This window comes from Pangasianodon hypophthalmus, chromosome 23 (genome assembly GCF_027358585.1).
Source record: "Pangasianodon hypophthalmus isolate fPanHyp1 chromosome 23, fPanHyp1.pri, whole genome shotgun sequence".
In the NCBI taxonomy this organism is placed as follows: Eukaryota; Metazoa; Chordata; class Actinopteri; order Siluriformes; family Pangasiidae; genus Pangasianodon; species Pangasianodon hypophthalmus.
Genome location: NC_069732.1, coordinates 4,961,396 through 5,105,574, shown reverse-complemented (window position 1 = coordinate 5,105,574; position 144,179 = coordinate 4,961,396). Strand labels below are relative to the sequence as shown.

General features: G+C 38.4%; 2 protein-coding genes across 3 annotated transcripts in view; one reads left to right on the top strand and one right to left on the bottom strand.

The window, feature by feature from the left end:
* Positions 1-29,581: 29,581 nt before the first annotated feature.
* Positions 29,582-112,799, bottom strand: col5a3a (collagen, type V, alpha 3a). Of its 2 annotated transcripts, XM_034298550.2 has the most exons (67): positions 112,495-112,799; positions 97,688-97,855; positions 96,472-96,685; positions 96,142-96,304; positions 89,928-90,050; positions 85,379-85,771; positions 82,947-83,066; positions 82,721-82,843; positions 81,044-81,097; positions 80,918-80,959; positions 80,732-80,794; positions 78,513-78,587; positions 78,129-78,212; positions 77,956-78,012; positions 76,366-76,419; positions 76,073-76,126; positions 75,808-75,861; positions 73,268-73,321; positions 72,228-72,281; positions 70,687-70,731; positions 69,188-69,241; positions 67,823-67,867; positions 67,200-67,253; positions 67,073-67,117; positions 62,548-62,601; positions 62,229-62,273; positions 60,818-60,871; positions 58,379-58,423; positions 58,027-58,080; positions 57,769-57,876; positions 56,327-56,380; positions 55,979-56,032; positions 55,831-55,875; positions 54,538-54,591; positions 54,313-54,357; positions 53,933-53,986; positions 53,794-53,847; positions 53,532-53,585; positions 53,332-53,439; positions 53,053-53,142; positions 52,833-52,886; positions 52,438-52,545; positions 52,234-52,341; positions 51,732-51,785; positions 51,545-51,598; positions 51,004-51,111; positions 50,864-50,917; positions 47,697-47,750; positions 45,664-45,717; positions 45,032-45,085; positions 44,840-44,947; positions 43,899-43,952; positions 43,724-43,777; positions 43,574-43,627; positions 43,420-43,473; positions 43,221-43,328; positions 43,039-43,092; positions 42,832-42,885; positions 42,460-42,567; positions 42,249-42,302; positions 40,767-40,802; positions 40,322-40,375; positions 38,900-39,224; positions 38,448-38,560; positions 38,285-38,353; positions 36,427-36,660; positions 29,582-33,063 (listed from the first exon to the last, which is right to left on the bottom strand). In XM_034298550.2, the coding sequence occupies exons 1-67, from the start codon at positions 112,571-112,573 to the stop codon at positions 32,917-32,919; spliced, it is 5,625 nt and encodes a 1,874-aa protein (XP_034154441.2). In that variant the 5' UTR covers positions 112,574-112,799; the 3' UTR covers positions 29,582-32,916. The 2 variants fall into 2 exon arrangements, with proteins under 2 accessions (XP_034154441.2, XP_053084350.1); XM_053228375.1 differs by lacking the exon at positions 85,379-85,771 and having other exon boundaries at positions 29,584-33,063.
* Positions 112,800-134,012: 21,213 nt separating this feature from the next.
* Positions 134,013-144,179, top strand: part of rdh8a (retinol dehydrogenase 8a) — a 13,091-nt gene continuing 2,924 nt past the window's right edge. Inside the window, exons 1-5 of the mRNA XM_026945956.3 lie at positions 134,013-134,305; positions 141,660-141,821; positions 142,014-142,193; positions 142,717-142,810; positions 142,911-143,094. Of these exons, the coding sequence (XP_026801757.3) occupies positions 134,110-134,305; positions 141,660-141,821; positions 142,014-142,193; positions 142,717-142,810; positions 142,911-143,094 (816 nt within the window). The 5' untranslated portion in view covers positions 134,013-134,109. The remainder of the gene's footprint in view (positions 134,306-141,659; positions 141,822-142,013; positions 142,194-142,716; positions 142,811-142,910; positions 143,095-144,179) is intronic.

The following is a 144,179-nucleotide window of genomic DNA, read 5'->3' as shown; positions in this document are numbered from 1 at the left end:
AGACCTGAAATCCCCTGAAGTGACCGGAGCCCGTTCTGCTGTAAAGCTCCACTCACATGCTTACAGTTGTTCATTTTTTAGCTGATATTGAGCTGTAAGAGTTTCGGTGAAAAGCTGTTAGGGTCAGCGAGGCGATGCCATTTATAACCCATTGAGATTAGAAAGAGCAGCAGTGTGTGTGCTTGTTCCGGTCCAGTGCTCCATACTGGTTTGAGGAGCGAAGACAAAAACAGAAATGTATGGTATTTTACTAGGAACAAAACCATCACCAAAGACGTAATCATCTTATCTGATCTGGAATAAAAACATTAATTTGAAATCTCATTTACTGGTTAATAACACTGTTTCGTTTTTTTTTTTTTTTTTTAGTTTATTATTATAGTTTATTATTACTTCCAAACTCCTAAACATGTCTGGATCACGTCTTGTGTGATTTTATTCAGTATTCAGGATATACATAACATTACATAGCTGCATTAATAATTATGTCAATGGAAGCTCCTCAGAAGGAGTCCCTTTATCAACACAAAGACATTTGCCAGGTCTAATAGCTTTACAAATATGTAAATACACATATAAATAGCAAATGCATTATTGATTTTCAAAGAAACTTTGTTTGCAGGGTATCTGGTTGAGACTAGAGGTGTGTACCAGGACTGGGATCCTGCAGGATGCAACAAAAATGTCACATAAGGAGAAGATCTTTACTTTCATTTTCAGGCGCAAGTGGTCAAAGAGGAAACTCATGATATCAAGAAAGACCATGCTGTGCTATGCATTTACAGCGTTTATTTATGACATGCTGAAAGTGCTGGCATTTCTACCTCAGGGATTTTCCCAGTGGGGCAAAATAAGGCCACACCCACTTCAAGATTAAATCTAAATACAGATATGTAGAGCACTCAACAGATACAGATACACATAGTTGCATTGTGATGTTGGAGCTAGAACGCAGAAAAAGAAATGTTAAAATATTGGTTCTGCACAGAGTGACCTGTTTTTTATTTCGTTTTTCAGACCGGTTCCAGATAAGCTCCACATGCAGTTCGACGCAACAACAAAAGTGTTGAACAGTCGGGAAAATTTGAAAACAGAAAAGTTTTTTTAAGCAATTTAAGAGGATTATTACATTTAAGAAATGAACGGGATGGACACAGAAGAACAGAAACATTGTACTGTACTTAAAGTAAAAGTCCAGGTGTTGAGCCCAAATCCTACTTAATTAAAAAGAATATTAAAGTGTCTACACCTAAATGCACTAAAGTAATTAAAAGAAAATTGAACTGAGGACTTTTTTTCCTCACATGCTCTCACTTTAGTAGATTTGTACCAGTGCACATGACTCAACCGGTATGAAAAGTTATAAAGCTTTTAATTATGCACTGGAATTAACACTTCTAATAACCTCAGTGACATGAAATCCAACAAAATCCAACCTTATCTCTGTTGTTCATTAGATCAGTGTCAGGGACTCCGAGGTGACGGATGCAAGTGCAGACTTTTATTGTGCAGGATGTAAAATAACAACAAAAGCATTCACACCACACAAAAACAGCAAAAATTACAGACTATGGGCAAGACTACGGCAGGCAAAGCAACAACCAGACACAACATCAACGACAGTGAGGTACACAGAGACCAGAACTTAAATAGTGGTGCAAATCAGCATGAAACAGGGAACAGGAGTGAGTGATTAGTGCCATGTGATGTTTTTTTTTTTTTTTTTTTTTTTTTTTTTTGTTAAAATTACTTTTATTATATAAAGAGCATGTGACTGACAGGGGAAAAGTCTTTGGACAAATATCAAACTGGTAGATAATGGATGTGACTGGATTTTTAAAAAAATTTAAAAAGAAAGAAGAAATAAAAACAAGAAAAATAAGAAAAAAAATATATTTTTTAATTATTTAAAAAAAAATTTTTTTTTTTTTTATGGATTTTAAGTAGTCTTTTAAATTATACCCGTGTATAAAAATCCCTAAAAATTATATTTAAATAAAAGTACTTCTGGAGATGGCCAGTGTCAGTGTGTGTGTATGTGCGTGTGCATGTGTATGTGCATGTGTGTGTGTGTGTGTGTATGTGTATGTGCATGTGTGTGTGTGTGTGTGTGTGTGTGTGTGGTTTGAGCCAGAGAAGGGACTAGGGCCATGGGATAAAGGAATTGTTTTACATAATTAAGCAGATAGGAGTGATTACAGAAGCTTAGCTGCTCAGCACTGAACTACACACATTCTGCCTCATTATGAAGTTAAATACTCCGAACTGTCACTGACGGCTTAATTACGGCTCTGCAGCAGAACAATCACTTTAGATCCGTCGGCACAATCCACAAACCTGCTTCTAAACACACAGAATTAGCCCCCCGAAAAAAAAAGAAAAAGAAAAAAGGATGATGCTCTCTGTTTTTTTTCCTGTTTCTCTTTTACCCCAGAGATAAAGCTGTGGTAATTAAAGAGTCATTACGATGCTTTTCCCCTGCTGGCTGAGAGAAATGGAGAGCATCATGGAGAACATTTTCACACACACTATCTAAAGTCTCATTGACATTCTCCTCAGCGCTTTCTTTTCTATAATTTCTATCATTTTCTGTGTTGGCCTCCCTCCACACACACACACACACACACACACACACACTCACTCTCACTCTCTCTCTCTCTCTCTCTCTCTCCCTCTCGCTCTTTCCCTCTCCCTCTCTCCTTCTTTCTGTATGAATTAATGCATGTTTGTCACCTCCACTCTCTCTCTCTCTCTCTCTCTCTCTCTCTCTCTTTATGCAGGCTGTAGAGTGTGTGAAGCGAAGCTGCCACTCACCTGCTACATTCATTCTCTTTTCTTCTCTCACGTGATTTAAAACGTCACGCACCTGAACCAGGTTTACTAAACACAGAGGTCGAGTCATTCAACAGCTCAATATTTTACCACACATCCAAGAGAGATTTTATCAAACACACACACACACACACACACACACACACTCCAAGATCTCCGTCTCAGAGCTGCCAGCATTGCTAACAAGAAAATCTTAGCAAGCAGAGAGAGAGAGAGAGAGAGAGAGAGAGTTTTATCACAAAACACATTAGCTCATAACTGGCAGACTTCTGTTCAGAGGCAGACCCAGCAACAAAAAAAATGTTATTCTTGCAAAAGCAAAAAATAATAATAAATGCATCACATTATGTGAGTATTGGAGGCAAAAATCAGCGTGTATTTTATTCAAACGAATCCACAAAGCATTACTCATATTCCAGAGAAGAGTTAGAGAACAGACAACATAACACAAAGGTAATCCATAATCACAAATGAGGAAACAAGCACAAATCAAAACCAGGAAGTCTAACCAGAATCACAAGAACAAAGGAACTAGGAAACAAGGATGTCCACAGCTCAGAAATGTGCACAGCAATGGCAGGACTCACAAAAAAAACAACAAAAAAAAAAAAAAAGACACAGGCGGGTATAACGTACTCAGGAACTAATACAAAACAGGCGCACACAATCATGACACAATAGAGAGATAAAGCAATGACAAGACAAAGGGGCGAAAACAAGACTCAAATCATAACAAAATGCCCATGTCAGTGTAAACCAATAAGCACACGGACGGCAATCACCACAAAACATCAAGTGCGTGTTTGGTGTGCTGAGGAGCCTCTGGAGCAGATCCTCTGTTTGTAGATTATCCTATCTCATTGATTTATAAATGATTTAGCAAAAGGCATCTCATCAAACCAGAGGCTAGCTACAGTGTGAGAGACGTTAGCTCAGAAAGGGGAGAAATCACAGTCTTTTGTAGATTATTTGCTCTCGCTAGTCTGAGGAGCAAACTGACAACGTGGCTTGTTAAAAAATAAAAGTTAACAAGGAAAATGTTGTTTACGGACAAATGTGTCTCATCAAGTCAGAGTTCATGGCTCTAGTCAAAAGTGGTAACATGAAGCAATACTGCAAAACAAAACAAGCCTACAACTGCAAAACAAAAACAGTCAACACAAGCACTGACACAAGAGGTGCCGCAAGGCGTGTTCCTGGCCGTAAAAAGTCAGTACACACGCGTCCAAAATTAACACGACTCATTGTTCCATGCGGCCCTGATACAGGCGCTATATACAAATAAAAACTGAAGAAGTACGCATTTCTGGAAATAGCAGCCATTTCAAATTATACTTCATTATACTGCTGACTTTACTTATTGAGCCCTGTGATGGGTTGGCATCCCGTCTAGGGTGTCCCCCGCCTTGTGCCCCGAGTCCCCCTGGAATAGGCTCCAGGCTACCCTGTGACCCTGTGCAGGATAAGAGACAACAAACTACCAGACACAAATACGTGTTTTTCCCTTTCTGTCAACCAGCTTTTCTGTCAGGTGTTTGGTCTGTCCACTGAGGTAGCAGAAAAGCGTAAGTTTTAGGTGTTCCATTTCACCATAGCAAGTGGTCAAAACCAGTAAGTGCTACAGCTAACCCGCAAATGTTGGCACCTCTGCAATCTACAGACTCCCCTCCTTTCTTTTAGTCGTTCATTAGAAAAAAGATACACGGTTTCTCTTTCCCGAAGCCGCAGCGCTTGTTTAGTGTAGTCAAGCATGCATTTGTGTGACAAAGCAAATTGCTTTTCCGGTTTGTTGTTCCTGATACAGATATGGGTTTGAAAATCTGAACGAAAGAGAAAGCGCGAGAGCGTGAGAAAGCGCCGCTTCAGTGCTCACAGCACTCCGAGAGCTATCAGACCTGATTTACCTCACTTATAGTACAGGGTGGAAGCAGACTGACTGCACATCACACCTTTCCTTCTGCCCTCGCACTGCACAGCAGGGCACACATCACAGTCTAATCCAGGTCTGGCGAGAATGTGTCTGATTAGCGTCTGGAAAGCATCTCAAAGTGAGAATGGTAAATCTAATTTCATGAGAAATTCGTAGAAATAAGGATAAATAGTGGCAGTGTGTTTGAATTTATAAACATATGAATAAGAAGTCATGAGAAAAGGTAAGATCTCTAACAACACACCAATCCATCATGCAAACTATTATGGGATTGTATTATGGGATTGTTGAAACACAATGCCACTATTTCTATCTGTTTATTCCTCCAAATATCTGTATCTATATTTGGATTAAAACCTGGAAGTGGGTGTGGTCAGGTCCAGATTGAAGTTTAATGTAGAAACAAACAACATAAATAACGTAACTTAGAAACATGAACTAGGATATCAAGGCAGGGACATAACACGAGCAACGGACAGCAAAGACAGACGAAAGCTAGACGATGAGTGCAGAGCAACACAGGACTTAAATGCTAGTGCTCGTTAGACTCAAAACATGAAACAGATGCAAGCAGTCATGTGGAGTGATAGTGAGGTGCAGTGGTGGATGGGAAACGTAGTTCAGTGCCGATTCCGGCATAACCCTGACAGGCCCCGGGAACACTGAAAAACACTGGGAAAAAACAAATATACAAAAGTCCAGCAAGAAAAAGAAGTAATTTTCATTCACAAATTATAACAACAAATAGCAAACTGCATAACAACTGAACTTTATATACAGTTCTTCAGCCTCAGCTACATCACTCGAGTTCATAATTGCTCTCAACATGACACCCTGTGGCAAAGTTTCTGGCAAACATTCTGGCAAATTGTGTTTCAAAACAGCAATGTCTTTCCCAGATCAGGGATCTGTTGTTTAGAGTTGACAAAAATAGCCATCCAATAATATTTTACTTTAGTTTTGGGGTTTTGTGGGTGAAAAAAAGGCATTTATTTTGTGAATGTCAAGCCAGTTTGCACAGAAATGTGTTTTTCTGTGCATGTATTTTGTGATTTTGCAGTCCAGTTTGTACAGAACTATGGTAGTAAGGCAGTATTCAGGTGAGGCTGCTGGAGTAATCCACTGAAAATAGACACAAAAGAAAACGAATAGTACACCTTCTATTTGTTTCATGTTAATGTACGTGATCTATGTCCTGCGAGACCTTCAAGCTCAATCCTACATGAAAGTAAAAACTTAAAAACTTGAAACTTTTTTGTTGCATACCTGCAGGATCCCAGTCCCGATGCACAACTCTGGCCTCAGCCAGATGCCCTGTAAATCTTTCTGGCAAGGTTTCTAAAAAAAAAACCACAAACAAAAAATAACAGTGCACCTCAGCACCCTCAGTACCCCCACTTCTTGTATCCTTGGGCTATGATAAGAAAAAGAAAAACATTTGCCGTGGAATGTACAGAATAATAAAAGTAACACTGCGCTCCTATTTCAAGACCCATGACAGGTGAGTGCCTAGAAATTTAAACGACTTCATAGTGCCAACTCCTGAGTCACTTATAACCATTGCGGAATGAGACGGCGCTGTCCTTCTAAAGTCAATGACGATTTCCTGTGTTTTATGAGCGTTTTGGGCAAAGTTGTTCTGGCTGCCCTATCCAGTGAGATTTTCATTTCTTCAGGTCATGAAGTTGGGATTTTAACTGACAACAGAGAGTGTGCTCCTGCAGTAGGCTACAGACTGAAATATCGCCCAAAGCATAACATGGACCTTGTATTTAGCAGTGTTTCCAGCTTGAAACCATAACCTTGCTATGTAAAAATAATTGTATTTTTTATTATTTATTATTTTAAATGGCCGCTTTGTGCACCGCCAAAGTGCTATTACTAAAATAAGACCACTCTGAACTGATGAGACACATTTGTCTGAAGTATTGGACACTTTGTCATTGTGGTCTAGTGAAAAATGGGCATAAGAGGAGCTCTAAATTGAATGATGGCTAATTAAATTGTAATAATAATACTCTGGCAGGTTTAATTATTAGGAAATATTCCATAAGGCAATTTTATATGCATAGAACTGCGGTATAAATAATGGATGGTAAAAAATCTCCTGCCATCCCATCCACATCACAGATGATCCCAAGGTTGAGAACCTAAGATTTAATCACTCAAGTGGTCTTTACCAAAGAATCCTTAAAGAAGCCTTTGTTCTAGGAATGCATCTCAGGTTGTGGCATAAGCCTTACATACAGTAAATCCTCAGGACTGATACAGATTTTAGAGCTCTGCGTATCAGAGGGGATCTCATACTGACAGTTTTCACTGTAATAATTGTGAAAGCTGTTTAAAAAGCATTGCTGCATGGACTCCCCATTTGCCATTATTTTCTTGGGTATGCTTCACATAAACTGTGGTATGTGATATCAAGTATTTCATGAAATATTTTCTAAAGTAAAAATGCCATGAATGCAATCATGAAGTGCTTCGAGAGGCTCGTCATGAGGCACATTAAGGCCCTGCTGCCCCCCTCACTGGACCCCCTGCAATTCGCTTACCGTCCCAACCGCTCAACAGATGACGCCATCACCACCACCCTCCATCTGGCCCTCACCCACCTGGACAATAAAGACACCTATGTTCGAATGCTGTTTATAGACTTCAGTTCAGCATTCAACACAATCATTCCTCAGCACCTGGTTGGAAAGCTGAACCTGCTGGGCCTGAACACCTCCCTCTGTAACTGGATCCTGGACTTCCTGACTGGGAGACCTCAGTCAGTCCGGATTGGGAACAGCATCTCCAACACCACCACACTGAGCACTGGGGCTCCACAGGGCTGTGTGCTCAGTCCATTGCTGTTCACTCTGCTGACTCATGACTGTGTAGCAATGCACAGCTCGAACCACATCATCAAGTTCGGTGATGACACGACCGTGGTGGGTCTCATCAGCAACAACGACGATTCAGCATACAGAGAGGAGGTGCAGCGGCTAACGGGAAAACTAAAGAGATGGTTGTTGACTTCAGAAGAGCACAGAGAGACCACTCTCCGCTGAACATCGGCGGCTCCTCCGTGGAGATCGTCAAGAGCACCAAGTTTCTTGGTGTTCACCTGGCGGAGAACCTCACCTTGTTGCTCAACACCAGTTCCATAATGAAGAAAGTCCAGCAGTACCTATACTTTCTGCAAAGGCTGAGTAAAGAACATCTTCCACCCTCCATCCTCACCATGTTCTACAGAGGGACTATCGAGAGCATCCTGAGCAGCTGCATCACTGCCTGGTTTGGGAATTGCACCGTTTCGGATTGCAAGACCCTTCAGCGGATAGTGAGGACAGCTGAGAAGATCATCGGGGTCTCTCTTCCCTCCATCACGGACATTCACACCTCACGCTGCATCCGCAAAGCCACCAGCATTGTGGATGACCCCACACACCCCTCTCACACATTCTTCACCCTCCTGCCGTCTGGTAAACAGTACTGAAGCATTCAGGCCCTCACAACCAGACTGTGCAACAGTTTCTTCCCCCATGCAATCAGACTCCTCAATACTCAGAAATACTCAGAAACTGGACTGAAGGAATACACACACACATACCAATATGCACACACAACTGAGCATCCTTTCTGCAATTTTTTTTCAAGTTTTTGCACATGTTTATGCTGCTACATTACTCATTATATTATACTGTTATGCTGCTACTCTTATGTTTACACTTATGTTTACACTATTTCAGCTATTTGTATTGAACTCTTGTACTATTTGCACTATTGTCACTAGGTTCACTTTAAACAGAACTGTGTACAGGTCAGCGCTGCACTGGGACTTACTATGCTTATTGTCTGTCCCAGTAGTCATTGTACTGTCTTGTACTGTTTTGTACTGTTTTGTGCTGTCTGCATGTTTGCACTTGTGCACTTTATTGTATAATTTATGCAGTCCCTTGTAGTTCTGTGTTGTTCTGTGTTTCTTATGTAGCACCTTGGTCCTGGAGAAACGTTGTTTCGTTTCACTATGTACTTGTATATGGCTGAAATGACAATAAACTCCACTTGACTTGACTTGACTTGACTTGACTTATAATTATTAGTTCCATTGTAGTCACTGAATAGTCCATAGTAGTTCATGAATGATGTGTCCCTGGAGGACTAGTGGTTAGGCCTCAGCATGCTCACTGCTGCAGCCCTGGTTCGATTCCCAGCCAGGGAACCTACCCCAGGCCCTGGTGTACTACCAGTGCCAGTCCCAAGCCTTGATATTATGGGGGATGGGGGGAAGGTTGTGTCAGGAAGGGCATCTGGGGTAAAAACTATGCCAAATTAAATATGTGGACCAATGATCTGCTGTGGTCACCCCCTAACAGGAGCAGCCAAAAGAAGAACAACAGTTCTTGAATGATATACTTTAAGATGAATAACGGAATATAAAGCTGAGACTTTAAGAAATAAAATAAATCAAGAGGAGCTCAGCAGTCCTGTTCCAGTTAGGGGCGGGGCTAATTTCTGCCCCAAAATAATGTAAACCAGTTCCAAACTAGTCAGATCTCCTGCACTGCAATATTGCAAATCACACATTTTCTAAGATAAAGGAAATGGCATGATTATCACAAGAATAAAAACATTACAAACTGTACCTTCAAGGAACACCACCATTTTTCCCACCACATTTGCCCATTTTCCCCTGAAATGTTTTGCCTAAGAAGCTGGCAGGGATTAGAGTCAATTAATAAGAAGATCCGGTATGTATTTCTTCTATTTATGCAAAATAGCTCTGTGAAGATCATTATCTCTATCTCAATTCCATCATTACCAGAAAGAAAATAATGGCAAATGGAGAGTCCATGCAGCAATGCCTTTTAAACAGCTTTCACAACTATTAAAGTGAAAAATGTCAGTGTAAGATGTCATCTCGTACTCAGAGCTCTAAAATCTATATCATTTCGCAAGAGGAAATAGGATTGGAGTTTTCCTATTTGAGGAACCCCTAGAGGTTGAGTACCCCTTCAGGTTACCAAACTGGTGATGTAATCTTTTATCATTGAATTATTCAAGATAACAGAATATACAACAAATGTTGAAGACGTAGAGGTCGTATACCAATACCACTGAGGATGCTTCAACTCAAAACTGCCCAAGCTGCTGAAACACTGAGGTTGTTGTTGTTCATTTCATCAACTGCCCATCTTAAATATCATCCTGTCCATATACAGCAGCGGTTCTCAAACTTTTTCACAGTAAAATAAATTCCACTGACTCCTTCAAAACATTTTTGTCAAAATATTTATCACATTATATAAATGTGTACAATAACATTTTCGCTATTTATTGGAGTAAAAATATTGGAGTAAGAGATTTCTATTCCTCCTACAGACAGACAACATGTTTATTAAAATTACCATCAGACAATCATTAGGCCGACTTGTATTAACGCTTTGGATTAAACCAGAGGTTCTTCGCTCCCTGAGTCGGTCTCAATACCATCGACACAGCAGCACAACTCATTAAGGGCTTAGAAATGAGCTGATCAGATGGATCAGGTGTGTTAGCAGTGGGGAAAATGACAAACTGTGCAAGGCAGGGAGTCCCGAGGACTGAACTGGAGTTCAGAACACCTGGATTAAAGCCATTCAATTTAAGGGACCAGTCAAATAGACTACCAAGTCTAAGAACTCAAAAATAAGCATAGTTCACTGTGATTTCTACCACTGTGAACAAAGTAATTAGTGGACTCCCTGGCTATGCTTCACGAACCCCTGATATGGGATGGTGCAACATTAAAAGACAAATGGAAAGAGTATCTGTGAAAAAGTTTTTGTACTGAAAGTGCTGCCAAAAGTTTGAGAACTGCTTTCTATTACATAAAAGTATATTAAGGTACTGTATATGCATTCATGTAAGGTTTTATCTGTGTCGTTCCTTTAACAGGCTGTTCTCCTGGTTCTCTTGTAAGTGATGTTTGCAAAACAAGTCAAAGGGTTCTCCTGTAAGAGATGGAGTCAGGCTTCTCATGCTGTTCCAAAAACAAACCAGTAAATTATCCTGTAAGAACTGGGATCAGAATTTGGGTGTCGGCTCTGCAGAGCTTCGGCTCCACATCACTGGATGGATGGATGGATGGATGGATGAGTGGATGGATGGATGGATGGATACATTGATACAGAGATATTTAAATGATCCCATAAGGGAAATATTTTGCTACAGCAGCCACACAAAACACAGTGCACAAAGAAAAGCAATACATATGCAAAGTAGTTACCAACAGGGAGCAAGAGAATAGGGGTGCGATTCAATGAGGTTCCATAAATAAATAGGTCAAGCGTGTGGATTAAAAATACAAGAACCAAATGTTCAACATACTTCACAGTACCTTCAAAGCACCAGCCAAAGCATTTCTAAGGTGAGATGGGGGAGGGGGCGGGGCTTGACGAGAGTGTCAGTTAATGTCAAAGTGTTCACAACATCTGCATAATTGTCGATTATCTCATCTGTCATTTTTATTATTTTTTAAAAAAGACAGCTCTTTTGGTGTAATTCTGAGTATTTTTCAGAGCACTCTAAAATTAAAATGTGGACCTTCTTTGCAAAGTGCATGAAGATTAGCAGGAATGATACTGTCTTAAAGTTTTATTTATTTATTTATTTCGTATTTTTCATCTCATACCCCGGTTCAGTATAAATACCTCTTGCGTAGAGAACGACAGGGATGAAACAGGCTGATAGAACATGTGGAGTAACATCTGACACACATTAAAACACCTGAGCTTTCTCAAACAGTAGTCTGCTCTAACCCTTCCTCTGTGTTAACTCTCCATTCCAGTTAATGACCAGTGTAGGTACACCGATCAGACCTGAGCACATCAGGCTAGTGGGAATAAAACTCAAGAAAGGCTGTCAGAGCCAGAAAATGACTCTCCATCCCTCTATCTGTCCACATGAGTGAAAAAAAAAAACTCTTCATGGTCAACGAGTTCTATTTATCTCCTCTCTGTGCTTCCCAGGTCGATCAATATGGCGGGTTTTAGAGTCTGAGAGATGGACTAGAAATCATCAAGGAGGAAAAGTAGAGATAACAACAGGGGTGGAGAGAGAGAGGAAGAGGGAAAAAGATGAGGAGATAAAAATAGGGTGTGAGAGAAAAATAGAGAGGGGATGAAGAGAGGAGATGTGGCATGGGCTTTATTTACACTCGACGTCTCTATCGGCAAACAAAGCAGGAGTGATATCTGCAGTTACCCACTGCCATGCTGCTGATTACTTTGTGTGTGTGTGTGTGTGTGTGTGTGTGTGTGTGTGTGTGTGTGTGTTTGAGGATTACTGGACAGTTGAGAGAGTTACAGCAGACAGGGAGTCAGGGAAAGATGAATGCTGTGACTGTGCACTGCAATCTGGGACTTGTTTACAGGACCTGCTGTCTAGTTTTGCTTTCTTTCATGTCCACGCCTAAACCAATGCTGCAGAATCTCTGGAAAAAAAAAAAAAAAAGCAACCCTCTTCTGGGATGAGGCAGATCCCAAAAGCCACATGGCTGTTTGCTGAATAAATGCTATCCCTCTCTTTAGGGAGAAAAGGATGTGTTAAATTAAAGGTTAGCATAAACATGAGCACAAAAACCAGAACGTATGCCTGAAAGGCTGTTGTCATGGATACTGGCTGCTGTCGCACAGTCATGTTGGTGGGGACTGATGGAGGGATCAATAGACGATCAGAAGGGAGAGTTTTCAGAATTTTTCTTTCTACATCAGACTCCTCACTCACTTTCCTTCTGGGATTCCGGACCAGGTAGGACAGTGTTGTGGAATTGGTTCTTCCTCTGAAATGTAAAAAAAAGTGGAATGTATCAGTTATATGAAAAGATGCATAGGCTAATGCTGGCTTGAAGTCCTGCTGGAAATATCGTAATTATGAGGTGAGCACACCTGAACACCATCACAATGTCGTAATTACAACTTGGAAACTCTGATATTTTAGAGTTAGAGGCGTGTCAATAATAAAAAGTCACGATGGCCACCAGTATGAATGTGGCACCTACAGCAGGGAAGATTTAAGTGGTAATTTCTCCATGATAACTATTTATCTCAGTTTTAAATTTCCAACCAAATCCACTTGAACACATACTACATGGTGAGCACAACCTCCAAGCTGATACACACAAACTTTACAGCAGCATAAATTTAGGGTTGGATGGGGTTAGTGTTCTCTATCTCATGGCTTTTATGGCATTCATGAAATCCAATGTCCACAATACAACCACATCGCCTTGCAGTTTAAAGACTTCTGACAGGAAAACAAACTTGTCAGCATTGTGACACGATGAGCTTTTTCAGAGCGAGATACATACACTATATGGCCAAAGGTTTGTGGACACCTGACCATCACACCCGTATGTGGTTCTTCCCCAAACTGTTGCCACAAAGATGGAAGCACACAATTGTATAGGATGTCTTTGTATGGTGGAGCATTAGATTTTCCTTCTCTGCAACTAAGAGACCCAAACCTATTCCAGTATGACAATGCCCCTGTGCACAAAGAGAGCTCCATGTGGAAATGGTTTGCCAAAGTTGGAGTGGAAGAACTCAAGTGTCCTGCCCTGACCTCAACCCCAATGAACACCTTCGGGATGAACTGGAACTCCGTCTGCACCTCACTAATGTTGTTGAGACTGAATGAGCACAAATCCCCACAGCTACACTCCAATATCTAGTCGAAAGCCTTCCCAGAAGAGTGGAGGTCATTATGACAACAAAGGGGGACTATATCTGGAATGAGATGATCAGAAATCACATATTGATGTGATGGTCAGGTGTCCACAAACTTTTGGCCATATAGTGTATATTGACAACAAGGTCAGGCATATTTTTTCCAATTTTTGTTTGCTGATGGATTACACTAAAAGTTTGGGGTTGTTCATTTGCAAAAGTACAAATCTAGTCGCTTCTTTCTGTAAATGTTGGAGGATGACGAAAAGTACCAGACTCTCCAGCAATATCTAGTCTGGCTTCTAGAACAAACTTCTAAGAACAAACTTTCCAAACTCCTTTCTCAAGCAGAGATAGCAGTAAATATTTGCACTCACCCTTGCTTCTGGGGTGAGTCTCATCTAGGTATATTTGTACTTTCTAAAAACTGTAGATTTGTACTTTCTAAGAACTGCATTGATGAAAAAATAGGGCTGTAAGACAATGTCACTATGTGTACCAGTTTAGTGCTTCAAATATCTGTATCTAATCTGTTTTTTAGACACACATAGTTATTTTTTTTGTTTGTACCTGTCTGCAATATTTTCTAACAACTTTAGTTGGTTTCTAGTTCGAAAATTATAAACAAGCTACCGTATGCTTACTTAACCACTGCAACTCTGACCAGGCAGATACTAAGGATGCTGTAAATGCATCGCCACATGGTCATGTTAATGTACGTAGTCTTTCTTTGTCAAGCAAGCTACATATTCAGCCACATGAAAGTAAAAACCTCCAGCTTGCATGACTTTTTTTCTTGCATCCTGCAGGATCCCAGTGCCAAAGCACACCTTTAGTCTCAACCACATGTCCTGTGAACCTTTCTGGCAAGCTTTCTAAAACCAAAAAGAAGAAAAACGTTAAGCACCCACTATCTGTTCATTCCCAATAATGTATTCATATTTAGTAACATCCCAAATAAAGGCTGGCCTGTGCTCACGACTCTTATTCACACAATTCAATAATATTCGTATTATTTGACTTTACAGTATATTAAATCTTAAATGTTTGTGATAAGGTCTATTGTTAAATTGTGAATTGCTCTTCTTTGATTTTTTCCTCTTTCTCAAACCACAACAAAACTGTTATCTGCACCAAAATGGAGAACTTTCTGAACCGCCAGTCTTGCAGTCCTACCTTAGTTACGCACCACTATGAGAATACAATACAAACTGCAAACTTCTAGTCTGACATTTTAAGATGAGTCTCCACAAACCCATTTCAGGTTTCTCTGCAGCATAACAAAGACAACAAGTGAAATTGTTCTCTGGCCAAATTGTCTGCAATCTGCTCTTAAAGAGTTCCTGCATGATAAAGAGACCTGAAAGTGATTCGTATTGGTCGTTTGTATTGTCCTGAGTGATACATATTCAACACACACAGGCTGGAAACAACCGCTCATGGGTTGTTCAAAAGCCAAGTGATTTAGGTTTGTCAGTGTGTGGGTGCAAGTGTGTGTGTGTGTGTGTGTGTGTGTGTGTGTGTATGTGTGTGTGCCCAGAATATGATCTGTATGTAGAGAGACTGGTGAAAGCACTGACCACTGTAATTATCTTCTATTTTCCTCAAACGTAGCTGAGTCTTTTGTGAGTCGGTCTCTCGAGAGTCACCTCGCACCTCATTTTCTCCGAGATTCAATTCCGCTTGAATCTCGTCCCTCTGTCTTTTACATATAAAACACCTTCTCCAATTATTCCTCTGACGTTCATGTGTGAATTATTTGATGGCCACATCTATTCATCTTCTGCTTCTCGCTGTGACTAGAATCTATGTGAAAGAAATGCATCCTCTAAGGAACAGGAGTACAAAAACTAGAGGTGAGAAGAGGTCTGAGGAGCGCCAGACTAATCTGCTATCAGACTTTTTCTTTAAATAGCCCAGTGTCTGATCAGCAGGAGTGATATTGACAGCCGATCTTGTGCTGTGAGTCTACGAGGCCTGCTGAATGCTTCATTCAGAAATCAGACTCGGACGTAATTATGCATCGGATACCTTCCCTTCTCTATCGATCGGCACAAGCAGGCATGTCAGACTGGGTGTGGATAAGTAAAGACGAGGTCATTAGGAGATGGCAAAAGGAGTAAGAGAGTCTCTTGAGCAGGGACTTACATTTTCCAGTCCCACACTTCCATTAATTCCATGAGCAGGTCAGGGACAACCCAGCCTCAAAAAAAAAAAAAAAAAAACAGTCGCATGCATCTTACTTGCAACACCTTTCTGTAAATATCAGTGATCTGCCATGAACATACAATGCATATCAACATATCAAACTTTCACTTGAATGCTCAAATGTATGCCACGTTCTGCGCCAATGTAATGTAACCACGCCTACTTCTCCACTATGCTGTTCGCAGAAGGTGCTGGAAATGCAGGTGCATGCAAACGTTTTTTTCTCTGAGATTAGGTTGGTCAGAGACAAGCATTGCCAACTTGCTGTGGTACAAGAGGAATAAAACACTTCGGGACATGCTGTTATTGGAAAATAATCATTTCTGAAGTGGTAAGAGTAACTTGTGAAAGTATGGGATTGGTAAGTGTGAGGTCCTGCTCAAGGAGAAAGCAGAGTTGAGAAAATACAAAAGGCAAGAAAGGCAAGAATGTTTTAAATGCAACTATAAAAGCTTAAAAAGTATGAGGCATCATTCTTTAATATGTAAAATATTGCTAGTGTTGGCAAAAGAAGAATAAAACACTTGTGATGTTACAGGAAAATAATCTATTTCATGGTGTGGACGTGTGGGAGTGGTAAATGTTAAGTTCTGCTCAAGGAGAAGGAAGAATTTTAGAAAATACAAAGTGCAGGAAAGGTAAGAAAGTTTAAAAAAAATAGAATACAGAGAAGGGAAAGAAAAAACAGAAGTTTGATAATAATTCATGAGTATGCATGAAGCCTATCTGTGAATCCTGAGCAGCACACCTCCTCCAGGTTCTCCACCATCTCCAGGAACATCAGCCAGCACAACACACCAAGTCACAGAGGTAAACAACTCAGTAAAACTATCCCAACTTTGCTGCACCATTAACAATCCTTCATACACCCTCTGCTCCCAGTGCATACATTTTTAAAAACTTGTTTTCTGCACACACTGGTAAATTTAACATAATCAGTAATACAAATGAAGACGAATTATAAATGGGGAATCTCAGCAACCCTGTAGAATGGAGTGATATGAATATAAATGAATACAATAGAAACACAGTGATGTAATAATAATACTGACTTACATAACTGAAGATGGCACTATGGGGAAAAAGTGGATTTAAGGCTACTGAGGGTTTTGTTGTAGTATTAATTATAACCCACCCACAGATAATTAACGGTGTGAGTCACTTGGGTTAGCATGGCAAAGGAGTACAAAGTTTTTCAGTCTAATCTCTATTTACCATCTCTAGAGTATTAACGTGGAGACTAATTTCAGTCCATTTCTTGGACTCATAATGGAAGCAAAGGAAAGTGCTGAATTCTGTTGGCACATTTTTAAAAATCCACTACTATATAATGCAAATTCAACAGGTGAATTGTAATGATAAGGGTCTTGGAGAGCTGTTTTGTAGTTTTATCCAACACCAGGGCAACATAGACAAAAAAACATCTGGTTACATACTTGTTCCTGAAGGATTCTTAGGGTCTGTTCACCATCATTCAGCATCATAACCATAAATTCTTCCCTCTGAGAAAGTCCAATCTCTAAAATAGCATTTAATTGAATTATTTTTAACCAATTTTCTCCCAATTTGGTCGTTTGCTAATTCCCATCCACCAGCCAGCTCTCCCCAATCACACGACAGCTATCAACAGGGAGGGTGAAGGCTAACATACACTGACCATCCACTTTAATAGGAACACCTGTACACCAGCTTATTTATGCTGTTATCTAATCAACCAATCACAATGCATAAAATCATGCAGATACAGGTCAAGAGCTTCAGTTAATGTTCACATCAAACATCAGAATGGGGGAAAAGCAGGATCTCTGTGACTTTGATCTGACATGGCTGTTGGTACCAGATGGGTTGGTTTGAGTATTTCATAAACTGCTGATCTCTTGGGATTTTCACACAAAACAGTTTTTAGTGTTTACACAGAATGGTGTGAAAAAAAAAAACATCCTGCGAGCGGACGGTCTTCAGGCTGAAACACCTTGTTAATGAGACAGATCAGAGGAGAATGACCAGGCTGGTCTGAGCTGACAGGAAGTCTACAGTAACTCAAATAATCACTCTTTACGAAACATTGAACCTTGAAGTGGATAGGCTACAACAGCAGAAGACCACATCAGGTTTCACTCCTGTCAGCCAAGAGCAGGAATCTGAGGCTATCATGGGCACAGGCAAGTGCTGTCTACCCTCTTTTACATACAAGTTCACAGAAGCCCATGATTGGTTAGTTTCTCAGTGACTGTCAGGAGAAAGGGTAACACCATCCCTCCCAGACCCTTTTCCATTGTGCCACTTTGGAGCTCCTAAAACAACAATTCTTTTTTTTTTTTTTTACAAATTTAGAGCCTCCGAAGAATTCAGAAAAAAATGTTTCCCATATTTCATTTATTTACACCATAACAACTGCCCTTATACTTTCATTATATGTGACTTTTAACTGAAGAGGTTCAGAAATTCGAAACACTTGTCTGTGGTAATCACACATACACTACAAATATGGTAAATAAGTGGAGTATTCCTTTAACCAGCTCTTAACCATATGGCATGGACAGCTGTTCTTATAAAAGTACACCATTATGTGGATGAATTTATGAGTCATACAATCTAAAAAAAAAAAGATGAGAAAACTGTGCATGACACTACACTGAAAAACAAAGCCCTTTATTTAATCTTTTAATATAAGAAAAATCACAGGTTTAAATTAATGCACTCATTATCATTTCTGTGGTAACAGCTGATTCACAAGGACACGCATCGCAGATGCTGCACAGCATTAAATATAACTATAAATGGATAAAACATATGATATGTTTTTTAATGAATTAAAATTGTAAATTGCTGCAGTTTAAGAGGAATAAAACACTTCAGGACGTGCTGTTGGAGGAAAATAATCAACTTCAGGTTGGGAACAGTAATAGTGCTTCATGTCAGGCCACATTACACCAACCTGTTGCTGATCATCTTCCTGTAACAGCACACCCTCAAGTGTTTTCTACATATGTTAGTAGTCTAAAAGTCTTATAAAACCAGATTTTGGCGGCAAAAAGTTTTGTGTTGTATGAACAAAAGAACAGACTTGAAACACTTAAAAAAATAGCAATCCAGAATGGTGTTGTCTATCTGTCTTTCACAGAGTGTGTGTGTGTGTGTGTGTGTGTGTGTATATATATATATATATATATATATATATATATATATATATATATATATATATATATATATATATATATGTATGTTCCTGTGAGTTCCTGTGTGTGTTTTATATCTAGGGTCTAATCTGGACTACCAAGTTAATTTCGAATTTATTTAGTAATTTAGAGTTTATTTTGTGGATGTATTTGAATTGAAAGGTTTTAAGAAAAAAAAGTTAAAAAAAAAAAATGGCTAGTCTCTTTGTTCTACTATAGCTATAAACTCAGGGCCATAAACTCAGATACTGATTAAATCTGCTAATGATACTGTATGTAAAGCTTAATTAGCAAGCTGCCCCCCCCCCAAAATAAAAACCTCATTTAGGAGTTTCATAGTGACATAGGTGAACACTCATACAATCAACTTTTTACAGTTCTTATTTGTAAATCATTTTGCTAACTACATTCATATGGGCTGCTTTGTGTAAAATCATGGCATACAATCCCATCTGAAAGTCCATTTCAATTCCAGTTTTGTAGGTGATATGTTTCAGAATGTATACTTCAGATAAGTGCTGAGTTGTTGATGTGTTTCTTGTCACTAAACTGATTTTATTATTATTTTGGTCCAGCCCGCTTGACATTGGATTAAGTGTAATGTTCCCCGTTACCTAAAATGACCCCCTGCTCTATGATGAGACCCAGTGCTTTAAATGAAACCATGAAACCAGTGATTTCATAGGTAGTAAGATTTTTTAGCCCTTCCATTCAATATTTTGACCAGTCACCCTGCATACAGAGTACAAGATTACAGCGAGATTAACAGACAGACTCGTCTTAAACAGAGTAAAGATTGGCGAGAGCTTGGTGTTAGACGTCAATACACTCTTCCATCCAGCTCTGTAGTTGTTCAATGCAAATCCCTCTGCTTACAGGGCTTTGTGTGAATCATGTAAATCGAAGGAAAGTGTGTGTATTTTAAAGCCTCCCAGTGGAAGTTAGAGCTGAAGCTTTTTTCTTTTTTTGCTCTGTCTCTGGGGCTTCACCTCCCTCCTGTCTGATGCGACCATACAGTTAGAAAATGTTTTACATCCCTCATGAAAATCCGCTGTGTTAACTGCATCCAGTTTAAAAGCACCGTATCAGCATGTGGAGAGTGTTATAGAAGCTTTACTAGCTATTGATTAGCTGATAGTAAAGATTAGCATCTATCTCTCCTTCAGTGAGATAGAAGGATATATGTGTGTGACAAATGTAGACACATCAAGAACTAGCTGGGATCAATGGAATACGTTTCTCATTACTTTTGAGAGCAGTATTTTTTTTTTATGCTTTGCTGTTGGTCTGAAATTGCATACACTGAAAAAAATGCCTCATACATTTCTTACTGTAATGTTTCTTCACAGTAATGGCACACTGTACTCACAAAAAAAAAAAAACGCAAAGAGAATTAGCTATTTCAAGCTATTCTTTTGGGTTCTTCATGTGCTTTTGTTTATTATGCCTTTATATTGCCTTTGTTTCTGTTCCCACCCCTGTCCATTCATTGGTCTGTTACTAATTGTACTCACCTGTTCTGCGTTTGCTTCATAATTAGTTTGCTATTATTTCTAATATCCTTTGTGTGTATGACACTGTTTTTCAAGTTTTGTCGATTGTATTTATACATTTCTGATTTCTAGTTTCTATTTTCTCACCTCATGGATTATCTAAGTTTGCTGCTGCTTGTTAGTGCTTGGACCCCTGCTTTCACCTCCTACTAAGTGTCTTAAATTGTCCTCAATATTTCTCATTTTCAGCCTTTTTTTTAATCTGGCGATTCCATTTTATGGATCCAAAAATTCTCATGACCTCAAACCCTCCAACTCCATGAAACCACAACCATGCCAATTCAAAATATACTTATTTTTATTCAAAATGGCTGCTCTGCGTGCTGCCACTATCTGGTGTACAGGCTATGATTAATGTGACAGCGTGTTAAACACGCTGCATTGCTGTAAAATGGGCTTAAGCGGAGCTCCAAACTGAATGAAGGCTAATGAAATTTTAATGATGAACATTTGAATGAAGGCTAATAACATATTAGTTTTAATTATTATTTGTAAAATATGCTATAAATCAAGTTATGCATAGATCTGAAAGAAACAGTTGGTTAAAAATCTGTATCTCTGGAGAACCCACGAGGGTCAAGACCCTATGTCTTAATAAATATCACACTGTGCATTCTCTACTAGTGTTTAGTTCACGATCACCTTAGCCAAGACCGAGTCAAGACCAAGACCATAGCCAGCCGAGTCCATGACCAGATGCTCAGGTGTGTTAATTTGCTGGTTGTAGTAATTAACTAAAATAAGCCGTCTAATTCAGTGTTATCATATTATACAAATAAATACACAGGACATACTCTACATGTTAAGTATAGCCCACTCTTCTACAGTGGTGTTGGGGGGGATCAGGGGGTTGATTAGGGAGCATGCGTGAGGTAAGTGAGTTTGCTAGATAGATAAAAGATTCATTTTTTGAAGAACTAATAGCACTACAGCACGTGTAAAGATTTGCAAATTAAAGCACACTTACTTGGATTTAAGCTCACAGCAGGTCAATAAAATCCATTAAAAACTAGAATTTGTTTTGGCTCATACAACTTTCTGACACCAAATATAGCTGTGCATTACAAGTACTTGTGCTTGAGAAGATGAAGTATTTTGAAACATAGTCACTTGAAATGTATAGGCCTTATATATTCCCACATGCAAATATAGACATTTACATTCTATACTGTAACAGGAACATTGCAAAGTACTTGTTCTTGGAAATGATGTTATGGTCTCGGATGGTGTCGAAAAAATATTTCAAGTCTTCGTAGGCTGAGACCGAGACAAGAGCGAGTTAAGTTTCACCAGAGACCATTGATTTGTGGTCTCAAGACCAGTTTCGAGTACCACAACACTATTCACTACTCTCCGCGTGATACACCTATCACTGCGTAGCTTTAGGTCCAGTTTAAACTTGTTGTTTCCTGCTTCGCTAAAACAATTTCAAGGAACAAAATAATGAAATAAATGAAATTTTAAAAATAAAAAAATTAGCCAGATGAGGTTCCATTGCTACTTCAGGTAGATGTATAAATGTACTGCAGTATCTGTCAGTCCCAGAACATACAGTATTTCTGAGATGTGCTGGTGGTAGAATTCGCTGTCAACTACCATAATTATTGCAATGTTTAGCTTTTTGTGTCATATTTTGTGAACCGTGAGTCCTTTAGACTGTTTTCCTTCTTGGCTAGGTGAGAACAAATTTAGCTCTACCCACTTTAATTTGCATAATATGCAAAAACTACTTTAGCAAACTTATGGTTCTTGGTTTATTACAGCTTAACAAAATTCACATAGGTGGATTGGAGTATAGGAGGTGAGTCTGAGGAGAAAGCAGAAATTTTGACCAACCCTAGATTATTTTTGTTGCAATATTTTCTAATGGCTGCTTTCACACTGTTTTTTTTTTTTTCTTCCACTGAAAGCGTCCCTTGTTCATGTAATACTTTTTAAAAGCCTTGCCAGTGGCATCTTTCCATCACCGCAGAGTGCTTGAAAAAGCAAAATAAAGTTCAACTTAATTTAAGTTCAGAAAAGAGCAGAGTGATGTCAAGCTGACCAACTGGGGCACAACTTAGAGGTGCAATTGAGGAAAACAAACATAGAGGACAAAGTGCCAGTATCTCAGGTGGAGATATTTCAATGTCAGTATTTTAAAACTGCAATGATTAAAACAGATTTTTTTTTTTTACTTTTTTAATGTATTGGTATCCAATGTCCTAATTGAACCTCTGCTGAGTCTACAGCAGTCTAAATGCAGTCACGTCACACAAGCACTCTACGTCATAACTTAGCATTTGCTAGCATGATTATAGAGTTGTTATGGTTACAGAGTTCCAGAACGCGATGCAGATGTATTACGCAATTGTGCTGAGTTACAGCAGAGACTTGGCTAGTTAGCGATGTATGAGATGATGAGTATTACGGCACGGACGGTGCTGTTAGCATGAAAGTTGAAGTTTTGGAAGCTGATCTGTTTGAACAGAGTGTACATGAGGATGAGGAGGTGAGAGAGCTGGACAGACTCAAGCGCCGCTGCATCGCTCTTCAGGTAGAGATGAATCGAAGGCGAAATCCCACTACACCACTGTCTAGCAGGTAGTCAAACGGCATTGTGGGTAATGTAGGAAACCGTTCAACAAAATGGACCAACGTGTCAATGAAAGAAGTTTAATCTAAAATAGTCTATGCCACTAAAGATAATACGCTAAAGATTAATATGGAAGTCGTTCAGGAGGATTTTTCCTTTAAGTGCTCTATATGCAGCTCTGCACACAGTGCAGTGAAAGACAAGAAAAAATGGGGGAAAAAATCCAACATTTCAGAATGTTCAAAAAAGACAAGAACGGTATTATAAAGCACTGTGAGGAACCACTACAGAAGAGTGAAGGCCAAGTCGACTGTGCTTTGTCATTATTCCCATCACGTTGACTTTTGTCCAGTAGACAAAAACCGAGCAGAGATGGAGAGAAAAACAGAGAGACGGAGAGACATCCCTGCTGGGGATCCCCTCGTGTGTTTAAATTGATTTGAGTGATGTGCGCGATGCGTTTCGGGCCGCAGGATGACTGTGCACTGAGGCCAAGCTGCAGCTTTCGTGCTGAGAAGAAATACACAGATCTTTCTCTTAAATAAAAGCGCACTGTGTTAGAGGTGACAAGAGTCCAAATCTCTCCTGTAATAATGCTGCCTAGTGCAATAAAGTATAGACAACATGCTCTTAAATTATAAAATCATTATACAAGACGTTAAAGTATCATAGTTACTTAAATTCCTGATGTAGTATGTATGTGGAATGTGTTTTTTAGACGTAGGGTTTCAGCTCTAAGGAATAAAACGCAGCAGAATGTGCTGTTACAGGACAGTAATCAAGGACAGGGAGGTGTGAAGAGGCTCAGAGGCAGAGCAGAGCAGCATCAATGTAGAGTTGATCATTTTCCTCTAACAGCATGTCCTGGAGAGTTTTATTCCTCTTATACGATTGCAATTTTTATTCATTGAAGAGCCCCACACTGTAATTTTGTGCAGCATTATTGCCAGGGCTGCTGTTATAGAAAATGAATCAACATCTTCTGTCTAATCAGAATGTAGAATTCAGCGGTGCAGTGGTATAAAATTTGATAATCCTTTCGTCTCAGAGATGATTACCTGCCTGTTTCCCTGAGCACATCTTCTCTTCCTGCTAACTACTTTATCCAATAGATTAAGTCAATGTTTGCTTCTTCAGTGACATCTCTCTCTCTCTCTCTCTCTCTCTCTCTCTCTGTCTCTCTCTCTTTCTCTCAGGCTAACACTGAAAAACACACACACAAAAAAAAAAAATGCACCCTACCAGCAGGGATGAAGCACAGAAAGTGTCTTTTGAACAGCTAATTAACTAATAACCACTGGTTTTATTTGCTTTCATTATCTTTGTTTTCTTTGTTCTTTTTTTTTTTTTTTTTTTTTGTCTTGAGATAAAATCTGATTGCATTCCGGCTCCTACATCAACCCCAATTAGCCGCATGTAAATTATGTATCTGAGCCCATCTCAGATTGGACCATTAATGCCTTTGATGGGAGAGATAACTCACACACAGGACTCTCAACTCGAATTTACATCCATTTACAAACAATTTGTTTACAATCATATGTATATGGAGACTAAAATTAGTATAATTATTATCTTTTGTGAAGCTTGGTGATTAAAATGATGAGCTCGAGTTGTGTATTATTTTGATCAGCTCTTCCTCATGGCAAGGTGAGACACTTTTATTAAATAATATTTCTGTTAATTATCAATCTGCGATGCAAGAGACTAGTAATTGAGTGCACATACTTTGCGTTCCCCATTGCGCTTGAATGAAAAGAAAAATGTATATGTATTTTACAATTTATCTTCACAAACAGAAATTCCACTATTATTGGAGATGATTGAAATGCTTCTTGAAAGCTGGAGGAGGCAATTATAAAGGCAAAGCTTGGAATTTCAAGTTATTAGTTAACATTTGTATTCAGAAAGAGAACTGCAAATGTTTAAAATGATATCATTTGATTTTTGACTGTTGATGTTAGCATACACTATTTGACCATTTTATTATTAGGAATATTGTGAAACCAAAGAGACTGAGGCCCTGATTTATTGTGAAAACATATGCAGACTTGATAACACCCAAAAAGAACAAAGGAAATCAGCCTGATTTATTATCAGATTGCGTCTTTCACATGAGCAAAATATCACGTGTTTTGTGTGTTTGACTTACTGAATATGCAATCTTTGGCATTTCTTGCAAAAAAAGTGCAAAATACATGGTGGAATCAATGCAAAAGAGATATTTATCACCTTAAATGCGATAAAATATCTCCTGCTGAAGGAGTTCCTGCAGTGAGCAGTAATTATTTTAGTTATAGTAACACTTTATCATGAAAAGCTTGATGATTAAGAGTTCAATGCAGTAGGAATGAAAAAAAAAAAAAAGCCTATAAATGGTGTTTGTTTATATGGATGAAGACACCACCTGGAAAATAATGCTCCTCTGATTACAGCCACACCCCCTTTTACGGCTTAGGGCTTGTGATTGGACAGTGATTGCATTTCAGTATGACACAACCCGAATACAGTGATGAAAACGAAATACAATGCAAAGTCATGGTTTCGTTCATGAAACCTCACTTATTTATTTTTTTTTTCACTGAAGAGTAAAGAAGGTTTTGCTTTTCAGTGGGGAACGTTTTCTGCACGTCACAAATGATAAGCACTACCGTCTGTCAATTGCATTTCCCCTGTGATTACTTTATTATACAACACTTAGTTCTGGTTCACTAATCTGATTGGACAAGCAGCAATCCATGAGCGCTGATATTTAGTATAACAGCACTGGGACATTTCACTGTTATCTATTTCTTACTAGTTTCATGCTTACTTGTTGTTTGAATACCTGACCCTTTATACTTGCATATCTTGTGTGTGTGTATGTATATATATATATATATATATATATATATATATATATATATATATGTGTGTGTGTGTGTGTGTGTGTGTGTGTGTGTATGTATGTATGTATATATATATATATATGTGTGTGTGTGTGTGTGTGTGTGTGTGTGTGTATGTATATATATATATATATATATATATGTGTGTGTGTGTGTGTGTGTGTGTGTGTGTATGTATGTATGTATATATATATATATATATGTGTGTGTGTGTGTGTGTGTGTGTGTATGTATGTATATATATATATATATATATATATGTATATATATATATATATATATATATATGCAAATAATTTCAAAAACAATTTCTTTAAATCTTTGTACTTAAAAGAAAAATATTTATAAGGAAATGAGCTGGAAAGTTTTACTTTTACATCTTGCAGAACCAGCCCCAGTTCTTCTAGAGACTCTGACTGTCACGCTTGCTTCTTTTTTTGTTTGTTTTTTTTTGCAGCAAAACCCAGCAGCCTTCATTATGTTTTTTTGTCTGAAAAGTGTCTCTTATGTAATATGCTGCTTCTTTACTGACATACAAACATTTTTCTGTAACAAATTCTTTTTTTTTTTTTGAAAAGTAATGTTTGGAAATCTAAAATGTTTTTGTACTGACTCGATAATGCAGAAGTCGTAAAATAATAATCTATAACAAAATTTGTATTTTTTTTTCCCTATATACTGCTGTGTTGAGGTGCTGAGACACAAGAATTTTACTTCTTTTGCTACACAATAGACGTAAGCAAATAAAACTCTTGAATCTTGAATATGTTATCGCTTCTATAGTAACAGCTAATACACAGGGACTTGTATGCGGATGATACACATAATTCCAACAATTTAAGCTTACCAATAAAACATCGAGCAAAGAACGTATCATTGTGTTTTATTTTTTTTTAAAAACTCCTAATCATTGTAGCATTGTAGCTATAAGTTCTGCCATACATAGTGAGGAGTTTTCACATAATCCACATTAAAGATAATTGTTTTTAATTATATATTTATATTTATATTAAACATCTTAATATAAATATATTAAGATATTAATATTAAGTATTGTAAATAAATACTGGTTACTGGCAAGATTCTGATAACTGTGGCTAACTGAGTCACCAGTGAGAAGTAGGATTCTGCATATGAATTGTGATGATGTGATGCCATATTGATATAGTCTCTAACAATTTTACACATTAGAGAATCATCTAGATGCCATATTAAGGGGAAAAAATCTCACCTGCGTAAATAATGAGCCTGTTTTCCAGTGAGTTTATGCCTTTCCCGTAAATGCTTTAGGACTCACACCATAAAACCACTAATGATGAACTCATTTGCGAGCCCTGTTAGGAGTTAATGAGCAGCGGTGAGTTTAATGTGCACCACTGAGGCTTTAGTTGTCCAACAGGCTGTGAGACACTCTGCTGACTTGTGTTCATGATATAAAGCTTTAGCACCAGCGTTGAAAACAAAAATGAAACCTGCTGCATTATTGATAGCGTGACATGGCAGCTGAAAAGAAAAAAATGGAGTTTTTCTTTTTAAAAAAAAAGACACCTAAACGGACTGTGGATATCTTCTCTCTTTTTATCTCGCTCACACGTCTGTTTAATTTGCCTGTTTCTCCTTGTGCCATGGTAACACGTTCGGCTTGGTTAGGATCACTGTCACTGATATAAGCAGGGAAAATGAGGCGATGGAGGAGGAAGGTGGAATGGAGATGGAGTTTATATGCAGCCTGTGGAGGTGTAGATGGAGGGAGACAAAAGAAGTGGAGCTCTTCAGGAACACAGGAGGCTCGAGTGCATTAGCTCAGCATAGGTGTAGAGTGAGGGCTCGTCTGAGACGTGTCTAAGAATAAGGCATTAAAACCAGGACAGTACCGTGTCTCTGGAAACTGAAAACTGACAAAAGCATCTCTGCAATGTTTACTGTTTCTTCCTTGATTGAACCCTGGGCTAATTAGCCAGCCCTTCTTCACAAGTAGAGCATGAAAATTAAAAAGAAAGAAAATGAACACTAAATAGAGCACATAAGTGTGCAGTGAGCCCGAACCTCCCCGCCGACAAGCACATCAATCTCATCTAAAATTCTAAAATCAGCACTTAGAGGAGAAGAAGAAGTCAAAGGACGCAGCTAATCCAGACTAGCGCTGCTTCTCATTCAGGCCGGGTGTGTGGGTGTATCAGTCTCCTGAAACGAGAGGCGCTACAGCTTCATCTCTATTCCGCGTCCGTCACTCGCCGTGACCTTTCTGACCCCTGAGATTAGGCTAGAGTTAAAAACTTGATTGAGTTGAAGAAAGCCGAAAGAGCAGAAAAACGCAACCTTCTCGCTCTGGCGCTAACCTTGAGGAGCTGTAATGTGGGCGAGCGAGTGAGGCTTGCTGAGAACTTCTCCTTCTAACCCTCTGAACCCTACATTACAGTTAAGGTCCAACCTGAAACACGTGTTAATGTTGAAATATTTGCGATGAGTCTAGCAATCGCTGGCGCTAATGTGTTACTCACGGCTGTATTTTCATTGTTCCTGTGAGAAGTTCGCGGTTGGGTGTCGCTCTGATGTCATGACGGGACACTATTAGTGCTACTGCAGTGTTAGTTACAATGGAGCTTAACAGGAGGAAATATTCAACAATCTCAGACATAAAGGATAACAGTCAGGATTTGATGTTAGCTCCTATAAACTCATTCACCATTTACAACCAACCTTCAATGTATTATAAATAAAAAATAAGAACTAGTGGAGATCTCGCTGCAAAGTGCTGGACAGAAAGTTCCAGCTATACAATACTGAGTTAGAGATTTGGCTTGGCTAGTTAGTAATCTACGAGAAGACAAGCGCGATGGTGTGATGGTGGTATTAGTAAGAAAGTTGAAGGTTAGGAAGTTGATCTGTTTGAACAGAGTGTACATGAGGAGGTGAGAGAGCTGGACAGACTCAAGCGCCGCTGCATCGCTCTTTAGGTAGAGTTGAAGCGAAGGCGAAATCCCACTACACCACTGTCTAGCAGGTAGTCGAAAGGCATTGTGGGTAATGTAGGAAACCGTTCAACAAAAGGGACCAACGTGTCAATGAAAGAAGTTTAATCTAAAATAGTCTATGCCACTAAAGATAATACGTTAAAGATTAATATGGAAGTCGTTCAGGAGGATTAAAGCGCCGCTGCATCGCTGTCTTTCAGTAGACATGAAGCGAAGGCTAAATCCCACTGCATCACTATGAGCAGGAAAAGGGATTGAGATATAAATATAAATCAGGAAAACAAAAAAATTATATTTTCTGCAAGTTTTATGTGGGATCGGCATTTCAGGGGAATTTTTATTGTCGTTTATTCGCTTCCGAAGTAAGTTGAGTAATTTTGGCCACCTTTCACCTGTACTTACGTTCATGTTGTGCAACAAAGCTAAAGATTTGGGCCGAATATTGTATTGAACATATTGAAAGATATTGAAATGCTAGGATAGGAATAGCTGATGGTTTTGACCTTAGACATTTGGCTGGTCTCCTTTTTTTTTTTTTTTTTCTTAACAAAAACTGCAGCTATCATTAAAAAAAAAAAAAGAAAAAGAAAAAAGATCCAAAATATTTCCTTTTGCTTGCTGAGGTTAAGGTTACGGTTAGATTTAGGTGTTGCATAGCATTAATTATCTGCATTAATAATTGTGTCAAGGTCCTCACAAGGATAAGACAAGCGTGTGTGTGTGTGTGTGTGTGTGTGTGTGTGTGTGTGTGTATATGAAGAGATGGCGAGACAGGCTGTGGGAGGGATGTTTAATTCCCTTCCCTATTTCATCATGTTTCTCCACAGGTATGGTTAATTCTCACTGGCTCACTTTCCAATCCAGAGCTATTTCATTACCCACGCATGAACTCACACACACACACACACACACACACCAGTCTGTATGTCTGACTCCCTCTCTTCAGTCGCTCTCCTGGGGACAGAAACAAAAGTTAATTGAAATAAATGAACTAGGGAGTGAATCAGAGTTGATTACATCTGCGAGGTGGGAAGTGATGCTGATTACAAGCACATGGAGAAGGAAAAAATGGATTGGGGAAGAAGAGGGAAACAGAACGAGAGAAAGAGTGCGGTAGCAGTTAATGGAGACACGAGCTTGTCTCTTGTCTTTAGAGAAAACATCAGCGTCTCTGATCTTCCCCCCATAAAAAAGCCCTTCCTCTGATGAGTCTGACCACAGTGCTTTGCTTTCCTGCTCGTTTGATATTTTTTTATTTTTCTTGATTGGTTTTTACAAATACATTTTACATATATATTTTTTCTCATCCAGGAAGCAAACTGCTATTATTCAAATATCTGTAAATAACTGTACAGGATATAAAATTAGTACCACAGATACTATACATACAGTGAGGACAGGAAGAGGCGGAGAACAAATTCAAGGCTGTCATCTTAAAAGACTAGCTAAAACAGACTGGTTAAAACGCTTCCACTTCACCCACTGCCACGCCCCGGACAGATATTACACAAGATACTGAATGTTAAGTAAGGATTAGCACCAGGATTAGCACCAGAATAAGCCTTCAGGTGTTTGCTGAGCACCGTCGAGCTCCTCTTCTTCCTCTACCCTCCATCCTGCCCTCTCAGGACACAGCCAAATAATACAAAATAATCATACAACAACAACAAAAAATCTGTAGCACCACAACAAAGCACATTTTTACACAATCATTTGGTGAAGGATGTGAACAAAATTAAAGCGTGAACCATGAACAGGGGTCGTATTACAGAAATGTCCCGAATTGATCAGTTTAGTACGTGAACAAGATGAGTTCTGCTATGAAAGCTATATAACAATAATCGTGTAAAATACAGGAAAGTCTAAACGTAATGCTTCCAAGCGCAGTAATTTACCATGCTAATACTTATTTAATAACATTTATCCATACTCTCGGCACTGAAAAGAGTTCCGGCTACAAGGCAAATCACAGGCTTATATTAATGCACTGGTTTTAATACGTCATCGTTGCTATAGTAACAGCTCATTCTCAGGAACTTGTACAGCATACGCTATACATAATCCACAACTAGCTAAAATGCTATTTAACAAAAACCTGTAAACCCTGATATGCTGAAGTCTTCTGTAAGGAGATGTTTAAGTTACATTTAAGGAAGGAGTCTCCAGTGTCAGAGCTTTGTAACAGTCAGTTTTCTGCCAACCTTCAGGACAAATGATGCTATGCTTCGCATTTTTGTATACGCTGTGTTCTTTTAACTTTAGGACAGAAAAAAAACAGAGCCTGGTGAGTGAACAACTGTTTATAGCTGCTTCTTCAGTAAATAAAATACTGTAATTGGCAGACAGTTGTGGTATAAGAGGAATAAAACACTTTGAGATGTGTGTTATTGGAAAATAATGAACTTTAGGGTTGTAACAGTAACTCATACCACCCCGTCGTTTATTATTTTCCTATCACAGCATGCCGCCAATGTTTTATTCATTACATATTTTTCCGAATATAAATTAAAAAATAAAAGATTTTCTTCTTCATTACAGGATTACAGTACATGCTTAGTGAAATGATTATTGGTTAAGTTTATGTTCATTTATGTTTAACTTTGACTTCCTTACTTTGTCTTAAAGGTCACTTAGGCTCTGCACATATCTTCTAATGAATAGATAGATTGATTAAGAACTTACAAATTATTGAATGAATTATTTTTCATATTATGCATGCCCAGTTATACCTAGGTTGTTTCTACATGTGCTGTATTTGTCTTTCCTTTGTTTTGGCACAATGTGTCATTGTGACTGAAAACACCCCAGCCAGAGGTGATAGCACTCCCAGAAACTGGTGGCACAAGGCGTCTTTCAGTTTTATCTCCATTCTCCTTTACTTCCTCCTTTCTTTCATCTTTTCCCTACATGTACTGGGCCTGTTCAATCTGAAACATATCTGAAGTTATGCCTTTATTGGTAAATAACTGATCTGAAAATTCTTGAAATGGACAATAAACATCAGAGTCTGAAGCTCAACATCAGTCTCCTGGTTCCTGACTCACTGTTGCTGAAGTTCTACCAAACTGGTCCCGTGACCTGGACAGCTCAATAACACCTCTCCAGTGAGTTATTCCATTAGGTTAGGACATTTCTGTAATACAACCCCAGGATTAAAATTAAAACTATTAATGTAATGGGGTAAAAAAAAAAAAAAAAAAACATGTAACTAACTGTGTTTCAGAGAACAGGAACACTGTGCAGTAAACCCATCATTATTAATTAAACTCTAGAACCCATGCAGATCACTCTACTTTGTAGAAATATGGACTAATAAAATGCCAACCATGTGACCTGACCTGATAAAACAACACGAGCAACCTACATCCTGTGTAAAAAGGCTACTGTTCATATTAATAAGCTGCTGTGCACAACCCACCCTGCTTGAACCACGAGTGACGTACAATGCTGTTTATTTATTACGACACACTGATTAAAGAGGAGCAACGCTGCGGAGCTGCTGTGTGACAAAAAGCATCTAAGAGAACAATTAACTGGATCTGGATGGCGTTTCCTTGTCAAAACTGTTCTGAGGTATAGCTGCTTCCGTCAATGCGGCGCTACAGTTGAGGGAAAATAAAATATTTAAATATGTACTCCTCAACGTTGTAGCCAATCCGTCAGGTGGCAAATTAGTTTAGAATTACATTACGCATAAAAACACACCAAAAGCAAGCCATCCATGCCACCGACAATACAGTCTGCTGCTACACCGTGGACTAAGTGGCCCGTAACGCCACAGGTAAGGGGGTGTCTGCCTCTCAGTGTCAGGTTCAAGTGGAGGTGACTTATTAATTCATTCGCACACCACAGGCGAGCAGAGACAAGAATAAACAAGGAATTTTTAAAAAAATGTCCACACACATGGAAACTTCTGCTTTGTTTGGTTCCTCAAGGGTTGATCCTGGCACCTTTGCAGTTTTGTTAAAAAGTTCACCAGAAAATACAAAAATGCATGCCACCGTACCGCCGCATGCACACTACATAAAAAAATAAATATTGCGTGTGGTACAGATGAAGTCTTGAGTCCCGTGTCTCAATCAGTTAACCGTTAAAACACACAGGTCCGAGCTGGAAGCCAAACTTCTGGTTGTTATTCCCAAAGTCTGACGCAGAAACGTCGATGATGGGGAGCAGCTCCGATCTCGGAGAGTTGATCTCCAGCACCGTCCTGTCCTGGCCTTTGCGTGTCTGCGAGAGAAAACACACAATATGACACAACTCATCGCAATCCAAATGCTTGCTCTAAACATGGCAGCAAATCGTGTCTTGTTGATGGGTGTTACATTTTTTGCTATTTGAGTTATAGAGAAATGGTCAGACTGTATAGGGTTTTCAGTTCTTTTATGCAGGTTTTGAAAAAGAGAATTTCTGTCCCACCAGTCCCCACCCCCAAATAAAAAAACATCTAAGTTTGGCTGAAGTGGAAATGTCGGCCTAGCAATAAAGATGAGATGGCAAAAAGAGTGGCAATGGTTTTTACAGAATAAATGATTCCACAAGTCACATGTCATATGTTCCAATATATATATATATATATATATATATATATATATATATATATATATACACATAGATAGATAGATAGATAGATAGATAGATAGAGATTTTTGATTCTGATTGGTCAGTAGGTGGTTAACTCTTGATTCTGATTGGTCAGTAGGTGGTTAACTCTTGATTCTGATTGGTCAGTAGGTGGTTAACTCTTGATTCTGATTGGTCAGTAGGTGGTTAATTCTTGATTCTGATTGGTCAGTAGGTCGTTAACTCTTGATTCTGATTGGTCAGTAGGTGGTTAATTCTTGATTCTGATTGGTCAGTAGGTCGTTAACTCTTGATTCTGATTGGTCAGTAGGTGGTTATACAGCAGCTTAGACAGTAGTTCTGTTTAAAAGGCAAATCACAGGTTTATATAAATACACTCATTGGAATATGCTATAATTTCTATAGTAACAACGTACACAGGGACTTGTACTGTACATTGGACGCTCCACATAATCGAACTATTGAATAAATAAAAATGTTTAATCGTTAACATTTACGGAAGGAGTCTCCACTGTCAGTGAATTGTAACAGAAGGAAAGACTTCTGGAGAGAGGATTTTACCTGACTAGCTGCATTTTTTTTTTTAAGTCTTATTAATTTTTTTAAAGACAGAGAAAAAAACAGAGAATGTAAGTGATAACAGGGGCTAACTTTTTTCACGGACATTCCACAACATTAAATGTAGCTGTAAATGGATAATAAGTATGGTGTGTTGTTCAGTAGCAAATAAAAAATAGTTTGGTGTTATAGGAAAATAATCAACTTTGGGGTGTAAACAGTGACTTCGCTTTATGTCAGGCTGCATCATTGATTATTTTTCTATAACAGCACACCCCCAAGTGTATTATTCCTTACTTATTTAAACATACAATTAGACACAGAGGACACACAAGCACTTTTTAGATGAATAAACAAATGTTCATTACTGAAAGAAACATTAAACATCACTGCAGCACTTACCAATAGAACACTCACTAAAGATGAATGAATGAATGAATGAAGGAAGTAAGGAAGGAAGGAAGGAAAACCTCTCCATTACGTTACCGTTTTTGTCTCTCTTCTTTCCGTAAACGTGGAAGAAAAAACAGCCGTGCACTCTGGGTAGTCTAATCACTTGTACGTCATCTGATAGTAACACTTTCATTTGCTCATTTTGCATTCACACTTCCTTTTCAGAAAATCGTTTTTATAATTGCAAGACGTTTGAAACGGGAAAAAACGCAGCTTGTATCTCGCTACTCGCCATCTTTTTTTTTTTTTTGTGAGGGAATAATTACACGCTTGGTTAAAACTGCAGAATAGTGCCTGAAATATCTTTTCTCTCTTTACAGAGATTCAGATCGACTGCGGCTGTGTACTCGCTTTGTGCAAATACGCCGTCACGCTGAGTTCAAATTACAGCAGGAACTACGGGAAGTTTCACAGACTGTCTCTCAGAGAGACTGAGACAGACTGTAATACCTGGTGGATTACTGTGCTTTCAAATCAAATAATGGATCAAATAAAAAAATAAACAAGGGAACATTTCTCCTGCTTATCAGAGGTACACAGATCTGTTACGCAGTAAACAAGATAAAGTAAACAAATGACATTTAGATAAGAAGCATGCAAAAATGACATTTACATCAGAAGCGTAGAAATCGTCCCTGGTCTGTGGACCGTATCATAGGTGTATAATAAATTATTGGATGAAATCAATTAAACACTATCACGCTAACCTTATCACATTCGTTTTATTAAAGACGCAGCATGAGGCTCATTTTGAATATATAGGCCGTCCTCAGTGCTGATTTAAATTGTCACACAGTTTAATAGTTTTATGATTAGTGGCGGTGAGATGACAAAAACATCATATTACAAGTATTATTATTACAAATATTATTGTTTCCACGGTACGTGATATGTATTACAATGTACAGGTTTCCTAACAGTAGTTTTAACATAAAGCTTACTTAATATGTAAACAATAATTTACCACTAAATAAAGGAGGGAAAAAAGAAAAATCTGTAAAAATTTGTATTTTTTAAAGATTAAAATAAAGATTTATAAGGTAGAACACTGTCAAATCTGTTTTCAGTGCATGTAACTGTTATTTTAAAAAAAACCATTAAAAATATATGAAAAGATATCATGATATTCCAGAAAAAGTACTACTTGTGATCAGCTGTTTACACCATTAAACAAATGTTTAACCAATTTTTATTCCACTAAAGCATATTACTTCCTACATTTCTTTCAAACTTCTTTTGTACTTGGTTTGTTTTTGTCAGATAACAAAGGAGCTAAGGAGAATGTACCGGAATGAAAGGGTGGACAAATCCACATCCAAGCAGATTTCATGCCTGAGGTATTCGTTTGTTATTCATAGTTGCTCTGCAGACAAGCTGGTTTCCGCCATTTTCCCAAAATAGCACCGTTTGTAAATATTGCAATTTTTTTTTTTCAAAGCTCTGGACGTGCCGCAGTAATTTCTGCTTTTGCACTAGCCAAACTGGACTGTAATATTACTGACAAACAGTTTGAACATTGCTCATAATGCATAATAGCTAACCCTAGCTACTAGGTCAGGAGAGTGTGTTCTGAATGTTATGATCTGAAAGTTTGAATGAATCAGAACATCACAGAAGCAATATTTTTGTAACACTGCAGCCTAACCTTCTTAGAACATGTTTTCATTGACAACATTCACACATTTAGCTGAGTAAGTGCCAATAAAGACAGGTTTTAATCATTCATTTCATAATCATACTGGGTGAGAGTTAGGAATACACCCACCAATCAATCACAGAACACTATACCCACATTCACACCACACCCACATTCTTTTACACACCTGCGGGCAATTTAGAGTCACCAATCCGGTGGTTTTTAGGAGGAAACTGACACAAGTTCCTGAGCTTATGATTGAAGCGGGGACTCGTACTGCGAGGCAGCAACTCTACCCAACAGCCCTGGGTTTTGATGCTCACCACATTTTAATTTCCCTGTTAGCTACATTCACAGCTCACCTGGCAGCCGTCGTACAGAGATGTTATGAAGGGAGTCTTGTCATGCGTCATTTCCTCGTCGTTGCTGGCACGGAAGCGCAGGGCGTGCTGGTGCCCGTTGCTGGTGGCGTCGTACCAGCCGGCTGAGTTCTGGCAGACGTAGGTGAAGCTCTGTCTGGCTGTGGCGCTCAGAAGCTTCAGGAAGGTCAGCTGGACTACAGAGACTGTGATGCCGTCGGCGTCTATATAGGAGAACTGCAGCGGGGTAAACATAAAGGAGCAGGTCATCAGCGTACAGTGTACAGACCTCAGCAAGGCTCACCTGAACCCTGTTTTCCTGCGTTTGTTCCAACGACCATGTTTGGAGCTCATTAGTGAAACCTGATGCAGGTTGGTGTAGCCCCCTTTGAGTACTTCTGAGTTTGTATTATTCATCAGAGACACACAATCTTCTACTCATAAGACGAGCAGAGTGACATCTGACTGAGCAAATCTGCTTGACAAGGTCACATGTGTCAGATTGTATGAAGAAGCTTGTGGTGAGCAAAGCCTCCGCCATGGCTCTGAACTCTTCTTTAATGAGCTGGGACTGATGGAGATATTTCATATGCACTCGCAAGAGTTTGGCCTGAGGCTTAGAAACGCAGACACATACTAATTTCTCCTCCAAGACCGCATTCATTATTTATTTCTTTATTTTTTAATTCATTAATTCTGCCAGACATGGAGTTATTCATATCACTCAGTTATTTCAGTTTAATCCCCGAGCCTCTTCTCTTTCCTTAATTACATATCAAACATTTAATAATGGTCTAATGATCCTATAGCTATAATAAGAGCGCATAGTACATAATTATACATAATACATATGAGCAGTACCTCATTTTCTGAAAGTCAGAGTGTGCAAGAAAAAAACAAGCTGATTTACTAACAGTACAGAAGGACTGTCTTTGACCTGAGCGAATGAACATGACCACTTGTCCACATTTTTGTGTGAATAGGTAATTCAGGGCTTTTTTTCTACTTAAAAGTGTAAAATACATCATGGAGGTAATGCAAATGAATACATTTAGCAGCTGCCTGATAGTTACTATGGGAATATGGGAATGGCAATTGTATGTGCATGTTAATACAACCAAAGAGCAGGTATTTAATTTGCATAAACCAGTTTCTCTCATTTAAGACCCGCAAATATATATATTAACTGAATGCACACTCATGTATACTCTCATTTTCATGTTCATATCACTGAGGCGAACAAATCATAAATTCATTACCCACCAGGCAAGTTAAAGCTCCAGTGTACTACCCAGTCTCATGTGTGTGCCTGGAAACCTAACTAGCTTAGCTAAAATGGAAGCTAGCATAACATAATAACATATGGGGAGCTACTTAGCTAGATAAGTGCATTAATCTAAATTAAGAGAAAAGGATGAATATATGGTAATTATCCTCTTCTAACAAAGTTTCTAATTGAGTACGTTGTGTACAATGCATTTTGTCTACAAGTTACCTTGTTCTGTCGTCACATCGCATGCAACAGGTATCATTTGAGTCTTGCTAGAGTCTTTATTTTTTTCTCGATATGTTTAACTGCAGGGTGACTGTTAGCACATGCAAAAATGCCATTAGCACATCCACAATTATTCTTTGTGAATCACCCAAAAGACTACATGTGCATATTCACAACTGATCAGATGCAATTTATCATCTTTATTAGTTAGTATACAATATGTTGAATCAGTTTTATGAGAAAAATCTTCCCTGGCCAGTCGAGTTTATTTTCTTGAGAATGTCAGAGTAAAGCTCTCCATGCAGACTTTCAGGGATACTGACAGCTGAATTTGTGATAAGACGAGGGATTTGAAGAGATTCATACCTGTTTGCCCCTCCTGTACCGGCTATACCAGCTGCCCGGCTTCTCTTTGCTCCAGGCTGCAAGTTTCACCTGGATTTAAATGATAGAGACACAGATCAGAGATCCAAACCTTGAGTGTGTGTGAATCAAGGCTGGCTGTACGTGACTGTGCTTTGGGACCCACCGTTTCGATTCGTTTATCCGGGTGCAGACAGGTTTCCCCATCAGCCGTGAAGTTGCAGAACACCTTGATGGAATCTTTATGGCAGCCCTGATTTGGGTCAATCCAATATTCACCTAAAGAGGGGGGTGCCCATGGGGTTACAAATACTTCATCTAGAGAGCAATATTATTGAACGTGGAGGATTCTATTTAGCAAGTGAATTAAAAATGAAATTAGGATCGTTAAATCAGAGTGCATTGAGCTGCATGGGAGAGTCAAAACTAGATTGATTTGCTGTAAAGTATTTATTCACAAAGAGTCGAGGGTTGATACTCAGGCTGTTTCTTTTGACTGTGGACTTTATTGTAGTAAAATAGAGTTTGATAAGTGTTCAATATATGATTATGTTTGTATGATACCCAATTCGTTACGTCAAATAAAGTGCTAGCCTGCCTTAACGGACTGGATCATACCATCTTTGTAATCAGGGTAGCACATCATCAGCTCTTTGCAGGTGCGTGCCGGACTCTCGAAAGTTCCCAGTGGCTTCCTCATCAGCTCCACCTCCATCTTCATGGAGTTCAGAGAAGCGAACACCTCCTCCATTCCCTCAGCATCTTCCAGAGGCGCATCAGCCTGCAGGAAGTCCTCCATGTTCAGCTGAACCTCCACTTCCTGCTCCTCTTCTGTGGCTGCAACTTCTGCGCTGGCTCCTCCTCTGTTCCGGTCTGAGTTCCTCCTACGTTTCTTGCGTCCCTCTCGGATGGGCAGTGGCTCAATCATGGTGGCTGGAGGACCCTGAATGCAGCACACATAATGACAGAAATCATAAGGAGGGTTGAATTTATTGTATTTTCACTTTTTTTTTGTTAAAGATGCAGTTTGTAATTTATAGTGCTCCCTGTTTCCTGTGAGGTGAATTGCAACTGCTAGGAAAACACTGACAAGCCTTCTCCTTTCATCCTGTTAATCTTGGCTGAAAATATGCATGCCTTATAAGTTGCTGATTAAGGATGAGACAGTGCTGAGCAGCTCTATTGCAACTCAGGGTGGAGCTAATTTCTGGGCCAGAAAACTGTAAAAAAAATAATAATAATAAACCTTGAATGAAGACGCTGACCCTATCCGTGCTGCAGCAGTGTTGCAAAATCCATTCAAAATTTTTCTAAATTGAATGTGTATTATTAGTCTAGGTCTAGAAAACATTTGAATATTACTCACTGCACATTTAAAATCACACATTATTAAAGCATTTCGCTGTACAGTGCTCAACTGACTGGGAATCATTTAGCTGAACTATTCTCAGATAAAATTCTATGTTGCTTTTAGAGTACCTGAGTGAGAGAAAAGCAGTTTTTCCCATTAAACCAATGATATCGAGTTAAATAATAAGCCCCATACTGTTAATGTGGGTCATTTCTTTCCATCATCAAATTACCATGTACAATTGTGGAAAAAATGAATACCTTGCCCTATCATTTTGTTCATTTTAATCTCTGATTTTTCATCCACCATCTTTGTTAGAGATACTCAGTGTGAAGATTTACGCACTTTTTATAATCCTCTGGCTATGGTATGCAACCCCATGGCTAATAAGAGGTTATGGAGTAATAAATCCTCCTATAATGTACAGTACGCGTGTTTATTGAGTGACATATCTAAGGAGTGTATATCATTAGATATTATGTTAATATGGGCATATAAAATACTTAATAAAACTGTCAAAAATGTATAACCAAAGAGATATGTGTAGGTCTGAAAAGGTTAAATGAGATTCAGTGATTATTAACTGGAACCTTTTTATTCAGTATTTAAAGCCTGTGCTACCTTGCAATTGTGAAATCCCTGACATGAGCTTTAATAAGCCATGAAGACAAGATTTATGAAGGGCTTACAGGTAGTCCTGGTGGGCCTGCAGGTCCTTGGTCTCCTCTTGGACCGACCGCTCCCTGAGAAGGGAAAAGAAATAAAGAGAAAGAGAAACCTAAATCACTAATTACTGCATCCGAACACCTCCCAGATACCCTGTTACCATCTGGCAGAGGGCTCAAAAGGATTATCCGGAGATGAGCAGCAGAAATTGCTCTCTCACATGGGTTTCAAAAAAACAATACAATACAAGAACAGGGCTGCTATAAAAAACAGTGACTTGTATACAGGCGCTCAGAAACCATCATACAACACCAACACAGCATTACTCAAAGGAAAGATGGAGAGAAATGGAGAAAAAGAGGAAAGATAAGAGAAGATAAACAGAATGGGCAAAATGATGAGGTGAATGAGGTATACATGTGAAAAGAGGATAAAAAAAAATAAGATCATATAGAAAGAAGTACAAACCTCATCTCCTTTGGATCCCTTCTCACCCATGGCACCCTGATAATGGTGAGAAGAAGGAGAAAGTAAGGTTGAGTCCAAAAGTATGCACACCCTCATTTCAAAATGATAACACCAACAATATACAAGAATACACAAGCCACGGAAAATACTGTACTGTAAAATAAATTTGATGTACAGCATTACATGAAGATGAAATTTACTGTAAAAATGTGTACAATAATATTTGACTATTTATTAGAGACATAAAGCTTTATAATCTTGAACTTTCCACCAACAGAACACATTTTATTATTTTTTTTATTTGATTCAAGTTGCCATTAATTATTGATTAATAGGCTTGGTTTTGAGTTATTAAAGCTTGGATTAAACCCAAGGGATCAGTCAAATAAACTAATAACTATAGGAACTCAATGATTAATACAATAACTTATTGTAGGCTGTGATTTCCACTGCTGTAAAAAAAAAATCACACATCTCATTTTGAGAACCACAGATCAAGACGTGCCTTCATTACCTGAAGTTTAAAAAATGTCAAAAAAAAAAATTAAATATGGAAACAATCCAAACAACACTTCTGAAAGTAATATAAATGTCAACTTTTATTCCACTTTCTATTCTTTCAAGAGATTTTTTCAGGCCCCTGGCTGTTGCAAAGTTTTCCATCTAGCGCAGACGAGGCTCACATATTATACACCTTTCACCTGAAGGGATCCTGACAAAGAGCGTCTGATCACAAAATCCCATAAATATAAACAAGGAACTGCATACAAGTCTGCTACAATGAAGCCTTGCTGAAGTTGTGAGTAGAAAGTAGATTTAAACGATTTTCCCACCATTGTCTTGTAGATTTCAAAATATATCTAAGACACTGGATAGGATGGCAGAGCAAAGATCCTGTAAAGACTGCAAAAAGATCTAGTAATTTTCAATAGCGCATGTGACCAGGACACGTGCATTTGTGGACCAATATATTAATGCTGCAAATTCCATATAATAACACATGTGTAACATGTGGTGGTGATTTGAGGAAGGATGCGATTACATAAACTTAGCACCAGGGCTATCTAATAAAACACACTAACGTTATCCATAGCAAGGATCAAATAACATGCAGACAGAATTCAGACAGGGTTAAACATGGAAGATCCATAATCAATGTCAAACCACAGGCAAGAGTGAAAATCCAGAACAGACAGGGAAATGTGAAAACGAGTCTCAGAATATAGCCAATACAGAAATGCATGGTAAGACTTCGCGACTCTGCAAAGAAAGAGAGTGGTATACATAGACAAACTAATCAAGGGCTAACACAGAACAGGAGAACACAGTTGAGGAACAGACCAATGGCAGGATTGGGGGTGGAGACAAGAGCAAAACCAAAACAAAGGCACATGATATAGCAAAAACAAAAGCACAAGGAGAAGCTGAAACGAAATAAATTACGAAAATATTACACTAGGAAGAGGATCGATCAGTACTTACAGAAAGTCCGGGAGGTCCAGGAGGCCCAGTAGGACCAGATGATCCAGCAACACCCTGCATGCCACATGCCACAAATTTACAATATTAATCACTGAGACATGCACATCCTAAATCAATGCTGCAGTGTGTTGAGTGATGTAAGAGCTGTATTGTATAATGATGTGCTATGTATGTATGATGTACAATATGATGTATTATATCATGCACGTACCTCATCTCCTTTAGGACCAGGTATTCCCTCATTTCCAGGCAAGCCTCGGTCACCTTTCTCCCCCATGTCTCCTGGAGGCCCGATCAATCCGATCAATCCTCCGTGACCCTGTAGAACACACAAAAAGCAATACTCAAGAATCTGCCATGTTAGCAGGTATCAATTCTCAGGCATAGATTAGTTTTTTCATGACAGTGGAAACAACAAAAATCACATTTTGGCTTGAAGGGCAGTCTTAAAAAAAAATACCATGCAAAACAGCAGCACCAGATTTAATCTGATTAGGGATAACAGGTGAGACATGGCCCTTAGTAAAGGTTTAGGACATTATAATGATCAGCTCTGCCTGTGCACTCATTATGAGTCTCTCACCTTCTCTCCCTTGCTGCCTGGATCTCCTTTCAGTCCTGGCAGTCCAGCAGGTCCCTATAAAAGCAAAAAAAAAAAAAAAAAAAAAAGATTAAAGAGGAGGCTCAGTTTCCCATGAGCCTATATTTATCACAACTGAAATCAATCAGGAGCTGTATTAGATACAGTGGTGGGTCGATGACAGAGTGAGAGAACTGTCGAAGCACGTACCATAGGGCCAGGCGGTCCAGTCTGTCCGGGGGGACCATTTAAACCCTGTTCTCCCTGAAGAGGAAGCAGAAAGATTGATTAACCAAAGGCAGGCTGATTTGTGGGAAGGTCTAGCCACACAGTTTGGGTGTGTATGCTTAGTCCGATATCGGATACTGTGTGTGTCGAAGTGTTTGACTCACTGCAGGGCCTGGGATCCCAGGTAGTCCCTCTGGACCAGGCCTTCCAGGTTGTCCCTGGGGTCCTACGGGTCCTGTCTTTCCAGGTGGACCCTCCGAACCAGGTGAACCCTGGCACAAAAAAAAAATTGAGCTATATTGCTAAAATTCTGTGTGATATCTGAAAAGTGTCGGACGTGATGTGAGTGCAAAAATTGTTCACCTTTTCTCCATTCTTCCCCTGTTTTCCTTCATTCCCTGCAGCACCTATATGACCCTGTTAGAAATAAAGCAAAACATACTCTGGATATATTCTAATCACTGATTTTACATAAATAGGATACAAATTAAATTAACAATGAATAAAAAACACGCACCCTCCGCCCTGGTGGTCCATGAGGTCCTGGTTCCCCCGAAGCCCCTGGTGGTCCCTATAGACAGCACAATATTTTTCCAGAAAATTATTCCTCGTTTATAGTACTTTTCATATGAATGTGCATCAACATTTACAACGTACAAACACTTACAGCTTTCCCAGGCTCTCCACTATCTCCCTTTGCTCCTGGGCCACCATCAATACCCTGCATGTGACATTTATAGAGGCATAAAATGCACCAACATGCCATGCTACAAAATGAAAACATTCAATGCTCTATCAGCAACAATAATCTGCGACAGTAGCTGGCATTTAGGGGCACTTACATTTGGACCTGCCTCTCCAGGGGGTCCTGGGTCTCCGGGAAATCCAATGGGGCCCTACAGGGATTTAAAACATTTACTTACAGAAAACTCTATGACACGAGTGAAAAACCTTGCTGGGTGCATTTTGTACACATTGTTAGGAGCGGGGTGCTCATGGCACGTGGCAAAAACAAGATTATAGAGCAAATTTCATTGCTGCTGAGGCGCTTCTTGTCTCCAGCTAGTTTAAAAAAGCTTCACAGCGCATTCAGAGATTCAGGCGTAAAATGAGCTTTTTAAAATGTATCTATCTGCCATCACACTGATGCCACTGCGGCGACTACGGAGTAATTAGTCCATGGCCTAGCTGTTAGTTGTGTACTGAGGATTGTGAGTCATTTTGCTAATTCCTGATTATTTCACAGCTGGAAAAAAAATGTGAGCTAGAACTGCTCACTGTGACCTCATGTCATCTACTGCTCAAAAAACTGTACATAGAAGAAAGCTAGCTAGAGGCAGTTGAGATCACTCAGGCACAAAGAGGCTGTGTGGGCAAGAAAAGTCACCTCAGTTTCTGTTTGTGGGGTAAAGCAGGTAGCTGACATAGGCATAGTCCTGATTCTGATTAGTATATAGTGTAGATTCAGCTGAAGTTATTTTACTACTGATGCAGTGGTGCTTAAGTCAAAATCAGACAAAGGTAATGAAAACACCAGCACCAGCGACAACACCATCTCTCTCTCTCTCTCAAAATCAGTACATCTCTTTATCAGTACAATAACGCATCCACCTCGGCCAATAAGTTTATGGGATATTTTGGTGTTTTCTGTTCATTTCATTCAGGATTTATGTGCAAATTACACAAGTTAGGCGAATGGAAACCCCATTATGGACAAACAGCTAATGGCAGAAGTGATAGAAGACTAGAGCTGGTATGAAACTTAAGGATTTATCACACTTACTGGGGTTCCTTTAGGTCCATCCTCTCCTGGTGGGCCTCGGATTCCCGGTGGCCCTGCAGCACCGGGGGGGCCCGTGTCCCCTTTCTCACCCACATCTCCTTTCTCACCCTGTGAAGTAGAACAAGTGAGAAGGTTACACACTTATCCCGAGGACTGAGGAGAACCTGAGCTGAAGGAAAGAGATGAACTCACAGGAGGGCCTGTTTCACCCACGTTTCCTGGACTTCCAGCCTCTCCATCTTCACCCTTAATACAAAACAAGGGGATTAAGGAGGTATTGAAATATGTACTTGAATTTCAAAATACTATTTTAGAATTTGTATTTTATGGTCATTATAAAAAGATTGGTAAGTAATTTATGTTTTTGTACTTTTAGCACAAATGACTGACTTGTTTTTATCCAAAGTCAACAGTAGTGTTGTAATGAAAGGACTGACTTTATAAGGTTTCTAAAGTTACTAGTTACCTTGTAGTAATTTAATTAAGCATCACATTATTTGAGCTTTTACATTTTTTAAAAGCCTTGAAGATAAATAGATTACTATAATGTATGCAACATAAGAAAACCTGATTAAACAGAATAAAAATTATAAAATACGGTTTTGCAGTTTTGATTCAGTGTGTCCTGAATTTCGGTTTTAGTTTTGGCCAAGAATTTTCATTTCAGTATATAATGTTCTGTATGTTATTTTAATAATTTATTTCAACATTTATTTTTTAATTGCATGATTTTGTAGTTTATATTAATACATTAACAGGTGTGTTATTTTGTATTATGTATATAGAAAATACACTTCAGTGTATTTTTGTCCGTCCTTGTCTACCTTTTCTCCTACTAAACCAGGCTGGCCGACTCCACCAGGCATCCCCTGAGCACCCTGAAACCACAGGAAGACCAGAGTGACTCTCTCACACACACAAAAAAATACACAACACTCATAGTAAGCATGTGCTATCAAATATCGGGATATCTTTGTATTCATATTTGTATTCGTTTTCATAATTGGGAAATAAAAGCACAATTAAGGTGAAATAAATTGACATAAATCATATATTATCATATAAAAAGTGAGTTAGTTCCTGATGTAAGTAATGTAGCAGCTATAGACTATAGACAGTCGTTCCCTCACCAGCCTCTCTCTTCTTCTCTCAGCTGAAGTTAATAAAACACAAACAAAATGCAAACTTTTACAAAGCACTAACACTGGAGACTCCTTCCATAAACACTAAACAAATATCTTCTCACTGAAAATTTCACTATATCAACCATTGCACTTTTTTGTGTAAGTTGTTACTACAGAAGCAATAACAGATTAGACAACATCTTCTGACCAATCAGAATCAAGCATTCAACGGCACTTTGGGATCGGGCTATTTAATACATCCTAGACTAAATAAGCCATTTTGTATTTGGATTATTTGTTGAATTTTTTCTGAAAACGTTTTAAAGACATCTACGAGGATCCCAAATAGCACAACAACCATTACCGGTAAATGGGCGAGTGAGCATTGCTTTGAACGCTCTCTCTCCGACTTCAGCTTTTAAAACTGAGATCCAGTCAGTTCAAAATGGTCACCACTCTACACCTAGTTACACCTACCATTATTTTTAATATGACTGTCAAATATATTCTTGGCAAAAATGTTTAAAATGCCTTATCACACAGTCTCACATACACACACACACACACACACACACACACAGTCACCTTGCATCATACCATTGTTTTTTAAGATGAAAGAAGGTGTGATTATTGATTCCACACCACAAGCCGTCCCTACAGACTTCAAATCACATCATATTAAGCCAAAGCTCTGTATCAATGCTGCTTTTCCTACCACTGAGTTCTGCAGTGCGGTGCTTGTCCTTGATTTGAGGCTAAAATGAGGTGTGTTGATGCAGCTGCTGGAGCCTGAACCCTGTATAACTGTGTGCCTTTAAGTACAGAGCTTTTGTCTAAATGGATGATCAGTTGGTAGATACCTGCCATTTTTTCCTATCATCACGACATACTTCCTAGACCACTTCATTCTGCACTACTGCTAGGTGTGTAATGCAATGCCACTGTCTGTATCTGTTTACTGCTCCAAATATTCATATCTGCATCTGCATATGGCATTAAACCTGAAGTGGGTGTAGCCTAAACTGAAGTTTTTTTTATTTAAATGAATGGATAAATGGATGTAAGGACAGGCTGAATGAACAAACACTGTAAATCTATTATCTGATAATTCTGGTTGACGTATTCATATTCAGTTACATCCCTACATCTCTACTTTCTCAGAGCCACCTGCTTCGTCCATCTTGTCTCGTCTCGTCTCACCACCACGCTGCGGACTTTTCAATTATTAACAAGTGGAGGATGTTGAGAGGCGGCCATTAACGGAGGTAAATATAACTCCCTCTCAGGGATGAGGATCTAATGCTGCTTAATCTTTCATAGCGAAGTAAATATAACTCACACCCAGAGATCATAGTCTACAAGTGAATAATTCAAAATGCTCAAAATCAGGAGAGAAAAAAGAGAGATGAAGATACCAGGAGGTGAGTGAACATACTGCCAACATTAGCTAGGTAATTATATACGTTCACGGCGCATTAATTCCATCTCCCCAGCACAAACAGGGTGTATCTGATCTGCTGTAGATATATAGCAGGCACCGTGGCTGGTAGGAGAAGCCATTAGAGCCAAGGATATGTCGAATCAAAGGCTACAAAGCACATCGGCCTTGTTATGAGTCACCTGGAGAGCAGGGTTATTATTTCAGCTCCAACCAGCCATCAGCGCTATCCTCCTGCCTCATGGGTGTAAATATGTCCTACAGCACAGCACTGCAGGGACACAAGGACACTTACCTCTCCGCCAGTGGTTCCCACAGGACCTCTGGGACCGTGTTGTCCTGGAGGGCCCTGATGAAATGAGGAAAACACAGGTATTTATCATTTATTATGCATCCAATCCCATTACACTTTCTCTTTAGGACTCTCCTTGGCCAGACCCTTTTGCTGACAGTCTCACTCCGTCTTTCTGTTTCATCAGCACTTCTTGCAGTCGATGTCAGAAAAGTGGTTTTCAGTGCACCTCATCATCGCTCACTGACACAGCAGTGACAGGCCATTGCGAGCAGCCTCATTTTCCCTCCAACATTCTTTTTCTTTCTGCCGCTCTCGCCGTGAGTTTTAATGAGCACCATCTCACCCGCCTTACATTCCTGAAATACTGAAATTCCTCCCTGCCATTAATCAGTCCAACCTGTCCACTCTATTACACTAACCCCAATCCAAACCTAAATCCAACCTTTAGTATTGACCCTAATCCCAACTTCATTCCTAAACCCAACCCTAACCCCAATCCTAAGCTTAACCCAACCTCAAACCTAAACCCAACCAATCAGCACTAACCCTAACATCTAAACCCTAACCATTTGTACTCACCCTAACCCCCACCTCAATCCTAAACCCAGCCCTAATTCCAATCCTAATCCTAATGCCAACCCCAATCCTAACCCCAAACCCTAACCCTTACCCTAACCTCAAACCCTAACCCTTAACAACTAACTCCAACTCCAACCCCAAGTGTAACGCAAACCACAATCCTAACCCCAACTCCCCATCCCTAACACCAATCCTAATATAAACTGCTACCCCTAAACCTACTTTCAACCCCAATTCTTACCCTAATCCCAACCCTAACTGCAATCCTAATCCTAACCCAAGCCCAACCCTTAACTCTAACTCCAACATAAATCCCAACACAAACCACAATCCTAACTCTAATCCATATCCTAACCTAAATCCCAACCCTTAAACCTTACCCCAACCCCAATCCTAATGCAAACCACAATCCTAACCCCAATCTCAACTCAACATCGACCCCAAATTTTGGGACTTACCCTAACCCCAACCTCAACCCTAACTCCAATCCTAACCCCATCCCCCATTACCAGCACCAACCCCAACACCTAACCCTGACAAATCTCAGACATCTTACACTCAATAAAAATGATACTGACTGCAAGACGAGAGCTGGAAAATCCCATGATCCCCAGCATGCACACAATTCACAGGAAGATGCTCTGTCTTTGTTTGGCCTTCTGATTTTTTGCTGCACTTTGTCTAAACCAGGTTTTGTCAAACTGCTTTTTGCATTCCTTCATGTCTGACAGGGCCGTGAGAAGCCGGCCACAAAGGAGCACGCTCATTAGATGGTCCAGGCTCGCGGTAATCTGATTAACAGCTGTCACACAGCCTTCCTCCTCACCATCAATGCCTCACACCCTGTCTCTCTCTCTCTCTCTCTCTCTCTCGCTCTCTGTCTCGCAGTTGTCACTTTTCCCTAAGAGACTCATCACACACTTATGCAAAGCCTCCATTTCTCATCCACATGTATTTCTTTTGCTTCTACCATCGCTCTGGTATTTAAACACACACACACACACACAAACACACACTGGGGACATGGTAGCATTTATGAAATGCTTAAATGTCCATCAGTACTGCCTATGTATATGACAGCTTCCTGGTTTCCCCCCTCTGTTTACAGCAGTGTATAATACTAATACTGTACATCCACATCGATATTTATGTTTCCACAACTAATTAATGATTTGGAAACATCTGAGCACCAAAAGTAACATTGGATAACCAGAAGGTTTACAAAATAAACCTGGCCTGATAGACATTAGGTCTTTTAAGAATATGCTAATTTATTTAATACTGACTGAACATGCTCATTTGTTTTGCTTCTAGATCTCATTAAGATACTGGATCTCATTAAGAGACTTCATTTGATATGTGATTTATTATTTTATTATTTCCAAAATGTCATTCACACCCCTATGGGTCCAAATCCTGGAAATGCTCAACATACCTCCGTAATCGGTTTAATAATTATTTCTACTAAACACATAACAACAACTATTCAGTTAATTTTTTTTTTTAAAAAAAAAGGAAGGACAGAAATTTTGCCTGAAATGTTTTTAAAATCAGATTCCAGAAGCCGAATTCCTCAAAACTGCGTAAGCTTGACTGGCTAAATTCTAATGTAAGAGGCGGAGCTTAATGAATTTACATGCACTATGACTGACAGATCCCGGGGCTCCACAGAGACCGGAGTTTGGCATCTAAACAAACATTTTTAAGCAACTGACGAAATTTGATGAAAACTCTGATCCTACTGAGAAGAAACCCAAAATGTAATTAATTTGCCAGGATAAAATGTAACACCATAAGTTAAGGCAGTGTTTATAAGGCTACATGAACCCTACACGATCCTGTCATGGCAACTACATAAACATTTATTAGTGCTTATTCCAGACACCTGAGTCAAGTGACATAGATTTTTGTTAACATAAGGTTATAACACAAGGTCATGATGACTGGCTTTGTAACTCACTAGATGTAGAAGTCCAATGAGTTACAAAGCCAGTCATCATGACCTTGTGACAGCTTGCATCTGTTTATAAGAGTTTTACGGAAATTTATAACAACCTTATGACACTATAATGACATATATTTTCTCTGAAACTAAATTAAAGCGTTTTAATGTTTATCAGGCCACATGATTATGTGACAAATTATGTGACTGTGTCATACCAGAAGTACACTTAGCTGCAAAGTCAGTTGTCTTAAGTCAGCCCTATGTCACTTGACTCAGATGTTATGTCAACTTGACATGAAAATTGGCAAAAGCTGACTGTATGACAAATAATGCACATTCATTTGTAATGAATGGCTTATGTAGTCATATGAATATAGCCTATAATAGCTATAACAAATTAAACTTTAGTTATAGCTAGTAACATTTATAAGCAATGATACACAATATAAAAGTAAAGATAAAAGCCCAATTCTTGCTTATCCTGTACAAGGTGGATGTTATGTATGTTGTAAATTGACATACCACAGGGCCAATCCATTAAACTGATCCATTAAACCAAAAAATGATTCATTTCCATTCATTTTTGAAAACAGGAATAAAAACACTAGGCAGAAAACAGAGGAGAAGGAGGCTGTATTTTTACCAGTGGTCCAACATGACCGCTCTCTCCCTTCTCTCCCGGGGGTCCAGGCATTCCCTGTTCACACACAGGTACAGGTCATTAGAGTCACTGCATTAAGTGCACTGACTGCAGGCAATGGAAACTCAGATGGATTTCTTTACCTGCAGGCCTGGTGGCCCAGTGGCACCTACAAGTCCTCGAAGTCCTTCATCACCTTTCTGTCCGTACATCCCCTGTTGGCCCCGGGGCCCTGGCTCCCCATCCACACCCTGAAAAATTTCAGTTCTGTCTTTGAAATGCTGACCTGGTTCACTTTTTGCTTTCAGTTCATCATAGGAAGAAAGAGAGGTCTATTCCAACGTATATACATTAGTCACATTTGTACTCTGTTTTCAAGTTTAACAAATGATTATATAATTATTTGCAATATATGCCCACCGTCCACTTTAATAGGAACACCAGTGCACCTGCTGGTTTATGCAGGAAACTCTAGAGACTGTTGTGTCACTGCAATCACATTTTTTTCTTCCTTCTGATGTTTGAATTGAGTGTGAACATTAACTGAAGCTCTTGACCTGTATCTGCATGATTTTATGCATTGTGCTGCTGCGACATGATAACCTGGTGTATAGGTGTTCCTATTAAAGTGGACAGTGAGTGTATATCATTTGCAGTAGTCAGTAATTGTAATGGTGGACATACTGGTAGTCCAGGGGGTCCAATAGGCCCTACACTCCCTGTTGGTCCTGGAGGTCCCTAATAAACAAGAAACAAGGTTATGATGGTTTTATCATTTTCTTAATGACAATGTAATCAATACTACACATTAAAATCTCATTAAAACACACATTAAAATGACACACATGAAATAAAATGAAGTAATTCTTACCGGGTCTCCTTTGTCTCCTTTGCTTCCTTTCTGTCCCGGACCTCCATGCTCTCCCTATAGGAACATGTACACATAAACATTGTAGGTCTACAGTTTTGTAAAATATCAGTAATTTATTTATTTATATGAAATTTATGAATGGAAGTCAGCTCGGCTCAAGTGTTATGTCAGCATAAGACCAACACTGGCGAAAACAGTATTTATGAAAGTAGAATAAGCCTTTCTAAATGTTTAGTTTAGTTGTCATGAAGGGCTTATGTAGATGTAACCTTACTAATATTGCATATAATATTGCATATGTTATTAATACAACAGACAAACTTGCCAGCTGAGGTTAGGTCAATCATATAATACTTCTTATACGATTTTTATAAAAACTTATGATAATGTTATGACACAGTAAAAACAGAGTTATGTATTTTCTCTGATCCTAGATATGAGTGAGATTGGTTTTAATGTTTGGCATGTCATCGATTATTCCAGAAGTACACTGTACACACACCTTATCACCATCCTCTCCAGGTGGACCAGGTGGTCCAGCAGGTCCGAGTAGACCGACGGGCCCCTGTTCTCCATCCTGTCCAGCAGGACCTGTAAGTCCTTTTTCTCCCTAAGAAAGAAAATCAGTGTAGTATGTGTTGAACTACCAGTCTTACTTGATCAGAACACTCCAAGTGTGTATAGAAAAGTCCTTTGAGGTCCTTACTGGTTCTCCCTTCTCGCCCATTGGTCCAGCAGACCCGACTCCTCCAGCACGGCCAGGAAGACCAATCCCACCAGCCGGCCCAGAAGGCCCTCTCTCGCCAGTAGCACCCTTTGGAAAGATGTTGCAGGATCAGTGCTCCTGCTGTCCACTCTGACATCATTTTATACCCTGTCCCTGCTGTCCTCTCTGATAACATTTTAAATTATTTTAGTATTCATACTGATAATTTCGAAGCCTGTTCCTGCTTTCCTTTATGAAATCATTTTAGATTGTTCCTGTTCTTCCGTACTGTCCGTTGCCGACAATATTTTAAAGTCTCTTACTGCTCTCCTCCCTGACATCATTTTAGAGTCTAGCTGACATTATTGACTTCTGCCATCTAAAAGTGCACTTACAATTGCTCCTGCAGCTCCAGGAGGTCCTTCTTCGCCTTTCAAACCAGCAGCACCCTAACAATCCACAAAAAACACAAACACAGTGAATAATTCAAACAGCATGAAACACTGTTTGCCTACAGCAGCTGTTATGTATTCTCAAGAACGTTCCCTACACAGTATATACTGCCAATTCTGCTGCCTGAGAAGGCAAGATCAAATGAGTTGAGGTGTATTATACCGTGGAGCCTGGCATGCCTCGACTGCCTCTAAACCCGCGGCGCCCAGCAGGACCGCTCTTTCCAGGAATCCCCATGGGGCCCGGATCGCCCTGGAAACCAGAAAACACATAAAAGATTGCTCAGTTTCAACGTGAGCTAACAGCTTGCTTTCTCATTGAAAGCCATCAGGAACTTCTTCCAGATCTCCTGGGACTAATGACGGATGTGGCTTGATTGTAACAAAACAACTGATGATGAAGATGATGATGATGACAAGGAATGTAATGGTGCTCACTCACCTTGGCACCTTCTTTGCCTGCTGCTCCAGGCAGACCTTGCTCTCCAGGAGGTCCTGGTGGCCCAGGGTGACCTCTGTCCCCAGTTGGTCCAGTCTCTCCAGTTTTGCCCTAAAAGAAACCACGTAAAATGAATCTCAAATCTAGAAAATAATAATTGGAATATAAGAAAGTTAGTTTGGCCACCATGTCCTCAGACCCACCTGTGGTCCGACCACTCCCACAGGTCCTGGTGGTCCTGTTTTCCCTTGAAATCCCTGCATGAAGAAATGTGATGGACATATTAACCAAATTCCCAAAACAAATCTTAACAGGGTTGATTTGCGTAGATTTAATTGCCTTCTCTTGACGTCACATTATAATTTATCACAGTTCTTGCTAGAGCTGTGGAGAACTGGATACAACAATCACAGTAATGAAAATAAAACCATTCTGGCTTCTGAAAATATTTTCTATCAGACTCACCGGCTCTCCCCTTTGGCCTGGATGACCTGGCAGTCCATCCTTTCCTGCAGGGCCCTTAAAAAAGATGGCAACAACTTAGAACAGAAAAACACTGACCCCCTCAGAAAACATTGCTGCTATAATGCTGCATAATGCCTACATTTGGTCCCTTGGGTCCTGGATATCCGTTCTGTCCCTGCGGCCCTTGAGGACCCTATGACAATAGAGCAGAAAAAAAGAGAAGACGAACGCATTTTAAGCTATTGTTGGCATTTTTTGAGCTGTTCTACACTGATCTGAGGAGTACAAGTTCAGCACTTATTCTGTGCTTGACTGTAAAAGTTGCCCAGTCTGCAAACAAACTGCAGGCTAAACCTCATTCTGTTTCACTGCCATTAGATCTAAAACAAAACACTTGCAATTTAGAACTGAAGCACGCTAATGAGCTTGGTTCCTAACATCAATGCACATTTGGTGTAAGAACACATTTATAAAACTATGAAAGTTAATACACTCTTTACTCTAATGGCAAAAATGTACCTTGTCTCCTGGGGGACCTGGTGGGCCGTCGTGGCCAGACGAGCCCTAGCAGAACAAAAATATGAAATATAAGAAACTCACCATGCATTCGAAACATTTTTATTGGAAAGCCAGCCTTCATCAAATTTTCACAGCTCCTACATTTTTTATAGAGTTGCAATGTAGTGTAAGAATTGTTAAAACCACACATGAACAAGACTAAGAGAGAGGTGTAGATTTCCTCACCTTGGCTCCCGGTGCTCCTGTAGCTCCTCGTGCCCCTCGGCCTCCGCGTGCCCCCTGGGGCGAAAGTGGCATGGTCATAAATCACTTACTCAGTACACAGCTTGACCTTATTCAATGCTATTTCAGAATAATGCTCTAGGCCCAGTTTCATAAAAGCAACTAAGGTTTAATCAATTAGCTTGTTCTACCATTTAATGATGACTTTTGGGAAATTGAATTGGTTTGATGTGGCAGAGGTGAATATTTGTGGGATTTTCAAAGACACTGTACAAAGCAGCTTGTTTACTGTAATGACCGCCAAACAATGGTGATCATAATTTAATATCATACGCCACCTACCACATCATGTATTTCTAGACCTGTAATATTCATTTTATTTCAAAAAACACCTTAGAAAAACATGCCATATTGCCATTGAATGGATCATTTATTTACATTTTTATGGCCTTGTAATTAGCCCCACCCCCAGTCAAAACACATTTATTTATGAACAAATAATAAATTCATTAGCTAGCCAAGCAGCCAAGTGAATCTCTAGTGTGTTGCCCAGAAACCAAGGCAAGAAAGTGGTAGCTAATTTAATGTAATATAGTATGACAAGATTGTCTAGGTAAGTGCATTAATACAGACACAAACATGTATATACTGTAAATTTCTGTGAAGTGATGTTTGTCCATTATCCTCTTTTAAGAAAGTGTCTGAAGTAGGCTCCCGAATGGCACAAAAGAAAAGCCTCTGGAGATCGCGAATTCGAAACTCAACGATGTCAAAGGCATCCATGGCCAGTCGTCCAAGAGAGCAAAACTGGCTGTGTGCAGAGGGTGGAAGGGATGGCATTAATCTCTCTCCTCTGTCAATCAAAGTGACTCTAACCAATCATGGGCTTCTGTGAGCTCATGCATGTGGAAGAGGGTGGATAGCGCTTTCCTCCGAGTGTATCACGCTGCTTAGTGCCGCTTGTCCTGGGAGCCTTGGCTACTGATGTGTCCATCCCTGCTACTGTTTTTCATTGAAAGATGCGCCACAAGGCGTATGCAGATTCCCCAGATGAGGGTGGGGTTAGATCGGGAAAAAGGGCGTGGCTTGTCATGGCTATTCCAATTTGCCTCACAAGCATCAGAAGCATCTCAAAATGATAAACTTCTGCTTTTAATGCAGAGTTCATCAGAGACTTGTGTCCATTATCCATATCCCTCATATACTGACCACCTCTTCATTATTTATTATTTTGCCAGGCATGTTGTGTGTGTGTGTGTGTGTGTGTGTGTGTGTTAGTAGGGCTATTATACTTACATTTGGACCTCTTTCACCTGCCGTGCCCGGTGTACCTGCAGATCCCTGCAAAGAAAAAGGACTAGAAATGAGCACACCCATATATGGGCTACACACACACACACACACACACACACACACACAAAAATTGCCTTTCTCTCTCCCTTACCCTCTTTCCCTTCTCTCCTGGCATACCCGGCACTCCTGGAAAGCCGACGGATCCCTGCAGGCCAGAGCAGAGGCTAATCAATTAGTGTATTCCTCTCATTAATCTACTTCTAGATTTAATTAACCACAAATTAACCTCAGAAATCACATTACCATAAATAAACCCAACATTAATTGTTGTCTCTGATAACCTATTAATGAAAGAGAGCCTTTAACAGCCATTAATTGGCCCTGGTTTAATTGATGTATTGAAATATTAATGTAGCAAAGAAATTTCAGTCACCGCTCATTTCAGGTTGCCGTCAGCTTATTTTTGTGCTTCGTACACCAGCATGAGCAGCAAGCTTACCTTAAGGCCTTGTCTTCCTGGATAGCCGGGTAACCCTGGGACACCGAGTTTGCCCTGAGGAGATGGAAGACACCAATATTGGATGAATTAATGTTTATTCTAAATGTGAGCCTGACTGAACAAATGGTTGATTTTGGGTCCTAAATGTGTGGTATGCTTAGTGTATGTACATCCTGTATACTGTATAATTACAGACTTCATGACTCAAGGTTTATAGTGTGAGCACCATCTATTAAGATTTAACCTCATTTCAAGCTCACGTGAAATGTTTACCATAATTTTTTCATCTGAAGAAATTTGATGTTGTCTATAAAGAAAACTGAGAAACATTTATTAAGTCTTTTTCAAATTGTGCAATGTATCTTATTTTGCTTAAATACTACTCATTTATTTACTTTATCTTACTTATTTCCTTAGTTTAATTTTCCTTCTCACTTTTGACTAAGCTCCATACAAAAATGTGTGTTATTTCTAATAATAATAATAATAATAATAATAATAATAATAATAAATGTATTACAAAGTATGTTGTTATTCAACAAAGCAAAATGTATGACTGTTGATATGGTGAAGTTTTCTGTAAGGAGATGTTTATTTAACATTTATGGAAGGAGTCTCCAGTGTGAAACAGTCAGTAAATTACACAGGAAAGTCTCCAGGACAGAGACGTTTATGCTTTCCAGCGTCTTATTTTTTTTTATCTTATTTACTTGAAGATAGAAAAAAAGACAAGCTGGTGTTTATAGCTGCTATAACATAAGTGATAGCAGGAACTAACTTGTTTAGCAGATGGTCCACAACATTGAATGTAACTATAATTGGATAAAAAGTATGGCATGTTGTTCTTTAATAAATAAAAAAATTGTAATGGTTGGAAAATGTGTAGTATAAGAGGAATAAAACACCCTTGGATGTGCTGTTTAAGGGGAAGAACTCACTTTCGGGTGGTAACAGTAATTGATTACTTTCCTACAACAGCATGCTGATAAGTGTTTTATTCCTTATATACCTCGCAGTTACAACAATGATTTTTATTTTTTTGTCACCAGCCAAATTCACAAAGAGAAAGAGCAGTTATAAGAATTAAGATTTAGAGGCTTTTTCTTAATGTATTTTAGAGTGTAAGATTTAAAATTGGATTTAATTTTTAGCATTTGCATATACAGATATTAGATATTTAGTGTCTAGATATATTTACTAGATGTCTAGATGTCTATTTACTGGATATTACTGGACATTTTGTCAGATTAATTATATAAATAAAAATATAATTGACACCATAATCAGAATTGCTTTTAAATACAGAATTTTGTTAGCAGACTTGAATACAATGCTATACAGCCTGTAATTAAATTATTCTGGTGATGCCTTCAATATCATGACGTTATTTATTTATTTATTTTTTACAGTTGTGTGTAGTGTACGAACGGCTGCTACTTCACCTTTTCTCCAGCGATTCCTGGAGGTCCGAGTTCTCCAATAGGTCCTAACTGGCCCTTAGGCCCCTCTGGTCCGTCCTCGCCACGGGGTCCAGAAGGCCCAATGTCACCCTACACACACACACACACACACACACACACACACACACACAGAATTACGACTACTGTCTTATAGCAAACACTCTATTTCAAATCCATATGCTGGAAGATAGCTTTTAAAAAATGGATGCCGTTTGAAACAGGGCCATAAAGGACTCTTACTCGATCTCCTTCAGCTCCCATGTCACCTTTGGTCCCTGGGAAGCCATCTTCTCCCTGCCATGAACAGAAGAGGACCGTTCATCCATCACTAACTGAATTTCTCACTATATTGCACACCAAGCTTTTTTTTTTTTTACTTTGGTGCAGGAAATATGAGCTCGCCAGGCGAGCGTTATAGAAAACAATTTATCTGGAGACGCTGCTATTGGCATGGCACGCAGCCCAGGCTTATCTCTGCCAATGATAAGTGCAGGGGGAGTAACCTCTATTCTCCAGAGTATCTCTGACTTCTGAGAGAAAGAAGACAGAGAGAAAGAGAGAGAGAGATAGAAAGTCCTTTTTTCTCTCATACCTTCTCTCCTTTGCTTCCTTTCAGACCTCGTACACCTTCAGCGCCCTGGTGGAAAAGAACAAAAGGCATCAGTGAGGCTGCGTGAGTCTCAGCACGCTGCATCGCCTCCGGGAGGAAAATACTGACCCCAGGCAGAGAGGCTCAGATACCCGCGTCTCCGACTGAGCACACAAACTGCTTTTATAACATGATACACACCAGAAAAACACACAGACTTACACCGTACACATGCACCGTTCATAATAATCAGAGGCAACTGGTCCTGATATCAAATGTAACACTAAAAAAATCTCAAGTTGCTATCATTTATAGCACAGTGCTGATGAATTCTTCATTCTGATTGGTCAGAAGGCATGACAACACGTCCATCGGTAAGGTTTATGCGCTTGTTCTAACATATTGATTCTTTAGTAACAACTTACACTCAGACTTGTATGGTGGACAATCTACAGTAATAGATTTTCAAAACTTATTATCATGATATGGTGAGGTTTTCTGCAAGGAGATGTTTATTTACCATTTATGGAAGGAGTCTCCAGTGTCAGCGCTTTGTGACAGTCAGAAGTAAATTGTAATTAAAAACTTTTTTCTCTGACACAGGAAAGTCTTTGCACTTTTGTGGTTTGTCAGTAACATGACAAATTGCTTTTTTTGTTTGTCTACAAGATCCACAAACAAAATATTAACTAAAATTAAAAATATGTCACAAATACAAATATTTATTGATTTAATTCACATTAAATTTGTTTAAAATTTAAATATGATTTTAGTAAAACCTAATCATACTACACGTTCTCTCTGCAATTTTTGTTAGTGGATTTAACTGTTGTTTTTTTTTTAATCTATAATCATCATGGCATCATTTTTTTCTTAAGGGCAAAACAGCAGCAAATCTTTTTTCTGATTTATTCCCTTATTTATTCATGTGAAATCGATTTTAATACTTAATATTTGGCTCGGGGATCTTGTCAAAAATAATTGGCACCATATTTAATGCATGTAAACACCATTTACTTTTTCACTGCAAGCATAAATAGGGTTTGGCTTTGTTTAGAAATCCATATTTATTAAATCATTTATAATATTTAAATATATAAATCAAGCTATTAAATAACATTTAAAATGATTAAATACTAAATGTATTTTGTCTCTAATCACAAGCAGGACAATACATGATGTAACCGTGTGTGTTTGTGTGTGTGTGTGTGTGTGTGTATGGTAGAAGGTTGTTCATTACATAACCTGGTGTAATTATATTATAGACTTTTAACATAGTGTATGTAATTGACAGCAAGTGTCTTTTAGCAGCGTGTTTTGTGTGTGTGTGTGTGTGTGTGTGTGTGTGTGTGTGTGTGAGACGCCGTGTGTTATATTCGTTCACGATGTGATTGATCATTTTAATCTAGTCAAGTCACAGTGACTAAATTAGTCTTTATTGCTATTTACATAACAATAAGTGTGCTGTGACAAATTGTTTGTTATGTTGGCTGACAGTGAGGGACCATAAAAGCCATATGCTGCTCATATTCAATCCTTTTCTTTCATGTAGCTACTGGATAATACCTGTGAAGCAGAATGGTGTTGTGACATCACACTGCCACACCTGAAATATTGGCCCCCTCATTTACTGGCAATTCCCTATATATATATATATATATATATATATATATATATATATATATATATATATATATATATATATTACATGAATATCTCATAGTGATGCTTTAAGGGTGTTTGCAAATACAGGAAACTAAATTGAAGTGTGTGTAACATGACAGAAGAACACCACAGATGCACAGATGTTATGAACATGATTAAACTATGCTTTGATGCAAGTAATACATCAACCAGAATAATATAAAAGTATATAAGAGTGTTTTTTCACTCTCTTTTTGTTTGTCTTTTACAGAAAACGTGCTGGCTGTAACACGTTTTGTACTCATGAAAAATCATCTCACACAACGTCCACACTGTAACCATAATACTCTCACTGGTCCTATCTAGTCCTGGCTGACTAACTAGCCTAGATTAGATTTATTTATATCAGTAATAAAATCACTGTAGCATCAGAGGCAGAAAACACAACGAAACAGTGGAATATGACCTGATTGGTTGGGAGGCAAATAAAGCACTTTAAGTCATTCTGTGATTTTCTGAAAATTTTTTTTCAATTTTGGGAATTTCTGGCTCCACCATGGCTGGAAAAACTTCAGTAGAGGTTTTTAAAAGCCATCCAGCCATGTGCACGCTTCCAATAGATTACATGTAAAACGGAGGCTGGTGACAGAGAAAAACACCTAGAGTAAGAACGTATTTCAAAAACGTTCCTTTAATTACGATATTAGAAAGAAGTCAGAGTCCAGCCACCAATTAAAAGCTCCACAGCTCACACATTTTGTAGGAGTGTTTTAAAATCATACAATCATACAATCTCACCTTGACCCCCCGAGGCCCCGGGTATCCGATAGGCCCCTGTGCTCCGGGTAATCCCTAAAAACAGAAAGAGAATAAATATTATGCATACTGCTATTTACAGACTGCATGTGAGGGTATTTGCAGCTAGCGCTGCTCTGAACAGTCGACACGTGCCAAGTGACAGTGTGCTAATGTGAAAGCACAATGATGTCGACCTAATGCGAGCGCTCAGAGAAGACGTGACAATGCGAAAGCGCATGCCACTGATGGCTCGATTGTTCGGGTACGCAATTACCCTCGTGTTAGAATGAACGAGCACAAAAGCCGAAGCTCAGCGAGCGATCGTGACACAGCTGGCCCAGCTGCAGCAGGATGTGAGAGGATGCATGGCGTCACGCTCTCTGGCTTCCAGCACACGTTTAGCCACGTGCATTCCCTTCACATTACGCCACTGATTCTCCAGGTGAGTGGAGCAGCTGTGTGGAAGTGTGTGGTGGGAGAGTGTGTGTGTGTGTTTGTGTGTGTGTGTGCAGTTGCATGCCCAGTAGTGGCCAAAGTGGGGTCAAAAACACAGCTAATTATGTATACAAATGTTAGGACTATGTGTATATGTGTGTATTGGACTGTGTGTGTGTGCGTGTGTGTGTGTGTGTGTGTGTGTGCGTGTGTATTTGTGTGTGCACGCACATGTGTGTATTGGACTGTGTGTGTATTAGACTGTATATGCATGTATGTATGTGCATGTATATGCTGGACTGTGTGTGTGTGTGTTTGTGTGTGGGGATGTGCGTTTGTAGGTTTGTGTGGCTGGTTGTTCATTGGACTGTGTGTGTTGGACTGTGGTTGTGTGTGTATGTGTTTATTAGACTGTGTGTGCATTGGATTGTGTGTGTGTGTGTGTGTTTTTCTGTGTCTGTGTGTGAATGTTTATGCATTTGTATGTTGGACTGTGTGTGTCTGAATGTGTATGTCTGTGCATGTATGCATTTGACTGTGTGTGCATGTGTGTATTGGACTGTGTGTGTCTATGCATGTGTGTATTAGACTGTGTGTGTGCATGTATGTATTTGACTGTGTGTGTGTGCATGTGTGTATTGGACTGTGTGTGTCTTTGCATGTACGTATTTTACTGTGTGTGTGTGTGTGTGTGTGTGTGTAATGGACTGTGTGTGTCTATGCATGTGTGTATTGGACTGTGTGTGCATGTGCGTATTGGACTGTGTGTGTGCATGTGTGTACTGGACTGTGCATGTGTGTGTGTGTGTGTGTGTGTGTGTCTATGCATGTATATATTTGACTATGTTTGCATGTGTGTACTGGACTGTGTGTGTGTGTGTGTGTTGGACTGTGTGTGTGTATGCGTACTGGACAGTGTGTTCGTGCATGTGTGTATTGGACTGTGTGTGTATGTGTGTGTGTGTGTGTAACTCACCAGTAGCCCCTTCTCTCCAGGTGGTCCCTCTCTGCCTGGATGTCCCTGTGATTGTAACACAATGACCAGGTGTTAATATGACAGCATGCTAATGACAAACATTATTAACAAATTATCTAATGAGCTAACACACAGGGCCTGACCACTGCACCACAAACACACACAGTCTGTGCCACTGTGCAGCTAGCTACAGCGCTCCGAAGCGCACACAACGGAAGTCCGTAATGACATGAGCTATACGGATGAGTGCACACGCTCGAGGTCACTCCCTGCTGGAGGAAAACCAGAAACGCAGAGCTGGGATGTTGGATGTACTCACTGGAGGACCGTCAATCCCAGAAAGCCCCTGCATTCCCATCTTCCCCTGAGGTCCCTGTGCGGGGAGAAGAACACACGGATATAGTGTTTACTGGCTGAGCAATACTCCCTCAAGATTTTAAATGTCAACAATATTTTGTCAGAATATTTAACCTTCATTCACTGTTTACTAATTAAACCAGGAGGTTTAATTCTATTTCTTTTAAAGCAACACAACTCTACATTTTATTTTAAACTATCCAATATGTTATGAGTATCATTTTGCTAGAAGAATATCATCTAAAGGTTCCAGCATTTGTTTTTCAGGATTGTTTGAGAAATTGCACAAACACTCATCTTGGGAAACACATGATACACATGTTTAGGGTTGTTTCACCTTTAGTGAAAAAAAAATAAAAATTGAGGCACATTAGAGTTGTACAAAATATGGTAAAAAATATTGTAATCATATCACAATTAATGATACACAATATGCCTCATGATATTTAGGTTTGGTAACAGAATGCCAGAATAATAAAAATGCAGCATTAAAATAAATAAATAAAAAAAAAATAAATAAATAAAATAAAATAAAATAAAATAAAATAAAATAAAATAAAATAAAATAAAATAAATAAATAAAATTTTGTAATGCTTTTTCTTTAATCTTTGAACATTCACTATTTATTATAGCATCACAATGAAAATACAACATAATATATTTTTATATTATATGTACAATATAATATAAATAATATATGTTTAATAAACATAATATGCTTTATATAAAACTATATAAGGTCCAGTCAGCTTCATTCTTATAGAAAATGGCTCCTCAAGTGTTATTTGGATAGTTAATGATTCTGAAAGGAAAACCTTTTACAACATTTAAAGGTTTCCCTGAAAACCCCTTTAAATTTTTGGAGATTTTTTTCTAAAAGTGTACATTGTTATTATAACAATGGAGAGAGTGAGTTATTAAACTATACTCTCGAACTGTTAATGTTTTGATGGTGTCGCTCTCGGGGAACGCTTACAGATTCAGAAAGACTCACAACTGCGTTTACATCAGAACCTAGAACCATTCTAGAAAGCGAAGAACACGCTGGAAGAATCCGGTTTAGGGTTTGTTTGTTTTTTAATAATGTATTGACCATACCTATATCAGAAAAGAGTATTGTGGAATAATGTATCTTGATATCAATATTATATGAGCATTCTAAATGGTTCCGTGGTGTGCACTGTTTGGCAGCACGTTTACAGGTTCTATGTTTAAAAAAAAGAGAGAGTTTGTCTTTCAGTAAAGGTTCCAAGAAGATCGCCAAAAATGTGCACACTTTCCATTCATCCAGAAAAACAAAGCGTTTTTGCTACATGTGTATCAACTCCACTCAATTAGAAACTCTTTCTCCTCATTTTGATTTCCATTTGTATAAAAATAGTGGTGTACTGTGGCTTAAAATAATAATAATTTCAAAAAAAAAACACTGTTCACATTTTTCATAAACAACACTTCAATAAAAGCCAGTGCAAGCCAGCTTGTGTTTAAATCAAGCAGCTCTCACTTCTCTGCGTTCATAAATTACAATATTCTGACAATCCAAGCTTCTCCTCATTCATTAAACTCACAATACAAATATGCCTCACGGTGTAGGGACCCTTCCATAAATTACAGCCGTTGCTATTAGAGGAAACATTCATTTCAGAGTAACGGATGCTGTCAGCAACGTGGGTCATGACTAGAAACCAAATGATGCTTTGTTAGTAGGAAACACACTCTCACACACACACACACACGGATTGAAATCAAAGCTAAAAGCCTTGAAGAAAGTGAAAAAGAAAAATTATTTACCAAGTCCACAGCACATCTAGTCATGACCGGGATTCAAAGCAGTGATCTTCTGATGACTAGCATGCTTCTCATTCTCATAACTGCGATTGGACGATATTGATGTTTCCCTTAGCATGATTTCCATTTTAAAATATTGCAAGAAACGATTTAATCGTCCAGAAACGGTGGTCAAAATGACAGGAAAACAAGCATTTCCACCATTTTAGGTTGGATAGTTTGCAAGTCTGGTCTTATAATATAATCAGTGATAATTATTACTGGATATCGTGGCAACGGAATATCATGACGGGATGATTATATCATTATATCGCACGAGCCTACTGCTTCTATCACTGTGCTCTCTACCGTGCAAAGTGTTCATGAATAATGAGTGTACAACACTTTTTATCTACACAGATGAAATGTTCAGATGGTCAGAAATGAAAGAATGTACGCTATGTGACATTTGAAATCCGCTGTTAGTCCAAAACGGTGCTGATATTATCATTACTTTCGAGACCCCTAATTAGCACAGAAACACAGACAAAATGATATTTTCCTCACTTCAAGCAAAGCCCTAAAATTCCTGTCTTGTTTTTTACAAAGCCTGCTTAGTGGCTGTGTGCTAATTCATTCATGCCACTTCGGCAGAAATAGGCGACTTCACTCAAATACTAATTGATTGAATTATTTTATCCAGAGCAAATAAGAACAAAGGACTCCTTTTGTAGCTAGCAAAACGGATTTGGTTAAATACCAGATCTGGTTCATTTATTATCATCCTAGAAGATGAGGAATTAGACGATATAGATGTTGTGTCATACAGTCAGCTAAAAAAAAAGTAGGAAAAAAGGACACATGATTTCTGAAAGGTGGGTCATTATGCTGGTTATTTCTATCTGTAAAATATTACAAATAACAATGATATCTATGAGTTAGGTCTAGTCGTGTATCTTTATGAAAATGTTGCAAGCAGTGCCAGTGTTGCTAACAAAAAAACCCTAGCAGGCAGAGAGAAAAAACAGAATTCTACTTGAACGAAAATGATAAACTCTGACATATTGAAAAAAAATAATAAATGGTGACATACAGCTTTAAAAACAGCAAATAACAATAATATGAAGAAGTCTTCATATGTCTTTGGTTAGTAAACAAAATGGAGGAGCTGCTTATTATCACTATGCAGCTCCTCCATTTTGTTTACTAACCAAAGACATATGAAGACTTCTTCATATTATTATTACTGTAAGGTCCACCATGTAAAATATGCATGTACACTCTAAATTTGGAGTTTGAGAAATTGTTTTGAGACACTTGTTTTCATTCAAATAATGTTATGAGATCAATTTTCATTTGAAGTCGAAATCGCAAAAGTAATATACAGCAGTGGGGGCGTGGTTGAGCATCAGTGGTGGACACAGAGGAGGCGGGTCCAACCAGCAGGTAACGTGTGATGATTCTCACCTGTGTCTCATTACCACCTGTTTACTTATTTGTGTCTCTTTGTGCGTTCAGTAACTGCCGTAACCAGAGAGAGAGAGAGAGAGAGAGAGAGAGAGAGAGAGAGAGAGAGAGAGAGTGATATAGTTGGTGGAGCTTGTGAGACACACATGCACACACACACGGTGAAGTGTGAGCAAAAAGCTGCTTCAGTTGAGTTTTTGGGGTTTGTTAAGTTTTTGAAAGTGCGCTGAAAAGTGTGGACTGAATAAACGCAAGCCTCGAGCTCAGCAAAAATTCTGCCGGTCCCCCGAGTCTTCCTCCTCACCCTAACACACCGGGGTTCCGCAATGACTTGTTAAGAAGATCAACCAGTGGTTGTCTTGCGATTGACCTAGATAAACACAGTTATCTAGTTTAGCTAATTTGGGAAGCAAATTTTCACATCCCGCGTCCTTTCCCCTTTTCTGGCATTTCTACCTGGTGAATTGTATTCATGTTTTTTTTTCCCAACCACTACTTTAGCTAAAAAAGCAAAGTGGCCATTTTCATATTGGGTAAAAAAAATTGGGTAAATCCCATGGCTAAACTGTAAATGTTTACACATATGGGTTACTTATTGTAGCTCAGGCCCTGGAGCACATTCAGTTTTTAATAAAAATGACATGAGCTAATTTGAGTGGATATTTCAGCAGGAAAATATTCAAGTGTCTTGTAATATACTTGCTAATTCACACCCACTAGCTAGCTACCTAGGAGGATGAAGGCTAACACGTGCTTCCTCTGAGACGCAGTGACTGCTTATGCTACATCACGGGGCAGCGTAACACACTCAGCAGAAAGCGATATCTGCCCTCTTCCGCATACATGATCTCACAGATGCACATGATTGGCTAGTATCGCTTTGATTGACAGGAGAAAGAGAAGGATTTGAAGATCAAGCTTCTGAAAGCTTTTCTGCACCACTCGTGATCCATGTTGCCTCTTTTTAAATTAAAACCATGTTTTTGTTGCCCCACTGGTCACAATAATACTGCGATTCTATCATATTTTTGTACTTGAGTTATCCCAAAACCTGGCAGCCACAGTGTTTGTTCCCATTCTGTTTGTTATTTGTTTAGTACTAACATGATTTAAGCCACTCTCAGTGACTCTCAGTGTGGACTCAGTATCGACTACCTGCCAGGATTCTGGGTAAAGTCTGGGACTGAACACACTCTGCTTAGTCCTGCTCTCTGAAGCAGGTCAAAGGTCAACACACAAATACACAGCTTACCTTTTCTCCAGGCATGCCAATTGGACCCTGAGGACCTGGAAAGCCCTGGGAGAGACAGAGAGCCATGATGAGTGTGCCGTTAAACACGTCTGATTCATTCCAGTGTTGATTTAAACGACGGATGTACCTGTACGCCTGGGTTCCCCTGTTGTCCTGGAGGACCAGGCTCTCCTGACGGACCCTGTGAATAGTCATCGAGTCATCATTCTTTTTTATGGTTATGATGGCTATGAAAGTTAAACTGAGCAGCTGAGCTCGCATTTATGGGCTCGTAGCATATTAGGATCCGGTACTTCAGTGAGAAAAGAACCTTGAGGATATCTGAACTGAGAGCGATGCAGCGGCGCTTTAGTCCATTAGTCTGTCCAGCTCTCTCACCTCCTAATCTGTGCAAACAGATCAGCTTCCAAAGCTTTAACTTTCACGCTAATACCTCATGCTCATCATCTAACTAGCCAAGCCAAGTCTCTGCCATAATTCCTGCATGGTGTTCCAGCTGCATTGCATTGTGGGACTTTGAGTCTAAACTTCACATCAACGTCTCTAGCACTTCTACACTGGATTTCTCATTAATATGATGTTAATAAATGAGTGAGAAAAGAAGCTCCTGCATGGTTGGTTTTTAAGAGCTAACACCCTCGTGTGTGTTTGAGATCTCTGAATTTATTTCTCCTATTTTTTTCAGGGTAAAGTCTTCCTTTAAACTTCTCTTCATTGTCTATGCATGGAATAATTTTCACAGAAACTCACCTGGTTGCCTTTAGAGCCTTGAACACCATCCACACCACGTATACCCTATAAGAAACATGTCCGAAATGAAACAATCTGACATTTAACACTGAAACTGAAAAGTACAATATAAATAAACCAGCACTGGAACATTTTTAAAGTTTTACGCATCAGGACATTTCTATAAATATCTCAGAAGCACTTCATTAGTGAACGCTCACACAGGAAACAGACTCGCCCTCTGCTCTTAGCAGAGCTTTTGAAAAATATCTTATTTTCACTGGCCTTAAGCCATGACTACTCATGAGTTTGAAAGATGTGAGATGTTTGATGTGGGATCAATATAGATGACTACTGTGCAACCATTATAGAGATGTACAACACACATTTATCACGAAACCTAACGCTCGGTGTATCTCGTACGTAGTTCACAATGCACTTAGCTCCATAATGATATACAAGGACAGCACTACTTCTTGAGAGGTTATGTAAGAAACAATTATTTTAATGAAGTATGCTTTAGGATTGAGCTTCTTGGAAATCCCTAGAATAATAAAGAACTTGAATATTAACGAGTCCTTGCCTGTTCTTTGTGTATGCCTTTCTCAGAATAGGAAATTGGAGAAGGAGCCATGTTATCTATGTGTTTAATTCTAATATTATTTTTTCTAAAAAAGAAAAATTCAGAATTACATTTTATTACATTTGTTCATAGATTTCTACAATTTATAAACTCATCTACCAATGTGCATTTAAAGAAAGAAAAAATCTATGGGTTGAATCTTACTTTAATTTTGTTTAAACAAACAGATTTTTGTGTCTGTATTTTATTTTATTAACTTATTAACGTAAAGAAAGTACTGGAGGACCTTATTATCTTATTTTACAAGAATTTCTTTTTTACTTTTAATGAGGAATATTTAAAGCAAAAAAATATTGTAAGAATTTTGTACTTTTTTTCAGCAGGATGTGTAGCCAATGAAAAATAATTTAATATATATTTATAAAAATGGTAGTATTGTTCATTACATGTATGTTTATATGTAAGCCTGAATACAACCCAATTTTTTCTTATGAACTCTGTGTATATGTGTGTGTCTCTTATTTGTGGATCCAGGTTTGTAATATTCATTATCAGAAAAACACCTCACACTCTAATTTATCAAAAAAATTCTGCTGACCTTCAACTTAATCACTTATCTTCTACACTGGAAATCATACCAGCTCTTAAAATGTCACAGGATAACAAATAGGAGCTAATAACAAACAATCGATATACAATCTATATTTATTTTTCCCATTGGATGCCATGGTTTCTTTCAGTGCAGTATGATCTATGATGTGTGAATTGTTTTGCGCAGACATCGATAGAGAAAGTTGACTTACAGGCTGTCCGGGTGGTCCAGGTGGTCCTCTGGGTCCTACAAGTCCTCTTGGCCCCTGAAATAACCACAACACCATCACAAAATACAGCCACAAAAATAAATGGTTCAACAGTTATGCTGAGAGGTATTGGTCTTTTTTTTACATTTTTATAGGAAGGAACTAACTTGTTTCATGGACATTCCATAACATTAAACGTAACCACAAATGGATAAAAAGTTTAATATGTCATTCTGTCATTAATACAAAATATAACTGCTGTGGTATAAGAGGAATAAAACACTTGTTAATAGGAAACTGAATGCTGTGGAGTGGCACAAGGTGGGAGACACCCTGGACAAGGTGCCAGCCCATCGCAGGGCACAACTGCACACACTCACACACCAAGGACAATTTGGACATGCCAATCAGCCTTCAACACCTGTCTCTGGACTGGGGAGGAAACCCACGGGGACAACATTCAAACTCTGCGCGCAGGGCGGAGGCGGGAATTCAACCCCCAACCCCGGAGATGTGAGGCAACAGTGCTAACCACTAAGCTACTGTGCCCCCAATGACATCTACATAAAACAGTAAAAGAATTAATGGCAAAGGATAATTCTGACCTAGGACTAAAGCTATTTTTTCTTGCACAGTGTTAAGCAGTATTAAGTCCAGAGCCACTGACATTGTGATGCCACACAATATGTCATCTTGTCTTTCACATATCACCATATTAGTCTTCTTTGCTTTTCATTTTTATATTATCTCTTTCTAGTTCCTTCCTAAATCTGCAATTTGTATCCCTAATTTTTTTTAATCGACTAAAGTAGGTGCATAACCCAAGTCTGAATATGTGTAACTTTCCCAGCATAAATATTGATTTAACTTTTGGATTAAACTCCGAATACCCCAAAGGTAGAAAAAATTTACCCCAGTGGTCCTGTTAATGCTTTTTTTAACTGCAGTGTACTTGTGTTTGCATGTTATTGCATGCATCGAGAAACTCAGCTGGATGTGCATGCAAGTGCATGTGTGTGTGTATGTGTGGGCTTTGTTTATATCGCTCTCAGACTTTGTACACCGGCCAAGCCACCTGTTCCAGAGCCACATCTGTGATCTCCGGGGAGGTGATTGATATGGAAATATAATCATACAGGCCAGGGTTCCATTCCTCCTCCCTCGCCAATCTCCCGGCACATCTATCTCTAACCCTGCATTTATCTCCAGTGTGCCGTGCTCTCTCTTTCGTGTCTCCAGCACTGAGCACTGAGGAGTGCGCGATTTGGCCTGGCTCTCTCTAATAGAGCTCACTTCCTGCTAATGCCAGCGCTGTGCTTTACTCTCACTTTCTCTCACTGCTGGTTGATGTATTTAAAGAGGCAGCTTACCTGCAGGCAACCGATTTGAGCTGGAGTCACAGATAATCAGCCGTGGGCCAGATGGAGAGAAGATAACGAGGTGTATCATCTGTGTGAGTGTGTGCATATGTGTGTGTGTGTGTGAGTGTGTGTAGGACTTACAGGTTCACCTGGTTGTCCTCTTGGTCCTACAGGTCCATCTGCACCCTAAAATAAAGAGCATCATTCAGAAATTCAGCATCTTCACTGTATTATAATGCAGAAGTGCATCGTGGCTGAGTAAGAGTCCAAGCTGAAACGATGGAAAAGTGCTTATTTATGCAAAGATATTCCCGTTTGGTCTCTCTCGAAAGCTTTGATCAGCATGAATCGCTGCATAATACATCGCACAACTTTGCATAATGGGGATCCACCGTGCACGCTGTTACTCGTGTCTGTTTTTGTACAATTCATGAGGTTTTGCTGCAGCTACACCTGGGACAGCAAAGCCTTTCAAAAGCTTATTAGTTAAAGGACTAAACACTCAATTAGGCTGAGGATCAAAATCCGCATTCTGGGCTTTTAAAGCAGCCAAAAATGAAATTTAGCTCTTATAATTTTCCTTTTACCTGAAATGTAATTCAGCAGCCAAGATGTGTTTGGTGTCTGATGTTTGCTTCCTTAGTTTTGTAATTATAGCTACAAAGCTAACGTGGCTAACAAGCAAACAAAACGTATCACTGTGCAAAATGCATGCTCAAGCATCTGGAGCTTAAAATCCACAGCAAAATCCAAGAGACACTGTCTGGCGGTTTGGTTCGGTAATACCACGTGACGATAAACAGTTTAATAAAACTGCAGAATAACACTGTCAATGACTGACTCATCATTTCTGACTACTTTTCCATCCTCTGAGTCGGAAAAATCCAACTGAACTTAGAATTTGCATTTGGAAATTCACTAAAATAGTAGCATTTTATGCCTTTTAAGCAGACCTTGAATTTCTATTTGTGTACAATATGCTTCAAGATAAATAAATAAATAAATACAGGAGGATAGCTGGGTACTTGAAAGATTAATTTGTTTTGCGCAATTTAGTTTATTAAACTAAGTGCATTCATGTCTTTCATCTCTATTACTGGTGAATTACTATAACCTACTGTACATCCTCTATATCCTTGAAAATAAGTGAAGCACTTGGCAAAGAAAGCAAACAAAAAGAAATGTAAGAGCTTTTCATATCCATACAGAAGAAAAACAAGTGCTATCTTATAGTGAACATTTGTATTTCCCCACTTCATTCAGCTGAGAGAGTTGGAAAAATTCCCAGTTGTCATGAACACACCAGAGAACTGACTTGTACGAATTAACTTAGAACTACTGTACATTATCATCCGAATCCTTTTAAACATACAACTCCACCTTTGAACATTAGGCCACGCCTCCTACCTGAGTCTTTCATGGTGATAGCAAACTATGTGCTGAGAAAGAAAGTCTTTCCGCTTCAAGATACATCTGTTTTTAAAACTGCAACGTCATTTTGTCCATTTTTAACGTTAACAGTACATCAGAAACCTGATCAATTCAACATAATTTAAGGTTTCACTTGTAGCTTTAAGCTTCCATTACTTTCATAAACACTGTAAGCAGAAAATTGGGTACATTTCATTATTTCTTCAAATTATTCCTTTAATATTTTTATACAAGTTCAAGATTTCCATCACCTTCTCACCAGATTCCCCAGGTGGACCAGGCTGTCCTGGCTTTCCTCGATCCCCCTAAACAGACAAAATATAAAGATCATCAAATTAAAAGGAAACATTCATGTTTTTACTATAACTCATAGGGGTGTAACAATACATTGTGATATGATGCATCGTGATGCAAAAATGTGAGGAGGTGCATCCTGAAAATATGCAATTCACATCATGTATATGAGCATTCAATTAATTATGCATCTAATGCAATTGCACTGTTTGAACACCAGAGGCCTAGTCTGCACAACCCACAGAGTTAAAATATATAGAAAGCATACTGGCCAATAGCTCCAGATCACAACAACCAATAAGCATTAAAGGATATATGTTTAGACAATCACTTTACAACCATTAAAAAGAGATCTTCAGTAGTTTTCAAATCACATCAGCCACACACTGCTGCAATATACAGTGCCTCAGAAAGAGGCTGAAGAAACCAACTTTTTAACCGACATTGGAGCTCTATTTCTAGTTAAAATGATGCCTCAGGCGCTGCTATGGACCTCATTATGTTTCAATTGATCATTTTCCCCAGATCAGAGACTTTGTTTATTCAATCCATTTTTTTTTTCAATCAAGCATTATTTATGTAAAATTTGTAATATTTTTATTTATTTATTTTTAAGATATGGTGAACCTGTAGTGCATTTTTTGTGACATTAAACATCAGAGCAATTTTTGATTTATTTAGTTTTATACAGACACAAATGCACATTTGCACGTTTTGTGTTGTTTATGATTCAGAAAAAGGGAGTCTTTTCAGGCATCATTTTTCATCATTAAAATTTTGTTCAACATATTCTGAGAATCAAATTGAAGCAAATCGAATCATAACCAGAGTGTATCCTTACACCCCTAATAACTGATGAACAAGATGAAAGAAAGGCATGGAGGATGCTAACTGCACAGCTGCGCAGAGACACACAGGCATCTCACAGCTAAACAGATGTGCTCAACTGCGCTGGGGTTGTGGGATTTGATTAAGAGATGCCCCGTGCCACACTCACTCTGTGTCCTTTGTCCCCTGGAAGCCCTGGTAGTCCATCAAAGCCCCTGTCACCCTGCATGAGAGATAGAGATGAATGAGCGAGACGCAGAGAATGTGATAAATGCAAGCTCTCACGCACACTCACAGTAAATACAGTAATGAATTAAAGCTAGCCCAGGAGGTTTTTAGCTTGTCTAATATTACCTCTGCAGCATAGCTATTTGACTAGTAGCTAGCAATGATTGCTAGCATGGTATTAATGTTAGGCTAATAATTCAAAACCAACAGCTAAGAAGCTAGATAAAACTAGGTTAACTATTATATAGAAAAATATAAACCAGAACCAATGTTTGCTTATAAGCTAGTTAACAGTAGTTTCACTATTATGATTCAATTCTTTGGTGCCATGACTAGTCACCTTCCCAAACTACTGTCTGAAAGCGGGAGACCTAACTAGCTAGCAGGAGTTGGTAGGAATGAAAATACATATGTGGGTATTTGACATGTATATAGCCAAGTTTGCTAACAAACTAGTTAACATTAGATTATAATTAAATTCCAAGCAATAGGATGCTAGATAAATTTGATTAATTACTGTACTGAAAATTTAAACAGGCAGCCAGGTTTGCTAACAAGCTAGTTAATGTTAAGCTAATAATTCAATAATTCTGGCTAACTATTATATGCTATTATTATTATTATGTAGTTCTATTTAAACAAGTAGCTAAGTTTGTTAGCAAGCTAGTTATAACAGTTGGTTATAACATTGCTAGTTATAACATTGTGTGATTAAATCAAGCTCTGATTAAAGCCATTTGGTGGCAAGTGGTATTGTGTGATAGAAACAGACCTAACTAGCTAGCAGAAATAAATTATGTTCTGCCTAAGTAGGTAGAATAGTTCATATTATCTATCAAAAGCCAAATATGCTAACAAACTAGTTAATGTTAGGGCTAGTAAGCTAGGTAAATCTAGGCTAACTATTATATACTATAATTATGATCAAAGTGTAAGATATAGAAATAGAAGTGAATGAGTGAGACATGTAGTATGTGATAAACAGCAAGCTCTCTCTCTCTCTCTCACCCACCCACACCCACACACACACACACACACAAAACACACAAGACGCCACACACAACCAGCTCTATATTAACTAACCCTACAGTAATTTCTCCTTCCTCAATGTCATTTCTGCTCATTAATACACACACACTCGCACAGAGAGAGAGAGAGAGAACGTGAGAGAATGAGCAGGTCAGAGAAGTTTGATGGCTCGTCTCTGTAGATCATCTCCATCTGTTGCAGGTCTGTGGGTGGAAGCCGGGGAGAGAAAGAAGACCTGCGTTTCCTCCTGATGGAGTCTCACAGCTTTAGCCGCTCTGTCAAGAACTGAACCTTTCTCCTACAGCTGCCTCAACACTCTCATTTCTTTCAAGTATACTGTATTATATTAAAGGAACATTCTGGGGGAAAAAAAGTCATTTGTTCCGCTTGTGCTGAATGAAGCCGATCAGTCATGGCATGTTTAAAGGGAACTGAAGCTACAAGGCTAATGTTGCTAAGACATCAGACAATTAGGTGAGAAGGTGAGAAGTCTGTCTCACCTAAAATCTTCATATACTTTCTTCAAACTACATCTTTATTGTATTTTAATAAGTAGCATGTATAGTCTGAATATACAAATGTACATTCATATTATCATAGTTTATTCATATCATAGTTTCTGTTAGAACCCTGTTGAAATAGTATTGACTATGCTACGTAAACACAGTAATACACTACATTAGCCAGCTAATTTCTCTAACATAGCTACTATACTAGTAGCTAGCCAAGCTAGTTAGGCTAATAATCAAAAACCAAGCATTAGATAAACCTAGGCTAAATGTTATATAGTGACATTTAAACAAGTAGCTTGGTAAAGTTTGGTAGAAAGCTAATTAATGTTCGGGCTAATAATTAAACCGAGAGATATGAAGCTAGATAAAACTAGGCTAAATATTCATTTTTTTATGTGATTTATGTGTCTTATAGGAAGCACATGTTAATCTTCGCCTTCCCAAGTTGGTAGCTGTGGTGTGAAAGGGGAGAAGTAGCTAGTCGGTGGGAATTAGCAGGTGATCAATTTGGGGTGAGATTCAACGCATTGAACAGGACATTTCTAATTTTCCAATAGTTACAAAAGCCGAAGTAAACCTTTCTACTAAACTGCATTTGTTTGTGTAAAAGATTTCGTTTGAGATAAGCATTTGTAATTTTTTTTAGCAGTGGCTTTATAGCTTTAGTGTAAAACTAATGATTTGGAGTAAAAAATTGCGTACATTTGATTTTTCACCATATCATTCCTTTAAGTCCTATTTGTGTTCTCATACTGGGCCAAACTAACACCTCTAACATGAGGACACACACACACACACACGGTAACACAGTAACATATTCATGCTCTTAAAACACAAGTATGAAAAAGTAAAGCATGAATAATATGTACACGTTTAATAACAGTGTAGCACTCTAACATTAAACAGATGCTGCTCAAAAGAGTTGCTGTATGAAACTCACCTTTGCTCCCGTCTCTCCTGGAGCTCCTCGACCTCCATCTGCCCCCGGGCGACCCTGAGGAGAAACACACAGGGCAATTGTTGCCACGTTGATCCGCATATTACCACTGAGCTTATGTAATATTCATCAGAAACTCATGATGTATAGACCTGCCTCAACGTGTGTTTCTGTATCATTTTGCAACTGCGTTAACTCTTTCTTTAATAGAACTCTTTCTGTAATTTAAAAACAGTAACCAGGGAACCATATACTGTGCAGCTCTTACCCGCTTGCCTGGCTTGCCGCTAAGACCCGGAGGACCTGGCACCCCGCGCGGCCCCTTTGAGACAGAGACAAAACAAGAGGAAGGGAAAAAACAGATCTGAATGTAGAAAATGCACCAAATTGCATGCGTTTTAATATGAAGTGTCTCGAGTAGTGAACCTAAATGTGAATGAAGTATCTCTAGTAAGCAATGAATGTAATGAACTGGTGGGACATTAAAAAGCAACGTGACACTTTAAACACTTAGTTGTAATAAACAGAAAAGAGAGAAATATAAAAGCGAAATTTGCTCACCAGAGGTCCAGCGTCCCCGCTGTCTCCTTTAAGTCCACTGGAACCTGGAAGACCCTGCAACACACACATTAGGTGATGAATAATATTCTATAACACCATAACTCTGATAGTAGTTCCAGCTGTAACATAAATGATTTATATGTTTTATATTAATGCACTCGTTGTAAAAACTCATTCATAGGCACTTATAAGGTAGACGCTCCACATACACTAAGCTTAATAATAAACAGATTTTTTTTAAAAACATGCTGTTTTTGGACAAAGAAAAATGTCTAATCCTTGATGTGGTGAAGCTTTCTGTTAGGAGACATTTGTTTAAAATTTATGGAAGGAGTCTCCAGTGTCAGTGCACTGTTTGTAACAGTCAGTAAGTTTTCCAGGAGTTTGTGCATCGTGGTTCCTCAGTCAGATGACAAGCTGTGTTTCTCGTGGATGTTACACGACAGTTAAGGTAGCTATAAACAGTGCAGTTTGTCATGTTGGATTCCTTACGTAAGCATACATCCCTATGCATACATCAGATTAGACACACTCACATGCACAACATGTACAATATTCTGCAAGAGTGCACAACTCACTACCTCAAGCTCTCCAGAAAAGAAGATTACACATGCTAGCTATTCATTTTTTTATTCATAGTCGCTCAGTGGATAAGTAATCTCACTAGGCTAGCGGTTACCTGTTCTTTGGATTTGGTTTTTCTCTCTTTTCTCATTCAACAACCCAAGAAAATAAAAATCCTACATTGACCTTCACAACACAAAAGTTCGGTATTTATCCATCCATCCATCCATCCATCCACTTTCCATCCCGCTTATCCCACACACAGGGTCATGGGGGAGCTTGGAGCCTAGTTCAGTATTTATATTTAAATAAATAATAAAATAATGCACTTGACATAATCCTCTCGCTGGAGATAATTATACAAAGCTCCTAGACCTAGAGAAACACACATACTGTAAAAAGCCTTAAAAAGTTAATGCAAAAAATATATGTATACAGTACGTCAGTTTGATATGTTGCGTGCCACAGCAAAGATAGATCGATAGATAGATAGATAGATAGACAGACTGTATTATGTGTTCTGTTTTGCACTTTTGTTGTTATTGTACTCTTGTACCATTGTACTTGCATTTATTTATTTATCACACTGTTTTATCAAATATTTCTATTTGTAATGTATTACTAGGATTTCTCTATATATGTTTATCTATATTTCTTTTATTTTTATTGGCATTAGAGTATTTCTGTGTCTTTTTGTAATTTTGTCGTTTTTCAGGCATCAGCTTGGGGAGTCATTAACGAAATTTTATTGCGCGAAACACAACAACAATAAACTTTAATTAATTTCTTTTGGATTGAATATTATTGTCAGGAAGATGTCCAAAGCGTACAAAACAATAATTTCATTAGAGAAGGGAGTAAACGACGTGAATAAATGGGGGAAAAAATAAGAAAAGCAAATCTGCACTATATTTCTCCTCCTAGTCTGGTCACAGCTAGTCCAGACTTGGGCCTTGCAATGTTAATGTTAATGTCAATATTAATGTTAATATTAATGTTGATGTGGACATGTAACAAGGCTCTTACCACTGGTCCTGGTCTGCCCGTGAGTCCTGCCGGGCCCGAAGGTCCCTTCAGTGAGATCTGAGAGAAAAACCACGTTATTATTAACCGCATGAGATTTCACATCATCTACAGGCTGTGAGTATAACAAGCTCAGTGTGACAAAAATGGAGTTGTGCTGGAGATGCAGGTCTCACTCTGGTCTGCTGGAGGATGGCCTGAGCCTGCGCCTCCTGAGCCGACAACACGGGGCCTTTCTGAGAATCACCAGCATAATGAAACTGAGAGAGAGCAAGAGAGAGAGAGAGAGAGAGAGAGAGAGAACAAAAAGACAGAGCGAGAGAGAAGGAAATTACTAGCAGCCACTGCCAGGACGTGAAAAGTCTGGCAAATTACTCATTAACTAAATAATACATTAAAAAAGAAAAGCAGTTACTTAATGCGTTTCATGAAAAATGAACAAGAGTACAGTGTATGTTGATAGCAGAGCTCCACCATGTGGCTGACGGCTGTTACTGCAGCAAGGATCTCCAGCGTGTCTACGCCATATGTGGGTAATGAAACAGAACCAGATTTCTTACCGGCAGCATGAGCATGGTCCCTGGGGGACCTGGTATCCCATCAGCCCCTGCGAGGCCTGGACGTCCCTCAGAGCCCTAAAAAAGGAAAAAAAAAAAAACATCTGTGCATGCATGCATAGATTATATATATAAATGTAATAGGGCTGCACAATATATCAAAATTATCGAAATATCACAAATGTAAATATTGCGATATGCATATCGCAAGGGCTTGAGATAACTGAATGATTTTAATGCTTCAAAAAGTTACAAAAAGTCAAAGTTTTAGGGAGACGCAGATAGCAGAGAATGCTTTCTTTTCCTCAAAAGAACATGAAACGTATGTTGGTTATGTCATTTTCAGTTTTTAAATATATAAATATATATAAATATAATTGAAATTGATTTTACACACTGTGTGTGTATGTATATATGTTTATTAGTTATATATATATATATATATATATATATATATATATATATATATATATATATATATATATAAATGCTGCATGTATATATGCTATATGTTCAGTACTAGACGTGTGTTAAATATTTACACATCACTCTCCACTACTATTAAAACATCATACACTTCACATCATCCAACACAAGCTTCCTTTCAATTAGCTCACTGGTCTCTTCTTCAGTGTTCGTTTACAAGCCTAACGCGCCAACATTAACTAATAAACGCTGTTAATCAGAGACAGCAATAAACCCTTCAGTAGCAAGATGTAAACACAAACTTGTAATCCCCAGGAGAGAGTGCAGGATACACATACACATACACAAACACAAACAGGAAAATAAGACGTTTTTCTAGCTTCCTCTCCTCCTCGCTAAGCTAAAACTGACTCCAGTGACTCTGAAAATAAAAATCTGAGCATCATTTCAACCCAATTAATCCCTAATTTTTTTTATTATTGTATGTGAGGGCATGAATTTTATTCCTTGGACTTTCCTACAGCGCAAATTTTATGGCTTTTTTTTTTTGTTAAGAAAAAAAATCAGGGGTGGAAAACACACAGAAAAAGTGTTCACACTTGTACACAAGCATTTAAAAGTACGAAGTAGTTTTTAACTAAAATTAGAAGTCAGGTCTGTGTTTATTTTAATACATTCTCACACTTGCAAATTCATAACTATTCTAGACAATAGTTAAAAAACGTTTAAGGTGTTCGTACATTTTTGTAACAAATTAATCAAAATCCAACCGTATCACTCATGTGCGTTTAAATTTGTAATAATTATTCATGTCAGCATATTTCTTCATTAACTCTTCCATATAGAAATTATTTTAAAACTTTATGATTTTTATTATTATTTAATAATGCATGTTGTGACTTTTTCTAGATATCACTTATTATATTAAAAAAAAAAAAGTCAATGGATTGTCCGTGCATAGGAATACCATTATAATATTCAACCTGAAATTAATCAAAAAATAATTATGTTTATAAACAACTGTGTAACACTCAGATCTAAAATATTTAATGCTGATAAACAAAATCTATAGAAAAATATCATTTTTCATCAAAATATAGCAATAAACCTGATGCATTTTAGGACCGTTATATGATTCAGCTGATTTTTTCAGGGGTTAATTTAAATTGGGGGAAAATAGCTTTAAAAAGGCTACAGCATTCATTAGAGTCTGGCACAACAATAATTTATTTAATTTGGTATTTTATGTAAAACCTTTGTAAAGATATAGCAGAATGAATGAATGAATGAATGAATGAATGAATGAACGTATGAAGTATCTTTGAGATTTGTAATGAGTATTTGGAAGGTCTGAATCATGGGATTATAAGAGCTTTTTGCTGCCAGGGAGCCTTTTAATGGTAAAAATAAGAAACAGAAAATATGGATCCTCTTTAGTATATAGTTATTTAATGAACATAATCCATCTATTCGATTTTTTTTTTTTTTTCAAAATTTGTTTTAAAAATTCATATGTTCATATTTTAATATAATGTTTTTTTAATAACTGACTATTTCAGATTTTTCTCACGGTTTACTCTCATACTGTGAACTTTATTCTAGTTGAATCAGCACGGGGGTGTGGAGAATGAGTCAGTGACTCAGCACAGTCACACACACACACACACACACACAACAGCATAAACACACATACACAAACAAAAAGATCTTGGCTCAGTATAGGTGTGGGCTACTTCATCTTTCTCAGAGTTCTCTTGTTGTTCTCCCTGACAGTGAAAGATTTTTGATTTGCTCACCACATCACCCGGATCTCCAGGGGGTCCTGGGGGGCCTGTTACCCCCGGAAGGCCTGGAAGACCCTGTCAAACACACACACACACACACACAAACACATTAATCAGTCTGGCTTTATCAGACTGCCTCCTGCAGCCTGTGACTTTAGATCATTTTGCTAAACAGTGATAAAGAGAAGTAAATCTTACAGCAGGTCCTGGTGGTCCCAGAGGTCCCTGAATTATAAGGCCCTGATGGACAGAAAAGGAATGAAATGCTGAAACTACAATGAGATCAACAGAAATCATGTATCATACTTAGTATTTCGCTCTCACCGGTTCAATAATGGCTGGCTCTCCTTTCTGGCCTTTCTCTAAACCATGTCTTCCCTGAGAGATAGAGAGAGAGAGAGAGAGAGAGAGAGAGAGATTACAAAGACGTCTGAGAAAACTTGTTTTTCGTAATGAAACATAAATACAGACTGAACCTACACCTTTTTTGTGCTTGTTGTCATGGTTTCATTGCAATTTGCTTACACAAGATCAGGCTCACTGACTTGTGATTAAGTACACCTGAACTACCTCTTAATGCACACATGCCAGCCAATCAGAATCCAGTATTTTCCATAATCGTTCTATGATAAAGTTTAGCTACAAACAAACACACTGAGATAAGTATTGAAACATCTTGATTCCATGAAAGAATTCTCATATCTTCCCTTTAGCATTACACAGCAAGTAAAGTCATTCAGGGAAACAACAAAAAATATTAGCTTCCCTCAATCACTCATTCCCTGAAGAAATCTGGCAAAAGGATTGGCAAAAAAATCTACTTTACAGTTTTCCCATTCCCAAACGTAATCAATCAGCCAAGACATGACTAGTATCTCATATTTGCTTCTTTGTTTTAAATATATTCTTATATTCTCTGCACTGAATTTTTATGTAATGAGGTTTAAGACTCAGCATGACTTATTGCGTAGCTTTTTCCTGTAGCTGAATGCTGGAATGTTATGGTGGAGGCCATCTTGGACCACTGGAATCATTTTTTTTCCTTAGAGCAGTTTTGTATCATCGAAGCATTGTTCCACTTTAAACTTCATTTCGCAAAGATGGACTATTCCTGCTATTTTGCTACTTAACATCGTTTACATTTTAGAAATGAAGTTCGTAGACTTGGAACATTACAGTATGTAAAGAAAGTGTATTAATAATTTGGGTATGACAGACATCCACTACTTTCAGACCATGGTTCTGTCTGACAATTCTGTTATTTTAAGACATTGAGACATAAAATTTCAACCCTCAATAAGATCAACTTTAGATTTAGATAAATAACTTTAATATACTTAAATAACTTTTGTATATTTGTCATGGATATGTAACTTCTCATTTATATTCAGAGACTTAAGGAATTTTGGCCAAAAAATTACAAACTTGTAGCTCCATTACAAAGCTAAAGTAGCCAACATTAGACACCAAATATGTCTTGGCTGAATAATTGTTTTGTAATATTGATGATTATGAGATTCTTTGACAAACCTTTCATTTTTTTTCCTATTTTTGTCACCAATCATACGACAGCTACCAGCCGGGGAGGGTGAAAACTAACATCCTTCCTCCTAAACACGTGAAGACGTCAGCTGCATCTTTTCAAACTGCTGCTCATGCTACGTGACAGAGCAGTGTAACACACTCAGAGGAAAACGCTATCCACCCTCTTACACATACATAAGCTCAGAGAGGCCCGTGATTGGCTGATGTCGCTGTGAATGACAGGAGAGAGAGTACGTTTTGCTCTCTTGGCATCTGGCCACTGATGGGTGTGGTTTTGTAAGGGTTTAAACTCACAATCTTCCAATGAGGTTTTCTGTAGCGCCACAAACCATTCCTTTAAATATCATTCTTTCCTTCTTTAATACTTCGTAGCATTCTGACAGGTTTTCAATCACAAGGCCATTAAGTGTTAACTAGCTAATAATGCTTGTGCTCTGAGGCTCAGGTTTGTCCCACCTGTCCGTCCCAGGTCCCCACTCCCTCTCTCTCCGCCGGGCCGTAGCGATCCTCGTAGGCTTCATACTCCTCATACTGCTCCGAGCTCTCACTGCTGTTCTTAAAGTCCTCGTACTCAAAGAGCTGAACAAATGCACAACATCAACATAAATATCATAATAACCACCAGATCAGCTAAGCTCTCAGAGGTTCTGCACTGCACTTCAGTGCACTTCAGTGCTCATACCTCATACTCGCTGTTGTTGGTGCCCACTGTTACCGTGGAGACGGAGAGGTCATGGTACGGGCTGCTGTAAATGTCCTCTGTGTCTTCCTCAACCTCAGGCGTTTTTACCGGTTTTTCCTCCTGTACACAAACAGAACGAGTCAGAACATAGCCGTGGAAAAAGCATACCATGGAGACGTTACGCAGTGCTGAAGTCAACTCTAGCCTGGTTGGATCAAAGCAACATCTCTGTGAAATGGGTATATTAGTGAAGTAGCTGGGTTATGAACACAGTGGGGTTACAAAACCAGCGTCAGGTGTGAGTGTGAGGTAATAAAGTAGCTGTGAGGTGGTTATTGCTTAACACAGTTCGTTAATAGGATGTGATGCCAGTGAGGTGTCATGCTTCATATCCAGCAGCATGATAAGCAAGGAACAAAACATTATTATATCTTATACACTGTTATAAGAAAAGAATCCATGACAGATTTACCAACTAATACAATTTTTATCAATTAAAGAATGACACATATTTCTTATCTGTTTATAGTTACATTTAATGTTAGCTAGTTCCTTTATCATTTATGTTATAACAGCTAGAAGTAATAGTGCACATTGTCTTTAAGACAAACAAAACACAGCTTGTCATCTTACTGGGAACTTGGAACATCCTAAAGGCCTTCCTGTGGCAGAAAACCTACAACTTTACCCCTGCTGCAAAGCGCTGACACTGGAGACTCCTTCCAAAAAAGTTAAATAAATGTCTCCTTAAAGAAAACTTCACATATCAATGGTTATATGGTTTTCTTTGTTAAATAAATTAAATACAGTCCAAATCTGTTTATTATTATTAGTCTTCGATTATACAAGTCCCCGTGGATTAGCTGTGCTCTTATAGACAATAAATTAATCTTCTGACCATGCTGTGTTATATGAGGAATATAATGGGCACCTACAGTATAATAGTCCAGTGCGTGATAATGATGCCTTTCTAGTTTGAAAATGTTTTCAGAGGGTTCAAATTTAAGCATGACGTGACACAATAAAACATCACACACTCAAAAAATAACAATATATTATGTTCATCTACACACACAGGTGGAGATGAATCATAATCCATATCTAGTCTACTATACTACACTTCAACTACTCTCCTGTACTACATCTACTCATTACTTCCAAAACCAAGGGATACTCAGGTTAATAAAAAGCTTGACCACGTCATTCATAATCATTTTAAAACACACAGTTTGTTTCATGTTCACTTTCAGGATAGTATTGGTTAAAGGTTTCCATTTTGAATGGAACTGTGATTTGTGAATTGTAAAGTATATTATGGCATGTGTAAAAAAAAAACATAATATATTGTATTTATGTATATCTACTGTATATCTGTATATCTATATATCTATTAATATTCACATTAAATATCAGAATAGGGAAAATGTGATCTCAGTGACTTTTACCATGACATGGTTAATAGAAGGGCTGGTTTGAGTATTTCAGAAACTGCTAGTCACCTGGGATTTTCAGACACAGCAACCTCTAGCGTTTCCATAGAGACGCGAAAAACAAAAACATCCAGTGAGCGGCAGTTCGGAGGGTAAAAATGATTCATCAATGAGAGAGGTCAGCGGAACATGGCCAGACTGGTTCAAGCTGACAGGAAGGCTACAGTAATTCAAATAACCACTCTTTACAACCGTGGTGAGCAGAAAAGCATCTCAGAATGCACAACATACCAAACCTTGAGGTGGATGGGATACAACAGCAGAAATCCACATCAAATTCCACTCCTGTCATCCAAGAATGTCACATGGTCTTATTTAAAAATTTCAACAGTCAAGTTTTTGTAAACTTGAGCCCTGTGTAGCCTCAGATTCCTGTTCTTGGCCTCAAGATTCGACATATTGTGCGCTCTGAGATGCTTTTCTGCTCACCATGGTTGTAAAGAGTGGTTATTTGAGTTACAATAACCTTCCTGTCTTCTTGAACCAGTCTGAACCAATCATTCTTCTCTGATCTCTCTCATCATTAAAGTGAATGAATGAGCAGGTGTACCGCTGTTGGTGAGAGAGTGTATATATATTTTATATATTTAATATTTTTCTGCTATTAGTCCTCTATATTTGTCACTAGCTGTACTAGTTGTAAACATCCTGAAAGTGAGCTGAAATAAACCTGGGAATTCTATATTTGATATATCCGAATTGATTTCTATTTCATTTCAAATGAACTGTGATTACATAACAGGGTGTTTAGTGCATGCTTCCTGTTGAGTATCACCATGTCTTCAGACTGTGCTGTTAGTGATGGGACTGGAGGGTGGCTAGTGAGGGTGGTGATGGTGGTCAGGGGGATTAGGAGTCTGTGGTTAGGAGGTGTTAAGGTCAGTGGGTGATGAAGAGGAAGGGGAGGAGGATGGGGCAAGGAGGGCAGTGTTTACAATCTACCTCCACCTCAGTCTGAGTAGACTGGGGCAATGCAGTGAGTGATACAGTGACATCTTCAGGTGATGTAGTGGGCAGTGAATCTGGCTCGTGCGTGGGCATCTCGGGGATGGAGTCTATCTCCTCAGCGGTCACATTTGGAGTTGTCACAGCCGTCGTGGGTTCTGTTACAGCAGGCGTTATAGCTCGTGTGAGATACTCAAGCCGATGAGTGGACACCTCGAGAAATCCCTCCTCAAAAGCTTCCGCCTCTTTCCTCTTCTTCCGGGACTCTTTCTTTCCCCCTTTCTTTGAACGGTTCTTCTTTTTGTTCTTTTTGCCCTTCCTGTCTTTTTTTTTCTTTGGTGGCTCCGGTTCGTCGCTTTGCATCACGTCATCAAGCTTGGTGGGTTTGGTCTTTTGTGAAAAGGGGGAGGAGTTTAAGGAAGGGGAGAATGGAAAAGAATAACAGAGGAGTGAAACATCAGAGGTATAAGTTGAGAATGGAAAGAACACTGATAACCTTGCTGTCCTATTTTTACTTACCACAATAATGTGACACCAGTCATGGAGTATCTAGATCCCTATTTTAATTCATTTCTAAAGCATCAGTAAAGCAAAGCTTCTCAAAACAGCCCTGATTGAAATAAATGTGCTCTAACCAAACAAGGAATGAAACAATAGCAGGGTTTGTCATCACAAGAAATTAAATTAATCACTGCAGTAATGAGTTATGATCATATAGTACTATTGTATGGTACAGGATATGCATTAAGGGTCTCAGAATGAATTTTATTGCCTTAAAATATGGCTAAAAATCCATGAAGAAATCCAACAAGCTCACATGTTCTACTTTTAACACGAATCTAAATAAGACTTTTTTGGTTAAATGTGTGTCTTGAATAAATACATGCTATTTATCACATTTCTTTTACATTTTTAAAATTGGGAAACATAAAAAATATTTTAAAAAGTTACATAATTCACTCCCAGTCAAGCAATCATGCTTTTTCTGTGGCTAAATCTTAAATGGTGGCCATTTAGTGCACTGTATAGGTTATGTTCTACCCTATGTAGTGCGCATATATAGTGAAAGGAGATCAGTTTTAAAATCAATTTGAAAACTGTGGGTAAATATACCTGGTAAATATTAAAGAATGTTTGTAAAATGTCCAAAACTAAGTAATTCATTCCCAAAAGTCATTAAATCTCAAATGGTGGGCATTCAGTGCACTATATAGGTTGTGTTACACTCTGTGTAGTGAGCATATATAGTGAAAAGATCTTTTGATTATGTCTAAATGTGTTTAAAAACAAAAGACAAATTAAATATGACAGATTTTTGTGTAGCTCACAGGTCACTTACAAATCTGAAATTAAGCTAAATATCTATGAAATACAATAGTAGATAAAAAAAACAAATCTAAAACATTTAAACCTGTGATATTTCTTCATGTGATTTTCTTCACTTTCTGTGTATTATTTTATTGAAAAGTATTAAAGTATTAAATTCCAATGCAGCCTTAAAACTATTCGACAGCTATAATACACAATGTACACAGCTGATCACAATATACTCACATTTACTGGTACCTTTTATACGTAATGTACATGTAAAGTCAAAGGTCAACTACTGTGCACTATAATTTATGGTCAAAATGTCTGCTTTCATGCTATTTCTCAGAAGCCTTGGGTAAACTGTTCTTATGAGGTGTGTGTGTGTGTGTGTGTGTGTGTGTGTGAGAGAGAGAGAGAGAGAGAGAGAGGCTGTGTGTGTTGGAAGAGATGGTGTGTTTGGGTGTGTTGTGAATGAGATCAGTGTGTAACATAAGATGTGGGTCAGTAACGTGAGCGATGCTGATCAGGCCTGATTTTACACGCTGTTCTCTCAGCTGTGGAGAGAACTGGCTCTGACTTACAAAACACACACATACACGCACACACACATGCACATACACACACACAAGCCGTGGGAAGCACGGTACAGAAATCAATGTTCCCCATGACCCAGTACACAAATCAGTGTTTTTTTCGCAGTTTCCTCCCAGCGGGTTTTCCAAAAATGCAAGCCACTGCCGCGCTTTGTCATGGCTCTGAGTCACACGCACGTGCAGGAACACAAATGTGCATTCTCACGTGCACTGTGACAAACACACTTACATGTGCATGCTTGTTGATACACATACAAAATAAATCCTCATACTGGGACAAACAAGCTGAATCTTCCCACACAAACATATTACAGATACCCACGCTTACACCCATACACACGCACACACACACACACACAAACACACACACACACATTTCTCACACTTCTCCTTGGCTCTTGCACTGTCAGATTGGGTTACTCAGTGTGTCCTAATGCAGGCTGTGTGAATCAGAAATCTTCAGGATCCTGGTGCCATGGCCTCTGTATTGCCCAGAGGTGCCACATTATTGTTATGCATTACCGGAAAGAATGAAAAAAATGACTTAGCACTATGCTAAGCTATGCTAACACTAAGCTATGACCCTGAACTTTTAAAGCGAAATCAATGTAGTGAATAAAAAGCACTGATCAGAATGTCTTCTTTGCTCATATAAATTAAAGCGGGTCATGCAACATGCACACTGTGACCATAACAACACTGTAACCATAACAACGCTGTAACCATAACAACACTGTAACCATAACAATGCCCTAACCATAAAAACACTGTAACTATAACAACTCTGTAATCATTACCCACGCTGTAACTATAACAACACTGTAACTATAACAACTCTGTAATCATTAACCATGCTGTAACTATAACAACACTGTAACCATAACAACACTGTGACTATAACCACGTTGTAACTATAACCACGCTGTAACCATAACAATACTGTAACCAAAACAACGCTGTAACCATAAAAATACTGAAACTATAACAACACTGTAAAGGTAACAACAGTATAGCCATAACAACGCTGTAACCAAAACAACAGTGTAACCAAAACAATGCTGTAACTATAACTACTCTGTAACCATACCGCTAGGATTGTACCAGCTCATTACCAGCTAATTAACTAGCTAATTTATCTGTATTTATCTCACCTACTTTAAACATTAGATTCATTTTCTCTTTGTCCTACATTCAGATATCTCTGATTTGACATGCCATAAATCTCCTTATATCATTAATTTACTAACAAAACTCATTTTCCTACCAGCTCTCTGTCCTCCATGTTGTTTTTTCTTGCTTGCCCCCTAAGCTGTGACCTGACTGGTTCGATGAATAAAAGTCAATGTTTCTGAAAACTCTGCATTTTTTTTTCAACTTTGGCTCCACTGCTTTTCCAAAACCTCAGCTTCCATCCCTCTTGTGGCCACTTACCATAAGTGTGAGTTAAAAATGCCTAGTGTGAGTCATCTGAAATGTCAGCTGCAAAAGAAAATTCCCACTACGATGAAGTGATGTTACCTCCAGTCATTCAACATTTGCAATGACACTGGGATGGCATCAGTGAGACAGGAATACCAGCTCTGCACCCAGACAGTAATGATGCATCACCCCAGTTATATCCTACATGATTCCGTTTTTTCCTTTACCTTCAACAGGCACTTTATCCCGGTCAAGGTTGCAGTGTGTCCGGAACTTGGAAACACTGGACTTGAGGCGGGAATACACGCTGGATGGGACGTCAGTCCATCGCAAGCCACCGTGCACACCCACCTTCATACACTCATTCACACCTACAGGGAATTTAGAGTAGCCAATCGTACATCCATGTACTTCCTGTAGACTATAGTACAGCATGCACCTGCTCTGTCCTCAGACTCATTGTCCTACACTAAAAGCTTCTACATTTATTGTTCTCTGAACACAAGTTAGCATTCCATCCTAACTGAACTCTACAAGCTTTCATTCACTATTGGTTAGGTTCCTCTAATTCCTCTAAAATCTTCTGGTTCTAACAAATACAATGATCAAATAAGAAATAGATGAGACAGGTAGCTGTCTGTTAGAGATGACTCGGTCTCTGTGTCCTCACTCCCTGTTTTATTGCTTGGCTGTCAGACGGCTGCTCTGGGACAGCCGCCCAGAAAACCTGCAATAAATGCAAATGTGTCTGTTAAAAGCCCAAGTGCCTGAGGCAAGCCAGAGAGATCGGGGAGGCTTTACCAAAAAAAAAGAGTACAAACTTTTTGCAGACTGCAAGGCAACCCACGTCCTCGTGAACTTTTGAGGACAGGTTTCGTGTGGGCTGGGAGTTCATAGAAAAAAAAAGTGTTTATACAAAAGAATATGAGGCAATAAATTGGCTTGCCAGAAACGTAAATCCGAGACTGAGAGACTGGTGAAGATTCTGCAAGAGGACATGTGAGGTAAGCATAAGTTCAATGATTCAAACAGGAGGTCAGACTTACTACCAGATTGACAAAATACAGTCATTTAGGTTCAAAATGTAGTTTGGATATGCAGGATATAAAACAGGAGCTACTTTAGAGGTATTGAAATGTATGAGTCAGATGATGAAACAGCTAAGACAGCTAAGGGAGGAAGTTCATGGGTGTGTATGAGTGTATGTGTGTGTATGTGCTTGCCTCCTCAGGTTCATAGTTCTGGGTACGATAAGGCAGAGGAGAGTCACAGTCTGGGATGTAGTGATGACAGTACTCTTCTGCAGCTTGGGGGTCGTCCACAATCAGCAGTTGCTGGATATCTCCCTATCACACAAATACACACATACATTCCACAGATTACACAAGGCATCTGGAAAACCCTGACATTTCAGACCAAAACCTTGCAAAAGGAACAATAGATTGTAAATTGTATCCTGCCATTTTGAATTTGAATAGTCCATATTGTTTGCAACATAATCATCAGGTAATATAAAAACCACAAACTAGTTGAAAGTGCTCATTCAGATCCAAAGTCAAACATTTAAAAAAAGATACGAGCTGTAACACGATGTAATTGCTTAACATGTCGACATAATGAGGCGTAGCAAGCTGCCAAAATGCATACCTACTAATATCTGCTTCATATTCACAACACAAAATATGTAAATGATACCACTACAGGTTTGTTTTCGCAGCCCTGACTTTCTGGGAACGGGTGTGCCTCAAGTCTCGGTACTCTCCCAAATAGTCTGATCTTATCCTGCTTTGATGTGCTATGAGAATTGTTGTGAATGTAAGGTCCAGAGCTTAAAACCTGCACATAAAAACCTAACTACAAGTCAGAGCTTCAGAGATTATTTTGATTTCCAAATTTTGGCTTGTTACTGCCATCCAGTCTTTTCTCATGGTGTAAGTAAGGACAGTTTCCACAGTCAATGGCACGTAATTATTTATTCAACTTACTTTTATTAGTCCCTGACTAATTAAAAAAAAAAGTTTATGGCCAGTCTCACTCTTGCTTCCCACCTGGATGCTTGTTCCTAAAAGCTGCTGCTGTAATCATAAAGACTTATCCCAGAACTCTTATTCACAATCAGAACATCATGTAAACATACCTATTACTGTTCTTTTGTACTCAGCTACACCTGTATACTATAATAATTTATAATCCCACTATCCAGTGTGATCCAGATGAGGATTGAGTCTGGGTCCTCTCAAAGTTTCTTCCTCATGTCGTCTCAGGAAGTTTTTCCTTGTCAAGAAAGGTTTGAAGGCACTAAATAATTTACTACCTCATAGAAAGTGAAGAGGCAAGGTCAGGCAGTTCCTAAAAATCACACTTATAAAATAGCTTCAGTAGTAAACACTAAAATAAGGTGTACAATTCAGAACACAGGAAAATTACACATTCAGCCTCCCCTACCAAGGGCCATAATATTTCTTAACTGCTGACTCATTACATATCATTCATCGTTAATAAAAGTATATTAGGAAACCCAGTGTGATTCAGCTAGCTAACTTAGTCTTATCATTTAAAAGAAACTCTGCTAACTTTCCTATAAATCAGGACAGTTGAATGTTGTTTAGGTCTAATACTATGCAGCTAGAAGTTGGCTAACTTTTGCTGGTTAGCTTATCTTGCTACCTAGCCTACATACATCTTGCTAAATTAGTGTTGGAATTACATCTTAACTGCTTAAATACATCTTAACTGCTATATGAATTCATTTACACCACCAGCAGAATTAATGTAGTTTAGTTTACTTACACATGATAGATTTTCTTGTTTTTATGCAATGTTTGTAGTATATTGGCTGGCTAGCTAGCAGAGTTAAGCTAAACATCTAACATTAGAGAACAGCCAGCATCATATGTTCAGGCACAAGTAGTTTACACAAGTAATCTAAACTGCATTAGTTCAACTGCTGTGGTAAATGAACGCATACAATAATTAAAACAGCCCCGTTTCCATTACAAGACGAACTTAGCAAGAAATAGTGGCTAGGTAGCAAGATTAAGTCAACCAGATACCATTATAGGAAAGCCAGTGTATTTCCTATATTCAGGTAACTTTTTTAATATTGCGAGGCTAGGACACCTGTGTAAAAATCAGCTAAGACTCAGCTAAATCTGAGTTATACTCACAGGCAGTCGAACACGAATTCTACATGTACTCTATAATTTCACACAACCACATTCCCAATTTCCATACACTCTTGATACCTCACTAGACAATGGCTCTGTACCGTGTGCACTAAGTCATTCTGCCCTGTAGTAATGTGAAACAAGGGTCAAGACACGCGATACGCCACTAAACAGAGACATGGCATGAGCTCAGCCTGAGATCAAGGCTTTCACATTTTAATGAGTGAGGATGTAGTCTGATGAGTGTGTTTAATTCCCTGTAAACATCAAAGGTCAGTGCGTACCGACGACTGGAAGTGGAACCTCCTCAACAGGATTTAATGTATGAGGCATAAGGTGAGTCAGTCACAGTGTTTCACCATGGGAGACTGAAGATTTCGTGATCTTTGTATAAAAAGAAGCAGATTCTGTGTTGAACATATCATATGCACTGCAGATTTCATTCATTCATTCATTCATTCATTCATTCTTTCATTCATTCATTCATTCATTCATTCATTCATTCATTCGATTATCATTCAACTATCTTCATTTTGACCAGAGACATAGAAAAGACATCTATTGTGGTTCACATATAAGATGTCAAAACTAATACAGATCAAAAATGAACAAATATCTGGTGGCAGAAACAGAATTACAACTGACTAAATTAAAACAAATAACTTAACAAAGATCTGATTGGACATCTGGTCAGTTGGTGCTCAATGAGTAAGTGAATGCTTTAAAAAAAAAAACATGCAGTGTTAGATGATGTCTCCTTTTGGAGAGAAGCCATAACATTCAGTCCATATCCAGTTTGGACCGAGCTCTTTGGCAGCCTCTATTCTGAGGAAATGTTGTTTAGCTAGAGAACATTCTTTTGTTTTCCCCCTGTGGAGCTTGTTCATTACTTAAACGAAGCAACTACAAGTCATCGCATTAGTCTGGCAAACAGATCTTTTACTCGAAAGGTTCTTTCCCAACCACAGTGTACAATCTGTGAGATTGCATTTAACAAGAAAATTATGGCATTTCCCATCCTGTGAAGCACACTCCTGCAATCAGTCCAGAGCTCTTAAGAAGACACTCTACTTGATTAGTGATTCAAAGATATATCCTGCAAAGCTCAACACAGTTAGTACAGTTCTCAAATTGATGTTTACGCATACTGGACCTCAAACCATATCAAAACCCCTCACACACACATGCACACACACACACACACACAGACACACCAAGTTTCCGAAACAATAATTTCAGACATTTCATTCAGGCCCCACGGTGGTGTCAGATGCATAATGAAGTTTGCATCTCGAAGACAATCTGGAAGCAATCGAGGTCTTAGTCTTGACCACAGTCTCCCGGGCTGCTCTCCCACGCTAAAGGAACTGGACCGAAACATATCCCCCACGGAGAACCCTGGAACCAGGGCCTGGGAAACGACCCGAGAATGTGCCAAGCTTTCGCCTCCATGGGCCGTACTAGATCGAACCGGATGCAGCTCAATAAAAATCATGAGACTAAATGAAGGGAGTGGAGAGACGAGGGCAAGTAATGGTAATTGAGATGAATTTGACATCACTTCACAGAGTGCTAAGAACACAAAGATGGTTGTTTTAAGACTGGTGGAGTTTAAGTCATTAGCCATATGGTGGGAAATATAGAAAATGATATGTTTACAAGTCTGCACTCCCTTTCTGTGCATTTTCTTGAAAAAACTTGAATGTCAAACCTTTGCCTTTGTAACTGCTAACCAATTCTTTGCATATCCTCTGAACAACTTTTGACCCTCCTCTAACTCACCACACACTGAGTTTTTTGACATATCACTTCTAACTCTGCCAGCCTACAATCATGTGGCAGCGGCCCAATCCATAAAATCATGTAGATACAAGACAAGATCTTCAGTTATTGTTCACATCAAACACAAGAATGGGGAAATAATGTGATCTCAGTTACTTTGACCATGGCATGGTAGTTGCTGCCAGACAGGCTGGTTTGAGTATTTCCGAAACTGCTGATATCCTGGTATTTTCCTGTACAACAGTCTCTAGAGTTTATACATAATGGTGCAGAAAACACCGAAAAAGTTCTGCAGGTGTCTTGTTGATGCCTTGTTGAGAAGAGAGGTCTGTGGAGAATGGCTAGACTCTTTTGAGCTGACAGAGAGTCTACGCTAACTCAAATAACCACTCTTTACAACCGTGGTAAGCAGAAAAGCATCTCAAAGTGGGCCTCAACAGCAGAAGACTGAGGCTACAATGGGCACAGAATCAACGTATCCAGCAAGTTGAAGACTGAAAAAGATGCTAGAACTTTCTTTGTGGGTGAGATACACTCAATACATACAAAAGACAAACATTCAAGTCTGTAGTTTTCAGAAGTACAGTATATATAGTAGAAAATGTCTATATTTCACCTTTCCCAGACCACCAGATACATCAGTTCAAATTATTGGCCAAACATGATGCTGATCATAACTGTAACATAGATATGTCTCCAATATTACTGTGTTTTCCCACTCGAACAGATACAGGGTGGATGGGTTTTCTGTAAATTTGTCAGGATTTCTCAGGAAAGGAGGAAAGCTTTTATGTAAGCCCAAATTATTGGCCAAACGTGATGCTGATCATAACTGTAACATAGATATGACTCCAATATTACTGTGTATTCCCATTCCAGCAGATACAGGGTGGCTGGGTGTTCTGTAAATTTGTCAGGATTTCTCAGGAAAGGAGGAAAGCTTTTATGGAGGCTCACTTTTCAGAGATGGATGTATTTTACAGACAAGGAGAAAGTGATGAGATCCTGGGTAATTATGGTTAATAGTGGGGAAAGTATTATAAAAGGTTAAGCATGAGTGTAGGAGAGGTCAGGAACATTCACTTATTGCAGGGGTGTCTAAAGGAGGTGTGGCACAGACTGAAACATCTGGTTTGGATGATGAAAGGACTGAGATGTGTGGCCATTAGAGCTATACTTCACCCCTGAAAAAAGGCTCTGAAAATGTTAGAATAAAAGCTAATGGGGACTCATATGCATAATGCAACTGGCTTCTAAAAGCTCCTTATTTATGATTAGTAAGCCCCATTAACCATGATGGGTGAAGTATTCCTTCAAGCTAGCGTATTGATAACAGCATCATTCTGAAGGTTAAGATATGCACAGCTAATGGGACTAGAAGGTTGGACTGTTGTCCTCGGGGACCAGCAGAAATGAAGAGAGAGTGGCTTACCAAACACTACACACAATGCAGACAGAGATACAAACCCTTAGGGCGAGATTAAATGATGGGATTTTTTGCTCTCCTCTAGGTTTCAGCAAACTCCACAAGCCAAAACTATGCTAATGCACCCTCAAATAGCTACACCACGACCCCAAATTATACAGTTCATTATCCATTTATCCTATTTGAAAGCCATGCTGACAAGCTTCATGCTCAAGTATCCGACCTTTGACCCACCCATCCCTATACATACAATGCAGACAGAAATCCAAGTATAAATCACTGTGGGATAAACACTAGATCTATCCAATCCTTTAGCATGCCCCAATTACAATGACAGGATTCACATCTAGAGGTTTTTAAAACAGTCTGTAAAATCTTCCTGTCCTATTAAAACTGTTGTGCTTGTTCTAAATGCATTTGGGAATCACTTATTTACGCTCACTCGTAATCCACTGCAGAAATGTCAACAAACAGCTTTCTCACATGGTAAACATAAATCCATCAGCGGAGACCACAGAGCTGAAACAAGTCCAAACGGCACCTGAAGATAAAAAGCCTCAGGAGAAGCTTTCAATTCAGCTCCTACCATGCATATATCGCACAAACACTGCAAAGCACATGACCAAGAAAGCCTTGTGGATAATAGATTGCAGTATAGATTTATACTACACCAACATACAGTGTACTCAATTGGAAGATACTTTTATGCAAAGTGATTTATAACAATCAAATCCAAATACAATTAAATGCAAATATAAATGGATAAAATGCACTGTTTAATACATTTAATAAATTATTTTAAAAATTGTAACCATTGGCAGAAGAGGAATAAAACACTTCGGGACATGCTTTTATTGGAAAATAATCAACTTCAGAGTGGTAAGAGGAACATCACTTTGTATCGACCACCCTGTCATTAATTATTTTCCTATTACAGCACAGCACATTGTGTTTTCTTCTTACAGTATTAATTATAACAGGACATAATTCCAAAACCTTTTAAACATTTTCCCATTTACAAATACAATGCCTCCCTACTTGTTGCTTTCTCACATATTTTACCTCAAACACTTCCTCGTCCAGCAGCCTCGTCCCAAACACAGTAACGCCATCCGTGCGAACCACAGGGTCGTCTCCACGGTGCAGATCCAGAGTCTCCACCTTCTTACAGTCCAAATACAGCGTGACTGACTTTCCTTCTACACTGTAGGCAATGCGGTGCCACCTAATGAGAAGAAAACCTCAGTGTTAACCCTGATATATTGTAGTACAGTGGAAAAATCATTCACTGTTTCATATCGATGTGATGGACAAAGAGTTTAAATGGGGTTAAAGCCAGTATTAGTTACACACCACTTTGCTTCTTTGCGTTATTCATGCAGAAACACTCACTTTCCATCAGCCAGGTTGATCTTCTTGAAGGTGGCGTAGAGGTCAGGGGTCGGCTGTCCCCTGTGGTCCTCGTATAGAAAGACGGGTGATCTGCCCAGCTCCAGGCCCAGCTGCTGCACGCCCTGTTCATCGTACATGGACAGCAAGAAGAACTGGGCATTCTTCTTTGCCCGCACCGTCGTCATCAGGGAGAAGTTTTCAGGAAAAGCTGAGTCTATCCGGACAACATCATAGAGACACTTAGTCATGATCAAACAGTAAACACAGTGTACACGACCAGAATAGAGAGACTGGTGAAGGAGCGACTGTTTATATGTTCCACAACATTACACATAACTATAAACGGATATAATGTATCATGTATTCCTTATATAATCAACTGTACAATTGGGGCATATAATTAAGTGTTTGGTGAGTTACAGTAAAGTTAGCATCAAGTATGGTGAGGTCATCAAATCAGAAAATTAGGTAACTTAGTGTGAAACAGTAAGCTTTTTGTTTAAATTTTGTGCAAAATTAGGTAGTCCATTACACGAATGTCTATTTTTAACTAATTCTTGGTGCATCAGAAAGCAGCATTTATATGCAATTGATAAGTTCGTAAAGTTAGCCTGATTTATTAGTATGGTTAAATGACTAAATTTTAAAACCTGTGTAGCATAACTTGAAGCATTAGAACCCTTGTGTTTAAATAGTTTGTAAATGTATATTTTAGCCTGATATGCTATTAGCTATTTCATATTGGGGTATACGAGAGCAGTATTTGTGTGTGTTTGGTTTATCAACATGGTTTATTAGTAGAGTAATATCATGAAATTAGAAAATTAACTAACAGTAAAGTAACAGTTCATGTTTAAATAGTGTGTAAGCCTGTTTAGCTAATAACAATTTTATCATTAATTTTATAGGTTGAGAGCTTTGATAACTTATGAACTGTTTACATTTTTTCAATATTTCAATAGTTTTTCTAATCTTTCATAATTTCGTTCATAATGTTGTAGTAAAGTTTTGCTTCAACCTCTGCAAAACTAAATATCATATCATACACACTTACACATCATTACATATTATATATTAATAATATGACATTCATATTCAATATGTATGTTTTTATTTTTATTTTTTTGTATTTTCATCTCTATTAAAACAGCTAATAAAAATCCAACACCAGAGATTATAGATTACATACACATTTATTGTGTATACATGTGCATACCTGGGAAGAGCTGCTGGGTTGGAGCACTGAGCTGGATCTTTTTGTCTATCCTGAATGCCATGTCCACTTCCTCCGTGTCAGCTCTTTGTGTGCACAGCCCCGCCTCCAAGGACACGCCCTCCATGCGATCGGACAGCTCCAGCACACGCAGGACATCGACCAGTTTGCCTAAAAGGAGAAACATGAAGATTTTATACGCAGAGCACAACATAACACTGTAGGCCAGGGGTTCTCAAACTGTTCACAATCAGGGACCACTCTAAGTGTAAAAAAATCAAGGACCCCTCAAGTCCAGATTTATTTTACAAACAAATTATTAAAAAACATATTTGTATGTGAATTCTGAATGTATCTCCACACATACAATGCATTTTAATTAAAATGTTCATTAGATTCCAGTTGGCATTATTTATAGGCATAATAACTTTCACAATGGTGTGTTGCGATTTCCTCCACTGTAATTTGTAAAAAAAAAAAAAAAAAAAAAATCAAAGACCCCCTGACTATGCTTCATGCTATACCCACCTTTGAGAACCCTGGCTGTAGACTAGGGGTGTAACACTATGATACTGTCCATTTCTGCTGAGTGCTCCAATAAATATGTATTCAGGTGTTAAACCGAAAGTAGGTGTTGTCTAGACAGGAGTTTTTTTTTTTTTAGTATATAAACTCTACCACTATGTCTCTGGAAAACACTGGGGAAAAAAGTCAGAGGCCGAAATGTCTGGCTGTTACAGTTCCTCAGCCTCAGCTACATCACTCTGCTTCATTTATTGGTGTCAACTAGAGAGTGTGCAAGTCTGTTTTTTATCCCGCAGTTATTTTTTTTGTTTGTATTTGCTCATGATATTTTCTAATGAAATTATTTGGATCTAGTTCCCCAAATATAAACAAAGTAGTACCCTAATTTAAAGCACAGCGACCCTGACCAGGCAGTTACTAAAGATGAATGAATGAATGAACGCTGTACTTTCATGCTAATCAATGTAGTCTTTCTTTGTCCCGCATGCTTCATATCTGACTGCATGAAAGTGTAAACTTCCTGATTGTGTGACCTTTTTGCCATGTCCTGTAGGATGCCAGTCCTGATGCACACCTCCAGTCTCAACCAGATGTCCTGTGAACCATTGTCGCATGCTTTTTTAAAAGAAAAAAAAACACATAGTGCGCCTCCTATTCATCTCTATTCGTATTTGTTTATGAATAATGCTCACATTCGGTTACATCCCTTAGCTAGACTATAAACCAGCCTGGATTTGTAGTTTCCTCTACTGTGTGATGGATTACAATAGAACTGGAACAGCATGCTGTTTGGAAGTGGGGGAGTTATCTAAGCAGTGCATGTGCCTGTCGTCCTCTGGAAGCTCAAAAATGGCAGCTGTGTTAAAATCAGTCCTGCAGGTGGCTAAGCGCAACTGTCATTATGGGATAGAGTTATGGCACGGTCTAGCCCAATGATAGTTAAGCTGCACCTGGCACCTGTCTGTGGATCTTTTCAATGAGAGACTCATCTGCTGCTCTCCGCCCCGGCTAGCATCCTCTCTGACTCGTTTAATGTTTACTCTTGTCTAAAGCCTGTTCATGCGGAAGTTAAAACAAACGTTTTATGGGTCTTTAAAGCTCTTTGTGCCCTGGGACCTCGACTGTTTCTCTGGATGTGATCACTTTATCTAACTTAAAGTACTGCATTTCACTTCAAACCATTACAAATAATCTAATGTAGAAAAGTGTGTAGGAAATGACTAAAATATAGACATCTTCATTGTAATAAATATACCAGGATTTCTCAAAATACACAAACACACAATATAAAAACACCATTATGTCCTCATGGTACATAAATAGTCGGCTAGTCAACTGCTAGTAAACTAGTGTACACCGGATGTTAATACACATGGGATTTAATCGAGACCACTGCTAGTAAACTAGCATAAAGTTGTTGCATGTTAACACAAGAGAGTTTTCAGTTTTATAGTTCTGATATGCATCTTTATTTTCTAAGTGATTTGTTCATCATTATTATTAGCTAAGATGGCTAGCCAGCTAGTCTTTATTTTCTCAGTGATTTATGTAAGAGTAGCCAAGCCTGTCAAAATATTTCACAGCAATCATGATATTTTCATCTTTATTATTGGCTAAAGTAGCTAGCTGGCTACTTGACTGCTAGTATTTGTCGCAGGTTAACATAAATGTTCTTAAAATATAGCATAAGTAACATGACTTGCTCCTTACTATTATTAGGTAAGCTAGCTAGCCAGCTCGTTGACTGTTTGAAGTTGACTGTTTGTAAACTAGCTTGTCCCTGTCGCAGGTTTACACAAGTGGGATTTCATTATTTGAGGTTTTATTTGAATCTTTACCTTTTACAGTGAATCATTACTCTATACAGTGATTTATTTAACAGTTGCTAAGCTTGTCAAAACATAGCATAATAAACACTATTTGTTCATCATTATTATTAGCTAAGTTAACTAGCCGGCTAGTTAACTGCTAATAAACTAGCTCAGACATGTCACAGGTAGCCATGAGTGAGATTTCAGTATCAAGTTTCAATTTACATCATCAAATTATCAGCAATTTATTAGCGGTGGTTATTTTGATTCATCCCACTGACTTGAATCTTTTGATCCTGTTCAACAAAAAGATTGATTGAGATTCTTTCACCGATTCGTTCAGCGACCCTTAACGTAAGTTACATCATTACAGCAGTAGGTGGTGCTGGTGAGTGTCTTTTTAGATATTAGATAAGTCATTGTTTCATTCACTCAATACATTCATTTAAAAATGCCAAGTTTTCAAGAGGCAAGTTTTGGTATTACAATTTATTAAATTGGCATGTCCAATCCATAAAGTGAAGGTCTGGTGAATTTATTTTCAAAAGACATTTCAGTCAGTGCAGGCTAGTTTTGAGAGAGTCGTCACGAATGAAGATACGAATGTAATTTGAAAAAATAAACAGTTTTACGTATGTGTATGAAATAGCTTTCACTGCTACAATAATTTAAAAAATAGCCGTCAGTCATTTTTACACAATCATGTATAGAGGATTATGCTATGAACAACACATTTGTGTAATACTGCATTATGCTACGAACAACACAACAAGGTTGTTCTATGGTTTGTCTTAGTGCTACAAATTTTTCAAATGCACTGTTCCGCCCTCTTTCTCTTCTTGTTGAAAGCGAGGCGAACTGAACGAACGACATGCATATATCACCCGAGCCGACTGAACTCAGAGTTTTTGCTTTGGGTTTTTTTTTTTTTTTTTTTTTTTTTTGAGGACATCACGCTCTGGTTCATCTCTGCACAGGTTTTGGCATCTAAAGCATTTTACGACTGAACTGGACCCTAATTCTGCCCCCTGCTTCTACTTCTTTTTTTTTACACTGTCCTTTGCTTTCCTGCATTAATTAAACATGTGGGAAGAGTTTGCTCATTGCTGTCTATAAAACACTGTTGGATTTTTATGGCATTATTTATTTGCTTAGCAGATGCCTTTTATTCAGAGGCTGAGCGCAGAGCGACGCAAGGCATGGCAACAGACTAAACAGGGAGAGAAGTGAGAAAACGGCCAAGACGCAAAACGGCACAGAACATCGGGTGTGGATTTAAAGGTTTCCAGACATTGGATAGAAAGAAATAAACAGTGACTGTAAATATATACATATGTAGAGCTGCTTTCGATCAGCCTCATTCTCAAACAGATTTGCTGACACACCCTTGGTACGTATAGAATTATTGTTTTAATTCCCATTAATTATTAAAGGAAATGTTTGGCAGTTGTATCAGTCAGAAATGCTGTAGACCAAGGGTTCTCAAACTTTCTGAAGCCAGGGACCCATTTAACTGTACAAAAAAAAAATTACTCCCTCAACACACATTTAAAAACATAATCCAACAATTTAATATTTTATACATTTACACATTATTTAAATGTATACATTAATATTTTGGCCATAGATATTTACTGAAGCCATAGAGTTGCAAATTCCTGAACTTTATTTGTGTATTCGTTCATTCATTCATTCATTCTTTTTTTTCTTTCAGTTTTTTTTAAATAGTTTATATTTTACACCTCACATGTCCAACAGGAACTTGGATTCATCATTCAAATCATTCAAATTTCCTGAAAGGCCCAAATAGCTAAATATATGCAATGCATGTTTGTTTACTTTTATCCAGTTTCTTTAACACACACACACACACATTTGTATTGCTATCCTTGTGAGGACCTTCCACTGAAAGCTATTTAATGTCTCTATGCATAAATCTAACCCTAACCTTAACCTCAGTAACCAAAAGAATACCTTTTGGCTCTTTTATCTTTTTTTTTTTCAAGTCAAACCTGTTTTTGTTTAATAAAAAAAGCATTTTTCCTCATGAGAACCCGCCAATTGTCTGAACAAAGTCAAAACTGTCAGATATTCCTATCCATGTGTGGAGGTTTGGATCCCACCAACACATAATGACATGTCCACACACACACACACACACACACACACATGCATGAACAGGACATGAACAGGACAGTTAGGAAGAGGTGTTTAGGTGTTTAGGTGGAAGAGCAGCCTTATAATCTTTAGCCTAATTATGGAATCTCTGCAAAGCCTACTGTTTTAAACAGGGCACCTGACAGCGCTGCTGAAAACGTTAAATAAGTTAAATAATCTCTTCCCCAAAACAAACCGAGCTCGACGCCTCCTTGGCACCTCTTCAAAACACAGTGATTTAATCATGAAAATAAAATTACAGGACAAATCAGCAGCCCTCAGCACGCACACACACACATTTTGGGTGAAACTCAAGGCTGAGTGAGTGAATGCTACACACCACAGAGCTCCAACAGACTCAGAATAACATGGCATTGCCAAATATCCGACCTCTGACCTCAGCTAATTCACACAACAATAAAACTGAAAAGCTGAAAAGGACTGGGAACGAGAAGGGAAATGTCTCCTCGTAGAGGGAATTTTTACACATCCAAAACTTCCAAGATGTTTCCAGAGGAAAAGCCATGGCATGTCTCAGTAAGCTGAACATCACCGTAAATCTTTGAAGTTTGATAAAAATAGTACACAGTCTTACAGTTGACCAGTCGTTTCAATTAAATGGATTTAATCCAAACCTCAATAACTCAAAAACTACTAGCTTATACATATTGTCAACTTCAAGCTAATGTGTTCCGCTGGAGGAAGATTCAGGAATAAAAAGCCTCTGGTTCCAATAACATACGGACTGTTATAAAATGTAAAATAAACATATCCTGAAGAGATGTGTCGAATTTAATTTACAGTTAAAGAGGTCACTGGCTTCAAAAAGTTTGAGAACCTCTGGTCTAAGACACTTGATGGTCCTAACTAGTCTAAAATGGGCACTTAAACATGGTCTTCCACCTGATTGGAAGTTCATCCCAATGTTATCTTCATCAAAGACCCAAGAGGATGGAACAATGAACACCATGAACACCAGTATTAAAAATCAAACAGTCTCTTCCACTTCCCATGTCTCATTTTACTTTAATGGGCATTTGCACGGGTTTGAGGAATGCCCCTCCTCCTGCACTTTTATAAAGAAAACCTAGGGCAGGTGGCGCGATGCCAGGCTCTGGATCAAAACTAATCCCAACACGGCGCTCGCTTTTTCCTCCTGCCAACAAGTCGCACACCTGAGCTACGTCTGTTTCACACATCCAGCCAAACCGAAGCAGCCTGAGGCAGCTCTGCCTGTGAGTTTCATTTCATTTCATTTCATTCATGCACAACACTCTGGCAACAAGTGCCACATGTATTATATTTAGAAATGAATCTTCCTTGCACGAGGCAGGTTCACAGCCTCTACAGAGATGAGATATGATGAGATATAATCTGCTGTGACACTACACCTGCCTGGATGTGTCCGTCCCTGCAGGTCTCGGACTGCTTTTCGGCCTCACCTCAGATAACCGATATCTCAGATCAAAGATTGTCGTGGCTTGATCTGAACATTCCGGTCCTCGACTTGTACAGATTTATTCCAAATGCATAAAACATGAATTCAGACTTGTATTGAATACCAAATAAAGCTTGTCATTCACTCCCCCATCCCCCCTAAAAAACCCTCAGTAGATCGTCATTCCATGGCTTCAGGGTTCCATGGTTTTGTCCATGCATCTTTCATTTCATTGTCTCAGACACAAAAAAGTGCGTTTCCACCCCATAAACAGGGACAAGAGGGTAGAGAACAATACCTGCACTTACCAACACAAACACTCAGAGCTCTCTTTGCCTTCTGCTATGTTACCTAAAACCATCACGTTTTTCACAAAAATGTTCCTGAACTTTCCTGACTTGTGTTTTTCCTCCCAGAAACAGTAATTCCCTCACCAGCCTGTCTGTTTTCTCTCTCTTGAAGTTAATAAGATGAAAAAATCTTTTACAGAGACACCACAAAGCCTTCTGTTCTGAAGACTTTCCTGAGTCGCAAAAATTACTGACACTGGAGACTCCTTCCATAAACTTCACCACAGCAAAAATTGTTCTTATTCAATAACAAACCATTTTTAAAGGTTATTAGTATTAGATGTAACGTAGAGTATTCACTATACAAGTCCCTGTGAATGAGCCGTTACTATAGAAACGATAACGTATTCGAATGAGTCGCTTAATATAAAAGTTGCAGCACCTTCTGACCAATCGGATTCAAGAATTCAACAGCACGGTGGGATAAAGGTCAATCATTCATAGTTATACAATGTAGATTAATTTCTAAACACAACTAATTTAAGACTTTCCTTGACGTGTCTTGGGTCTTACTCTAACAATATAATATTTGTATCTGTAGTATCTGTATTTTTCCCAGATTTTCTAAATTTTCATATAGTTATGAAAGATGCATAACAGTAAAAAAAAACATCCATGCTTCATCATAACTCCATCCAACATCCAACATCACTGCCTTTGCTGATTTGTCCCTTCAGCACGTGTCACCTGTTTTCACCATACATCTCAACTAGAGGTGGGCGATATAACAAAAATATCCTATCATGATACTTGAAGATATTTCTACAAACAGTAGTACTGCTTTTAAGAAAAAGTACTGAATACTTCAGTGATACTTTTATGTAACATCTACAAAACTAAATCACTTAACCTTGAGAAGAAAAATTTTTTTAATAAAATGTGAACAATTTTAAAGATTAAAGATTTCCATTTCAGCTTCATCCAATCCAATCAATTTAGTCCACTATATCAAATTGTTAGAAAAAAGCTACTGAGCCACCTGCGATGTCGTAGAAAAGTGGGCGTCATATCGCTCAGCCCTGGTCTCAAGTTCCTGCTTCTTAAACCCACTACGGCATTTGTAAGCTTGATGTTGTTTTAATTCTCTCCTCATGCTCTTCATGCAGTTTACTGCACGCCTTCTAACAACAGAAAACCACCAGCCGCAGGAACTAAAGTCTCCCAGCTGAAGAGAAAGAAGCTTATGGAGCTCTTCTCCAACAGCTAGCCATCTCTTTCCTCTACTCCACACCCAGATTTACACACAGCAGCACACTGTCTACATACTGTATGACCTGTCGTAAATTTAAACCAGAACCTTATGAGCGTTACGAGGCTGTTTTCCAAACAAGGCTACTCCTACACAAAAGAAGGGAATCAAACCAAACACAAGACTCTGCCAATTCTGTTCTGCTGCAGCTTTTCAGGATGTGTTTGTGAAGCAGCACCATATGGAGCATTTCTGTACCTTGGTCTTACAATGCTCGCCTTAATGAAATTAGCCTAGCTGTGACCTCTGACCTCTAGGGTCCTGGAAAGAAAAAGCTCTGTGGACAGAAGCAGTGAAACGAGGACTGTAGGACAACAAAACCACTTTCATTCATCAACACCCTGCAAACCAGCAGTACAGCCCTCATACACTTTTCAGGGTTCTTGCTTTTTTTCCCTAGTAAACAGCTTTTCAAATTTTTCTCCAGGTTTTCTATGTTTCGTAACGAATAAAACTCTTGTGAACGTGCTGTTATAGGGAAAAACAATCAACGACTGAGTGGTGGTGGAGTTACTGTTACTATGCCAAAGTTGATTATTTTCCTATATCATCACATCCTAAAGTGTTTTACTCCTCTTATATGACAGCAATCTGTCAACGATTACATTTTTTATTAATTAAAAATGAACAACACATTGTACTTTTTATCCATTTATAGCTACTTTTAGTGTTGTGGAAAGTCTGGAGACAAGTTAGTTCCTGTTATCACTCATGTAAGACAAAAAGAAAATGCAGTTTGTCGTGTTACTGAGACATCAGAAAGTGCTTCCATGTCAGAAAACTACTGACTGTTACAAAGCGCAAACACTGGAGACTCCATCCATAAATGTTAAATAAACATCTCCTTACAGAAAATTTCACCATATCAACAATATTTTTGTTGTTGTTGTTGTTTTATTCCATTTTCTCCCTAATTTGGTCTTGGCCAATACCCACCCACTACCCATTGGTACAGCCACCAATTGAGGAAGGTGTAGGCTAACACATGCTTCCTCCGAGACACGTGAAGCCAGCCAACCGCATCTTCTCAAACTGCTGCTCCTGCTGCATCACAGGGCAGCGTAACACACTCAGAGGAAAGTGCTATCCACCTTCTTTCTCAAACATAAGCTCACAGATGCCTATGATTGTATAGTGTAACTGTGATTGAGAGGAGAGCGACAGTTATACCATCCCTCCCACCCAGAGACCACCCGGTCTCCCGGCCGCAGATAGCTGTGGCATCGTTGGGATTCAAACTCTTTACAAACATTTCAAACGCTTTTCCGTTGTAACACACTTTTTTTTTTAATCCTGTTATTATCCACTATACAAGTGCCTGTGAATAAGTTGTTACTAAAGAAACAATAAAATATTAGAATGAGCATATTAATAAGAACCTTGCAGAACCTTCTGACCAATCAGATTTGAGAATTCGGCAACTGCTGTGTTGTAAAGGTCATTAATTAACAGTCATACAATGTAATTCAGTGTCTAAAGACAACAAATTTAGGTCTTCTGTGTCTTGGGTCTTACATTGCTTACTTTTTCCAAATTTTCCACTTTTAAACTTTTCCAGCTCTGGAAATGAGTGCTTCTAAATGAAAATAAAGATGCTACTAAAGAAGCATGTAGACAATTTGCCTTTTCATTCATTGACATTTGTTTAAAAAAAATGAATAGTCAAATATCCCCAGCTGACATTTCTGGTGTTTCAAACCAATCCACAAGTTTCCACTGTGAGCATAAAGTAAATACAAAAAATCTGTTGTTTCAGAAGTGTGTCATCACCAAGGCTGAATCTGCTTTAAGTTATCTCGGACTGTCAGTTACAATAAGAGGCATTCATGATCCCCAACTACATAAATGGGATGTCCTGAGATGTACCTCCCACTCGAGCATGTTTCCATATAATTTAATCCTTAACACTAGATCAAGATGACCTTGAGCCCTGGAGTTACAAGAGCTTGAATAATAGACGAGATGGAGCAGATATGGTGCCAGCAGGTGGTGCAGTGGAATGTGTGTGTATGTGTGTGTGTGTGTGCAGGTGCGTGTATGGGAACCAGGGCCGGACATGGTTACATGTCCTTTTTCACTCTCTGCAGTTTGCTCTGTTGCTGTTTGCTCACTGTGAGAGGGCCAGACTGCGCCAAAGCTCCTGCATCTACAGAGGAAACACCTGCAGCCCTCAGTGCCAGATACTGTCCACTCACACACTGTCGCTCCCATCATGCAAAGCAGGACAAACACAGATTTCACTCAGCAGACCAGACACACTCACAAAAAGAATGGTTCTGTTATTCACAGAATCATATAGCGTTGATGTAGGGCCCTGAAACACCAAGCCAACTGTCAGCCATCGCATGCCATTGGAGGCACCCATGAGTCCTGCATTGTCAGTCCTTTTCACAGTCCCCAATGTGCACCAATTTGGACATTGGAATTCCATCAGATGCTGACAGGACAAAGAGTTTTCTGATCAGCCGTTCAGCTGAGCAAATCAGTTCAGAAAATGTGAGCAAAACAAGAAAACAACACTCTCATACACACTTCCTCTGATTTGTTTTCTAGGATTCTATGTAGAACCCTATAACTGAGGGTCTGACTTTCAGAAAAGATTCCAAGTTGTTACTTCCCCAGGTTGTGCCTTACCGTGTGAAGCCCAGAACCAGATTCAACCTGGTGATTGGCAGATCAGCAATCACCATAGAAGAATATGAAGGGGAGGATGATGGTGACAATTATGTCAGTTCCACTTAACACCCTTTGGTCTATTTCAGCTTTATGCTAGTTTTGTACTTTGTCCTTTCTTAGCTCTATGCTAGCCCTTGAACTCTGTATACTACAGCTTTTACTAGCTTTTTTTTTTTACTGTGTCAATTTTTAGCTCTATACTAGCCCTTGAACTTTATACACTACAGCTTTATCCCAGCTTTTGTCAATTTTCTGTTGCCTGCCAGCATTAGACCTTCACATACAGGTTAATGCTAAGTTTCAAATTGTTTATATGAGCTAACAGCTCACCTGTGCATGTATTGTTTTTTTCTTTTTGAACAGGCAATGTACTTTAAAATGCTCAGTTAACAATATTGTTTGGTTGATTATTTTGGTGTAACTCACACAGCAAGCATCTTTTTTTTTTTACATTTTTTTCCCATTAAAACGACTCTGGCGCAAAAAAAAAAAACAAACTCTGGAGTCTGGTTCTTTGATCCCTGAATTTTTTTACAGACCAAGTAGACCATAGTCCCACCCACAGTTTTCTATTGGCTCAAAGAACGAGGCTTATGGATTCACAAGTAAATAACTGCTACCAGAAGTAAATGCGTGTTTGTCACATCCAGTGTCCTTTCCCCTTCGGTGAATTGGCTTTTCCGCTGTAGGTTCTGCTGTGTCTCCTGTATCGCCATAACAAAAGGTCAGAAATCATAAATGCTACAGCAAAACTGTAGATGTTGGAACCTCTGTTGGAATGTATCACTCTCAGTTATTGATTACTTTAGATTTAAGTTGTAGCTGTAAGGCTACATTGTAAAAGGAAGAGGATCTGGAAATAGGGACCAGCTGAGTAAAACCCTCAGATATGACAATGATTTACTGCTTTCATCATGCATAAAAGGTCCTGGGTCCAGCCATCATCATGGACATTGTGACAGATGGATCAGAAAAATCAAGACTGCATGACTTCAAACATCCTCAGCTGTTTCATTGCTGACTCGAGCTCATGTTCCATATGACTTCCTGCCTTTTATGTGCTTGCACAGGGTGGGTGGTGTGCCTTGAATTAAAAAGATAACAGTGCTGCGTCTCCCCGTGCAGTTCACACCCCAGTGTCCACTCCAGCAGCCCAGAAGGAGGACACGATGGTTACAGTAGATCAGCCTCTGATGACTGAAGCAGGAGTGTGAGTGGTTACACTCCTCTGTTGTTTAATATGATGCAATAATAAAAGCCTCCATTCCCTTCATGCATGAGACGCCTGCAGGGGACGACCAAAGGCACAGATTTTTCACAAACAATTCTGTCATTCAAGTGCTGCACTGAGCTACAGAACGCTGCCAAAAAGGGAATCCCCATTGATATGTGCAACATCGTCCAAGGAAAGACGTTATCCATGTTTGCACAACCTGAGACCCTGGATATCTACAAGAAAGACTACAGCCTCCAAAAAAACTAAGACTGTGTGTTTAGGAACAGGCAATTTTGCCTCTGTAGACCAGATGTTTATACAACTGCTTGTAGATTGGAGAGGGGCGCCGCTTGAAGCTGGTGAATGTTATCTATGCATATGATATATGCTGGTAGGCTTCCAGCTTTTTACAAAAAAGAAGTGCTGAGTTCCAGCGCAGCAGGGAGGTCCGACCTGAAGAGGGGAAATGCTTAGCGCTTCCATTAGAAAGCATCTCCCACAGGTCTAACCAGTGGCCTTCATCCTCCCATCGGTTTCTTCTCTGATTCATTTGCTTATATATAGAGGGATCAAAGAGAGAACATGTTCTCCCATGTGAAACGGCAAGATCACAAGAAGGGGTGTGTATACACGCTTGAATTCCTCTCTGTTTTTTGCCAGGGTGGGAGAATGCTGACATAAAAGAGCATGTGAAATGAAGAGTGAAAAAAATGGCACCCATCCTCTCGTGTCAGAAAAGAAGCAGATTAGCAGAATGTGGGCAGGAAGAGGAAAAATGAAACATCACCGTGTGAGGATGCTTGCAGGAATGTCTTTCTTTCCAACATGGACCATGACAATAAATGTGTAGTTTTTTTTCTTCATCAGTTGCTCACAATTCGCACATTTAATCTAATGTGCGTTAATCATAAAACTCTGATAACATGCCAACAATCCGGCTTACATGTTCCCCATACAAACTTAAATACGTCACCCTATTTAAAACACAATGCCATTATCTGCAAAAGCTTTTGCACCCTGATCAATGTTTTCATTCATCTTCAGTAAAGACTTTACTCTGATCAGTGTTGCAGTGGATCCGGAGCTTGTCCCTGGATGCGAGGCGGAAATGCACGACACACACATGAACATCTAGGGGCAATTAGAGTATCTAATCCACTTACAGGCATGTTTTTGGACTTTGGGGGGAAAGCAGAGGAACCAGGAAACAGCAAGAGCATACAAACGCCAGGGACATGGCTTGATACAAACTCAAACTTTACATATTCCTGTAGAAACTAATGCACAGTTATCATCTATCTGCTAAGATCACCAGATTGAAAATATAAAAAAATAAAGCAGGTGTGCGTAAAAGGTTGGACACTCTTCCTGTTGATACACCCTTCCAGTTATTTTCATGCAATTTCTTTTTGAAAATGATTTGTTAACTAAGTTAACTGATGATAATAACTGTGAATTAAAATTTGCAGTAATATGTCAGGAGTACGTTTATCCCCTGCAATGCACATTGTAATTTCGTCTGTGACTTTGAGCAAACTTTTGCATAAAAAATGTATAATATATACAAGGAGATAAAGTTGATCATAGATGGGACGTTTGAAAATGACACATGGGGTAAGACATACGGACATGAACAGGAAAGATGTGATGGGGGGGGGGGCAATGTAAATTTGCAAAGCTTCACTGTTCTCTTAATGTCACTTGTCACATAGTTGTGAAAAAACAAACTAATTAGCTAGCTAACATTACTTGTTAACTGAAACACTACATTCTCTCAAAACACCCATCCCAAAAGAACCGCCCAGAATCACCTGATTTTCATTCTGCTCTGGTCAAGAATGTACTGACACGAATGATGGGTGACCAGTGAGTGAGGCCACACTCTCACGTTTAATCCATTATGGAGATGTTCAATAGAGCTCACTTTGTTAATTTGATTCTTTCCAAAAAAAATCAGTTGAGTGTCTTGATTCAACTGACTACCATCCAAAAACTGTGTAGGCTGCAAATTCCCTATGCTAACCTGCACACATCTACCTGTATAACAAGCAATATTTATAGCTAGGACTATTTATTGATTTATATATTTACTGATTTATACTGGAAGTCTAGATTTATCAAAGGTTAGACCTCCTAATAACAAGCAAATTAAATTCCTACTCATGCATACTGCTTGACTGGTACAGACATACAACATCATAAAATGCACACTTTAAAGAAAAAAAAATAAGTGCAATACAAAAGAGTCAACTTTCACAGCATTTCCGATTCCTTATCACCACCTGAGAATCGATTCCTCGAAAAAGAGTCGTTTAAAAGAGAACCGATTCGTTCATTAACCGTGAATCACTAATCTAGTTAAGGAGACTCAAACCGCATTTAGTACCGAGTACTAGGCATCCATTCAAAACACAACTGCACCATATGCGTCCATCGTTACTACAGATGCGGTAGCTGACTTTTAAACATACACTCAGTGCCCTAGTGCAAAGTTTTATTAGCGTTTTTACGGCTTGTCCCCTTTAAATGTGACGTCACCGATCAATTCGGCGCTGCGTGAGTTAACGGATTCCGTCGAGCGGATTCAACCGATTCACACAGAATCGATTCATGTGTCTAATAAGTGATTCATTGCCACAAATATCTAAAAAAGGATATGAAAAGTGGTAGCTGTGGCTCTCAGAAACTTTTTATAACAATAATCAAGATGTTATAGTTGGAAACCCAGCAGAAATATCATACAAAACATTATTTAAATCTTTCAGATCTACCATACACATCAGATTCAACTCAAGCAACTCAATAAATAAACTACAAGCGTGTGTGTGTGTGTGTGTGTGTGTGTGTGAAAGGATGAGTTTATACGATTACGTATAGAAGCAAAGACGGGAAAAACCTAAGGTATTATTTACCCCTATACTTTACACAGTTTACACCTATTCACCTATTTACCCCAAGACATTTACAACAACCCACCTGCCCCATTATATACCCCCCCCCCCCTCCCTCCCAATCCTCACCCCGCAATCCTCACCCCGCAATCCTCACCCCCCATCCCCTGCCAGGATACCTTATTCCCAGGTTCCCAGGATACCCCCTTCCACACACAGCTCTTCTAAACACATTCAAAGCCTTTATAGCTACCCAAAAGCGCATTTTACCCCTTTGGACATGTTACCCCTTACTACCCCATATAGCTATACACTTTACCTCTTTAGATTTTAACATTCAACCCCCAGAACACTTTACCCTTGGTTACTTTCCACTCCAAGTTATTTCACCTCTTCAGGTAGTCTACCTTGCCACCCCCCATTCCCCCACCCAGCTCCCCCACCTCCTACAGACACTTTGCCCCTATGCAGTTATTTTTACCCCTGTGATACTTTACCCGCATGCGTTGTGGCGGTGTGGAGGATGAAGAGGAGAGCCAGGAACACTCTCTCCTCTCTCCCCGTCCCTCGGTTCATGGTAAACAGTGCAGAGTTCCGGCCACAAGACGCGGTGATTACACTGAAGCCATGCGGCGGTGCAAAGAAAAAAAAAAAGAGAGGGCAAAGTTACAGTGAAGCCCAGTGCAGAGGTGAGGACAGAGTGTCCAGTTTAGAAGTGTCCTCGTTCCCGAAGTGTCCTAGCTGCACTGTGTCCCTCTGCATCCAGTTTCCTCCCTCTCTCTCTCTCTCTCTCTCTCAGATGCGCACTTGTGCGCTCCCTCCCCAAAACTTTCCCTCCTCTCTCATCTCCCCTCCCACGGAGACTGAGGATGAGAAGAGGGTCATATTGCATCCTGACGTCCTAACAATCACTTAGTGCCTGCACATCCATCATCATGATGATGAAGATGATGATGATGATGATGATGAAGATCTTCATTGTCCTAGATCTCATGCAACTGAAGTATATTGCAATAAACTTCACAGTGTAATAGAACAGCCTATAACACACCATACTATATCTCTTTATTGGTAAATATTTTAATGAAGCTAATAATACATACTGTATGCACAAAGATTTTTGCCTATATATCTATTTTTTGTATTTATTTTATAGTACATGGGTAAGCAATTTACTCAAGCACAAAAAACTGGTACTAAACTGTACTTTTCCTTGTCGCTGGGGTGGTACATTTATCTACTGTACCTTTCACATGTATCTTTCATTCAAAATGTGGATTTAGTGTACCTTTAAAATGATTTAAAGTACATAATTAGACCAAAAGTCCATTTTAAATGTATGCTGCATGTATCCTTCTAGATCTTTCTAGATAGAAGATACTGTGTGTCCTTCACAGAAGAGCTGCATCAGCTATATTAATTGCATATTAAGTATAAATAAAATGGTTGCACCTTCTCACACATGTATTATAGCATAAAATGATAAGGAAGTTAAAAAATAATAAATAAATAAAAAGTTCTGGGACATTGAATTTTAACATAAAAAATACTACTGTATCAACTGGAAGGGTGTCCAAACTTTTGCACCTTCCTCATTTACTGTTTTATCTAACTGTGGATTAATATTTGCAGAAATATATATATGGAAGATGTTGAACCTGGATTCATGATCATAGTAATAGTATTTCTTTAATGCTTATACTTTATCCCTTATTAACATGTAAAATTGAAATGAACAATAAAACTGAGATGAAATAAGACCTGACATGGTGTCCGCTCATTGACCTTCATTATTATAAGTGAGGCTGAACTTTAACCGCTCTGGTCATTCGGAGCAGGGAATCCTGGAATGGTGGAATGGTGAGAAGACAGCAGGAGAGCAGGGAGGTTATCTATCCCATCATTCCGTCTCTCTTACTCGCCGTGTCTCAGCACTTGCTGCAACAGGAGCATGACAACGTTATCACTAAAAGGCATCTTTCATGATGGACAGCAGAGCAGGGTTAGTTACCCAGATAAATGAGCTCTTATCCATACAAGGAATGGCAGCATTGTGGATAGTAGGATTACACACACTCCTCTTTTGGCCTCTCATCATGGAAGGAGTTGTAGCTGCAGGGCAGTTTAGCTCAGCGCTCGGATATCGAAGTTACACAGAGAAGAGAGATGAGCAAGTCTCGCCTTCTAGACTAGAGAATACCGAGAGAAAAGAGAAGAGAATATACTCCTCCTCTAATAAATGAAGTAAAGATTAGTGTTGTATATTGTGTGTATAAACCAGTAATACAGTTTAAACCTTACCGTTATACTAATAAACAGTATTAATGCACTTGTTCTTATATGTTATCGTTTCTATAGCAACAGCTCATTTACAGGGGCTTCTATGGCAGATATTCCACATAATCTAAGACTAATAATAAAGGATTTTTTTAAATGTGCTGTTTTTAACGACAAAAAAACCTATAATCATTGATATTTTGAAGGTTTCTATTAGGAGATACATATTTAACATTTATGGAAGGATTGTCCAGAGTCAGCACTTTCTAACAGTTGGAGGTAAAGCTGTTTTCCACCACAGGAAAGTCTTCAGGACAGGGGAGTTTACACTTTGTGCTTTCTTGGTACCATGACAAGCTGCGTATTTTTGTGAAGCTCAATTTTGTGATTTTCATGAAGCTAAATAAAGATAAAAAAAGAGGCTGGTGAAGGAATGACTGTTTATAGCTGCTATAATGTAAGTGAGAACAGGAGCTAATATATGAACATTAATGAACATTCCTCAACATTAAATGTAACTATAAATGCATAAAAAATATTGTGTCATTCATTAATAAATAAAAATCTATAATCGGTGCTTGTGGCATAAACCCCACAATGAGCTGTTATAAAAAATAATCAACTTCAGGTTAGTAAGAGTAACTCCTCTTTGCATCAGACAGCATTACACCACCATGCTGTTGATTATTTTTCTATTACAACATGCCTTTAATTGTTTTATTCTTTATTTACGATATTGCTAAAGGACACAACACAGTGTCCATCCAGGAGCATTCATACACTCTTACAATACTGTATTTTTTATTATTACAGAGGGCTCTAAGTAGAATCATTTTAGGAAGCTAAGAACCCTTAACTATCCACAAATATCACTGAGAAACCCTGAGTGTGTAGTTATTACAAATATTCAAAAATCATAGCAATAACTTTTGTTCTGTGAGTATGCTGACAGTTTTCAATCCCTAAACTTCAGTAACTGCTTTATCCTTGTCAGAGTTGTGGTGGATCCAGAGCCTATCCCAGGAACTCAAGATGAAAACACCCAATGCCATTCCATCACAGTGTGTCACACACATACACACTCATTTATACCTAGAGGCAATTTAGAGTAGCATGTTTTTTATAGTTGGGAGGAAATCGGACAACCCAGACAAAACCCACACGGACAGTAACCCGAGCTCAGGATTGAACTGGGGACTGTGGAGCTGTGAGATAGCAACGCTACCCTGATATCCTGAGAGTTCGGTGATCTGACTGGTGTTTATTTTGTCTTAATCATATCCCATGGTTTACAAAGGGTGGTTTAAAGTCCATGTGTATGTGTTGGCAATTCACATGACATCACAATATGATTTTTTTTTTTCAAGCAACATCAAGGAGACGTCCTGCTGCCAGAGTGAGATCTCTGTTGTCTTTAGAACATTGCTGCTTTCATCATTCTTTGAGTGAGAGAGATGAAGTTTGTTTCTCATGAAACTAGAAATAGTCCTACTTCCTGATGCATTGCTCACACTGTTATTTTGTTTACAGATCAGATTTCATCCTCCATCTTTGTTGCTGGAATGCTGTGACAACAGAGAAATGGGAGGGAAAATATTGTCTTCTGACTTGTTATAAATCTTTCAGAAGTCAAAATCAGGAACCAGGAGACCAGCCAAGAGCCAGGTTGTAGAGGTGTAAGAGATTTATTAAGTGCGCACAGAAAGTGAAATCGACGACAGAAAGTGATACGTCTCTGGAGTATGTTTGGTATCTGGTCAGGTTTGGTCAGGTCTGGTCAGGTCTGGTCTGGCATGTCTCTAAAAACACACAGCTTAAATACAAATATCTTCGGGTACAAGTCCACGTTCTCACCCCCTCATGTCAGGGAAATTATTTCCTAAGCATAGGAAGAGAGCTCGAGGTACAATAAGATAGACCAAAGTTCTTCACACAACAAGGTCATAATACATATTCTCAGAATAACATGTTTACGTGTCACACGGTTACAATGCGCAAGTCATCATGATCATATTGATTTGGATAAAACTACAATGAACATAATCAAATAAACAAGAAAACTAAATCAAACATAATCAAATAAACAAGGAAAGCCTCCCACAGCCTGTAACATCAACTGTTTGCCAGTAAAATTTGAACAGCTAGGGTACATTTATTACATGTACCTTGAAGGAATTCAGAGCTATCAGTGGTTTTGAATCTTCCAGTGTAAAAAAAAATTTGTGGAAAAAAAAACTTTCTTCAAGTTTAATCTGAACTTTGAAAAAGGACATTTGCATCATCAATCAGTTGCACGAATGCTTTGGCTGCAGTGATGTCTGAAGGGTCAGTCCTTCGTACTGTAGTGCTGAAGATCCAAAATGGAGGAAGTGCTACTATTAGCAGTGTAATAGATAGATAGATAGATAGATAGATAGATAGATAGATATAGATATATGACAGTGCACTCCCAGTGCTGGTCCCAAGCCCGGATAAAATTGGGGAGGGTCTGTGCCAAATCAAATGTGTGAACCAATGATCTGCTGTGACGACCCCTAACAGGAACAGCCAAAAGAAGTAAATTATAAAATTTACTGTTAGCTTCCTTGCAAACTTAGTGTCTTCATGTCAGACTTGTTTTATTTTTAGAACCCTATTTTAATACAAGAAAGTTAATTTGCATTTACAAAGTTGGCAAAAAACGGAATCAACTCTAAAACTTCAAGCTGAGGTGGTACAAAATAGAGGACTATTGTGTTGCTAAGCTTTTAGTCCCAATGCGGTCCCAAATGCAAATTTCTAGTGTGTCTGTGGTTTTAATATAGAAAGACTCGGTTATTTGCCCTTTATAATGTACAGGCTTTCAAAACCCTGCTATCAAAATCTTTCCGTTTTGGTTTAAACATTTGAGCCAACAAGATACTTACAAGAAACTCCTCTAATTGAGAACATTCTGATTGAGAGATAACATCACCGTAACCCAGGCTAGGAGGTAGTCTTAAGATGGGTCAAGAGGCCATTAAGAATGAATCTGGATCTCTCTGGGGGAGAACAAGGCTATGGGAGAGCTATGGAAACCGCTGTGGAAGACACATGGGACATCAGACCCATCCAGTCCCACAATCCCTCCTTTTATTCCCTCATTTTGCAGCCTACACGCACCCTTATTCGCCCCTCTGCAGGGATGGATTAACTGTGAAAGCATTCAAAGTGCAACTCTTTACAGGAAATGGCTGTTAGTCAAGATACACAGGCTACAAGGCAAAGGGTCAATGACAAAACATGTTGAGTAGGCGTAATAAAAAGCTTATGTGTACAATGGTGTGGGGTCTTTGCAAAACAACTTTTGGGGGGTGTATTTCAAAGGTAATTATATCTGCACAGGATATTGAAGATGATTGTGGAGAAGTTCACCAAAGCAATTTCATTTTAATATGAACTAAAAAGAGGGTTTCTTTTTGACAAATCAGGATTTTGAAAGAAGTCTTAAGCTATGTTACTGCTATGTTAATTTTAATAGAATGTTTGATACGTATTTGACAGGTTCTAAGAAGATTATATTTTATAGTTCCAGAAATAACATTTCTATAATGTTAACAAAAAAATCTAATATAACGTTTTCAGAACACCCAGAAAAAACTGATAAGATTGAAGATTGTCATGATTCTTGAAACTAAATGCACTGTAACATTCAGAAACGTTGCAGCAAGGTTGTAGGAATGTTTAGAAATATGTGTAAAAATGACAAAATTGAATGTTCTTGAAGGTTCCTAGAAGCATAATGTTCAGAAAACAATCTGTTAAACTGTAAAAGTCCAGAACTAATGTCTCTTTAATGTTCTAAAAACATCAACTGTAATAATGTTCATAATATTATTAAAATATTGCTCACACAAAAAGTATATTAAGGAAAAAGTGTTAAAAATAAGTATTGCAGTAACATTGTAGAGATGATTAAAATAGGTTTCAGAACCCTTGACAAGGTTGAATATTCTTGAAACCAAATGTTCCTATAAATCATACTGTTTAGGAAATGTTCTCCTGAACTGTAATATTCCAGAAATAACGTTTATGCAATTAAAAATGTTTTGTCACATAGTGTTATTAGAACACTGCAGACACAACATTCCCAGTTAGACAACTACAACAATAATATTGCAGCAACGTTGTCGGAACATTTATATACGTCATGTAAAAATGTTCTCACAACACCCAGGAAACTTGACATGATCAAATGTTCTAGAAACTAAAATTTCATAGAAATGTAATGTTCAAAAACATTCTGTTAATCTGTAACATTCCAGAAATAAGGTTTCTTCGTTTTTCTAAAACTCTCAGGCATAATAATGGTTTACTTCACAATATTATTAGAATGCTGTTCACAAAATTTTCCCAGTTAGACAAAAATTAATATTATGAAGACGTTAAAGTTCATGTTCCTACAACCAAACAATATCGCAGCAACATTGGATTGGAAAGAAATGTTTATAAAGGTTGTGTAGAAATGTTTACAGACAAGATTTTATGTTCTTGAAACCAAAGTTCCTAGAATCGTAACGTTCAGCAAATGTCTTATTAACCTCGTAACAGTCCAGAAATTTTCTGCAGTGTTCTAAAAGATCTGCTGTAATTATGGTTTGCTTCACAAAGTTATCAGAAAGTTGCTCACACAGAAAATGTTCTTTAACATTAGCTTTAACACTAGAAATAACATTCCTGCAATATTCTAAAAACAGTTGGAATGTTAGAATATTGACAACCACAATGTCACCCATTATACAAAAAACAACATTATGGAAATGTAAACGTTCTTACAACTAAAAATATTGCAGCAGCATTGTTGAACGTGTATAAACCTTATGTTAAAATGTTCTCAGAACACACAGAAAACTTGACCATAACATTCAGAAAATGTTATGTTAAACAATGACACTTAGGGTTACAATTAAGATTAAAGTTAGCGTTCCTAGAACTAAAATATTTCAACATTGTAGGAATGTTCATAAATGTTAGAACTGTAACGTTCAGAGAACATTCTGGTAACCTATCGTTGCTAGTTGGGAATCTGTTGCTTAAAATATGAAGACAGGGAACATGAGGGGTCTTGAGGAGGGCGTGCAAAGGTCAAGTGAGTGAAATCTAGAGCCGCCGTGATGTACAGATATTCCACACGGATTTAAAAGTGACCCGTCAAGCAAACAGTAAAACCCTCGCACACCGTCCTAAGTTTGAGCCCACATTCCTGACGGATTTTAGCAGATAGTTACTAAGAGTGTACTCAGCAGTCTGAGAAATTCTCACAGTCAGTTTGAACTGCTCCATCATCCTGCCCTCATGTCAGGCCAGAAATCCATTACGTCCACGGTCAGATCCAAAATTAGCTGGTGCTCAGAGTGGAGATGGGGGGGTTGGGGGCAGGGGGGTGGCAGCGGCGGCGGCGGCGGAGGCTCCACTCAGACAGCATGGCCTCGTTTCATCTTTGTCCCAACATGCCCTGTTTGTTTTGTCTGAATAATGTGACCAGCACAAAAGAAGCGAGTTGAGTCAGTACATTCTTCTCTTCGTCTGTTCAAACCGTTAATAAAAATGTGCCCTTAATAAAAGCCACTTTTTTTGCTCGAGGCAATGTGCATGAGCCAATGTGTGTGATGAATAATTTACTTGTGTTTTGGCTTCTGACCATTAGTTCACCTTGATGATGGAGAAATACAGTGCTACATTATTTCTAAATAAGATCAGACATAATTAAAACCTGCCTCACCCATGGCGATGAATAAAGTAGGATATAACTCTTAGCTCTGGCAAAATGCAGACAGTTCTGGCTTCTGTCTGTTTTTATCACATCAGCATGAATTCAGTCGTTTTAGATCACAGTAATTCAAACCATCCTGATTTTCAAACAGGTCTAGAATGATCTTAGTTAGGTTTTTTTATTGGTAATATAGAGGATAGTCTTAATAAGCTGAGGTGGATAGAGTTACCAAAAAAATAGTTTTTTTATGTCTCATGTGCAAGTAAAAGTGCATTTCAGAACAAGCCGTGATAGTGCGGTGATGATGAGGTCAAAACCTAATCATCAGTGTAAGTAAAATGAAGTTCCAGTTATTTTCACACCCATATTACCGTATAAGCTTCATCATAAATAAGGTACTCCTCTCATCTGCCACTTAGCATTAGCATTATTTACAGTGTTTTTGGCTTGCTAAAGGCTAAAGTGCCTTGGTAAAGTTTTTAAAAAGAAAGTGAATAAAAGCATTCACACTGATTTGTCTTGATTAACATCAGAAATATTACCAGTGCAGCTGCTTTGGATTTGGTTTATTTTTTCTTTCATTCTTTTTATACTGAAATGTCTATTTCTTCAAAGAGGTGGCTAATGTCAGGGGTTAGTGTCATCAAATACAGATGACCTCATTTTAAGTAAATACTCAAAAATTAGAAAGTTTAGACAGGTTTAATTGGTTTAAGTGAATTGAAAAATGTAAATGAATTGAGAAACGTTTATATTATTGGACCTGTCTAGAAAATGCCAATATTTTTCATCACTCTAATGAGGCATTTTAGGAACAGCAGATATTTATCATTCACAGTTAATTCTTTTATCTATAGTCTTAACAAGTTTACCCTCTAAGCTAACCTGCTTTTGCACTATGAAAAAATAAATCAATTTTATTTTTTATTATCAACTCTTCTCAATTTTAAAAGAGTATCTGGTTATGATACCACATGTTAGTTCACTCAGCTTTTTACTGATACATCGTTCTTGAGACTAAATGTTACTTTGCTGAACAAGCTGCATTGTTGTGTTGATTAACAAGGTAAAATTTGCCCAACTAATAGTATGTACAGCCAAAACTATCTTACTGGCATAGATATGAAAAATATGCTGAACAGATGTAGCTAAAACTGAGCCAGGTTTTAAAATCTGCTTGGTTAGTTGATGATTATAATTATATTCCTATTGCAATCAGATACATAAGAAATTTTAATGATTAGAGCAACATGCCCCATTTTGAACATGCTTTTAGCAGAAAAGTGCTTTTTATTTATTTGGTTGTTTGTTTGAAACTTAGTAAACTTTGCAAAATAACAATTTCTTTACCCAACATTAGTCATATGACAATTTTTAAAATGTTCTTTATGTAAACAAGACCAGAGTGCAATTTCAACAATAATTTGTTACAAAGATAATAACAAAATCTGGGGATTTTTTTTTCTGATAAAGTTCAAAGAAACATGAATGAGTAAACGACATGTTGTAATAAAACCCCACAACACAATAACATTGCGTGAAGAACCTAAAACAGATGAATTTAAAAAATAACAAAACATTAGCATATAAAACAACTGACTCAGTGTTCAAATATTTTAACCAGCTACTTCTAAATAAAAACATTTCTAATTCTATATTACAAATTTAGTAGACACAAGGGTATTGTAACGACAAGTATTTTTCCATTTTACAAACTATTGCATAGCTGTCATTTTAATTTTTTCAAAAGTAGCATTCCTATACTAATTCCTTACTATTCTTTATCATTTTGTTTGTTCTGTGGCGTTAATAGTGACTGGAATAAAATTAAACTGGAATAAAACATAAGATATAGTCAAATATAACTAGTGTCAACTGTCATTCAAATCACAGGATGATATTGATGTAAAGTCAATGTTTATATTAATGTACAATTAATCTAAGTCTAAAAATAAACAGATTATGAGAAAATGTCTTGTTATTTAACAAAGAAAAACATCTTATCATTGTTATAGAGATGTATCTTTAACATTTTTTGGAAGGAGTCTCCAGTGCAAAATTCTGAAGTTTTATGCCACAGGAAAGTCTTTGCATTTTGTAGTTTCTTGGTAATATGACAAGCTGCATTTTTCCCAGTGTTTCCCCACTTTAAACGTAATGGTAAATGGATAAAAAGTATAATGTATCATTGTTTAATAAATAAAATTATATAATCGTAGGGTATTTGGTGGTATAAGACGAATAAAACACTTGGACGTGCTGTCACAGTTTATTTTTATCAGACAAGCTAATGAGCCGCTATGTTTGATTGCAATGAGGGAAACTCTGATACAGAAGCGAGTAATATGACGCTCATCGCCATCTAACCCTTCCTGCATGCAAAATATCGTACAATACAATTGTGCTTAACTTTATCCATCTGAAACAGACGTTTTGAATAAATACCAGTCCCTCGTGTGTATCAGTTGGGATCCTCTTCTCTCTCCTTTCAGAGGATCTACTTTTGTTCATAATTGAGGCTGAGAGGAAAAATGTGAGAATGAACATGCTTCAGCAATCACATAGACAGAGGTTTAGTCCAACTCTCTGATCCTGGACCACATTGTTTCTTAATTTCAGAGGTGGAACATGCCGGAACAGGACAGGAGGATCTTTAGAAAAGTAAAATATGCATGTGAAGTTTCAGAGCCATAAGCCTCTCTCATCCTGCCAAAATTCAAATCTGCAGTGAATCCAAAATATTCAAAACAGTAAATCAAGTCTGAATGATGAATTATTTTTCCATCACACTTCTGCTGACTGTTGTGTTACAGGAAGTACGATATTTTACTCAGAACAACACTTGCCAGTTGCAAACATCTGGTAGCTTATGTATTCAGAATAGAGCCATTTTAATACAGCACTCTCCTCCATGCATGACACTGTATGAGTGCAAAAAGTTTTTGTTAAAAAAAAAAGGTAGTGGCTTCACTTATCTTGGGAAAAGCACAGGTTAGCCTGTTTACTGACAATGAATCTGCCAACTTGGATTTTAATAAACTGATATTTGCCTTTATTTCCAAATATACATCCAATTTGTGACAATAGGGGAGAACTATCTAACTAACTATTGGGGGGCAAAAGAATTTCAGACACTATATTACATATATAACAGTAACATAAAAACAAATCAAGTTCTAGATATAAATGCTGCAAAAATATGTTCTTGTGCAAATTGTACCTGGTGTCTTTATAAACGATGTTGCCACTGGTTGGGAAGAACTCTGCAATCATCTACACCTACACCTCATACAAAACTCGTCTGCTAAAAAAGAAGCCCAGAGATGTGTGTTTAAACACATTTAGACAAATCCGAACTGCTTTGGAACAATATACTCTGGTTAGATGAAACAAAAATTGGCAATAATTCAGCTCATCATGTTTGGAGAAAGAAGTGTCCCAAGAACACCATACCCACAGTGAAGCATGGTGGTGGGAGCATCATGTCATCGAGGGAAACATTAATGGAGTGCTACTGTACATACAGTATAATACACAGCCCTGAATGATCTCAGCAAAAGAAGTGTCAAAGTCAACGCATAAAGGTGGTGCAGTTGTTTGAGAAATGATCTTTACATAAAGCAAGCAGAAACACAATTTTCTGATAAAGGCCTCTTTAGGCAAATTGACATTGCTCTCTAACTATTACTGATGTCATTTCAACTGGTCATCTCCCTCCTTCTGGATCCTGGATGGAAAGGAAGAGGATCCTGGATGTCCACTGTATCTGCTCACTTGCTTGTCCTACAGAAGTATTATCCCAGTTTCTGGATGATATTTTTCAAGCAATTGTTCAGTTTTTATTTGCATTATCTACAAATCGTGCCAGTCCCTGCACTACACCACTACAGTGACCAAAACATCCATAAACACTTGCTCACTTGTGGTAATTGGATTTCTGCATGCTGGCCAGAGTGAACATTATTCAAAGTAAAAAAAGCTCTTTTCAAACTTTACATTTTCATTTAATAACAATATTTATTACTTTAGTTAACAAGCCATAAAATTCAACATAAGTACTGTTAATAAGGTTTGTTTAAGGGTTGGCTAATATTAGGCAATGACTAATATTTATTCAATTCCTGGCAGTCTCCACGTGTAAACATTAGAACTTGCTTCAGGCTCAGTTCTGAATCTTGCTTCATCTCCGTCACTGTAAGCTTAATTTTACTCATAGTACGAACATTAATTTATGCATCTGTTGATTATTACTTGTGTTTTATAGTGTTAGTTATTTTGTTGATGTTACTGATGGTGTATTAATGCTGAAGTTAAATAATACATTAAATAATCTTAATTTTGTATTGTTTATATTTAATACATATAGTAACTCAGTATGTCTGTTAAATTCTTTTTTTCTTTTTTTTGTTATCGTTAAGACCAGTGCTTATTTTAATTTTAGTCTATTCAAACTCTTTACATTCTGGATCTTTTTTTTCAATCAACATTTTTAAAAATTATGAATTGTACAACTTTTTTTTAATGCTGTAATACCTGCAACTTTTTAGAAGCCGAATTAATATAAAAGATCTTCTCCTTTTTTCTCAGGTACATAAAGTATTTTTTTACACAATATAATACTTTAGCTAAGCTAGCCATAGCTAAACACAGCACTGTGCTAACATTAACTATTTTACTCCTTAGTTTAGCTAATGCTACAGTACCTCTTCAGCTTTAGATATTTCATGCTAGTTGCTAGTCTTCAGCAAAACCTTTAACCCTTTCAGCTCCACAAGTGCTGTGTCATGACTGACCACGTGCTCTAACAAGCTTGGATATGTGACAGAAAAAAATCACTGTGCTTTACTCAATGAGTAGATCTACCAAAGTTCAGACACAAAATCAACTTTTTGGCATGTCAGCCTTTACAGGACATCAATCTCTCACAGAATGAGCAGACTGACAGCAGAAGGACCATGATGAAAGATGATGAGACATGACATGCCCCAAATTTGCTCCATATGTCATGATTTTCTTGTGACTGATGCTCTCTCAGCACCTGCTGCTGTAAATCCTCACACATTTTCCAGATCTCGCTCCTGAACTGTGTGGTAGAGACAGCGGTTCTGTTTGTGCGACTGTCTCCCCACTGTCTCTCACTCCGTCTCAGCCTCCTGACGCCGATAAATTGTCCATTTTTGTCTTTTTATAGGTCACTCAGTGGATTAATTTCATTCATGCCATCGATTCCTTTCTAAATCATTCCTCAGTTTTCCACATTCCCACATTTTCCCTTGTTTATTTCAGTTGCAGTGAATGAGAAAAGGTAAAAAGAAAAAAGGAAAGGAAAAAAGAAAAAAGTGCAGTTTTGTAGTAGAGAGAAACACTGTAAAAGGACTGTATGAGAATCATGTGTGCATCTAATTGAGTGTTATAATAATAATAATAATAATAATAATAATAATGAAATAGCACAGTGTCGACATTTAGTTGTAGCTCTAATCAAGCATTTAAAAAATTTAAAAAATCAAAGCAACACATGACAACCAGAGACCCTTAAGAAAAATTAATTACAAATTTAATTTATAAATACATAAAAATAAATGTAAAAATATAATGTACAAAACAAAAAAACATCACAGTGCAGCGTTACACACTCGGTGGAAAGTGTTATCTACCCTCTTCTACATATATGAGCTCACAGACAACCATGATTGCTCAGTGTCACTGTGATTGACAGGGAAGAGAGAGTAGGAACAAATCATAGTTTAAATAACTAACATCTTTAAACTATTAAAAATTATTAAAATAATATGTAATATGAATATATAAAGAAAAGAAATTAAAAGGCAGTGAGATTTAAGTCTTTAAATAATGAGATTAAAAAAGATGAAAACTTGGAAATTTACAGCTATTTTATGATTTATTTAAAAAGCAAGATTTCTAGTAAGTAAAAGTAAGACAAAACTATAAAATATGAGCTGAAATCAAGAGGAAAACTGACTTTAAAAGACTTAAAAGCAAAATGTTTTGCCATGACCCTCTCTGTTTCCTGACCAGCTTTGAAGAAGGCAGTGTGTGACATCTGTGAGAGTTATAATCAAATATTCAGGAACAAAATGAAAGGAAATGATACAGTCAAGAGGATCAGTGGATAGAAAAGAAGCTGTTTTTTTAAGTTATTTAAAGTTATTAGAGAATAATTACTGTATACAGAAGCGTAGCTACAGGACAAGCAAGGCTGGGAATTGTTTGGGCCACAGGTTTTAAGGCCAACACTAAGTCCATGAAAATGTCAAATCTCAAAGTGCAGAACTCCATTAAAGCCTCTGATGGGTAATGTACAAGACTAACACTAAAACAGGGCTCCATCTCGCTAGCGTGTGGGACTTGCGCAAGTTTATTTTGAATGCTTTTCAAAATGAAGAGAAATTAACTGTCTGGAAGTAGGAAAAGAAAGAGAAAAAAGACTAGAGGAAGCAGAACTGTGGTAAGCAGTGGAGATAATCTAATTTTAAAAAGAATAGTTAAGGATAACTACTGTAAGCTAACCCTGAAAGTAATGCAACGCTAGCCTGACATCAGTTTGTCAAGGAGCAAGCTACCTTTCTTCGAGAATTTGTTATTTTGCTCAAATTGTCGTGATAGCTTTGTCATTTAAAGTACATACAGAGAATAAAAACCAAACCCAAAGGTGTTCTGTTGTAGCCTATGTGATGTAATGATGGTTTCTCTAATTAGGAAGCTGCATCTAGCATGCAGAATATAATGCTAACACTTTCAGACAGTTATCTTATAGATGGCTCAGTATTGAAGCATTTTTTATTTAGAAATTATTTATTTCTGTTAAATGAAAAGCAGACAACCTGGCATTGAGTCTTGTATAATCCCTGACTAGAGATAAATTATGCAACAGTTAGTTCCGGTTCACTAATCTGATTGGTCGAGTGGCGTTCCAAGAGTGCTTATATTTCCTATAACCGCACTGAGACGTTTCACTCTGTGTATCACTCCGCTCATCTGTGTTCACCAAATAAAATTCCACTTCCTAGTTCAAAACGGTTACTACACTAGAGTTAGCTACAACTTTACAATAGTTTTCAGGAATATAACTTTCGACTTAAACTATGAAAGCTCATCAGATGAAGATGAAAAGGAAGCAAGGACACCAATTGTACCAGAAGCACCTTTAACAGGAATGTACAAATCTATGTGAGCTAGCCAGCTAGCTGATGGGATATAAAGTGACTGTGGCTTCTTCGGGAACTATTTCCTCTAGCGGAGCAAAAATAAACATTCGGCCATATTATGTCTGAAATGTCACTTACTCGGTATTAATTTCTTGTGTATGGAACTGTTGCATAAAAGCAACATCACAATCGCAATCACATGGTTATACTGAATATCTGCATGGATGTGATCAGCTACTGCACTCAGCCTGCGGGCTCGTGCCTACAGCCGAATCACAGCCATGCCGATATTCAGTATAACCGCACTGTTACTTGTGTGATATTGCTTAATTGAAATACATGAAGACGGCATCTTGCATTTTTTTTTTTTTTTTTGCCTGGGACCTCCACAGTGCCTACAATCAAACATTTAAACTTTAGGTATTGTTTTGATTTTTTTTAAGAATTAACTTATTGGTATAAATTAAATTTCTTTGACTTAAGGGTGTACAAACTTTTGAACTCAGCAGTAACGTATGTATTTCGTTTTGTTTTAAACTTGCATTTTAAGACCATATGAAAGCTGTATGACATTCAGAGCTTTATGTAAGTGGTATAATTTTCCTATATGTGTGTTTGACTGTAGTCTATTGTATAATACTAGGTGGAAAAAATCTATTAGTCACAGAAAGCTCTGGCTGTAATTGTTTTAACCTCATAAAACAAAGCTTTTGTGCAATTTAAAGTATAAAAAGCATGCAAACACAACAGCGAGGCAGATTGTGTAAATAACTCCAGCACTTTTTTTTTAATGTGAGCATCCTGGAGGCTGTGTTGCGCTCCTGCTCGAGTCACTGAGCTGCCAGATCCGCAGCAGGACTTCTCAGTGTGGTGTTAATTAGAATAATTACTGACGCAAGGGTGCTTCACTTAAAGCACACGCTGGCCCGAGTCTTTTACTACACAAACAGTCTGCAACCAGATAGATACTCATGCCTTGCTTCTTTTTCTTCTTCTTTCATTTCATCTCCTGTGTCTGTCTGCCTTCTCTTCCCTTTCTCCTGCTCACTATTCTCTCTGTCTGAGTTCTTTACTCTTTCTTTCTTTTTTTTTTTAAAAAAAGGGGGGAACACTTTCTTTTTTTTGTCCCGGCTGCCTTCTTCTTTTTTCCTTCTCTCCGCTCTTGTGAAGTTTGCATTCCTCACCTCCTCAGCAGACAGCACACAATAGAGGAGAAAGAGTCACTCCTGACCTGCAGCAAACATTCCACTGCAGCCGGACTCTTTCTTTGTGTGTGTGTGTGTGTGTGTGTGTGTGTGTGTGTGTGTGTGTGTGTGTGTGTGTGTGTCCTTCCAGTGGCCCTGCAGAGAATGGGGTTAGTGTCCAGTCTGCTTTTGTGAGCCAGGGACAGAAGTGAACAGTCTCACGCCCTGCTAAGAGAGAAGGACACTGCATTTAAGTGCGCTGACTAAACCAGGTGGAAATAAAAGCAGAATAAAACATAGCGTAATGTTTATTGGTGATTTATTCGACAGAGACAATACAATAAACATTGTTACCTATAATAATGCAACAGCTATAATGCTGCATTCGACTTACCTCCAAAGTGGGAAGTTGGAATTATGTTATTTTCAACCTTTGCGTGTTCGAGATACAAAGTGGGGGAAAAACATAGATGCCTCTATGTTCGTCTTTTTTTGGCGGCTAACTGTCTAGCTGCTAACTGTGATGAGTGCTTTAGATTCTCCTCCTCAAAACAATGAACTGTAGAGTCAGTGTCAGAGATTTAACAAGCAAACATATCTGCAAGCAAATATCTAAAGCACATCACTATGTATACAGTATAACTCATTTCCACATTTACAGGTAAGAAGTGCTGCTTTGTTTACTGTTGATCCTGTGAGCAGCCATGTTGATTTGACGTCACTTGCTGAACTCAGGGTTGACGAGACCATTCCGAGTTCAGGGGGTGTTTTCTTTTGGCTTTTCCTAGTCGGAGGTTGGAAATTACAAGTTATAACCTTGCAACAGAATGTATGCAGGCCTTCTAGCTAGAGCTTATGCTGCGTTCAACAAAAGCTCATAACTCGGAATGTCCAACGTCCAACTAGAACAAAAATAATAAAACTAGGAATTCCTTATCGGAAATTTGGGAAAGTCTCCTCAAGCCCAAGTGGTTATGATGTCATATCAACATGACAGCTCACACCATTGACACTAAATGAAGCACCAGTTCTCTGCTTTTAAATGAGATTATAGTCATATTTGCTACATACAGATGCATCAGAAAGTTAAATCTTTAACATTGACCTCACAGTTTGCTGTTTTCAGAAAGTAAATGCATCATTAAAGATAAAGCTAGCAATTGTTGCTAGTTTTTGGTTTTGCATAGAGCAAACGAAAGACAAGCTTTCATGGAGGCATTCATGTTTTTCCTACTTTGTAGCTTGAGGTCAAAAATAAGAAAATTCCACGTGTCAACTTTTCTGAAATGATGTGGATTGCAGCTACATCTGCGCTCCTGGTTCGAGGTTTATGAGAAAAATTGATCATTTATAAAGCATCATACACAATAAGCTGGACAAAACAAATTTTAAAAAGACTGTATGTGCAATTATAGGTGATGATAATTATATTTATTTGATGCAAATAGGAAATACACTCAGTAACTGCTGGCAATAATATTAGATGGCCTAAAATCTAATATCTATCAATAATAATTTCCCATTTCTTATTCTTTCTATTAATTAGTGTGACGTAACTGAAAGGATTGTTTCTCCCTAATCCCCACCTCATCTGTCTAATCTCTCTCTCTCTCTCTCTCTTACCCACCCAGCCACCCACACACACACACACACTCTCTCTCTCTCTCTCTCTCTCTCTCTCTTTCTTACCCACACACACACACACACACACACACACACACACACACACACTCTCCCTCTCTCTCTTTCTCTCTCTCTCTCTCTCTCTCTCTCTCTCTCTCTTTCTTACCCACACACACACACACACCTGTTCACTTTTTCCTCGGGCAAGTGAAAGGCACTTAAGGAAGAAGGTCAGATTTCCATGATGATCAGATCTGATGTGTGTAACAAAAAGTGCTGTTTATGTCGGGGGGAAAAATGCCACCCACATCCTTCATGACAAATTATTATTATTATTATTATTATTATTATTACTTTCTTTTCGGTTCTATTGGAATTATAATATCGTAACCTTCTATTCCATCCTGTCATATCCCATTGTATTCTATCATATTCTAGTCTATTTTATTCTATTCTTGTTGTTCTACTAGAATTCTGTTCGCTTCTATTAGACATCTGTTTAATTCTATTCCTTTCTATTCCACTCACTTCTGTTAGACCTATTATTTTCATTTTTATTCTATTAGAAGTCCATTCCATCATATTCTGTTATATTCTATTCCATTCTATTCTATTCAGTTCAGTTCAAGCTATTATATTCCTTTCTATTCTATTCTATTCTATTCTGTTTTATTCCATTCAATTCTATTCTATTCTACTGACCTGTTATATTCCTTTCTATTGTATTGTATTTTATTCTATTCCATTCCATTCCTTTTAAATTCCTTTCTATTCTATTCTGTTCTATTCTAAGTCTTCTTTTGATTATGACTGTAGATTGTAGATGATTGTGATGATTGTAGAAATATACAAATATACATTTTCACATGAGCCCTCATCATCCCTGCTCCAGAGAGACATCCTAAGTCCTTCCTAATGTTTTTTTTTGTTTTGTAATGAGCCCATGAGCAGAAGGGAATCCTCTGTACCTGTACACAGGGCAGGGAAGTGAGGAGTGAAGTGGCTGTCATTGTGCATGCATGAATGTGTTTGATTGTGTTCCTTTTTCCTGCTTCTTATGTTACAACTCAGTTTTATTGCTCTGCAGCTGGGGCAACAGTGCACACACACACACGCACGCACACACACATACACACACACACACACATACACGACAAGTCCTGGCTTGAGTGTGTGACCTCTTAGGGCTTGGTGACTCCATCACATGCACCCGAGCATCTTGTGCTCGTTTCAATGCTGGAAAAAAATCCCACTACACATTTCATCAGCCTCAATGCCGAGTCCATGTCACGTGTGTTTGATAGACAAACTCGCTCATTATTTATTATACCAACTTCTTTACAGTCTGTTTAGCTTTAATCCTTTTTTTCTGGAATGCAACTTGTTACTGAAGTAAATAAAAGAAAGTCATGCATGAGCCGATCCTCCTGCAGTGTTGTGGCAGCAGGCGGCGCTGCAGGCTCTCGTTAGCTCCCTGCTCCGCTTGGCTCAGGGGTGGGTGTGTGATTTGACAGTGGCCTTCTGTGTTGCGAATGAAAGAGAAGAATGCTGAAAAGTTTCGGGGCGTAAATGAGCTGCTTCAGGAGGACAATAGCTTCTGTCAGTCTGTGCTCGGACTCAAGTCTACTTAATTAATCTCAATTTCACACAGGATTGCATGTGACTGTGCGTTTTCACCTCTCTCTCTCTGTTTCTTTAACCCTCACGGATCAATTCACCTTGTGTCTGTTTAAGGGCTTTATTCTACACAATACTGCTTTTTAAACATTCTATGCGTTACAAATCTTATCTGAGAACATCTGGATTATTGATAAATTACCTCTTGTGTCTGCTCAGAAGATGTTGATATAACAGATGCTCCATATAACTAATAATAAGAAGCCTAATAATAAACAGATTAAAAAACATATCATCATATAAGAAAGAAAACTATATAATCATTGATATGAATCAATTCATATCAAAAATTCATATTGATATGTGAAGTTTTCTGTAAGAAGCTGTTTATTTAACATTTAAGGAAGGAGTCTCCAGTGTCAGTGCTTTTTAACGCAGGAAAGTCTTCAGAACTTTGTGCTTCGCCGTTTCTTGCTAACATGACAAGCTGCTTGTTTTTTGTCATATTAATTTAGAGAGTGAGGCAACGACTGATTATAGCTGCTATAATATTAATGACAACAGGAACTTTTTTCATACTTTTGTGGTGGACCGTGGTCCAGATGGAGCAAAGTCTTTCAGCAGACAGAAACAAGTACTTGACAAAGTACTGTAGCAGAGCAGATAAACGTTTTGGGGGGAAAAAACTGTTCGTAGTTGTGATTCTAAACATAAACCAGTTCGGCTTGTGTCACAGATCTTCTGTTGTCATTTATCTAATCAAATGCATTTATGTAAATTATTTAGCTGAAGAAAGCTCATTGGACCAGAGACTAGCTACAGACATTTTTTTAAATGTTTTTTTACCCCTTCTGGTCTGATTAGTGAAGTGACAACATGTTTCTTTAAAAAGTCAACAACAAAAACAAAACAAGATCAAAACAGACATCTCATCTGTTCAGAGTAGAGCTGTGCATCTGGACAAATAATATCACGAGTGTGGGTGGGTTTTACTTTAGTCCGTGTGCTCAGATATGAAGCCTGAAGTTTGTGGGTTAAAGAAAGCACACGTTCATTAACATGGGAATGTACAGGTTGCTCACGCAGCTCTGTATGACACTTTACCACATTCTTTTATTGATTTTAGATTTACATTTACCTCATTTGGCTGATGCTTTTTAGCCAAAGTAACTTACAATTGAGACAGGATTCAAGTGAGAGGATGAGGGTTAAGGATCATGCTCAAGGGCATGCTCAAGGGTTAAGGATCATGCTCAGGGACCCAGCTGCGTCCAACCACCGAGCCACCACTGCCCCTTCACTAACTGCTCTATCCTCATCTGAGTCACAGTGGTTGAAATGACTGTTTTGTTTATATTTTGGGAAAATCGAACCAAGTAGTAGGAAATGAGTAGGAATAAATAAACAGTCGTGTACATGCCTCTGTTTCAGAGTCCATGATACTGGTCAGGTCAGGAGAGGTAATGTGAAGCAAAATATAACATAACCACGTTAAATTGTCTTAATTATAAACTATACAAACCACAAACGTTTAAGCACTAAAAGAGACCTGTTGTCTGTAACATGTCAGTCATGTTAGTCACTCATTCAGACCTTTGAAAGCAAGGAGTTTGGTGTAACTGGACCTGCAGAAATTTTACTTGAACACCCCTGACAAACAGATAAAAAGTATGATGTTAGAAATTGTAATCATTGGAAATTGTTAAGGAAGAAATCATTTCAAGAAGTGTTGTTATTGGAAAGTAATCAACTTTAGGGCGGTAACAGTAACTTTAGGCAGACCGCATCACACCATCTTCAGTAACCGTAAGACCTTCTTATGGCCATCGTGGATCCGGAGCCTGTCCATGGAACACTGAGTGCAAGGTGAGAATGCACTCTGGAAGGGACGCCAGTCCATCGCAGCACACCATCATACACACATTCGCACCTAGGAGCAATTTAGCGTAGCCAATCCACCTGGAGGAAACTGGAGAACCTGGAGGAAACCCACACAGCCAACGAGGAGAACGTGGAAGCCCCTCAGTGACCCGAGCTCAGCACGGAACCAGTCAGAAAGCGAAACTGATGAAGGGTTAGTAGTGGACGAGTTACACACACATATACACACGAACACACACACACACATAGCAAATGAAAAAGGATGCACTTCGTCTTGAACTACACATCTACAGGAAGGCAGTGTGTAAAGAAGTGCAGTAACACTGCTACACCTCATACACTCACACACCAGCACAACACACACTTGCATCTCAGTGGCACTGATGTGCTGAGCATGCAGTACACAGTCAGTAACTGTACACCTACAATGTGACCTTGGTGTACTTGTTAGAGTGCTCATTAATCATAGGTCGTGCATTTTCTCGGCCATGTGACCATGTCGCGCGCTCCCGCGGGCCCCTCGCGCTGTGATCCGCTTTAGTTTCTGAGCTCACGGTGACTAAGCTCGGTGTGTGCATGTGCGTGTGTGTGTGTGTGTGTGAGGGAGAGTGACAGAGTGTGTGTATATGCATGTGTGTGAGAGAAGGAGAGAAAGAGAGAGAGAGAGAAATAGAGAGAGAGAGAGCCCGGAGCGGAGAGTCAGCAGCGCGCGACGTGGTCATGGCGAGCGCGAGCCAGAGAGTGGTCCTCATTACCGGCTGTTCTTCCGGGATCGGGCTGCGGATCGCCGTCCTATTGGCCAAAGACGAGCAGAAGCGCTACCATGGTAATCTCTTTCTCTCTTCTGTAGCAGAAAGCGACTGTTTAAACCCCCTTATAAACTTCATTACACATTTTATTATTGAATCAATAAAAAAAGAAAGACAAGAAAAGAAAGAAAGAAAGAAACCTCCTGCGTTTATTTTTAATGGTGCTTTTGTAACTAAATGGTAACTACGTTAGGATTTCCACGCAAGTTTAACGTGCGCACGAGCTGAACTCTGGTGTTTATAGGTTTAGTTCCACGCCAAAGGTCGACATCAGGCATATCCTCGCGCAGATTCACTTGCTCTCGCGCGCGGCTGAGCTGCGATCTTTGCACCGAGGAAAGTGGCGGGTCCCGGTTTGCGGTGATTAGCATGTGAAAGGTCGGTTTCTAGGGGACGGCGATGCGGCGGAGTTCATAAAGACACTGGCAGCTCTTTAACAAGCCACTTCTCCAGCACAAAGCGCCCTTTATGGCCGCCAGTGGTGGACTTTAGTGGCGTGTCTAATGCGCCCGAGGGTGTGCTGGGGAAAAGGACAAAGTTGGAGACCTGGACAAGAGAGAGAGTGTGCACTCTGAAGTCTTTATCTGGAACACTACCTCATACAGCACACTCCTCAGAGTTTAATCCACATTTATAGGGTTAAAAATAGCACAGATACATGGTTAAATTAACACCAAGGTCTAATGAACTCTTGTAGTATGGAATAAACATGAGCAGGGTTTCATTAACTCCTAAGAAGTTGGATTCAGATTTACTGTACAGTGTCAATTTAACACCTACAGGGTTGAATAAACTCTTAAAGCACTAAATTAACACTTACATAGTTAATTTTAACACCTACATGATTAGTTTAACACCTAGAGAGTGGAATAAACTCTTAAAGCTCTAGATTAACACCTATACAGTTACTCTGATCACTTACATGGTTAAATTAACACCAAGGTCTAATGAACTCTTATAGTATCAAATAAACATGAGCAGGGTTTCATTAACTCCTAAGAGGTTGTGTAATTGTGTAAGTGTTAATACATACATACATACAGGGTTGAATAAACTATTAAAGGGTTAACACCTACATAATTAATTTTCACATCTACATGGTTGAATGAATTCTTTAAAACCTTAAATTAACACTTACATAGTTAATATTAACACCTACAGGGTTGAATAAACTCTTAAACCATTAAATTACTTACACAGTTACTTTTATCACTTATGTAGTTAAATTAACTCCTACAGGTTTAGTTACCTCTTAAGCAATAAATTAAAACCTACATAGTATATTTTAAATATAATATATTTTAAATTTACATTAAATTAACATTTACATAATTAATTTAACACCTACATGGTCAAATTAACGCTTCGAGGGTAAATTAACAGTTACATTGTTAAATTAACACCTACAATGTTGAATGAACTCTTAAAGTGTTACAGGGTTGAATTAGTCCTTATAGCATTAAAGTAGCACCGCCCCAGTTAATTTCAACACCTATATAGTTCAGTTAACACCAACAGGGTTTAATTAACTCTTTAAGAGTTAATTTAATACCTACATAGTTAATGTTAACACTTACATAGATAAATTAACAACTACAGGTTGAAATAACATTTAAAGTGTTCAATTAACACTAAATTGAACTAAATTGTGTCAATTTAGCACTCTAAATGTTCATTCAACTCATTCATTCAACTTAAAGTGTTAAATTAACACCTAGAGAGTTGAATGAACATTTAGAGTGCTAAATCGACACAAAATAATAGGGTTAAATTAGCACCTACATAGTTCATTGTAACACATCCATAGTTAAATTAACATCTACAGCACTAGAGTATCTCTGGCAGTGGTGAATTAACACCTATAGGATGGGATGAACATTTAGTGTTGAATTAGCAATGAAGGGGCTGAGTTAACCCCAAAGTATTTACTACATGCAGGGTCAAATTAACTTTTACAGCATTGAATAAATACATGCAGGATTAATTAACACTTAATTAGTAAATTAATGTTTACAATGTTGACACCTACATGGTTGAATACATTTTTGCAGGATTTTATTAACTCTTAAAGGATTAAATTAACACCTGTTAAATCACATACATAAAACATTGGACTACATATTACCATGTTGGATTAGCAGCCAAAAGGTTGAATTAACACCTTCAGTTTTTAATTAACACATAAATGGATGAACTAACTTCAAATTAACCCCTATAGAGTTTAATTAGTAGCCTGTCTCCAGGGTTGTAATGCTTAAAGGATTGCATGATCTAACATTTACTGAGCTGAATTAACCCTTAATGTGTTGAATGAATACAGTTTGTACAGATTGAATTAACACTTACAGGATTTAGCTGAATTAACTCTTAATGTGTTTTATGAATACAGTGTGTACAGGCTGAATTAATACTTACAGGATTGAGTGAACACTCGTGGTTAATGAAAGTTTATAGTGTTTTAATATATCATCTGCATGGTTCATTTAACCTTTGCAGTGTTGCATTAAAACCTAGAAGACTGAATTAACTCTTGCAGGGTGGAATTAAAGTTTACAGTGTTGAATTAACAAATATGGGATTGAATAAATGTTCACAGTGATCATTTAACATCTGCACGTTTAAGTGTTGAATTAACTCCTTCAGCATTAAATTACAAGGTCAAAATTAACTACCAAAAGGGTTGAATTAATATGTAGAGGGTTAATTGACTCATAAAGTGTTTAATAATTTATTTTTATTCTACAGCGCTGTTGAATTCTTGATTCTGACTGCTCAGAAGGAGTTGATTTAGTTTCTTAAATTTTCTTATTAACAGCAGCTCTGACAGTTTGTATTATTGTGCTTACTCTAATATGTTACTTCATGTTAGCATAAACAGATAAATGTATGATATGACATTTTTTGGTTAATAAAAAAATATAATATTTGGGCAAATGTTGTGGTATAAGAGGAATAAAGGAATAAGGGACGCGCTGTTATTGGAAAAAAAAATCTTCCAGATGATAACAGTAACTCTGCTTTGCTTTGGGCCGAACTTCAAGAGTTAATTCTTAGAATTTTGAATAATTTTTTTTCAGTGTCTAAAAATGAATTCTTATGAGGTTAAACTATGAGCTATGATGTTCATTTCAGTCCATTTGTCCCCAAACAAACACTGGAAAAGTTAATTCAGCCAAATAGATGTTAATTAAACATGGTGAGAGCAGCTTATCCAACCACACACTGTAATTGTAGCCTTGAATGTAGACAAAATAACTCCTAAATAACACTTCCACCCATTTCACAGAGAAACATGGCAAAACGCAGGAGATGATCTGTGCAGGCTGAAGGGAATTAAACAGAACAAAACAAAACAAAAAAATCACTGTGAGACACCGTTCAGCAACATTTAATCCGTCTTAAGTCTTATTTCACAATAACAGCTCGAATAATGGTGTGGTTGTTCACTGTAGCATGTTAAAGCTGTGCCTGGTTTGTTCACTCCAGCTTTAACGCACTCTCACGTGTGTTCAGATTCTTTCAGGATGAACGTGATGCTGATCATTTCGCATTCACAGTTGTTCAGAAGAAGAAAGTATGATGGGACTCGCACTGGCCCGCATTATACTCACAGTGTTGACTTTTGTGTAAAATTGAAAAATTAGATAAGATTAAGTTAGCGTGTTTGCCTCGCACCTCCGGGGTTGGGGGTTGGGGGATAAGATGCTTGCAGTGAAGCACAGAAAGTAAACCAGAATGGATACAGCAGCTTGAAGAAGAAAAACAAGAAAGCTGCTTAACAGCTTAATGACAGGACAGTCACTAAATCCCACCTGCAGTAAACAAGGCAGAGGTAGCTCAGCGCATAAGGTTCTGCACCAATGACCCAAAGGCTGTGAGCTCAAATCCCAGGACTACCTGAGCAGCACTGTCATGGTTTTGTCAGTGACCGGTGGTTATAGTGTGTCCTGGGATTGTTGGCACCAGTCGGACCTTATTAACACACGAAGCACTGCAAAAAAAATGCATCTTAGCAAGTGAAAATATCTTGAGTATAGTTACACTTAGCTAGTATTTCCTATTATTATATTCCTAAGATTACAGTACACTAAATATATGATTATCAAACCTATTTCTAGACATTTCTTATTAGTTGCAAGCTTGAAAAAGTTTTGTTCTTTTGGCGGAATTTTTTAAGCAAAATTATCTGCCAATAGAATAAGAAAATTTAAAGGTTGAAATAAATAAAAGCATCTAAAACAGGCTTAATAAAATTATATTTGATTTATAGTAATTAAAGATACCACTTTTTCTATTCAGTAATGAAATGTTGAGTATCAGCTGATACTGATACTCAGCCGATGTTTTTTCTTTAAAAACTACTAAGCTTTGAAATATTTTTTAATACTTCACTTACAAATAAATACACTTATATATTTTTGATTCAGTTAAATGCTTTCACACAAAATTCACTTAGATTACAAATATGAATAAATAATAAAGTATAAATATAATAAACCCCTAAAAAAAATACAATCAAGTCTCTATATGTAAACATTTCCCGTTCCAAAGCAACAAATCTTTTCCAAAAAAAAAAAAAAGCGACATTTAATGTGTAATATTTCCACACAGCTGATGTGAGAGCAACTCCCACATATTTGCTTTGTTGATTAGCTCACTGGTTGTTGTTATTGTTAGACCAGATAGCTACTGCTATTAACACATGGCCTACTTCAACATGCTTTATGTTGTTTGTGCCATAAGCAATTCTCTGATATTTCAGGCTAGACTTGTTACAGATCGAAATCATTCTTTTCTTTCCCTCGAAATCTGATCCACTATTTTTTGCTGACGCCAGTGCTGGGTATCGACTCGGTCCCATCTCTAATAACAATCTCTTAATGTGAAATATTAGATAGATTTGCCCATATTCAAGACTTGCTAAGACATCATTTTTTGCAAGTTCCATGTTAACAAGACTCTACAAACAAATCCTCACATAGCAGGAGAGTAGTGTGTGTCAGTTTGCTAGTTTTTTCCTTTATGGCACAAACACAATTTAAATAGTAGTCATATGTTATTCATGTTAAATAAAAGGAATCTGTACTACTTAAAAGTTGAGAATACATGCTATGTGGACAAAAATAATACAAATAATATAATAATATAATATATATATATATATATATATATAGAGAGAGAGAGAGAGAGAGAGAGAGAAAGTTGAGAATACATGCTATATATACTGTATATATATATGTGTGTGTGTGTGTGTGTGTATACATATATACACACATTAGCATTTATTTATTCCTGTCTAGTAACTGCTTTATCCTGGTCATGGCTATAATAGATCTGGAGCCAATCCCATGAACACTGGCCATAAGGCAGGACAATTCACCCTGGATGAGACACCAGTCTATCACAAAGAAGCATCATACACACACATCCACACACTCATTCACACCTAGCAGCAATTTAGAGTCACTGAAGACTGCAGAGGCAAAGAACAGTTTACACTCAAGTCTCAATCATTGAACAGTTGGTAACTTCACTTTGATACGATTTAAAGTTAAAGTTTAAAATCTAATGCTAATGTTAAATGATTTATAATCGCACTATCTGGTGTCACCCAGAAGTGGATGGGTTCCGTTTTGAGTCTGGTTCCTGTCAAGGTTTCTTCCTCTTGTCATCTCAGGGAGTTTTTCCTTGCCACTGTTGCCTATGGCTTGCTCTTTAAGGATAAATGTAAATTTTAGATCTGTATTTCTGTCAAGCTGCTTTGTGACAATGACAATTGAATTGAATTGCATTGCATTAATCCACCTACAGGCTTGTTTTGGACAGTTGGAGGAAACCAGAGAACCCAGAGGGAACCTACAAGGACACAGAAAGAACATGCACAGAAACTACACCCACACACACATAGGATCCTGGAGCTGTGATTCTTCCTTCCCTTTGTTTATTTCTGTATTTCTTAGTATCACGTGTGTACCTGTTTTATGATTGTTGACCATGTCTAGCCTTCTTTGACCCCAGTTACAGCCTATGATTATACTAAACACTCAGTATAACTATGATTCAAAGATCCACACAGTTACACTTAATTGTATTTTGCCTCATTTATGTAAAACTGTTTACCAAGTGAAATAATGCAAAGCTGTTTATTATCAATCACCTACCCATCATGTAATATTTCAGCTAATCATGGACTACCCTGTTTGACTTCTGCAGGTAAATGGGTTCATGGATATGAGGTAGTGTGATTTAGGTTAATGTTTAAAGGTTCAAAGTGCAGAAGGGGATCAGCTCAGTGCTTATCCACTCGGCTCAACTGTTTATCTTCCAACCCTAATGTAATTAGCACTGGTGCGCACTAAACAAAGTGTGTGTGTGTGTGTGTGGGTGTGGGTGTGTGGTTGTGGGGGGGGATAAACCAATACAAAGGGCCTACTGAGAACAATTTGCTGCATAAACACAGCAGTTTGTGTAACATCTAATGGCCGTATTAAGAGTTATATGCGCGAACATCTTAATCAGAGACATTGTTTATGATGAGGACTGAATTATTTATGGAACAAATTATGGATCAAATTATGAAGTGAGCTGTAAGGGTAGCAGATGAGTGCTCAGTCAGCTTATCCTTCAAACCACAAGCATGTTTTCCTTACAGGAGAAGGGCACTGAATGAACCAAAACACTGCCATTATTTTATTAATTCAGCATCTCAAAATAGCTAATTAAAAGGATTTTAATAAGACATGCTGGATAATAAGAGTGCTGTTTTATATAAGCTGCTGAATAATGAGAAATGCAGAAATTTTGCAATGATCAGTGTTTATATTAACAACTATGACTATTAATGCAGCAATTTATTAGCAATATTTATTGCCAAGAGTCCATTTAGATTATTATTATTATTATTATTATTATTATTATTATTAGATTATTATTTGCGTGTCATAGTCTTTTTTGCATTCATGTATTTCTTTCCACTTTTTTAAATTGTCTCTTGCGTTCATATTACAATTGACAGCAAAGAGAAAAAACACTATTCCTTTCTTTAGTCCACATTTTCTATCTCTCATATTTTTTTCTAGTTTAAAGGCAAGTGCTTGTATGTAAAGGTGGTGATCTAGACACTATTGAGTAGACAGTCGGATTTTTTACTTAAGAGAGATGTGGGAGGTGGCACAGGGAGCTCAGAAAACATGTGCGTAACCTGAGTCTGAATACGAGAAACTTTCCCCATGTAAATAGTGGCATAACTTTTGGACTTAAGTTGCTGAACTCAGAATGTCACTACGCATGTCCATGCCAAAATGTCATTTGGTCATTCACCTTTCTCCATTTCTCTCTGTCTCTCTCTCTCTCTCTCTCTCTGGCTTTAAGTGATCGCCACCATGCGGGACCTGAAAAAGAAGGATAAGCTGGTGCAGGCAGCAGGAGACGCTTTTGGAAACACTCTGATACTGCAAGCTCTGGATGTGTGCAGCGATGACTCAGTAAGGCAGTGCATCAACAGGGTTAAAGACAGACACATCGACATCCTCAGTAAGTCTCTCCTGTAATGACTGGCATCAGCTATTGACTGCATGTCACTGGTTTTTGCACTGCAGACACTATAATGGAAGCCTGCGTCTCCTTTACACATTAACTTTAGCGCACAGGCATGCAGACACTGTCCTTGACCTAGTACTGTTAATCAGTCACGGTGCCATCCATCCTCTCCATCTCTCCCTGCAGTAAACAATGCAGGCGTGGGGTTGCTCGGACCTGTGGAGAGCATCAGCCTGGACCAGATGAAGATGGTGTTCGAGACCAACTTTTTTGGCACCGTGCGCATGATTAAAGAGATCATGCCCGACATGAAGAGACGCAGAGCAGGGCACATTATCGTCATGAGCAGTGTCATGGGCATGCAGGGTAATGTGGGTGATGTTCAAAAATACAGATCGTCTCAAATAGAGATGGCACGATACCGCTTTTTCTTTCGGATACTGATACTGAGATCTTGAATATCAATACTGATTTGATCTTTTTTTTTTAAATCCACTAAAATGATTTTTAAACAGAAGCACATAAAAATACTTGAAAAAATACATAGCTAAAAACATGACACACAAAACGGCAGATTTTTTGGCAAAAATAATAAATATAATTAAGCATAAATATAATCAAACTTAATCCTAACATAAAAGTACAATTAAGTCTCTTTATACTGTGAACATTTTTAGTTAATAAAAAAATTCCAAATATTTTTTGGATCAAATTCATTCCTTTTTTCTCTGATATCCAATCCACCATCTTTGCTGGTATCAGTCCAGTAACTGACCCTAGGCATCGGATCAGTGCCATCTCAAAGCATCTTTACAGATTTATGGACTTCCTATGATGTAGCCTTGAACTTTTAATATCTTAGAACATATGTGTTTGTCCGTCTGCGCAGGCGTAGTGTTTAATGACGTCTACACGGCCTCCAAGTTTGCCATCGAGGGGTTCTGTGAAAGCTTGGCAGTCCAGCTGCTCAAGTTTAATGTCAAGTCTGTATACTGGCTCCTCACACTGCTACATAAGATCTAAATACATCAGATAAAGTGATAAAGTGAGAACACCACTCTTCCTTGTCCTCTCTACCCTCAGGTTGTCTCTGATCGAGCCTGGGCCCGTGCACACTGAGTTTGAGGCAAAGATGATGGAAGAAGTGGCCAAGATGGAGTTTCCGGGAGCAGACGCAGACACAGTGAGATACTTCAAGGACGTGTACATGCCGTCCTCCAGCGATATCTTCGAGGCAATGGGGCAGACCCCAGACGACATAGCTAAAGTAAGCTGAGACCTCTGGTGTGGTCTGGAGTGTTTGATATTCATGGACAAAACATAAACCATTAATTAACCTCCATAAAAGAAACAAGTTTAAACACTTGTTGGGGAAGAATCTCTAATTACCTTGTGATTACATTTGAAGGTGCCAAGATGTAATTATAAATCCTGATACATGGCAATTTTCCATTTTTAAAACCTGCTTTCTTTTTTTCCAGTTTCTGCCTTTGAATCAATATTGTCATTTTTCTATATCATGAGAAATCTAAATTTAACCTCTTAAATACACTATATTACCAAAAGTATTCGGTCACCCATCCAAATGATCAGAATCAGGTGTCCTAATCACTTGGCCTGGCCACAGGTGTATAAAATCAAGCACTTAGGCATGCAGACTGTTTTTACAAACATTTGTGAAAGAATGGGCCGCTCTCAGGAGCTCAGTGAATTCCAGCGTGGAACTGTCATAGGATGCCACCTGTGCAACAAATCCAGTCGTGAAATTTCCTCACTCCTAAATATTCCACAGTCAACTCTTAGCTTTATCATAACAAAATGGAAGAGTTTGGGAACAACAGTAACTCAGCCACGAAGTGGTAGGCCACGTAAACTGACGGAGAGGGGTCAGCGGATGCTGAAGCGCATAGTGCAAAGAGGTCGTCGACTTTCTTCACAGTCAATTGCTACAGAGCTCCAAACTTCATGTGACCTTCAGATTAGCCCAAGTACAGTACGCAGAGAGCTTCATGGAATGGGTTTCCATGGCCGAGCAGCTGCATCCAAGCCACACATCACCAAGTGTAATGCAAAGCGTCGGATGCAGTGGTGTAAAGCGCCGCCACTGGACTCTAGAGCAGTGGAGACGCGTTCTCTGGAGTGACGAATTGCGCTTTTCCATCTGGCAATCTGATGGACGAGTCTGGGTTTGGAGGTTGCCAGGAGAACGGTACGTTTCGGACTGCATTGTGCCGAGTGTGAAATTTGGTGGAGGAGGAATTATGGTGTGGGGTTGTTTTTCAGGAGTTGGGCTTGGCCCCTTAGTTCCAGTGAAAGGAACTTTGAATGCTTCAGGATACCAAAACATTTTGG

Excerpts from the sequence above, each read along its gene's own strand:
- col5a3a (XM_034298550.2), bottom strand. The coding sequence starts at position 112,573 with ATGAACCGAGGGACGGGGAGAGAGGAGAGAGTGTTCCTGGCTCTCCTC. Across the intron at positions 80,960-81,043 it reads AGCCAGCCATTATTGAACCG|GGCCTTATAATTCAGGGACC; the intron begins GTGAGAGCGAAA and ends TCTGTCCATCAG. Across the intron at positions 52,887-53,052 it reads GAGGCATGCCAGGCTCCACG|GGTGCTGCTGGTTTGAAAGG; the intron begins GTATAATACACC and ends GTGGATTGTTAG.